At 41.9% G+C, this 118,531-nt stretch overlaps 2 protein-coding genes across 4 annotated transcripts; one reads left to right on the forward strand and one right to left on the reverse strand.

Annotated features, from left to right (window-relative positions):
• Positions 1 to 7,000: 7,000 nt before the first annotated feature.
• FARSB (phenylalanyl-tRNA synthetase subunit beta) lies at positions 7,001 to 48,372 on the reverse strand. 2 transcript variants are annotated; one of them, XM_061365150.1, is made up of 17 exons: positions 48,247 to 48,372; positions 47,114 to 47,169; positions 46,054 to 46,208; positions 45,449 to 45,521; positions 44,860 to 44,975; positions 44,261 to 44,411; positions 42,973 to 43,081; positions 40,565 to 40,635; positions 39,249 to 39,310; positions 39,111 to 39,162; positions 37,576 to 37,637; positions 36,994 to 37,201; positions 36,492 to 36,572; positions 33,297 to 33,389; positions 28,491 to 28,608; positions 21,559 to 21,711; positions 7,001 to 7,274 (listed from the first exon to the last, which is right to left on the reverse strand). In XM_061365150.1, the coding sequence occupies exons 1-17, from the start codon at positions 48,302 to 48,304 to the stop codon at positions 7,123 to 7,125; spliced, it is 1,770 nt and encodes a 589-aa protein (XP_061221134.1). In that variant the 5' UTR covers positions 48,305 to 48,372; the 3' UTR covers positions 7,001 to 7,122. The 2 variants fall into 2 exon arrangements, with proteins under 2 accessions (XP_061221134.1, XP_061221135.1); XM_061365151.1 differs by lacking the exon at positions 7,001 to 7,274 and adding an exon at positions 22,459 to 22,570 and having other exon boundaries at positions 21,600 to 21,711.
• A 393-nt stretch (positions 48,373 to 48,765) lies between these two features.
• Positions 48,766 to 75,187, forward strand: MOGAT1 (monoacylglycerol O-acyltransferase 1). Of its 2 annotated transcripts, none has more exons than XM_061365152.1 (6): positions 48,766 to 49,396; positions 62,082 to 62,260; positions 62,664 to 62,865; positions 65,479 to 65,653; positions 69,819 to 70,018; positions 72,647 to 75,187. In XM_061365152.1, the coding sequence occupies exons 1-6, from the start codon at positions 49,303 to 49,305 to the stop codon at positions 72,799 to 72,801; spliced, it is 1,005 nt and encodes a 334-aa protein (XP_061221136.1). In that variant the 5' UTR covers positions 48,766 to 49,302; the 3' UTR covers positions 72,802 to 75,187. The 2 variants fall into 2 exon arrangements, with proteins under 2 accessions (XP_061221136.1, XP_061221137.1); XM_061365153.1 differs by lacking the exon at positions 48,766 to 49,396 and adding an exon at positions 58,101 to 59,290.
• The last annotated feature ends 43,344 nt before the right edge of the window (positions 75,188 to 118,531 follow it).

Genomic DNA, 118,531 nt, shown 5'->3' on the forward strand with positions numbered 1-118,531 from the left:
TCTATCTGTAATTGTTGCACAGGGTTTTTTTGCCCCTTCCTAAATATGTTATCACAGAGGTGCTATCAGCATTGCTTGTGCTTAGGCTTGGCCAGCAGCGGGTCCATATTGGAGCTGGATGGCCATTGGCTTTATGGGACACAGGGGAAGTTTCTCACAGAAGTCACTCTTGTGGTCCCCACTGCTACGAAAACCTTGCCATGCAAACCCAAGGTCATGGGAACCGCTATACATAATTAACTTCAGGTTAGAAATAGCTGACCTCACTGTGTCCCATAGTTAGAGAACAGTGGCCTAGATTACGAAAGATGACAAGAATCTTTGGTTACAAAGCCAAAATCCCTGCTGAAATGCAGCAGTGGCTGGTTTCCTGTAGAGCTGGGGGTACTGGAAGTATGGCTGTGCCTATGGGACACTAGCCCTGTGGGGTGTGGGGTCGCTTCTGCTGAAACAGGAGAGCAAGGCAAGGAAGAGCGCACATTTGAGGCAGGGGAGAGTGAGTCGCTGGTGGGGCAGGGGAAAGGCAACCAGCCAAGAGCAAAGCGCTGTCCTTGGGGCATGCGGAGCTCTGTCAGTGCCATGCTATCCCTTGGGGCCTAGGGATGAAGGAAGAGTGGCTGGAGATGAGAAGGTGATGTGGAGATGGAGGCTTTTCAAGTGCTAACTTTCTTGATGTCGGGCTTTGGAGCTTCCTGCTGACGAGGATGGCAGGTTTTGTGAGCAAGAATCATTGGCACAGACTGGAGACGTCCACATTGGGTATGGCTGAACATTTTACTAGAGAAATCTGGTGATTATTGTACTTGTCACAGTGTTGTCTGATACCACACTCGGGCCTGGCTATTTCTGTGTGTATGGTTTTACTCACTGCAATCCTGAACCCTGAAGAGGCCCCAGAAAGTAAAACAGAAGAAAGAAAACTCCAAAACAAAACATTGTGATTTGTAACAGATTTATCTTGGATATTAAAAAGAAAACCTCCACTAAAAGATCCTTTCACTATGTAGAACCGAGCAGAGTTGTCATGACAATGCTGAGGCTTGTGTTCAAACTGTTTAATTTAACTCCCCTGTCTAGGGGACGGAACAGAGTCCTTCCTGTCATGCAGAGGGCTACAAGCAGTGTCCTTAAACTGTGTTGTGGAAGGAGCTGAGTGGTGACCGGTGACTACAATATGTGGTAATGATATGATGCCATCATTTTCTGGTGCTGCACAGCATTATGGTTGGTCTTCCATGCATCTTGCAATACTGTGTATACTTGTAGAGTAATAGTTGACTGTTTGTAGGATGGTTGCCACTATAACTCAGGCTGCTTATTTTTATATATATATATATATATATCTATCTATATATATCTATCTCAGCTCTTGGACCAATGAGCTGCTGATAAATACAGCAGTGAATGTGGTCTGCTTGGCTACTAAGATACAACACGCTGTGATCGCAGAGCTTCAAGCATGGCCCCAGTGCCTTTCCAGTAGAATGTACAGTGAAAACCAGCTTTTAAACCACATACACAAGCCAAGTGTCTTCCTGGCTGCAAGAAAAATTAACCTGAAGAATGTAAAGGAGGTGCTTTGCCATCAGTTGTCCGCTATAAAATATTCAAGTTCCAAAACGTAGCTGCAAGTTTCGTCTGAGAAGCAGGAAGTGTGCACGCGAAAGAACTTTGTGAGTTTAAAACCAGGTCAGTGGTCTCCAGAAGAAACACAGGCAGAAACTTCAACCATTTTTAGGTTTGCCCAGGCTGCAAATAACTTGTTTTAAGTCAGGCTGTGTGGACTTTACATGTGCATGCAAACAGCTTCAATGAGTCTTTAAGCAGGGCATGTGCCTTTGGTGAGTGCTGGACTTGAGGTCCCATCCTCAGTCTCCCTCCCTCCCACACACCACGGAAGCACTGCTCACAGGCTTTAAGACACCTTCTGTCAGGAGTGCTTTACAATGTACAGCTGCATGGCAGAACTGAAGCACTGGGGAGGTGCCACATTGCAGTGGATGGGACCAGAACTGGGAAAAACCTTGACAGCAAGCTGTGTATTTAACTGTGGGGTGGAATCAGTCCCAGGAAAGGCATGGATTGATGGGGACATTCATCCAGTTTTATGTGTAAAATTTCTGTTCTTAATCACATCTATTTTCTGCTACGATGATTTTATAAATTATATATAAATGCTTGGATTTATGAAATATATGCACAGGTATTTTTATCTTTTATAGTATTCGCCTGCATGTGATTCATGCAATACATGCAAACTGTATTTGGTTCAAATTTTAAAATACACTTATTTTGCAAAATCTGATGTTTCTCTGTTCATTTTGTACCTTCTATAGCTCCTTGTAAATGATTAATATAAAGGGAATGTCACAGTTTAAAAAGCTTCCCAAATGCAATCGCCCTCCTCTCTTCCAAAGCTGGCCCCTTGTCTCCTGCTCAGCCTAGCTGTGAACTTTGGCTCTCCAGGCTCGGGAGGAACATCCTGCTTTTTCTTAAATATAAAAAAACCCTACTCATCTACTTACTACTAGTTGTTATATCCTTTGCAAATGGAAACATGTGAGTTGCCGTGTTGTTAGTGCTGTGGGATGGATGCTTGGGCACTGGGAATCTCCTTCACCTGCACTATCTCTAATAGACTAGAGTTAATTGGAAGCCAAATTTGATTTGAAATTGATTTATGCTATTATGGTATGATATCCCATAAATTGCAGAATATTTCATGTTCACTGGGGAATCAAAAAGGGTAGGTTATCAAGGATGTGTATTTGAAACCAGGTAGGCCATATATTCCCTTCAGTATCATGTCCTGCCTGGAAAAGGCAGGCCCATGGGCCTCCAAGTGCCCACAGTTGACTGGGGTGAACCCTGATTGCTGCAGCATCACTGGGCTGCCAGGAGCAGGTGGGGCTTTCAGCTGTTTTGTACTGAGGCTGTGCTTGTGGGATGCTCACGGGACTGTAGCCCTTCCTGCAAGGCCTGGCCTGAAGACGCAAGTCCTCTGACAAGGTAAGGCATGTCATCCTTTCTGTATTTTATCAACCTGAAGCTCCAGATCCTCACTGCAAAATCATGTGTGTCTTCACTGTCCCTGCCTCTTCATACCTGCAGTTTGGGTGCCTCTGCCTATCCAATCATGGTAGAAAATGAGGTTTTGTGGCTGGTTTTCTTGTCATGCAACACAAAAGCATCAGCTGAATCCTCTTGTGTAGGTATGCTTGGTTTCTAGAGTAAAATGCTGCCTTTGATGGGAATGGGAGATAACCTCTAGATACGGAGCATCAGCCTTGGAGCCTGGGCTGTTGATTTCTCATCAGTATTGTCCTGTATGTCCTGATCCAGCACTGCAGTTCTCTATCCCATGGCCTTCCTCAGTTGGAGTGTGGTGCCATGACACTATTTTTCTTGATTTCGTTTGCTATGCTGTCGAGAGGGATGTAGCAGGCATCTCACCCTTAGCTTAGTCCACTTAGTCCTGCCTTGGGGCTGCCTCCTTCATACATGCTTGCTCTGCAAACCACTTTGTGGGTACATGGTGCCCATCCAGGCTTTCTCCTGTCAGAGGGTATCTCTGTGTGCTGGTCTCTCAGCACAGAACGAGCTGCTCTGGCAGCAGCCAAATATTATTGCAGCCCTTGGCAGGGATAAAAAAACAAACTAGCAGGCACTGATTTTGCCTGGTTCAATTTTCCAACAAAAACTTTGCATGACCCCTGCCTCTTAATCCATCCAAACTTCTATGTGAAACTGCAAGTAAGCTTACACCTTGCTTTCCTGAATATGGGCGATTTAATTTAGGGGATGGAAGAAAATTATCTCAGTTTCAGTTTTAACCCTTCTAATGCATGCTGCAAGTTAGGAAACGTGTGTACATCAATGAACAGGGTGGAAGCGTGGCCCAGCAGCAGGTGGGATCTTGCACATTTGTTGAAACGTGTAAAGCATGACCCCTGTTTCCTGCTGTAGAGGTGTCAGAGCGCATCACTTCCCCACTGTCTGTGCAGGACTGTGCTCGCTGTTGGACTGGCAGCGATGGCCATCAGTCTGCTGCCCTGCTTGCCTTCCCTCATGCCAGCTCCATTTCGAGGTCACCAGGTGGTCAGAGGTGTCGCGTGTGCCCGAGAACATGATCCTGGGGACAGCCTCCTGGCAGCAGCACTGCTTTTGCTTCATCTATTCCACGCTCACCTGCCAAACCAAGAATGATTTAAATTGCAAGCAAGCACACTGCTAGCCTGGAGATGGAAACAGTTCCAGGAGTTACCTTTGCATAAATACTCTGGTACAGTAGCAACAGGGAGACCAGTGGCTGCGAGCTGGACATGGGCTGTTTGGAAAAGGACCTTTGCAGCACAGCAAGGACAAACCCAGAAGTCAGTACTCATGTCCAGCTGAGTGGAGCTCAGCAGTCACCCTGGCAGCACGTTAAAACAGGCTTTTACCTCTCTATCACCATCTCTTAAACTTCTGCGCTTGTGTCCAGCTCCCAAGCAATGATCGATACCTGGAGCCAGCAGGAGCAGGCCAAAAGTAATTCATAATTGGGGATCACTAGTGAAAAATCCAGCTTCCAACTCTACCTCAGAACAAAAATAAATCCAAGTTCAAAAATTGCTCCAAAGTCATCACCATGACCAGACAATGCTTCCTTTGTCAGAGACCATAGCTACAGCCAAGAGCAAATGCAAAATTGAAGTCCTCACAGTGGCCCTCTGTAGCACAAAGCTGTGTATTAACATACCTTGGTGAGCTATGAGCAGGCTGCAAGCATCAGATAATTGGTTTTGGGCTACAAAATACAATGCCCTGCAATAAACATGCTAGATTTGTATGAAATGTCCTGCTTACTAGGATTCACAGCTAATCCTGAGCACAGCACTATCGTAAAGCTTGAACTGGAGACCTACAGCAGGGTCTGCGAGGCTGCTGGCACTGCATCTAGGTGTGAGGGGTTGATGGCTCTGAAGACTCTTTTCAGCCTTCCTCTTGATTATTTTCCTCTACTTTTAGCAAGTAACTTCTCTGGGACACAGCTAATGTCCCACTTGTGGAGCACTTAGCTACCAGAACACAGGCAAATGGTATGAAAAAGGAGACGTGATAACTAAAAGCCTTGCAACACATGCCATGGCAGCTCAAGCCCTTAGTCCCAGCATAATCTGGACTTCACACTCAAAAGACAGTAAATTCACAGGAGAATTGGGACACCCAGAGAGCCAGAAAATCTTGTGTAGAGAAATATATTTAGTGCACGTAAATATGCCTGTACTCTGCTGAAATGCAAATCTGCCATATTGCCTCTTAATCCCCATGCATGACACACTAATAAACAGGGGGGTTTAATACTTACCATCTGTGTTACAGATTGCTTCCCACACTGTGAGCTTGCTTGGTTACAGTTGTGTAGGCATCATGGAGAGATATATCCTGCAATCGACAAGCTAGCTAATCCCTCAGGGGACGTTAAAATGTGTGCTGCAGTTTTCTCACTCCGTGGGCACTGGAATCAGTTGTGCTACGTATGGCCATAGCTATATTCTCATTTCATGTCTGTCATGCAGAGATAATTAAAATCTACACATCCACCTGAAGGGAATGGTAGGGTCTCCAGATGGGTAACTGTAGTGCATTTTTCATACTGGATTAAGACTTGTGCCAAAAAGCCTTGCCTGTTGCCCTCCCACCTGTTAAGATTACCAACAGGGCCATCACTGAAAAGCCATGGTGGGTCCAGTCTGTGCAGACTTGCAGCTCAAACGTATGAGCTTACCTCTCCTTTACCATTGCATGTCTCTTCTCAAGGAGATAGTAATTGTAACACCTTTCTCCAGCATCACCCAGATGTCCACTCTTTGACAGTTCCCTCCCGGGATCAGGGCTATCTGGCTCTTGCAATGGAAACAAGCCACAGCATACTGGCCTAATGCAAAATACTTACTATCATTAGCCTGCAACATTAGCAATGGTTATAGGATTGCAAATGAGGGATAGCCAGCTTCATTAGCAAGCCAGGAAAGAGCCTGCTTCAGCATGCTGAGCTGACCACCCACTCAGCGACCTTACACCAGAAAGGATGTATCTGGCATTGCTGTGCTGCATGGAGCTTCTCAGTTTCCCAAATAGCAGAGGCACAATGAGCCAGGCTGTAGCATAACTGTTGCCAGAAAGCCACCTAGAAGGAAAAGGCTGACCTGTGAGAGGTTTTCATATATTACCAGGGGCAGAACTGCAAGAAAAGTAACTGTCTGAAAGCTGCGTGCTGTGCAGCTGGAATCCAGAAAGCCACTGGTGGGGTGATGTGAGTACAGTGGGACCACGCCAGCTTCTGCAGACCAGTATGCCAGCCTCAGTCTGATAGAGGCTTTGATATTTTTCAGCTTCTCATGCAAAAGACCACTGGCATATGCTTTTAAATGCATTTTCCCAGTTTGGTCTGGAGCTTCAAAAACCACCAGGCTTACATCAACCATGGAAAAATTTAATTCCACACCCTCCCCTTTCTGAATTTAGAATGATAAAGGTTCAACAGTTATGTCTGGACCAGGGCAGCAGATATTACACACATCTTGCTTACAAAATAGCTCTGGTTTTCATGAAATAAGTTTGTTTTCCTCCTCCAGCCACTGATGACCACATGACAACCGTACAGAATAAAAGCTCAACTACTTAGTTCTGCTCACATTCACTCAACATTTGCTCTAATCAATTATCTTATTTCATGCAATAAGAAAAGAATGAAATTCCTGTTATGCAGCCATAATCAGTTACAGTATAAAGCTGTGTCTGTGGAACATTTCTGATTTTGAAAACTAATCATGTGCTCTGCCATTACATTTCTCTTGTAATACACTGGGCTTTTACCCAACTTGTTTCTCCCTCCTCCCCCTCCTCGCCCTTTAAAAACAGTGAGGGCATGGTCTAGTCTGAGATGCCACATTCTTCCCCTGCAGAAGTTAGCCAAATTGCACTGTAAGGAACATATTTACCCAGGGAGCCAGACTCTGTTTTTCCAGTTTATTGGAACATAAAAGCGCAAGCGGATGTCCCCCGCAGAGGAAGACAAAAGAGCAGAGGGTGCTGCATGTGACAGTGGATGGCTGTAGGAGGATAAAAGTCCTGTCTTCACACGAAGGGCTCAATATTGATCTCTACGGCAGAGCAAGGCATGGTGAGCTCAAACTTGGTGATAACATCGGGGTGTAAGACTCCAAGTTTCCCAATGCTTTGACCTTTGGCAAAGACCTCAGCACAGCGACCAGGAAAGAAAGCAGAGCCTGTGAAGAAAGTGAGAGAAAAATCAATATTTCTCTGCTCCAAAGAAGTCAATAGGCATTTAACACAGAGAACAAAGCTCTCAGTATTAAACTGTTCTCTGTGCTGAGATGCTAAGAAGGGGCAATCACTTTCTTGCATTAACAGTTGTCATGATTGATAGAGAATGAGGAAACACTTTGAGTTAAAAATAAAATGTGCAGCCCAAAGAGTGGGCCTTTTTCACACTCCACTTGTTTTGACTAAGTTACACTTGTAGCAGAAATTAGCACAGATAAGTCGAGTCACAGGGCTACTGAAATGAAGAACTTTAGCAGGCTTCAGGCTATGTAACACCTGAATGTTTCCCACATTAGTCTGTTTAAAGAAATAAAGCTTGCTGCCATCTAAAGGGTAAGTAGGCAAGTCACGCTTGATTACATGTCACATAATTAGAAACAACCTACATTCCTCATCTGGAGAAGAGCTTTTAAGCAGTTTCATATATGCTCTAAAACTGTGGAACAATGAACAACTCAAAGGAAGTCAAAGATTATCTGCCTTCTACCTCAAACCAAGCCTCAGGTTTTAAATGTTGTTTGGGAGGGTTTTGTTTTGCTGGGTTTTCTTTAAATAAATATTGAATTTGCCATGAAGAACCTGGAGGAGCTGTACAGACTTTTCCATGGAAAGCCTTTCCTAGCTGGGAACTTACCTGTGTGTGGTGGCTATACCAGCAATACATTCAAGCTACCTCCACCATGCTTTTAATGCTACTGCCCTTGCAGACAGGAAACAGCTTTTTAACTTATGAACAAGTTGGCAGGGATAACATCAGGGGCCAGTCAGCTTCTTTGACCTCAACTCTTACTCTGCATCTTTAAATAAGCCAATATCCAAAAAACCATCTTCTACAGGAAAAGCTAGTTATTGGGTATGTGTGCAGTTGCATTGCTGTGGAGGAGAAATATCCCTGCTCTACTTGCTTCTGTGCCATAATGAAAACAACAGCTGAGGAGATGCTTGGAGTCCTGCTCACTGCCTGCTCACAACTGCCATGGTACTCAGCCCTCCAGCATCCACTGCATCCTGCAAAAGGACCGTATGCTTTTCCTAATGCAACTTACTCTATGGTTGTTCCAGATGCTATTTAAGGTTCAGGATCTGCCCAGGACATTCTACTGCATTTACAAAGAGCTATTTAAAAAGGCAATAAAGGACCAAATTAACCTCAAACCTCAGGAAGATTTGCATAACACTTATCACTAGTGGTCAAGCCCAGAGATACATTCTTTGTTAGCTCCCCAATGGAAATAATTCACTTAAGAAGTGTCTCCTATGAGGTTTGTAGTTATAACTTGGAGCTAAAAAAATAAGAACAGGAATTAGGTCTTTTTCTTGTCCAATTTACTGCAAGTGCAAATTAACTTAAATGAGTACTTCAATTTTGGCTGCCTTCTGAAACCTGACAGCAGTAGTAAATGATGATGGCAACATTACCTACAGGCTGTTTTAAAAAATATCCAGAACCAGTATCTTTTAAACCGTCCAGTTCCAGTCTCAACTACAAGCGCAAACCAGCTACTTAGACTGGATGTACAAAAGTGACATTATCTAGCCCCTCGATGTTCCTGGCATGTGACTTTAGCCAAACAGACACTCACCACTGCCAAGCCGCTCTATTCAAAACAAGTGTTAAAATAAAGCTTGACGAAACAAATTTAGACAGGAAACAAATGCCACACACAGAGATCACTCTTCAGATTGTGGGTGAAAACATAACCTAAAAATAAAGTATCCTTGTAGTTTGTGGTAACGACTTTCCTATTTGTGAATAAAGCTGGTATTGTACCAAGGATGTGAGCAACACACAGTGACGTTCTTTTAGAAACTTGACTGTAAGCTTAAGCTGGCACAAGAGCAAAAACCAAGCAGAAGTACCGGCCTGGTACTCCACTATGTGATTATAGGGAAAAAGAGCTCTGACAATACAGTTAGTTATAAAGCTGTGATTCTGACTTATCTTTCGTCTGAGCTGCCTTATATGTAGCCTTGGGAAAGTTACTTTATCTTCTTGTGCATCTAGACCCAATTAGATCATGAGACTTAACTATTTTTAAACTTGTTGTAGACATCCATGGATGGGGTCTAAAATAATACTGCAGTATTAGGCAGTTTCCAACATCTGTGCTGCTTCCCATTGTGTGAAACAATTTTATGTTTTGAGGCCCAAGAAATACTCTGCTACCCAAGCACCACTAGTTTTCGGTCTCCCAGTCAGAAGTTAGGTAGAAAATGGACAGGCACCAGGGGACTTAAAGCCTCACCTGACCCTCACATGCACCACTACTGACCTTCCCTAGGAGGTTAACTTCAGTAGAAGTTTCCTTGTATTTAACTAAACAATATGCATTCATGACATTTTTTGAAAACTGATGAAAATTTGTGACATTATATTGGAAACTATGAAACAGCTTAATGATTATGGCATAAAGTGAAGGGTTACATAACCTAGAATCTTAACACCGATAAAATCAATCCCTTCTTACTATGAGCCTACAGCACAGCTTCATTAACACAAGTGAACTGAATTAGTGAATCACCACTGCCAAAAGGGAGGTGGTGGCTCTCCACCTGGAGGGGAGGAGAGTGGAATAAGCTGTTGATCTGGCAGAAGGCTTTACCAAGAAACCATACATTTAGTGTGCTCTGAATATACTGCTCCCAGCTACGTGTTAGGCATTGAGCCATATTTCTGTCTCATATGCAGCAATTGATGCTGGGCTATAATGTTATTTTACTTTACACTTCCTTGAAGAGGTCAATACATAATTAATATCAAGGAGGCACATTTACCTCCCCAAAGTGCAGACAGCAGGACCTTTCTACTTAATCTAACTCTGAAATGTTGGTTACTTCACAGTGTGGACACTAGTGTGCCTGGTGCATTGCAGACATGGCGCTTGTAGGGTATAATTCTGAGACTGGAAGAGACCAGCCAATAAGGAAATAAAAAAAAATGAAAGAACCTGTTAAAAGCTTTAGGGTCCCCATCTGTCCAGTTAACATTTGGTTCTTGCACCAAAGAAACATGAGCTAAGGTTTACAGACAGTTTATGAACTCTGGTTAATAATGAAACTATTACTATTATTAGGTGAATTCCAGAATGCTTTAAAGCATATTCCTGCCTGCCAAAAGGGCCTCAAGACTGCATCCAGCAGATAGGGATCTAAGGTTGTCTTTGTCTTATTAACTTCTCCTTTGACCATGCATGTAAGAGAAGGAGGTTGGCTCTCGCCTCAGAATGCATGTTGGTGACTCATGTACTCCTGCCAGGGCACCAGAATTTGAAGCAAATAAAATTTTCAGATAAAAAAATTCAGACATTGAAAGGGAAACACATACAGGAAGAAAAGGCGCAGAAGAAACATGAAAAATCTGAGGAGAAAGTGGGAAAAAGAGAAACAAGCATTTGCAGCCGGGGGGGTGTGTTCTGACTGAGGGACCAACCATGACTAGAAAAAGAAGTCTGAGCTAGAGGAATCTCCTTGTGCTGAGGACAACCTGCAGGCTGAGGAGGACCTGAGCAACTAACAGAGCAGCACAGAAAACCAGAAGATTTGTCAAAATAACCAGGAAACAAAGGTAAGGATTTTTTTTTCCCCCTTAATTTGTGTGTTTCTTGTATTATCAAGTAAAAGAAATGGTGTTTTAGTCTTCTAGCAAGGCTTGGGTTATGGACTGGACTGTCATGTCAACTCTTGAAGTAATGTATAAAACCTCAGAGTGAGAGTCAAGGCTGTTTGAAAGATATGTAGTTATGCTACTTGCACATATGGAAATAAGCGAAAAATGCACATACTATTTATTGCTTGAATAAATCACACCATAAGCTCAGGCCCAGTGTTCTTAAGCTTCAATTAAGTCTTTATGCAAGGAGGAGTCTGAAGGGTGCTTTCCCAGAAAAGTCAGCAGCTGTGCCCAGCAGCTTTTGAGCAGGAGTTCAAAGCTGACAATAGAATTTGTTGTATCTGTGTAACATCATCAAGAACAGTATGGTTGTGAACACCATTGTCTTCCTGAAGAAAGCAGTTGCCAAAGCACTCCTGGAAGCACCATTATCAGCAGGTGTGCTAGGAAGGGACTGTGTTTGCTGCTGGTGTAATTGTATTGAAAGGCTGCTCTTGTAGGTCTGGTTGGTTGTAACATCAAGTATGTCAAGAACCAAAATTCATTTAAATATCATAACTTACTATACCATCTATTTTAAGGACAATGCATTTATCACTCTTGATATAGTTAAACCTTTCTGCTCTGCATAAAACCAGTACTTCATAAACTTCACCCTGAAGTGACCAGTGAGATTTCAAGGTCCTTCCTGATAGAGACCTATGCAATGCCAGAGGAAGCAAGAAGGATCTAGCAATGGAAATCCATCTCTTTAATATGTCAACATTATAACTGGTAGTTATGAGAAGGGGTGCGGTGAAATATAATATGCGTTCCTAAAGAAGAGATACCAAAGCCAGCCATATCCTATGCTGACATACTACAGGCAAGTGAAAGAAAAAAGCTACTTCTTGTGGCTGCAAGTAAGAATTTAATTTCCAGTGTTCAGTGATGTAGAAATAATACCTTTAATTAAAGCTTCTGTAGCATGTCCTCAAAATCTGTAATTGCCTCTCTGTATTCAGGCAACAGGGCCACTTTGATTGCTTTGGGGTAATTCTTTGGCCCCTAATCCAATAGAGCATGTAGTCTTTAGCACATTTTCTGGCTAATTGACCCTCAAAGAGCTCAGAGTTCCTTGTACTCTTTGTTGTCAAACACCTTGCAGTTTCTTCTCTCTACCTTACTCTCCCTCCTTTTCAAAAAGAAATAGATTAAAGTAGTATTATAAGCCTACAGTTGCACTAAGCCTTCAAACCCACTTGCTTATTCCTATAATTTGAAGGAACATCGGAAGCTGAAGCTTAAGAAAGGTAATAAGCCCTCCTCTATCGGGCCTCCAAAGTCTTTCATCTTAATTCTCCATTCCCTTAGTCACTACAGCTGCCCTTTCACTACCTCAACCTGACTCATCTGGTGAAGTATTTACCTGTGCTACATTGGATCAAATTTAGTTTTCTAAGGCTAGATGTTGGTTTTCTCTTTAGGATCAGGTTCTTCACATTTTCAGTTAATTCTTTCTTTTGGTAGATAGGCACAAACGCAAAGTCACAGAACACTGTCAGATCAGTTAGTATTTTCAAAAGTAACCACCTTTTCCTGCCCATGTATGCAGTGAAGTCAGGCTCTCAGAAGCTCATACAAAGCAACAGCAACCTCAAAATCAGATCTTGTTATGGAGTGATTTACATTCACCTGATTTTTAAAATCAAAGACATCTCAAATCTTGCATGATTTTTTGAACATGCTGAGAGATCAACTGCTCTTTTAAGTTGCAGGTCATCAGCAGTTCTTCTCTATATACCCTCATGCACAGACTTTGGGATCAGCAGGATATTTATTAGCTTTAGCATCTTGGTTTGTAATCCTTATTAAAGCTGTGCCAGAACAACCTCCGCTCTCTTGATCACACCTAACTGTAATGAAACATCAAGAAATTCAAATCAGTACAATCAAGTTGAAGGTAAGCATCTTAGAGTTACTCTTTTTTTTTTTTTTTTTCATTTCCCAAAGAAAATAATTAACATTTGATAAGCTGACGGAGGAAGTATCTGTATGATGTAAATGAATACGTCCTCTATTTAAAGGACATCTTTCCTTCTGGTTTCTTCCTATGCTTTTTTTTAAAGCCTCCACACCTAAGTCATAGCAGAAGAGGGTAAAGGGACAACCAATTATTTACCTGGATTGGTACACTGATATCCAAAAATAGAGTTGAGTATTAGAGTCCTTGTACACACAATGAGGCTAGGGAATATGGAGGGCCATCCACAAATTTGTAGTGGTCAGCCAATGACTGAATTATCTTCTTGTGTTACAAGTGAGTTGATGGTTTTTATTAATATGTATCTCAGGGAGGGTGTGAGAAAACCTAATTCTTCTATCTCATAAAAACTGTCACGCAACTCTACAGTTGAATGTTTTTCTATTCTGTATTTGACAATATTTAAGATTAGTAGGGGTCAATGATACTGTTTTACAAATACAAACTGTGTGGAAATAATCCTAACACTGCCTGGGTCCAACAAGCAACTAACAACAGTTGTTTGTTGCGTGTTAAAGTGTTAATGATGAATTGGGGAGTGGTGTAGCTACAAACCTCTTTCCTTCATTTGCTTTGAGAAAGAGACCAACACAGACTTTTAGACTAGATATATTTTTCATTCTTGCTGCAGAACGCCCCAGGAGCTTTAACAGAGGATGTCTGGTGTTGCTGGATGTCAGGTTCAAGGATTTAATAGGTTTGGAGGTCCTCTTTATTTGCTCAGGGATTAATACCAGTGTCAGACACTTAAGATTACTTGGGTAAAATCACTGTGTTCCTGCTTTTCTAACAAAAGGTAATATTTGGGTGTCAGACTTTTTGGGTCACTGATCTTGGTAACAGGTTTTCATGTATTTAGTGCTGGAGTACCAGAAAGGCTGCTTAAACAATGCATACGGAAAAACATAAGTAGAAAACCTAGAAAGAAATCTATCAAACTCCATGTATTTTTAGAGAAAACAGTATTTGTGTATAAAGCTCAATAAATTTTGATTTGTGTGGCAGTTGTGAGAAACAGCAATTTTACACTGGAGGTTAGTGCTGTAATGGTAACTCGACCGTACAGCTTATCTTCGCTTTTAGGCCAGTTTTATCTGATTTATTCAGATTTAGCTGAAATGTTCTACTTTATCCTCTCTAAAAGTCACAAATCTAAGTTGATATTGTGTCAAGGCTATTTACAAAACTAGATAATTCCTAATCCTGAATAGAGTGCTCTTTTTTTTCTTGAAGATGTCTTGATATTTCACTTGAGTTAGAGAACAAAGAGCGTTGAATATTAGAAAACTTAATTTCTTTCTGTTGCATGACTGTTTTTATCCCTCTTTAAATACCTAAAGAAATAATTCCTCCTTGCAAGTATCAGAATCTGTCAGAAACTGGGAAACAGTAAACCCTATTCTTTATAAGGGGTACAACATTATGTATGCACAGTAAAGCAGCAGATTTTAGCTTTTAGAATCTGCTTTCATACAAGTACTAGAGAATACCAAGAACCAGCACTAAAGTCACTCTTAAAGTCTACTTTAGTATGTCATGTTTCATTTCCACATTGTTTATACACTTCATGTCCTAGACCAAACTGTCTTCCCCTCCCAATGACTTGACATTACTTGCTGAGATAAATAACAGCCACCTGATGTTATGCTTTCACAGCTACCACATTTTATGCCTTTCAAAAAATGACTTGACAAACTAGCATGGAATAACACATAATTAAACAATCTCAGCAGTCACTGGAACTGTTAATCATTTAGTTTTAGCAACTAAGATTTCTGTTGCAAACCTGCACCTTGTGACTGAAGTACAAAGACACACCACTAGGAACAGAAATGCTTGAATTGGTTAAGTGTGAGCCAGCCCAGCGCCAGAAGTAGTGCTGAGTCTACAACAAATCTTGTTTTGTTTCTGGACCCAAACAAGAAGAGTCTGTACCCAGCACATGTACATGAGTCTACATTAGCTCGGCATTTCTTTGGTTATCTACTATTTTCTAATACATACACCACAAGCAAAGGTAAAATCAATTCCTCCACCATGGCCAACAGAAACTAATCTTAGGATCCTGCATTCATGTTGATTCTAAAAGTTTGAGCAAAAATCTTGCAATTTTCTGTTTAAAATTTTATTGCATAAATGTTAGAAAAGACATGTGAGATTAAATTTGGAGCACTGCCCTTCTGTCTCCATATCACAGTTAAAAAATTGAACCAGATCAGAGAACTGCTTAACTGTTTCTTTAAATTTGACATGATCATGATTGCTAGCATTAGCAACACTATTGTAGTGAAAACAGACACTCAGCCTCTAGCCATAGCAGGCTGTGCAGGAGGTGAAAATGGAACTGAAGGATGAAGCTGTGGCACTGGTCAAGTGTAGCACTTTACACTAGAGAAGCTAATGCAACCAGGCATGTGCCCTGACCATCAGCACTTGAGATGCCTGCCCCTGTTCGCTGAGAAAGGAGATGTGCAACTTGCTGCTATTTCTGCTACTCACTTGGATGAGCAAGTTCATTTTTAGAGAAGGCTTTGCAACACTGAAAATACAGTTTATGACTAAGAAGTAATTTTCTATTTCAAAATATAAGGAAGCAGACAGAAAAAAATGGTAATTACTCAATTCTGTATTATATAATGTAAGCTCTGCCAGACATTTAAAACTCGATGCAAACAAGATTTTTATCTGTTTACTTGTTATCTTTTTTTTAGTCATGTATCATTAGCTGCCTTTGGGGGTGTGAGGGGAAGAATTAAGCTCTGAAGAGGTCTCTCCATAAAGGAACAGCAGAAGAGCAAAGACTTAATGTCAAGAAGAAGAAATTAACATCTTGAGCTCAGGAAAACAAATGCCAATGATTTAGATGGTTCTGGGAGTTGATGAAAACTGGTAGAAAACGAAAAGCCTAACTGTCAGGAGAAATGCTGCTATTTCTTGGAGCATCCCTGTCAGAATAAGACACGAGCAATGGGAACAGAAACACTGAAATCTTTATTAGTATGTGCAAAAAGAGGAAGATAGCCTGTGTCACTTTACAGGTTGACTTGACATGCCTCCCAGAATATTTCTGCAGTTACTACAGACTTTTTTCTCCCACTAATATACTGCAGGAAGCATACTTCTAAATGAGTCAATTCAAAGGAGTTTCTGTTCTGAAATTTTCAAATTTGAGGAAAAATAATTTCTCTGTTCTCTTGTTCAACTTCTTTATTTCCTACGTGGGGGAAAAAGTGCGTCAAATATGATTTGGTGATGAATGTGTAAAAGACAAAGAAGCCTAAGCCTGTCAAACCTTTTATTATCCTAGTTGTGCTAAATTAGTGTACTTTTCCTTTAACTGATGCACCTTTTTTTACGGATAAGGGTTGTGCAAGCTGATTATACTTGAAGGGTATCAGGAAGGAACATTCAAAAACTTCCAGAAGAGGAACTGAAATTAGCATAGAAATGGAAAAGCCCTCCTCGAACTATTTTTTTTTCATAATAAAAATCAACTGTATAACACATAGCTAATGAAATTACACTTATTTCCAGAACCATACTAAGGGTTTTGCAACAAACTCTTTGTGTTGTTCGGCCTAACCGCATCACTTGCAACAGCAAAGACACCTCTGAGATATCCAGTGCTATAGTGTCCTGTCAAAGTCTGATAAACCACGTTTATCTGGGGAAACTCCAAACACTGTAGACTCCTGCTTCAGACGATTAAATAATATAAGCAACCTTCCTGGTTCATATCTTTGCCAGGTACCTCCCTGGGTGTTAAGCCAGTTACAACCAAATCTGAGGCATCAGCACTAGTGTGGGAAGGTACTTGTTAAGAAAGAAATAAACTTGGCCTAAGTTTGTAGGGATTTAGTTCCTATAAATCTAAAATCCTGAATATACTGGAAGGAAATAAAGTGCAGAGATAACAGACAACTAAAGGGACACTAAGCGAGCAGCCACAGCCATTTTATTAGATAGTCTGAGTTGTTAGAACCTTAGTTTTTCACGTAACTAAGCTCCCTTGATGCTGCAGGAAAAACTGCTCAAGAGAAAAGAATGAGAAATTAATTAGAAATTAATTAGATCTCAAAGTAGTGGCCAACAGTGCAAAAGCCATGGGAACTAGCAACAAACATCAGATTTTGTATGATGCCTTACATTACAAGCAATTGTAATGATCAGCGCTGGAACTCCTGAAACCCCTTCTGGAGCTAGGGTAATACATTTAAAAGTAATAAAATCAGTCAGATTTAAAAAAAATAATAAATAAATCAACAAATGTGTCCTTACTTTTTAGTGTTAATTAATGAAGCTGACTCTGAGGGAGAGTTAAACAGAAAAACAGGACTGGAAGATTGGGAGATCTTCAAGAACAATTTGATAAACAAGTAGAACCAGCAGATTATTATTTTTTTTAATTGAAAACAGATGTTGTCAAACAATTCTGATTATCTGACAAATTTGTAATTTGAGACTGCAAATACAATTTCAAGGATGCAATAGCACCTGGAAAGTATCTATATTTGAACAACAATTAAATAGATTAAGTATTGACTGATATCTTCTAGTATGGCACAAATGGTATTTGATGGCTTCATAGTAAAATTGGCACATTTCCTTTAGTTATCATTAAGTAAATAGACAATTATTGACATTTACAAACAGTGTAATGGCTGCCAAGCCAAGCAACAGAAAGGCCAGGACTGCCATTAAGAGCAATCAAGCTACAGTTCCTTAAAATAAAATGGGTATTAATAATGCCAACTTCAATAGGGTATTCAACATCAGTGTATCTCAGTCTCCCAGTTTAAACTGATCCCAGAGATAGTCAATTCTATACGTGTAACTCTGAATTAGTGCCAGACTTTCTTCCTCTTGTCTTGCAAATTGAGGTTCATAGTCTAAATCTCCTTTTAAAATTGACTGTTGTATAATTATTATTATAAAAGCAAATGTTTATTGATGTTCTTAGTTATGGAGGGTAACTATTACACCTCTGATTTCACAGCTAAACCTTACTAAATGAGAAGCTATTACTGTGATTTACTGTGGAATTAAAATTTTCTACACTTTACCACACCTTTCATTTAATTAAACAAGGGCAGTAAAAAGAAGGGAGTGCAATTTCTCTTTTTTCAACAACTGTCAATTACTGAACAAAGCAAGACTTAATATGCATTTATTAAGGTGTTGCTGAAAACATACTCATTCCTGCTTGAAATTAAAATTACCTTCCAAGACTGTTATCAGAATGCCTCTAGTTTTCAATTCAAGGGAACTGAAATCAATGAAAGTAAACTCAAAAATACATGATTTTATTAAATTACCTGACAATATATGTCCGAATTTGTTGGCTCTTTCTACACATCTTTTTATTGTTTAGTAAGTTTGATTTTATTTTGTTTGCCTCGTAATTGTACACAACCATACAGACCTTTACGTTCCATGAATGGTATAGAGCTAGCTAAAATTTCAAGAGTTTTAAGCAAAAATGTTTGTTATGGAGCACATACAAATTTGAGGCTTGATGCAATAATTGTACTCTCTTCAACCTATGTTTGATTATGGATGCCTATGCTATAAAACAACAACAAAAAAACCAAACCCAAATGCTTTTCTAGGTCAGTTATTGTAGGTTTCACTAATGTATAAAAAAGTCTGTGCATTTTGAAACAATGGGTAGCATTTCACAGTTCTGTCTTTAAGACTCTGTCATTTTGTGTATTTAGTGGTAATAAGAAACAAACAAAAGGTTCCATTAGAAACTTTAAGAAACTGAAAAGCACTGAGTGCCAAATGTACACTGAAATCTGTGAATTCAGTCAGAACCCTCTCTTCCTTGAGGCTGCTCTACAAAGCTCTTCATTTATTAGCTAGCTCAGATTACACCAAAGTGTAGTGCAAAGGCCAGGGGAACATCACAATTTCACCCATATTTTCTAGCAGCTGTACTTTTTTCACAGGTGTTGCTATAAAGGCAAAAAGACTCTGACCTTAAGGTCAAATCACAGGGCACTTAGGTGTTAGTGGAACAGAAGGAGCTTAAATAACCATGATTTGCACATATGGACCAAACAGGACTATAGTGCAGGCATTCCATTTTTCAAAAGTGAATTTGGAAAAGAGGCAAATATGTGCCCAATGCATCTCTATCTGTTCTTTGTTGCTTATTTAAAACAACTTTTTTTTTTTGCCTATATTGTTTTCCAGTGATGACTGGAACTACGTTAATCAGTTACACAAGGAATAAAACCAGCTGGACGAAAACCCTACCTTTACACTGTGTCACTTACTAGTCAAAAGTTTCGCTTAAGATCACATACAGAAAAAATGGCTAAGCTCTTTCTAAATCAGAGTCATAGGATAAACCCATTTCTCAGTGTACAAATTTGTAATTTGGCACAGGCAATAAAGGCTCCATAAAGATGCATCTAAAAATCCACGCCACGTGTCAAGTTCTGATTTAAAATCTCTGAAGTAACTTGCACTGTTCTGAATTATTTCAGTGTCCTGCAGTCATGTAAGATGTTACACTGTATCTTTTTTGTTTTTCCCGCTCAGTAACTGACCTTGCTCTGATAGCTGCTGACATCTCACACACACTCAACTGACAGACTGCAAATGAAGTTTTAAAAAGCCCCAAACATTTCAAACCAACAAAAACTTAAAACCAAACAGAATCCCTCAAACTACTTCTACTTCCAACCATCTCTGCAGTGAAAGTCTTTTAAGTAAGTTAGTGCAGTGACACTTCATTCACTATGGCATCTGAGTACCAGCCATCTGCATTGTTACCAAGGTTAAATTCCGATGTCAGTAGAACTGAAAATCTACATGCCACCCCAGGAGATTTTCTGTATCACTGGTGAAACAGAAAGTAGTAGGTACTTCTTTCTCTCTTTTCTTGGTCTGTAGCCAAAAGCCACAAACTGCTTGTAATATATTGCATATGACAAGGCATAATCCAACCTTTACACTAAATGCATCGTAGAGTAGTGTCATGGGAATGCAGGGGCTTCGAATGGGCACTACGAATCCCTGCATTCCCAGGAATACTGAACAGCACTAACATCTAGAAATAGATTCTCTGCTGTTAGGATTATTTTTGAGGTCTTTTTTCCAGTTTCTCGAAGCCAGCCACACATCACTGAAATGCTACGGTACAGAATATAAACCACTTGCAAATATTTTCACTACTAAAGCAAACTTTTCATATGTCTGGAACCAGAACACTATTAAAAAATGAGCTACAGAAGGGTTATGAAAAGGAATCTAACAGTTTGGTTTGACTTCAGTAACAGCTGAGTACAGAACTCCCAGAGGCACTTCTAACCCTCCCACAGCACTCCCTTTCCAAATAAGAAGCTTTGGTATTATCTGTTCTGTGCTTGGCAGAATTAGAACAAGAAGTACAATTGTTTAAACATTCTTCTGGTCAATCTGGGAATCCTGTCAACAATATTCTAATAAACCCTTTGAAAGTCTGCCTAAGTAACACTGAGAAAAACAGTACTTTGTCAAAAAACGAGATGAAAAAAAGTATGTCAACATTATGACACAAATGTGCATTAAAGTGCTAGGAGACCACTTAGTTGAAGTGTGATGTTTGGCATCTTGGCAGTGCACTGCAAAACAGGGAGACATCTAACAATTTTCATTAAAGTTCTATGACTAGGCAGGCTCATTCAGGCTGTCAGGGACTTTCTGTCAGTGCCATTTTTTCTAGTGAGTGCAGAATGGAGGGACTTCTTCAAGCTGATTTGAGTCATGATGTGTAAGCAAAATCATAGCTGCTATCCCTGCTTTTCTTGCCTTTCTATATTGTATTGACTACACTGTTGTCAGAGAATATACAGAACAGATTAGTTGCTGATGCTTGCTCTCTTGCATCAACCTATGCACTCTCAATGAAGTAATGGGGTCAACCTGCTTGCTTTCTGTCTTACATGCATATGCACCTACACAGGGGAGATTTTGCACTTAAGGATGTCATTTTTAATTCATGTGTAACTGTATGGAGAAGGAAGTGGACTGTTATACAACTATTTGTCTATGTAGCAGGTTGAGGCTTAAGGACAGAAGGTCTATGAAAAAAAGATATATATATATGTTCATATGAATATATAAATAAAAGTACACATGAATAAAAGCTATAGATAAAGCTATGAATAAAGCTATAAATGAAAAGATCAGGTGTAAGAAGTAGTCTTTTCCAGACACTGTTAACCAAAGAGAAAACAGTGAGTACCTGCCATATTGATTAGTTCAATGAACTCTTACCTACCCTTGCAATCGGGTGATTAATTCATTATAAACAGCCCATGAAGCTCATGACATATGCTTTGCTATGTTTCCTTTAACTGTCAACTCACTATTTACATAAAACTACTCAGAATAGCTCACAGAAAGACAACAATACTATTTTACAATCAATGAATGCAGTTAATGCCTTTTCATTATCATCATACTGCAATATGATAGCATACATAATATTAATCCTTAGTTGCCTGATGCTGAGAACAACCAAAAGTTCACTTAAGATTGTAGAGGAACATTTGATCTCCAGAACAACCTCTGCTGTACACTGCAGCTCTGTCTTCCTTACCTTCAGCTGCCTTGATGGTGTAGCCATTCTCTTCATTTGGTGGAACTTCGAGGAGCTGCATGACCCTGTCCAGCAAACCATGGATAATTTCAAACCCCGGGCTCTTGTTGTAATAAACAGCACAGAAATGCCTGTAGTTTCTTGCACCTACATCTGAAGAAGAAAACAATTATGTTGTCTAGGAATCTTTACCACACCTTCAGTGATTTTTTTTTTTTTTTAATGCATCAGTTTTCTTGTGCTGTAGTTTGAGGCATTGGTGGCTGAGAAGAGAAATGAATATGTAAAGTGACTTCTCTGACACACCTGTCATGATCTGAGGAAACAGTGGGATTTCTTTAACCTACTGGATTCTTGCACTCAGAAATGCAAATAAAGGTTTAAGGTTTCCTGTGCCTTGGACAGGAAACAGTGTGGTTATAAGCATCTTCTTCACAGTGGCAGGTACCAAGCATACAGTTAAGTGTTAAAGTAAAAACAGAATAGTCAAAATGCAAATACTCAATAAACATTAAGGAACTTGCAATGCTGGTGGGAGAGCTAAATATTTATAGAACTGAGCTGCAGAATAGATATCAGTACAAAACAACTAGCCCACAGCTTGAAATGAGTAATAACATTAGCGTGGTGATTGATGAAAAGATCTGAATTCTTACAGGTTTCCAAATCATAACTGATGCTTTTTTGTGATCGTCTTGGACATCCTCACAACCAAGTGACTATGAAAAATGTACTACACTGCACAAACTTAAGACACGACTCCCACTTTGGAAAATTCCTTCAGTCAAAACCCTAAAAACCACGGTGTAAGCTTTCTTAGGTAACTGATTTCACCAAAAGAGGTTTTTCTTTTCTAAAGTTCCAAAATGAGCACGTAGTAGTATGCTGTTACACCAGTACCTTTAGGCTATATGATCTCTCTAACAATACACACTCTCTAGCACTACTGTGCCCCACTTCGAAGCTTTAGTCATTGTGGGCTTCAACATTTTCACTTTTTGAGAGGAAAAATCTAGGAATAGAGTAACAAATCTATTGTCACAGCTCCCAGTTAGTAGCAGTGAAATTCAAAATAATGGTTCATTTAGTGAAGTCATTTATTGCCTTCAGCTCTTTACCTTTACAAGGTTGAAGTATGTGTTCAGCAAGGTTGGTGTATACAAGAGCAAAGTTGATGTAACTAGGGAAGGACTCTTTATGTGACTGTCTTCTTCTAGACATTCACATGCTTTGAAAGCCCTGTAAGTGTATACATTGCACTTCAGTTTGCAGCAGAGCTGCACTTCTGAAAGAAATCTGATGTCTCCCACTTACCATGCTTCTGTTCACACTGTAAAGCAACCCTGCAGCATATAAACCAGATTCTTTTCAACTGCAGTTCAGCCAGGACAGACATTCCAGAAGGGCACCTGAATAACTTCAACCTCTCAAGGGCATTCAGTACACATGATCAGGCTGGAGCTAGGACAGCCTAGATGCATATAGCATGCCATCAGCTAATCTCCCTTTCTGTACTCCACTGCTTTGTAATACTGACATAGAGTGAAACAAGTTACAGCCAGATTTTCATGCATAGATTTCTCCTTTAGAGTCCTCTGGCTTCTGTAGTCTCCTAGCTGCTCATGTCTAGCTGGATGTTCTTTCTCTTCCACTTAATAGTGATTAGATATAGGGATGAAATGTTTTTACTGACAGCGATTTCATTCCTTTAAAAAACCACAACAAACAAAACCCACAAAAATCCTTCTGATCTATAAATATTTGTAATGTTTGAGGGTAAAGAGGGAATAAGAACTTCTTCAGTAGTGAAGGAATGAAGAATGAATGAGTAGGGCAGCACCATGTGACATGGTTGCAGGCGTGGGGCTTTCACATTTCTTTAAATTACCCAAAAGAAAGCCACATAAAAACTGGTATATGCCAGAGTGAATTTTTTTTTTTTTACAGAGTCTACTGTGCATGTCTGGAACTCTGGTCATGAAACAGCTGAATTTAGTGTTCCCAGGAAAAAAAGCACTGTACAGCATACTGCTCATAGAAAGAGTATGGTTAAAGATCCCTATACAGATAGTGACTTCTGAATTGTACTTCCACATAGTTCTGGACATATCAGAACTCAGCACCTCAGCACTCAAGAGACAGTTCTCTTCTACAGGCATCAATTGTTTGCTGCTGTGTTCAACACAAGAAATAAGGGACATCAAAATTAACAGGAGCCAAGCTCAAAACAAGAGGAAAAGCGAGTTCTTTAGGTAGTATAGAGTTAAGTAGTGAAAATTCTTCCCCACAGGATTTTGTGGATATTAGAAGCTGCCACAGCTCTGAGGAGACATAAGAAGTTCATAGAAGATAAATCTATTACTTCTTACTCCAGAAAAAGAACCATGTTTGACTTGGGAAGCCCCTGAGTTACTTGTGGCTAGAGAAGAGATGAACACTCTGGAAGTATTGTATATGTGCAGCTGCTCTCATGTCTTTCCCTTGACAACCACTTTTCACTAGTGTTAAACAGGTTATTGGGCCAAACAAGCCTTTGGTCTTATCTGCCATAGCTGATCTTTGTGTCTGCTTAAATACATGCAGAAACCTTAGCACTCACAGTGTTTATTGAACTGTTAATATCTACCACATGAGAAATTAGAGATTATATTTAAATTAAATTTACATCTTGTTTATTTACCCCAACTAACCATTTAGTAACAACAAACCTGTCAAAAACTAAATAGGAAAGCATTTATCAAGTGACTAGAAATATACAGATTAAAAAGGACTGCAAAAACAGGAGCAAGAGCCTACACAAAAGATGAAAGCACAGCCTTTTTCAGCGAGAAGTAATTCAAAACTTCTAGTGCAACAACTTGGCAATACAGCTGCAAGTTCTCTCATCAGTCACTGAAAGCTGAACTTGCTGTTGCAGTAAGTCTGCATTTTGTCACTCAGGAGCTTTATTCTGTCATTATAACAATCACAGAATCACAGAATAGTTAGGGTTGGAAAGGACCTTAAGATCATCTAGTTCCTCCACCCCCCACCCCCCCACCCGCCCCCCCAATCCTGAAGTTAAAGTGGGAACACAGAGAAGTAAAGGTTACACAGAAAACACCACTAACTGCAACACCTGATTTCTCGTCTGAGCATGCTGGCTATTCAATCCCATCATATGCATCTCTTATTTCCCAGCCCTACTAAGATACCAATCAAGAATGCAGTCATGAGTGGTGGATAACTTATTTTCATGTTGTACTGAGCAGCAGAAAAGAAAAATATTTTTTCCTTCCCGAAGACAGCATAGACCTGCCTTTGGGAAGAGAAATTGGGCTAGACATTCAGTAGAATGTTTGGTTTTTTGGTTTTCTTTTTTTTAGCAGTATTTGTGACAACTATCTAAATTTCAATTTCATTATTATTCAGATGGTCAGTGGTGTCTTCATATCCCTATTCTTATAGAATCATAGAATAGTTAGGGTTGGAAAGAACCTTAAGGTCATCAAGTTCCAACCCCCCTGCCATGGGCAGGGACACCTTGCTCTAAACCATATCACCCAAGGCCTCATCCAACCTGGCCTTGAACACTGCCAGGGATGGAGCATTCACAGCCTCCTTGGGCAACCCATTCCAGTGCCTCACCACCCTAACAGGAAAGAATTTCCTCCTTATATCCAATCTAAACTGTTCAGTTTCTTAACTGAAGCATCAGAAATAAATATGCACAACATGTTGTCAACTATAAAAATCATTAGTAAGGGAAGGATGCATTTTTGAGCATTCAATGAAGCTGTGTTATAAAGCTTACTCCTCTACAGAGTTATATTACAAGACAAGCAGTTCATGCACTACAGGCGATAGTAAGAAAAAATGAAAGTATTAGGAACTGTAGGCAAAAGCTGGCAGATGTTAGAAATGCTTCAGTTCTTTATAACTCATTTAAGAGATCTCTTGTGTCATGCCATGCAGCATTTCTATTTTTTAAATGAGCCTGCCAAGTATGTCAACCTGAATTATATACACATATATATTTCTGAGACTTCAAAGCACTTCCTGAGGATGCTGCTGAAAAATAATCCAAAAGATGGGCAGCTGGTCAGGAATATGTGAGCCAAAAGAGTACAGAAGAAGACAGAGCCATGTTGTATGCTGCCCACTTCCAAATTAGAGATGCTTCAGAAAAAATGACTTGGTGATCTGAAAGGGGGCACCTGCTCATTTAAACTTGTCTCTTAGTCTCACAAAAATCTTCAACTATTATCTGCATATAACACTTCCAGACAGTTTGGAAAAATGCTTCAAGATATGGCAGCAGCTCTACTCAGAAATAATGCAAGTTGTGCTAAATGTGCGCTACCATAAGCTTGCCAGATTCTCCAAGATCACTGGTCAGAGGTGATTTTCTAATGGATTGATTTCTTTTGTTGTTGTAAGGGAGAGAAAGGGTATTCTCACTTAGGACTGGTGGTGTAAAGTGATGACTTATATGCTGAACTAGTGTAACTATCCTACCAGAAGTGACTATCTAGTGTTACCATTTAACCACACAAATGCTGTGTAACATAGTCAAAATTGGCACATTTCCTCCTGCCTTGAGAAGACATGCTTCTGCTCAGATTTGGTTCCATTTAGTTATATTAAATCTGGTGCACATTTTGCTAATTTAGTATGTCAAACCTTTCTGCCAGATATGTCTGAAGAGAAGTATGTTCAGTTCACCTTGGTTATACTCTGGGTAAGAAGGTATTTTATAAAAAACAGTGTGTTTAAAAGAGCTAGGTTCATTCACACATGAATGACTACAGGATGCCATTTCAAATACAGTTAATGTCAGTACTCTTTTGACCTATACTTCTGAAATTTTTAATTTTAAATTCTGCATGCCAAAATCATGAAATAATAAAATTAAATTAGTCAGTCTGATGACATAAGCCTTCTGCAGGAAATCTCATTCCATATGTGAGAGGACAGCACCACAATTTTCAGGGTTTGCAGAGTTACCAGTCATTCTCCCTCCGCTTTCAAACTGTTTATTAGACAAGCATAATTTTCAAAGAAAATTTGGGAAAGACAGTATTTATTTTAAACACAGCATTAAAACCTATTTCAGATACTGTTCACAGTCTGCAAGTGCTCAATGCATGAGAGCTGCCCAAGGGTACAAAGCTGCTGCCTCAGAAGTCTTCATCTTTCATCTGTTGCAATAATTCCCGTCAAAATGAAGTACACTACAAAATCAGTCTTTATAAAACTGTTAAGCTGCCATCTATGTAAATGAAAGCTTCCAAAAACTACAATTAACACATATGAAATACAAGTAACAATTTAACTTTCAAATTTTATAAAGCCAGAATAAATACACTTTTGGTTCTGAAGAATGCTGATGTTATTCTGTACCAGTTTGTTTTGCACTGCAACTAACTGCATGCCCAACAAGAAGTAAGCTGCACCACCAAGCTATCTGTATTTAATAAAAAAAACCCAACCTGCATGGTTTGCTAAAATTGCTTATTTTGCTTGGCAAGGCTCTTTTTTTCTTTAAATAAATAAAAAAAAGAGCAACTACAAATTAAATTTATCATCAAAGCAATTTACTTGCTGTTTTGTTTATGCCTTATGTAAACCTTTGTTTTGCAGATCCCAGATACCTTAAATACAACCACTAAAATCTGAAACCAGATAATGAAACATCAGAACCATTCCTGCTGCCGAATTTAAAGTAACATCAGCTTTTTTCACTGAGGCAAAACTTCATTCAGAGTTGTAACTTGGTGTACAAGCACTTCTTCCCAAAGGCTGGAGTTTGTGCACTCCTTTTCCCTTAACATACCATATAGAAAGAAAGTAACCAGTAAATTTTAGACAACTTTTTCACATTTAAAAATCCATTTTTCAGTTCATTTTACTTCAATACATTTTCCAGAATAAAATAAAGTTAATTTGAAATTTTGATCCTCTAATGTGGAAGCAGTGCAAAGAGGCCCCAAAAGACAAGAAGGATTTCTTTGAAGCTTTTGAAAAGTGAACTAGCTGCTTTGTTTCACATAAAACAATTAAGGTTAGGGAACAATTCAAAGGCAGCCATGCTTTCTTAGCACAGTTGGATGAAGTGGAAAGATAAGGAAAACTTTTTGCAGATGAGAGGGGAAATCTCAAACTGTTGAGCTTTTTATTTATGCATTTTTATACACAGATGCGCTCTATTCTTTACCCTGTATCTGTGCTATGTTGTCAGTTTTCCAGAAGATAATTTTGGAGAACAAATTCAAGCAATCATGTTTAAAGATGGTGGAAAAGGGATTCATATGGAGACACAATGACCCCAAAGTCTTTCTCTGAATTACAGCTCTCCAGAACCTGCTATTTTCAGACTTGAGACCTACTGGTTTTCAGTTGGTATAGCATTCCACATCTTTAAGACTGCAGCAGTTTCATCAAGCTCCAGTACTGTAATAGCAGCATAGTTCTGTTATTTACTACTTTCCAAGGTTTGTGCTGCTTGAAAAGGCTACCAGCAGGTAGTTTCTTTCATGAGTTAGATCCCTGATAAGAATACAAAGGAGCACTAGATTAAGAGCAAGTAAAAAAGGGTGCATCAACATAAGCAATTTAGAGGAAGTTATTTTTGGTGCAAAATTGTCTTGCGTTTATCCTTACAGCATTCTTCAGAGATTTTTAAAGGATACTCAGATGCGTAAAAATATTTGCAACTTAACCTACTTGCACGTTTGAGAGACCATCTAAAATGAAGCTGTATCACTAGCAACTCTAAACTCTAGCCTGCTACCACAATCTCTTAGCTCTTGCACTGTGCACATAAATCAAACCCGAGCAATGTAGTACGTAATGCCTATTACATTTTTCAAGAAATACAGATTTACTTACTATTACCATCTGTTATGTAAACATATTTCCGTTACCAAAAGTTTTGAGGAACCTTCTCTTACCTGTATTAGGATCTTTCACTACAACGTCAGAAATCTCAAAGAGCTTGAGAGGCAACGGCATCTTTCGGTTAGCAGCAATAGTTTTCAGCAGCCCAGGAAGAAGGGTTGTACGTGCCACCTGCAGGACAAATATGGGTACTGCAAGTGAGATGGCTTCCAAAATAGTTCAGGTTAGCTTGCTTCTGCTTTTGCTCATTTGTAATAAGAGTTTAAAAGTAGTCAGGCGACAAATACTGCATTTCTCTCCTATGTTTAAGCATCTTTGCTTTAGTATTATTAAACTTGAAAATGTACATACGCTGCATGTTCTTCAGACTGCATTTTCTGACAGGGCATATATGTGAGCTTAGGTATTATTTCATAGATGCTTGAGCTGCAGTGCATGGTAGAAAAAAATATGGGAAGAAATGCAAAAAATTCTGATAAATTTAATTTATGCAAAAGGGAAACATCATATGTTATTTTTGAAATATTAGCGCTACCTTAACTATTGCTACTGCAGGATAACAATGAAATAGGCAAAACCTAAGTAACAGGTTACTTAGGTAATGAGGGAAGTTACCTAAGTAACCTGTTACTTAGGTAATGAGGGAAGATCATGAGGAGAGAGCAGGAAGGGCAGTGAGGGGAGATCATGAGGGGAGAGCAGTGATGGTCATGAGGGGTGAATCGAGATCGTGAGGGGAGAGCACCGGCAGCCATGAGAGGCGAGGGGAGATAGTGAAGGCATAGAAGGGGCAGCCATGAGGGATGAAGGGACATTATGAGTGGAGAACAGGGCCAGCCATGAAGGGCAAGGGGAGATCTTGAGGGCAGAGCAGGGGCATCCAAGAGGGGTGAGGGAAAAACTTGAGGGGAGAGCAGGGGCAGTGATGAGGGAAGATCGTGAGGTGAGAGCAGGGGTAGACATGAAGGGCGAAGGGAGATCATGAAGGGATAGCAGGAGTGGCCACAAGGGATGAAGAGACATCGTGAATGGAGAGCAGGGGTGGCCATGAGGGGCGAGGGGAGATCATGAGGGGAGAGCAGGGGCAGCCATGAGGGGTAAGGAGAGACTGCGAAGGGATAGCAGGGGCGGCCATGAGGGATGAAGGGACATCGTGAGTGGAGAGCAGGGGCGGCCACGAGAGGCAAGGGGAGAGAAGGGGCAGCCATGAGGGAAGCTCCTGAGGGGAAAGCAGAGGTGGCCATGAGGGGCAAGGGGAGAGCAGGGGCAGGCATGAAGGGTGAGGGGAGCGCAGGGGCAGCCATGAGGGATGAAGGGACATTGTGAATGGAGAGCAGGGGCGGCAATAAGGGGCAAGGGGAGAGCAGGGGCAGCCATGAGAGTTGAGGGGAGATCATGGAGAGCAGGGAGTCCAGGAGGGATGAGGGAAGCCCATAAGGGGAGAGCAGGGGCGGCCATGAGGGGTGAGGGGAGAGCAGGGGCAGCCATGAAGGGTGAGGGGAGAGCAGGGGTGTCCATGAGGGATGAAGGGACATCATGAGTGGAGAGCAGGGGCGGCCATGATAGGTGAAGGGAGAGCTGGGGTGGCCATGAGTGGCGACTGGAGATTGTGAAGGGAGAGCAGAGGCAGCCATGAATAGCAAGGGGACAGCAGGGGCAGCCAAAAGAGGCAAGGGGAGATCGTGAAAGGAGAGTATGAGCGGCCATGAGGGAAGCTCATAAGTAGAGAGCAGGGGCAGCCATGAGGGAAGCTCATAAGTGGAGAGCAGGGGCAGCTATGAGAGGACAGAGGAGATCATGAGGGGAAAGCAGGGGCAGCCATGAGGAAAGCTCATGAGGGGAAAGGAGAGGCGGCCATGAGTGGTGAAGGGAGAGCAGGGGTGGCCACAAGAGGTGAGGGGAGATCGTGAGGGGAGAGCAAGGGCAGCCATAAGGGGTGAGGGGAGATCGTGAAGAGAGAGCAGGGGTGGCCATGAGGGGTGACGTGAGAGTAGGGGTGGCCTTGAGGGTGCAAGGGGAGAGCAGGGACAAACATGAAGGGTGAAGGGAGATCGTGAGGTGAGAGCAGGGGCAGCCATGAGGGCTGAGGGAAGATCGTGAGGCGAGAGCAAGAGCAGCCATAGGGGGTGAGGGGAGTTCTTGACGGGAGAGCAGGGGCAGCCATGAGGGAAGACCATGAGTGGAGAGCAGGGGCGGCCATGAGGGGGAAGGGGAGATCGTGAGGGGAGAGCAGCGGTGGCTATGACGGATGATTGTGAGGAGAGGAGCGGCGGCCATAAGGGGTGACAGGAGATCGTGAGGGGAGAGCAGGGCACTCATGAGGGGCAAGGGGAGATCGCAACGGGAGAGCAGGGGTGGCCATGGGGGAAGATCATGAGAGGAGAGGTGGGGCAGTCATGAGGGGAGATGGTGAGCGGACAGGAGGGGTGGCCATTAGGGAGGAGGGGAGATCGTGAGGGGAGAGCAGGGGCAGCCATGAGGGAGGAGGCGAGATCATGAAGGGAGAGCAGTGGTGGCCATGGGGGAAGATCATGAGAGGAGAGGTGGGGCAGTCAGGAGGGGAGATGGTGAGTGGACAGGAGGGGGGTGGCCATGAGGGAGGAGGAGAGATCGTGAGGGGAGAGCAGGGGCAGCCATGAGGGGTGAGGGAAGATTGTGAGGAAAGCAGGGGCAGCCATGAGGAGCAAAGGGAGAGGAGGGGCAGCCATGAGTTTAAAGGGGAGATTGTGAGGGGAGGGCAGGGGTGGCCATGATGGGCGAGGGGAGATCATCAGTGGAGAGCAGGGGTGGCCATGACAGGCGAGGGGAGATCATGAGTGGAGAGCAGGGGTGGCCATGATGGGCAGGGGGAGAGCAGGGGCAGCCATGAGGGGTGACTGGAGATAGCAAGGGGAGAACAGGAGTGGCCATGAGATGTGACAGGTGGCTATGAGGGGAGATATTGAGGGGAGATGAGGTGTGGCTGTGAGGGGTAGGGGCGGCAGCTATATAGTGTGGGGCACTGTGACTGGAGATCGTGATGGGCAGCCATTAGGCGATAACAGTTTGCCCTTAGTGACATGGTTTAGTGGTGGGCTTAGCAGTCCTGGGCTAACATGGGTAACGGCTGGGCTCAATGATCTTAAAGATCTTTTCCAACCTAGTTGATTCTATGATTCTATGAAGTATGCACTTACAAAACAGAATCAGATATATTCAGATTGTAGTTGTGGACAACCAGAAATACATAGAAAATGCATGCAAACAACCAAGCAAGAGGCAATCATATTACTGTTCTTAACAGATCCATTCCCATGTATTTCCTGTGTTCTCCATTCAAATACTTCTTGTAAGTGCATCTTTCATGCCAGCCCTGTCCTCCAAACTGGAACAGTCTGATTCAGTAAATCTAATGGAAAATGGATGGGAGTGACTGCTGATTGACTGCAGGTAAAGAGTTACCATATGCTCAGTCACATTTTATCATTGGTAGTGCAGCATTTCTGTTGATTTATCCTACTTCTCCTAACAAATGAAGTGTTCAGCTGCAAACTCAGCTGGAAGAGTATCCCTGGCATCATCTTGTCCTTGTGTTGCTGGCAGAGATAGGGGTGGGGGAATAGCCATCCTGAGAATCAATTTACAGTTAACATCTAAAGCTCAAAATTTACAGTGCATCAGAGAGTAATCTTTCCCAACTTTCAGGGAGGCCAACAGATTTTAAAGATTGAGGCTATTTTTGCCAAAAATAATATTTAGCCAATTATATGACTGCTTAGCAGCATAGCCACTGCAGAGGCCTGGTCTTTGAAGAATAGGAATCTGAAAGTGTACCTGGCTAAAAGGGCTGCTGCATCTCTTTTTTGTACTACTCAGTAATTTGTTTGTGGTACATTCTGTATTACTGAGTTGAAATCACTACGCCAAACTATGTATGTGAAGGGGTGGTAACAGTCTAAACAGGTTACAACAGTGTCTTGCATGACTGCTGATTTGTGAACAAAAAGATACATGAAGGCACCCTAAAATTCTGTTCTTGAATCTCAAGGCAGCAGGAGACTGCTTTTAGTATTAGAGGCAAGATCTAGAAAGGTAACTTAGATGCTTGGAGAAATCAGACTTACTGAAGAAGATCTTGAGGGGGGAAAAAACCCAAACAAATAACAAAATATTAATACTCACAGACTGCTGAAACTTTTCTAAACCTTTCTAAAGAGTTTAGCTTTGTATTTCTTGGGTTAGAAACAAAAGACTCAAATTTATCTTTCCCGTAAACTAAAGAAAGCAACTTTAAAAAAAACCCAAACACTTTCTAAAACTAATATAAAAACTATGGGAACTCTTTTAGGTATTTTCAGAATTGTTGACAATACTGTACTTGAGCTCTCACTCTGCTCTAGCAAAGATCAAATTACCTAGAAACGGGTATTAATTCTGTACTGTCCTTTAAGCGTTTAAAAAGAAAAAAAGGAGTAACAATTGTTAATAGTTAAAAAAACAACATTTCATATTCACAGCTCATGAATTTTAGAGATTGCCAGACCTAATAATTCCATTTACATTGAATGGCTTTTCCAAATGCAGTAGTTGATCAATTATCTGGGATTTTCTGTAGTAAGATGGCTCAATTTTGCCACATGTTGTCATACAGAGCATAGTATTTTACTGCTAATATTATTTCACACCAAATAAGGTATTTCTCAGTGAAGGAGTAACAGAAGACGACTGCTAGCAAGTTTAGCACATAAGTATGCACATCCTCTTTAATGCATGAAAAATAGCACTATGGTTTATACATTTTATTTCCTATTAGTTTCTTTTTCTCCTCTTTAAATACAGACCATGTGACAACGTTGCTCCCAAAACCTGAATTATCTCACCTGAAATTCTGCAGTTTTGGGGTTTGCTATGCGCACAGCTTTTGTTGCAGAGATATCCATGCCAAGTTTATCTGCAACGTCTTCTTGAGAACACTGAGAGGAAAAGACAAAATACACCAAAGTCAAGTAAGTTAAAATAAGGCAGTAAGCCAGTGATGAAATCTGATATCAAGAATGAACAATGCAGTTGTAGCACTTGCTCTGAGGCCCCATGATGTATGCTCTCTTGTGCAACACAAAGTTTTTCATAACAAAAATTAAGCCCCAGTCTTAAGACTAAGTAAGCAAACTGGTTTATCTACAAAATGTTAAATACTAACCAAAATTAAGCCAGTTTAATGAAAAAAAGGCAAGTGTTTACTTTGGTTTCTATCACGGATAGCTGTAATCTGTTTTATAAACAGAGGCTCAGATTCTGCCTCCTGACTTCCAGTGACTGAAGTATTTTATTTTGAAAATCGCACCTGTAAAGGGACTGTTACCCCAGCTTTCTCACAAAGAAAATCCCTTGTGGGCTACTTACAGAAAATAAAATACTGTCTATGAAAAACAGTTCAGATGGTCAAGCCTTCAATTTTAACAGCTGCATAGGATTCTCGTAGTTAGAATCATAGAATAGTTAGGGTTGGAAAGGACCTTAAGATTATCTAGTTCTAACCCCCCTGCCACGGGCAGAGACACCTTCCACTAAACCATGTCACCCACCAAGTGACATTGTTCATTGCTGATCTCATAGTTCATTGTTGGTTTCAATGTTTTGAACTGGAATATTTTTAAAGCCCTTATTCTCTGGTATATTTTTAAGGTGGTCAGTAAAGCAATACGCATGCATTTTATCAGGCTCAGATGATGTCTGTGCACATAAACAACAGATGCTACTGATAAGATCCACACCACAGATTTTCAGGATTTATAGCTTTATTAATGTATTAAAGAAACCATTAGCAGACTAGGCATGTAATTGAGGATTTGCTGGTATACTACAGTCTCCCAAAAGTGTTCCCTTTGCACTGGCAGCACTTCGAAAAGCGTGTTGATAGACCAAATGTGAGGAAAATGAGCAGATGATTTAAAAAAAGCGGATAACTAAATTAAAAAAAAAATAATCAAATGAATGCTGACCTTAGGAATAAAAAACTGTGTTAAACAGTTTTCAGATGTGTATCTAAACTACAGTATGTTACTGCAATTTAAACTAAATGCATTTTGGCTAAATTGGAGCTCCTCAAAAAAAGCCATGCTGCTGACTACAAGTATAATTTTGGGCTCAAACCCAGAAACAGTCTACGCAAATACACAAGCAGTGTTTGTCACATAATGCTGGGCTACAGAATGTAGCAGCATAAATGATATTTCTCATACTCAGGGGCCTCACACTGGTTTCTAATAAAGTGTTGGTGACACAGCAGACTGTGGGTTTCATTTCCACAGCAGAAATACAAATATGTAATGTGATAACATGATCTACTGCATGATCTTACAGAATTTTGCTGTTGCAGTTCATAAAGGTCTTTGATTGTAGTGATATAGGTGTGATATAGTCAACATTTTAAAGCATATCACCTATTCAGTGCTGAAAAAAATAATTATATTTACTAATGAATAAGGAAAATATAGAAAAGTTTGACCATGTTGTACTTATTATTTTCCAAACATCCCCCTGGTACTACTGCAGGTAGTCTGAATATCTTTGTCAAATATTAGCACTGCAGGAAGAAATACTAATCATTTTTCTGTTTACTTAAATGAGTTAATAACAAGATATTAAAACTTAAATATATTTATCAGATGTTAGAATTAGTTCAAATTTTTCTTTTGAAGCTCAGTGAAATCTGGAGGTTTTAACATTTAATTTGGTCCATTTGTATTACCAATTCTGGTTGCAATCCCTGAACTTTTCAAATGCATGTAAGTGTTCTGGGACTCTGCATCACTGGATATTAGAAACTCTTAGTAAGTTATCAAAAAACAATCTGTGATCAGACAACTATCTCTTAAAAGGTTGTGTGCTTTCAGGAACATGTATTTCTGTCCTCTAATAATTAAGTTCAGGAAAAGGCTGGGAAATTTCAGAGAGGTTTTAATAGAATATATGATGGTAGCTCCCCATTTGCTAAAATGCCCACAAACTGCACTTTAAGGAAAAGGCTTTGAGTGGATTTTGAACAGAAAGGATTCTCTAAAATTTATAGCGTATTTTCAGTAGCTGACTGTATCAGTCTCAGTGTGTGGACAGTTAATACCATGTACATTTGGAGGGCACGGGTGCATGTACTTGTTTTTATTTTTTTATTATTATTTTTGAATAGTAGATCGTATTCTCTTATCCAGTTTAAAGCTATTGCAAAGAGGTATGGACAAGTGGCCATGACAAAGATGGTGTTTCCTACTGACCAATCTTGTTGCAAGATTTCAGTATTAGAAATCATGCCAGCTGTTGGTACTGCCGTGGCACATGCTGCTGCAGAGTAAATTATCTAATTCTTGGTAAAAGATGACTGGCATGGTTGTAACAAACAATATGAATAGTACCAGTGCAAACAACAATTACTATGTTTTTAGTTGTTCCTCCATGCAAAAAAAAACCAAAAAAACAACAAACCAAAAAACCTCTGGTGAAATTTATAGAGGTATTTGTGTCCCCTTAGTGTGCAATACAACTTTTTTACAAGTATTTTTAAAATAAACTCTTTGAGTAACTATGTATCAGCTTCTTATCTAATGCAAGGAATAATGAGCAAGTGACAATACTAAAAAGAGATGAGAAACAGTGTAATCTCTAAACTGTTGTAATATCCACCAGAAAGTATTAAATTTTTATGTTTGTTTTCCAGATTACCAAACTATAATGCATTTCACATCTGGTGCCCAAAGTCTCAAGAGAGATTTGCTGTCTTACAACTTCATCCTATCAAGTTAAACTAAAACCAGTACTTCAGCAGCTAATTTTGCCTCTATGTTTAGAAGTACATGCCACATTAACAATGGCATTCAATTTCTCTGACTTACAAACTCACAAAATAGTATACTGTAAATCCAAAGGACTAGCAAACAGTTGCCTGCCAAAATGGTAACAAATACTGTTATATCTATACAACAACATATACTCAGACCCTCTGACCATTCTCTGCAAGTTTTGGTTGCATCACTCTTCCAACATGCAAGTAAGAAAAAAATGAAATCAATATAATATACCAGGGCAAAAGTGAGTGCTTCAGTGAATCCAGCAGCTGCCAAGTCCAGTCTCAGAAGTTCGGTGAGCTTATTGAGGGGGAGCTAAAACGAAACAAGTAAGTTTTCAACTTCCACCTAAAAACATTTTCTATTCTTCCCGAGCTGATTTTGCCTGTTACACTACGGTGAGTTCACCAGGGAGGCACTATGCTTGTGTGCTTAAAATTTATGAAAGCATCAGCCAGCTGCCTTTAGGCTTGCCTGAGGAAATGAATCTCCCAATTAGAGATTTAATATGGGCTCCCTATTTAAACCCTGTCTTTTTTCAAGTACCAGCAACCACTGGTCTTGGGCTTATTCAAATCAGTGAGGCATCTGTTTTGTATCCTACCCATGGTAAATACTTCTCAAGGCAAAGCATGTCAAAATATTTAATTCCTAGGTTCTGTTTTCCCCAAAGCCCTTCTGGCATGCACTAGTCATTTACTGACAACAGAGCGTTTATTTGAAGGGGCAATCTTACTTGATTAGCTATGGTGTACGTTTTCGGAATAGCCATCTGAATGTTGTTATAACCATAAGCTATTGCTGCATCTTCTACGATATCACATGCATGGATAATGTCCGCTCTGGTAGGAGGGATTTCAATCTCTATATTGTTCCCATTCCCTATGACGTGTGACTTCAAACACATCCTAGTCAGCAGCTTTGCAAGGCTTGATGGAGTTTCACTGAAACAAAACAAGAGAGTAGTAATTTTTGGATCTTGCACTATATTGATGTTTCTGCTGCATTGTCTGAAAAACTCCAAGTGCTGTGTGGACTGTACACAGACTTGGCATTTGATCAGAACCAGCTCAGATTCTGACTCTTGAGACAATCATTTTCTTTACTTCGTAACAGTTCTGTAAGGCCACAAAGAATCACTCACTTTCCTTGAAAAAAGGGGGGAACAAATCTTACAGTGTTGATCTAATTACCCAAAATAACCCTTGAAATTTTCATAAAAAATAATCACCCAGTGTAAATAACTTTAAAACAAAGCAATGTTTTCTAGTACCTTTTCCATGATTAATGAAAACTCTTTTCATTTGCAATAACACACCTGATTCCTATTTTCTTGTTAATGAGTTCAGGTTTCACCTTCTCTTTTCGGTAAGCCAGTTCCTAAAAAGAAAGACAAGCTTTCCAGCATACACAATGTCTGTCATTCCTACCTAACAGGATTCAATTTTGACATTTTAGTAATCTAGGTTCTTCTAATTATGCTAATAAAATGACATCCACAGCAGAGAAGTGTGGAATACAAGGCTAAACAGAACATTTTAAGGTAACAGGATTCTTGAAAAGATTACAGTATACAATGCAAAAGCTGTTCTCGGTTAAGCTAAGAAATTGAATGTGGCATGAAATCCCTGTTATTGAAATACTCTAATAATTTGATATATGCAAGTAACAGAGTTGCTGAAAGTTTCTAGTGACCAGTTGATCCTAAGTCAAAGCCCTAAAGCAGTGGTGAATGGTCAGGCATAAGATCTCATGGTCTACTACAGATCAAATGACTTATAGGAGAAAAAGGAAAGAAAATTTTCTGTTTCGATACTGGGCACAGAAATATCTATTGGTATTTTACACAGAAAGTTTGCAATATATTTAAGGAATTTATTTTGTATATATTTACCTAGGTGTTTCTAAATGTCTAGATACACAAATGCTGAAAAACCTTAGCATCTAAAACTTTGGGGATTTTTTTCTCTCTTTTAGGTAAAGAAGCTACTTTGTTCATGGCAGAATTTTATGTCTTGCTTCTGTTGATTAAAGCCGACATTGCTAAAAGAGAAGCTGAAATATCACTAGAATAACTCTCAGTAAAAATAAGTTTCCCTTTAAACCAGAACTCTGTCTTTAGCTACTTTCAGGAAACAGGATGAATTGTTTTCTTTGTTCCTGTTAAGAGAACAAAAAGTAAGACTCCACTAAAGCAAAGAGGCCTGCCTGGGATTGCATGCAAGCAAACCTGCATTTGAAGTTAACATCCTCCCTTATAGACCTTTCAATTTATAGACTTCAAATATATGATGACTGAAAACTCCAGTATTACAAGGTTATTTTAACTGAAGGGCATTAAAGCTTTCAGATCTGATAAGTAAGCTATGGTGAGGCTGATTTCAGTTGTCCACTGGCTTAAGGCTACTGCATTAATTTTTCCTGATTTGGAACACATAGGTTTTCAAGGCTTCAGACACAGATTATGACCTTTGATTGCAATCTTTACTTGTTCCTGAAAAAGTTCCTATCACATGAACTCTAAACCACAACAGTGGTTGCCACTTGTAACTTTAAACCCTACCCTTCTTTTTGGAGTATCAGGTTATGTCAGTGATACTGAATTTTTTGCGTTATCATAAATTAGTGGAGCTTCGGAATGAGTTTTCTACATAAGGGAAAGCTGCAGTTGGAGTTATTTTTCATGGGGCTAGAGAAGGGTCTGACTCACTAACATAAAGATAGTGCCAAGCTGAGCTTCCACACTATACCTCAGAACCAGTATATACTGCCTCTGCAGAAAAAGACAATGCCACTCTTACCAGACTTAAGTAAAAAAAGAAAGAATACTGAGATACATATCCCTACGCTTACCGGACAGATGTGGGTCTTCCCATTAGGATAAATGACTTCTACTGCTTCAACACTACGAGAGACAGAGAAACAGAAGTAAAAATGTTTTTAACACATGACCTAAATGTAATGTCTTTCTGACTGGAGATTCATACTCACCTGAATGGCTTCTCACAATATTCACTAAACATCGTGACTATAATATCAAGAACAATTTTTGCCTACAAAATAATCACATAGAAATCCGTCACCTACTTGTGTTAGAATAGACAAAATATCTTCACAAAAAACACGGGGGGGGGGGGAAGTCACGTCTTATACTCCCTCATTCCATTCTATTTAACAACTAAAAACCAAAATCCTAGCAGTCTAGAATACTAGATAATGTTTTTCTTTTGCTGCAGAGACAGTTATGCAAAAACTTTGTATCTTTGGTTTTCAAGGTTCTGCAGCATTTATGTATCTTTCCTAAACTCTGTTCTGAATATACATAGGGTCTTTAATACCAGATGGAACTATGTCTTTCCAACTTTCAGTCTAATTAGACATTTCACTGATGCTCAAGTGAGAATGTAGAGGCTGAAGGACTGTGTTAATACACTATCAAATAACCTGCACTATCTTTTATTTCACAGTTAATATTTTAAGATTTTTAGTGTAACAGAACATAATAATGCAATTCAAACCAACTTCTCAATCTACAAAGGTTGTTTTTTTGATGCCTCATAGTATAAGTTCCTTCGTGTAAGCAGCACCATTTTTACTATCAAGGCAAGCAGTAGCAAGAAGCAATTCTTTATTAGTTTCCTTAAGTCACTCTCCAACATGCTGATTTATTTATGTCATTAACATATTGTGTTGTAGGGTAAATTAAAAGCGGTTTTGCTCTTAACTGTCAAGATATATGTTTTAGGGAAACTATCAATGAATGCACAACCTGTATTCAAGAACAGGCAATTATAACTGTTTAGGCTTTCATGCTTCAGATTTGAGTTACAGAATTTGCATATGGAAAGACTTCCATTTGACAATTATTTGCACAGCATCCCTGCTTGTAAAAGATAACTATGAAGAAAAAGTGCTGTCTTCCTTCCCACAGCCCAAATTTTCAGGAGACAAAGCGATTCTTTACAGAGAGTATTCTCGCAAAGCAGGCAGTCTTAAGTGAATTTTACTCTTTTTGATTTAGAAAAAGTGCTCAACAACAAAAAAAGCCCTGAATTTACTTGAGTTACTCTCTCATACAGACTTAATGTTTTCAGTAAAAAGAAAATGCAATGAAAATACAACACTGTCTATAGAGCAAGCCTCAAACTGTGTTGAGGGAACTCCACACAGGTCTACAACTTATCCTGCCTGCCCTTTTGAAGTGGGACCCATAAACACCTGGCTATCATAGCTCCTTGTATTTGAGCCCTACCATCCAGAGGGAAAACAACATTAAACCATATCAAAAGCAAGAAAGATTAATTTACCTTTGTGATATCTGTGCCTGTACATTCAATAAACACATTTTTTGTGTTTACGGTTATTTTTGTATGATCTCCTAAAACATGTAAAGAAGACAAAATGTTAAAAAATGTTACTGCTTTTCTTGCAACAACACTGATACTGACTCCTTTTGTGATTCAGAAGGATGACTGTCATCTTCTGCAGCTTAAAAAGCCACTGTCTACTGCACCAACATTCATAATTCTTACCAGAAAAGCAGCACTTTTTATTTTTATATTTATGAAACAGAAAAAGGAGAGACAGACCAGACTCAAATCAGGTTATGCTCTACACTGAAAAACACAAATCTACAGGTGTCCCAGTATCCTGTTGAAAAAAGCAAACCATCAGACTAGTGGCCATCTGCTGGTTGCAAACTGGTTCTGCACTTCCAGAGCATCTTTCCTAGCTTTATGTAACACGTTTGCATTTGATATGTGACATGCACGCAAAAACAGTCTTGGACAGGAATTAAATGCTTTTTAAAAAGTGATTTAGATTGATGAATATCCATAGATACATCTCTGAATAACCTACATCTCTTGGCATTGCCTCCTGATACATTATGGGTTTGTCTACATTAGTGATTCAGGTCCTAGCAAGGGTTCCTATTAGGCATAAATTTGTTTTGTGTCTGTACTGGAAGTCATTAGGATTAATGGGAGTTATGAGTCACCGAAGCACATCACTGATGCAGTCAAAGCTGCTTCTCGTCTGGAAGAAGCAAGATAGAACATATGACTTAGGGGCATCACCTAAATTATCTCTATTGCAAACTGGATACAAAGTCCCACAAGTAGTTGGCTCCCTAAAAGTGGGTTTCAGTTAGTAAGCCACAAGCAATCTAGAGCACCTGTAGAGAAATCTGTCTCATATTGCCTGTTGGATATGGATGTGCAGTGCATACCTTGAATGGATTTCACTGCTGGTAAGCATACAGCCTGGACATTCACAGTCCTAGAACTGTAGAGGACCATGACAATCCCCTACAGTTGTCCTCACCTTTCACTGAACCCCACAGTAGGCAAAGGGAAGTACAATGTTGGATATACATGGACACTCTTGTTTTCTTTGTTTGACCCTGAGAAAGTCATTCAGCTTCTGTTTTCCTTTCCTACCTGAGAAACTAGGTCACAGTTAGACTGAAAGTTAAGTGCACTGGAGATCTTAAGACTGACACATCTTGTATGCCTCTCCCTTTGATGCTGTGCTGTACCTCTCTGCAGATGAAGTATATTCAGCATTTCTGGACTTCAAAACAAACATAACCTTTCACTTAAGTGCTTGCAGATAATCCAAAAAGCCAGTAGAGTTGTTTACATTTCCTTATCTGTTTAAAAAGTACCTTTAAACTGGAAGCCTCTCTCAAATGCTTAGAGCCCTAAACTTAGAGACAGGTATTAAATTTAGCTCAACCTTTTAAATCGATAAAATGTAAGTATGCAATCTTACACAGGGAACACTCCAAAACTGGAATGAGCCTAAGAAAGAAGAATGAGACACAGTGGTTGATACAATTTTCCATTCAGAATAGCTATTCTTACCAGTCCCTGACACAGAGTTTGAACTGCCTTTTAAGAATACTTGGGTTAGCTATTTAAAATATGGATAAGATTGGTTAGCAAAAATACATCCAAAAGGGATTATCACTGCAGAGTTTATGTGTCAGTGTACAGGAAAGTTACTGATCGTTGATTTAAATATACAGGTATACTGAAATATCTTTGTTAAAGGAGTAATTCTAGCCATATCATTAATTGGCTTTAGTAACCATGGTTCTCAAAAATCATCCAGTTTCTTTTGCATTCAGAATAAACCTATGTTTAGAAACAGTAAAAAAGTGTAGACCGATTTATTCTTTTTAAGCCATTAAAGTCTTCTGGAATCACTTCTGTATTAACAGAAGCGTAAGAACTGGTTCACACTGCTGTTAAATAAGCTGGGCTTAAGACTTGGGTGAAAAGTTCCCTACTCTAACCATATAACATGGAGTACAGACTATCACAGTTACCAGTTTACAAAATAATTTCTTACACGCTCTTTTTAGCTAAATGTCTGATGAACAATGTTTACACCTGCAATGAAAATGCTTTCCTAACAAAGGCTCCTGTCACAAGGAACTTTTCTTGAGTTCTAGAAGGGTATGAAGAGCTAAACACAGGGGTTTGCAGGGGGACTCTTGATGAGTGTGAGAAAAAAGGAATACCAGCAGCCTAGGGAGGGAGCAAAAAATTTGGCTGCATTTAAACTGAAATAAGACTCTGTGAGATTATAAGTGAAACAATTTTAAGAGGCCAGAATAACCCTTATTACACATCGATGTTTCTGTAAGATACTCTAACTCACACAATAATCAGCAGCTATAGTATAAACTAGTCTTAAGTAATCTTACCGTTGATGATTGGTGGCATGGACAGAACAACACCGTTGCTGTCATAAATGACAGGATAAAGTGGCTTGTTTTCAATTAGGTGTAAATAGTGCCGAAGGTGGCTGTCAGTCTGGAGAAACAAAGCACAACCTAAATTTCATGTTAGCTCACTTGTGCTACAGTCCTTTGCTGAGAGATTAACAGGAATTTTGAAAGAGTGAAGGATTGGCCTCACAGCTAGGTACTTGACGAGCAAAAGCTGTTTGCTCTCAGAAGCAAGAAAACTTTGATAAGACAGAACAGGATTTTTTGTTTTCTTCAGAAGTGTTAAAAATTATTCCTGAAGGATTCTCTCAAAGATGCATAGGCTGTGCTGTCCAAACCACAGCAGACTTTTAATTGCAAATCCATGGGCACACATCCTTACTTTAGAGCAACATTTTTTAGAAATGACAAAAATTAGCATTACAATACTTTTAATTATGAACTGCTTAATACTGACACATTTACGTTTAAATTTGATTAAAAATTCACATCTGTTCAAATGACATAGGTATATACTGTTTACTTTACATCTTTCTGATACTCCTTGTTTCCTACCACTCTTACTCATCTTCAGTCAGACATCTTTGGAGAATTTATCTCTATGACCAGTATGTGTGCTCCAGAACAGCTGTATATTGTAATGATGGTGATAACAGTATTGTTTTCAATGCTGACATTTAGTGACACATGTAAACATTGTAAAATTAGACCTGATAGAACCTTTTCCTAGCATTTACAAGGTCTCCTCAGATGCTGGGCCAAGAGCAGTGCCAGCAGAATTAACCTGAGTCTTTTACACAGCTACACTTGCCTAACATATAGTTATGTAAACAATTCAACATCTTCCCCAAGTAAATTGTCCAAATTAACATAACATTAAAAAAATCTGGTGTTTTTTACCCCAAACTTTTGTGACTTTGTAGACTGAGTATCTTACCAGTGTAGACAGAAAAATATACAACTCTTTTACAGTATTAAGAGCATCATGAAGAATAGTCTGTGTTGATAAATCAGAGGATTAATGTAACTATTCTAATATTTGTGCTTAGCCACAAAACACCATAGTATATCTTTCATGAACAGTAAAGTACTACACGCATTTCTCATGAATAAGCAAAATGTCAAATGTCCACTGGCTGAAGCTACAGAAAGTAACTGTTTTATTTGTAAGAACAACTCTTAACAACAAGGATAGGAGAGACGTTAAGCCTTGGAAATGTATCTTTCTGCATTTAGTGCAACAAGTCTAAAAAATTCCACTTACCCGATAGAGATCCATAATCTGTGAAGCTGTGTACTCCTTAGATTGATTCAAGGGCTTGAATTTAACTTCAGAAGGTGCTTTAGCTGTATAAGTAAATGGACCAGAGATAGTGTCCAAGTCATGGGTACCTATTGCTACTAATGCTCTTCTCCTACAAAGACAGAAGACAAAATAATGATTTTGTTACTAATATCAGGAGTTCCTTTGAGACATTATCTCATGAGTCTACATACTCCAATGCACTCATAGAATTTACTGAAAAAGTAAAAGGGCAATTGTGAAAAGCCTTGAAAATTATTTTCAGGAATAACAATTTAATGAATGGTAACAACAAAATAGTCAAAGACAAATCCAACGGGACTGTGGCAAACACTTTTTGCAACTGTTGTAGGAACTGTAACTGCTATTCATGTTGACAAATATTGAGAGCAGGTGGAAACAGGCAGGGAAATTAGGAAGGATTAAGAGAGCTGTTATAAAATATTTTCCTTAGCACAAATAAAAACATAAACATAATCCTCTCTGCAACAGGGATGTGCAGTCTTAACACATGATAAAATCATACACATGGACACTATAGACTAATTTTAAGCACTAACCTGCAAATATTTTGGTGTAGTTTTTCTTGGAGGTCAATGAAACTATCATAACGTTCCTTGGTAAAAGTTATGTCACGAAGGACTGCAGCTACAGCATGAGGACGGACTTGGACAGTCTGCAGTTTACAACAGCAACACATAAAGTTCAAGCACACAGAATATACAAAACTAAAACTGATTAAATGTGCACTTTTCATCTGAAATCTCCTTTTGTAAAGTAGCAATCAAAAAGAAAATTAATGGAAAGACATTAGAATCCCAAAGGGAAAAACAAACCAACAAACCCACTCCAGGTCTTGAGGGAGGCTTCCAATATACTATGTAATGGCCCAGAAGGTCAATGCAATGTGAGCATCTGAAACTTTGATTTGATCTGCTACTAGGTTCACTCAAAATAATTTGTCTATTATTTGTCTATTCCATCCCTTCAGCTTCCTGAAATATAAATCCCAACAAGTAGGTGCATTTCTTTAACTCTGCTCTGCAAATACTATTTCCAGTCTCACTGCCCTCATTAAATTGGTACTGGTGCCTATCTTGCTGGTTCAGAAACTCTTAATAAATTTACAAAGGTGCAGTAAATACTTACCTTTTCAGTGATAATCAGCTTCTGACCTTCACCCTCAGCTGGTATTATCTTTTCATATCTAGGGACACTTATCCTAGAATAAAACCAGAAATAAGTCTGTAAGTGAAAGAATGAATATTCCCCAAATGCAGGAAAATTCACAGTAATCTAGCAACAACTTTATGTTGAAGCTTTCCTAGTAACATTTCTTAGTATGTGAATTAGCTAACTGTTTAAAACTTGTTTTCTGTTGGATGGTAAGCAGCTTACTGAACTTGAAGGACTTAAGAAGATGAAGTCATAGCAGGAAAGTGAAATAAAGGATTTGTTTTGGTATTCAATACAGAGGATCGCAAGGAAGTTCCTTTGCAGTTCTTTACAGAGGACGAGTCTCAAATGGAACAGCAGTAGAAAAATTTTTAGAACAGATCCAAACCTCAGTAACATTCTAGTCTAGTTTTTAAAAAATATACAACAGAGTTTCTCCAAAGAAAAAATTGACAAATCTGATCTACACAAGATCATACTCAAAATCCAAGCAAGTGGCAAGTTTGCTTATTGACCAGAAATGGAATAATATTTAAACAAATACCGAAACACAGAAAAATCTCACAACTCTGCATTACCTTTCTTTAAAGACCTGCAGTCCTCGGACCAACCCTTCGAGGCAAAGAAGATCATAACGGTTGGCAGGAACATCAATTTTATAGAGAACAGTATCAGATGCACCCTTTGCCCTGTCTTCACCTTTTTCTTTACTTATAATGTCTTTCTCAGATGTCTGAAATTAAGCAAAGATGTCTTTTTAACCTGAAGTATCTTAACATTGACAGGAGTGTTATAGTGAGATAATATAATAGGAAACTGTAGAAATCGAAAGTTTAACAGTGTCATTTGGATTTATACAGCGAATGGACACACCGAATACCAGAAATGACGTAAAATCTAAAAATTTCTCAGATTTAGAGACTGTAATGCAGCATACCAAAAGACAAATTCACTATTAGAATTTGTATTTTAACAAAAGGGATTATAGAAGCACCAGTCTCCAGGCTAATAGACCCCAATAGAGAACTGAGACCTTATTTTTGGCAACAGATCAGCAAATGACTTGTCACATCAAGTCCATTCTGAAATAAAGCATAACACATGATGTTCAGATGTCTTTTGATAAACATCATTAAGAGATCAATGAATTTAAATTAAAAAGAAAAATCAAAACAGGTTTACTTCAACAAGATTTACATGGATACAGTTCACAGGGGTAGCAAGCTTTCACAAGTACAGAATCCAAATCAAAACTTTAAATATAATCTAGTTATAACTTAGGTAACAACGTCCAGGACAAATACGTTTTTGTGGATATTGTACAGAAGAGTGCATACAAAACAAAGCCTAACAGATCTTGTACAATACATGTTCCTACATGTTCAATACATGGTCTGTGGCCATAATTATGCTGCTAAATAAAATGGGGCCAGAGAATGAAGACCAAGAGGCACTGACTGCTGACCTCCATGAAGTACAGCAATATGCCTGCAATCTTTTTGTACGTGCTAGAAGGCTTCAACCAACGCTGTGCCAGGGATTATGTTGGAAATAATGCAGTAAAAACTCTTAGCAAATATAAAAGTTGTCAGTACACTACATCTACTGAAAAAAGTAATAAATAAAAATGTGACTCACAATTTCATCAAGCTCCAAACCAAACTCAAAGCAAAGCTCATTAAATTCTTCATCAGCTACAAAGAAAGTGAATTTGGGTTAATAAGCAGACTTCAGACATGTATTTTTTTTCTTTGTTTTTAAACAATAGAAGCTATTTTGGAAAATACATAAGTTTTAATTTGAAGATTTTCGCTTACATTTGCATCTGAGTAGCAGCTTCTTTAGTACGTATTACATTTATTAACAAATTGTTCTTATAGTCACAGCAAAGGCTTCTGAACCTCAGAGGCTAGCTTCACTACTAGCTCCGCAGCCAAGTTTGTCAGCGCAACTCTGGCCTGCACAGATAATGAAAACAAAAGGGAGGAGCAGGCCAGCTTCTGCCAGTAACTACTTTTTTAACTGATCAGCTTGTCATACAGAGGTTGCATCAACTGTGTCACAGCTTGTAACACAACCCTAACCTGGAAGTGAAGGTTTGAACCTATGTTTTAAGAGCCTACCAACTCCATAATGGGCTAGGCAAACTGCTGCATGTCCCTAAACAGCCTTTCAGCCAAATAGCTCTTAAGCCATGTTTCTAAAGAGCTGGGAAAGAAGGACTGAATGAAAGCATGGTATTAACTGTTTGCTTTGCCTGCTCCCACCTCTTCCCTCTGCTTTTTGGTTTAAGCAGCTCCTAAAACAGACAGTGAAACCAGAAGCCGCGATTCGGAAACACGCAGTTCTGCTCTCCTAAGCGCTCTGGACTCAAACAGCGCTCATGTGGAAAAAAGACTGAAGGGCCCAGGGAGAACACGTGGCTCTGCCTAGCCGTGGCCTAGGGAACACCAGACGGCTAAGGAGCACACCGGTACAGACCCCACTGTGTGTCTGAAGTCCGGGCTTCCCCTGAGGGTTAGTTCAGCTCCGTGGACACCGGGTAAGCACCGAACAAAGCGGTGCTGTCAGGGGGAGGCTGCAATGCCCCATCATCGCCGCCCGTCAAGGGATTGCCCGGCCCGGGCAGCCGGCGAAAGGCTGCTCAGCGGACCGCAGCCTAGCGGCCGCGGTAACCATAAATAACAGGCCGACAGGCCCGTGGCCGCCTCCTAAAGCACAACCGGAGGATCCCCGGCGTGAGGCGGCCCGCACAGCTCCGCAGCACTCACTGTAACTCCTGCCCAGCGCCTGGAACAGCAGGTCCCGCTTCACGCTGACAGTCGGCATGGTGGCACGCCGCTCGCCCGCACCGCGCCTGCGCCACTGCACGCCAGGCCCCCGCCACACCGCGCCTCCTGCCGCACTGCCTGAAGGTCGCCCACCGTTCCTCCAGCCAACGCCCGCCGGACCCATCGCTCCCTAGCTTGACGGTGCGCAAACAGCCTGGCCGGGCTCCCGTGGAATCGGTGCGCCCGTCTCTGTCAACCCAGGAGGAGGCGGGCATCGCGCCGAGCACAGGCAGCATGACGGGCAGCTACTGCGGTGACATTACCCCGTTGCTAGGGAACCTCCGCGCCCTGTTAGAGGCGTCGCTGGCGTGGGGGTCCAGGTGCTAGCAACGTGAGGGGCCGCGCGCGTTGGACGGGAGCCGACGGGGAGATGGGCAGAACCGAGACGGCGCCTTGGCGCGTTTTGGGGTGGGTTCTCATCATAGTGGACCTTTGTTTTTTGTCACCTCGGTTACAGGCCGGGAGGCGGCTGTGCGTGTGCAGGGTCAGTTAAAAGCGGCAGGGTTAATCCCCAGCGCCTCGGGAGATGTAAACTGTTGGTCAGCCTCCGTAAGCTTCTTAATTCTTAAGAGCCTTAAGCGCGAACGTATGCTGCGGGGGGACGCAAGGCAGGAGCGGCGCTGGCCGCCCTGAGAACCACAACTACCACAGCTTGTCACCGGTGTCCGCACTAATAAAGCCGCGGAGCCTTCGCCCCTGTTGTCTGGTGCCGAGTATTTTAACCGGGAACAGGTGCTGCGGTGCGTTGCTCAGAGCTGCGGCTGTAGAAGCTGTGTCGGACGGCTTTAGGCGGGCTGCGCTGGGGCGGCCGCCTTCTCGTCCCCGCCTGCTGGGGCCGGGCCCGGACCCTGCTGCGACGGCCGTGGGCAGCGCCAGCGGTAGGAGGGGGCGCGTTCTGCCCTACAAACAGAGGCCGTAGTTGCCGGTGGCGGAGCAGCGCGCTGGAGCCGGAGCCGGCAGTTCCCTGCTTCCCTGCGCTGTTCTCCCGCTGTCAGCATGAAGGTCGAGTTTGCCCCCATCAACGTCCCCCTAGAGAGGAGGATCCAGACAGTCGCCGTGCTGCAGTGGATCTTCTCCTTCCTTCTGCTGGGTAACAGTCTTCTTCCTTCTTGCCGTAGAGAGAAAAGGGAAAGAATCGGCTTTTTCCTTAACCAGCGTCACCTGTGGGCATCGGTTTGTGTCACCCTGTGGTCCTACGCGAGAGCCATCCCTGGGAGGGCAAGAGCATCACACTTCTGGACCTGGGTTTCCTCCCCTTGAAAGCTCTGGATGGCTTTTTGTCTCTTTTGGGGGTCTGTTTCTTTCCATGGGTTTTCTTTCAAATATCTTAAAAACCTACTGACCGCATCTTCTCAGTGGGATTCCCACTAAGGTTTTTGACAACGAATGGCTTTTTATTGAATGTGAGCATAAAGGTTGGTATGTGACTAATGCTGTCTCCATTACTGATTTTGTAAAATAACTTTACATACTGTAGTTCAATAAAATTCTCATTTAACTAGGTGATGAAAAATCATAAGCATCAATAGTGAACTGACTTAAATGCAGCCACTTCCCTAGATTTATGAAAAATATCCTCGTTTGCTTTAAGAATGTTCATTACAATTTTACTTGGTAGGCCTTTTCCCTGGATTATTTCTCTCTAGGGAATTTTCTGAATATCTTAATAGACTTATATCACTAAGCACCTGTTCACAGCAGCAAATCTTATTTGCATTGGTGGTTAGCTACATTTGACTTGATAAAATGAGTCGCATGATAAGGTAAACTAAGCCTTAACTCTCTGGGACCATATCCATGGACTGTGTTAACTGGCAAATAGTTATTGAACAGTCTCTGTGCACAGAACTGTTCTGAGGTATAGAGGAACTGACTACCTGTGCATTACTGGAAATGCTGGAACACTTCATGATCATCTGTGCTTTAGGACTTAAAATGAATATCTTCCTTGTGTATCTAGAAAATAGAGTATTGTTCACATAATGCTCTGATATCTTTCAGAATACTTTTTTTTTTTTGAGGTTGTTAGCACCACATAAAAGATTTGGGTATGTGGGGGAAGTACGGAGAGTATGAAGCACCTTCACAGATTTATCCTTAGCACTTGGCTGTTTTGTTACCTCTAAATTATATGTGCTTGGACTCTAAACAGTTTGTGGCAACATTGTAAATAGCTGGTGCATGTAATTTTCTGTTACTGAATTACATCCTGGCATATACCATTATTCCAGTCTAATGATAATGCAGTGGCAGTTCACTGGCAGTGGAAGGAAATAATTTTTTATCCTAGCCTGTTTACTAACAACACTGCAGCAGAAAATAATGTCCTTCTGCTCTTACTAGAAGAAATTGGGCTGCAGAAAGTCCGCTCTTGCTGCAGTTAAGAGGGAGAAGGCAGCTGTCTTCTGCAGCTGGTGCTATCTTGGTATAAATGTCAAGGAAAATCAATATGGAAGTGTCTTATGGCTGGTTACGTTCACTATCGTTTAGTGCACATGATCACGAAAAAATCTGTTGCAAGAATGCTTGAACTTTGGTGGACAAGTTGATTCTAATAATAATCATCTGCTTGTGCTTTTATGGGGATGTTTATCTTCAGAGCTATCCAAGGTGACCTTGGTAGTTTGTAGGTGTATCCTTTCAGTCATAGGACTGATCTGACCAGAAAGTCATAGGTGATCTGGCCAGAAAGTTTCATGTAGCTCCAGGAAAATTCAGATGCTGAATCCTAAATGACTTAAAGTGGAAAATGGGTTTGTTTCTCATGTCTGGATTCCTATTGAGTCTTTGTTTTTCAGCCTTTTTGTGGTCTGCTAATAGAAAAAATACAGAAACAATTTTTATTTGTAAGCTCTTGAAGTCAAAAGCGACCCTTTCAAATCGTGCAGGGGAGTGCCTCAGTACAAGTGAAATACTGCGTGAATTCATCACAGGATAGGTTGGAGGGGTAGGTATTGTTTGGGGGTTGATATATGGCTGAAACTCATTTATGCAAAGCAAGATCTTATATAAATTCAGACTTTCTTATGTAAAAATATCTGCATGTGAGAACATCCACAGATGACACCATATGATAAGTAATGATTCATATTACAGATGCAAGGATTCTGTTTAGAGCAGTGGAAAAAATAGGGTATTGGCTTAGTTCTTAAAATTTTACATCTAAGTATGTGATGAGGTACCACAAGTTAATAAAATGGACAAATAGGACTAACAGATAAAATAAGATAACTCTAAAAATTTGTGCCCTGAAAGACAAGGGCTGGATTGGTTAATGATGCCCTTTAAGTCTGGGAAGTGACATGTGAAAACATGATTTGGCACATAAACTCAGCTGTAGGGGGAATGTGAGTCTGTTGCAGCTTAGAAACCATAATGTGACTTGAATAGAAGACTGAAAATCAAGTGCTGATTTCATGTTCCTGGCTAAGACCCTGAAGAGTGACTGAGTTTGATGTAAAAAGCACATTGTGTTGGTGTTTGTCCCTTGCTCTCCAGGCTTGTTTGTTGTAATGCTGCTTGGCTTTCTGAGATCACAGAATTGAAGACTGACAATGCCCTCTTGCTTGTTTGACTAAAGTCTGTTTGCAGGTTGGGCTGAAATGTATATATGCAGTGGTTGTTGAAGGCTGAGTATCATCATCACTTGTGGAAAGGGTGAATTGGTCAACAAATACTGAACGAATAGCTGCAGCAGCACAGCACAAGCAAGAAAGTTCTGCTTCTTCCTGCAGCATACTGTTGTAGGCTGGGTCTGCACCACAGATATATTGCTTCTGCTGTAGAGCACAAGCAGAATAGTCATGTCTCTGTCTCAAAAAAGCTGTACAGATGTGCACAGAATTTCATTACGTACAAAAGAACCTCTTTAAAATTCTGTGTGTAAGCTCCTGTGCTTCCCTGCTCTGTACTGCAAGCTGCCAAAATTTGACCCCAAGCAGAAAAGACAAGTTTTCACTGTAGCAGTGTTATCCACTTCTGTTATGTAGGGGCATGACACCAGAAGCACAAATAAGTTCTGAAATACTGTGATCTGTCTCCAAGAGCTTCTGGAGTAGACGAGGGAAAATTCCCACCCAACAGTTTCCCACTGTGTGTCAGCTGAAACTGCCATATGGTTTTCTATCTTATGTGATCCAAGTGCAGCCGGCTAAAATAGTTAAAGTTCCATGAAAAAGAAGAGTGTTTTAAGTAGGGTACCTTCTTTTAAAAGATGACTGGTATCAGCTTGGAGTCTAGAAAATGAAAGCTATGAAAAATGGGAAACGCTAAAACAATGCTGTTTCTTGCTATGTTCAGCAGAAATACAGAACATCTTCAGGCTGAAGTATAATTTCAAGTCATTAGCGTTTCACTGTTGAAATGGGAAATATATGAAGCTTTGCAGAGTACCTGCTTTAGAAAAAGAGCTGAAACAAACAATTTTGGTAGATGTATTTTTATGCCTGTAATTGCTGCTGTTAGAGATTCCCCATCTTGGCCAGGGGCTGGCAGTCCTAAGGCAGGTTTGTCCCTGTTCCAGGCTGGTGCAGCACTCATGTCATGTGTGCTTGTGAAGCTGTGTGCTAACACCTGCTTGTGATCAGTCTGTGCTGTTTTACAGCCCAACCCCAGGCAGAAAGTCACCTGGAGAAATGAAATCTCCAAGTGCTGCTGAACTGACTGGGGGTGAGAGCACAGAGGTTGCATCACTCCCATGTTTTTACTGTAGGTTTCATGGTACATATACATAAAATAAGTTGTCAACATCAGTGAATGAAGTGGATGTACCTGGTGTTTAGCATGAAATATTTGGTTTTAAGCTTAAGGAAATAGTTTCCTTAAGAACTTTGACTGAGTTAATTTTGCTGTAGTTAATAATATGTTTGATATCTTCCTGTTATAGACCAGCATAGGCTTTCTGTTTCTCTTGCAGTAACTGAGTAGCAATTTCCCCTTGGTATATAGGTGTGCTGCACGGATGAGCTGTGCACCTCAGTACTACACATCTGTGAGTGAAGTTCATTTGTGTCAGTAGATGACAGTACCTAGGCAGGAGGCATGAGATTTGGTTTAAGTGCTGCTTTGCAGGTGCTTTAGTCTTTTATTTTTCTTCCTCTGTAATAGACACAAATCAAACCACAGCATTTTACAGAAAACAAAGCTAGAAGATGAATCTGTGAGCTTCTCATCTACTAACTTCTGTGCATGTCATGTGAAAAGAGACAGTGGAATTTGAGTGTGTGCAAAATCAAATGTGGGACTAGGTAACTTGGGGAGAATGGAAGTGTCTTAGTCCAGACAATGAGAGATGGAAATGAGAGTGAGTTTAGCAATCTGACAAGGACACCAGGATTTAGTTTTGGGACAAAGTGTTAAGGGAGAACGGTGCATCTTCCTGTGGCTTACTTTCTAGGTCCAGCAGTGACACACTGGCCTTCTCCTTACTGGACACCTAGGAAGTGACTGTTGTGTATACACCTCTGTGTTTATTTGCAAAATACTTAATGATACAAAATCAGTACATAATAAAAGGTGTACTTGAATATGCATGAAGCCACAAAATAACATGCTAAAGACAGTGGTGTATATTAAAGTACATCCTGTTCTCTAGTGATTAAACTTATGTGTATGTAGTGTGTAGGATGAAGCACTTTGTTAATTGATCTTGACTGGAGACAGTTTTGAGTTGTGGATCTGGCTTCCCCAATAGAACAGAAATGATGAAACATTTGCCACAGAATGAGATATTGCTGCTGGAATAATAAATGACTTGTGTGTTGAGAAAGCAGTTGTCAGTGTAATGAGATAACAAAACATCATTGCATGTTTGGGGAAAAGGTTATCTGGTGCTGGTTTAGTTCATCTGCTGTGGCTGGCTAATTTAAATTGTCTCATTCCTCCTTTTAAAAAAAAAAACAAAAACAACTGTATTGATACCCAAGGAAACTCAGTGAAGCTGTATGAGCCTTTCCTAACAAGCTGGCTGGTATTGCTACTTGTTTTGTTAGCCTGTATTTGTCTATCCTTGAACCTTGTTGCTGGCCTATGGGTAGGGACTGATGTGTGATCAGAGAATAACAGGGTACTTAGTGATGCTTGACTGACTAGTAACTCTAGGAATGCTACCTCTGTTGCCTGCATCTTATGGAGGGAATTTAACCATGTCTCTATGTTTATTTGTTTGTATCTCTTGAGAATAAGAGAAAAATAGCTGTGCTGTGTCAGGACAGAGGCCCTGGCTTGTCAACCTGTATGTGAATATAATTGATAGTGGATGCCTAAGGAGAAATAAAAGAAACAGGAAATACATAGACTAAATTTGGCATGCTGTCCTGGGATTTGGTAATCACTAACTTGGGGATTTACTGTTCCCAGACCACACTATCTACAAGTCAATAGTGCTTAATGCTCTGTATCTTGCCAATGGAAGGTCTTATTGCTTTGGAATTGGAACCAAATTCCAGAATAAACAAGCCTCCAAACAAAGGGTTTGTATTTGTTATCACAGTAATGTTGAAATGCATCTTCCTTGGTAGAAATGTTCAAATATCCTTGTGACAGGGGCTCCCACTTGTGACCAATAAACTGGCAAAGGCCCTTTGCTAGAGGAGACTGATACTTGTTCAGCAGATGCTGACCTCCTTATGACCCTGATCAGTCCTGGAGATGGCTACCAAATTCCTGTGGACTTTAACAATTTTCCAGTTAGTTTAAATTCTCAGCTTCCTTTTGCGGAGAGTGCGTATCTGCCATGGGTAAAATGTGATAGCAAGTTCTGGTGGTCCTGGTGGAAATCTGTATATTGACAGAATTGCACAGACTAGTTGGCTCTAAACAGGATAGTGCTAATATTGACTCTTTTTAAAGAGGCTTTGTGTGTAAAAACCTGTCCTGGTTTTAGCAGTGGCAGTCATTTTTCTCTTTCTTGGTAGCTGGTACAGTGCTGTGTTTTGACTATTGGGCTGGGAACAAAGCTGATAAAAATGATGTTTTGGTTTGTCCAAGGACTTTGTGAGCCTCATGCTCTGCCAGGGAGGAGGGGAAGCCGGGAGGAAGCAGAGACAGGACACCTGACCCAAACTGACCAAAGAAGTATTCCATACCACAGCACATCATGGCCAGGATGTAACTGGGGAGTTACCCAGAAGGGCGAGGTGATCTGAAGGGTTGGAGGAGGTATCGGTAGGTGCTTCGTCGGGCTGGGAGGGGGGGGGCGAGTTATCGGTCACCTGGTGATGAGGTGTTGTATTTTCTTCCCTTGTTATTTCCTTTATCATTACTATTATTGGTGGTAGCAGTAGTGATTTGTGTTATACCTTAGTTACTAAACTGTTCTTATCTCAGGCCATGGGAGTTGCATTCTTTCTGATTCTCCTCTCTGTCCCTCCAGGAGTAGGGGGAGGGCAAGAAGAGGGGGGGAGTGGGTGAACAAGCTGTCTGGTTGGGGTTAAACCATGACAGTTCTTTTTGGCCCCCAACGTGGGGCATGAGGGGTTGAGATAACGATAGATCTGACTGGATTAATAGTCACTCGTCACAATGCTGATTCACTGGCTCTCAGAGTTGTTCCTCTTGATCTCACAGCTTCAGAATGTTGTAACTTACTTAGAGCCGGTATTTGCTGTGTTAGTGTTTATCAAGTGTGGGGCTTGGGCTAAGGTTCCTGTCTCAATGTACTTTATGGCAATGGCTTGTAATACGGGCGGGCTCCAGCAGCAGGGCGGGACGGACGTGGCCGTGGACTGGTCCCTGGCCGTCCGGCTGCTCCTCACCGTCCTGGCCCTCGCCCTCGCCTCCGTCTGCGTGAGGCCGCGGGGAGCCGAGGGGGAGCAACCCCGGGAGCCGGCGGCTGCTGCTGAAGCGGCCCGGGAGAGCTGCCCCGGGCACCAAGTGGGGCCGGAGGCCGGCAGGGAGCGGCTGCCGGTGGAGGAGGTCGGGGCGGTCGAGGAGCGGGAGGAGGCGGCGGAGGAGCCGAGCCCCGCGGCCGAGCCCAGCCCCGCGACGGCCGAGAGCATTCCCCGGAAGCCGCCCGCCGAGCCCCAGGAGGACGCAGGAGACCCCGCAGCATTTCCCAGCAAGGCAGAGGAGGAAGAGCTGGACTCAGGAAAAGAGAAGCTGGTGGTGGGAGAGCCGGCAAGCACAGCAGCTACACCAGCCCCAGTGACAAGTACAGCAGCATTGCTTGAGAGTTCTGAAGGTTTTGAATGGCCTTTGGGTATCCTTGGGACCTGCCTGCTGATTGTGATGGGGATCAGCATGTTGGCACACACACAGAGTGTGTTTTACCCACCACCATTTTGTCTGATCTCAAAAGTTAAGCAGAGTCAGGTTTGGGTCTTGTCTGGGGTTAGACGACGATATGGGAGGACCAAGAGGTTTCCCCCAAGGATGGACAGCCATGAGTGGCAGGGTGTGTGGGACAGTATGGGCAAGTATCTAGTCCACTGGGCCCCTCCAGTGCTTTGGAAGCATTGGAGATGGAAGGCAGCTGTATGGAGTCCCCAGAAATAAGCTGCAGAAACTGCTGAAGGGGACAGTGAATTATTTTGAGCCTGGTGGGCTCATGACCCTTAAGGCCATCAGAGCAGAGATGCAACACAGAGATGGACTCATGATCGAGGGGTGGACTTAGCAATAGATACTATTGCCCAGGTTATTGACAAGTGTGAACACTGCACACAGCCTCTCGTGTTCTGAAACCCTGTTACAAGAGATGGAGCCTGACATTATGGACCAGATGGACTCAGCAGCTTTATAGGGACTGGCCCATGCACTACGATGAGAGTGCACTTAGATAAGAGTGATGGTATATTGAAAATGTGGGATCTGAGCATGACGTGAATGGTATGGAATAAGGGGTGGATAATGTCCTGGGTTTAGCAGTAGCAGTCATTTTTCTCTTTCTTGGTAGCTGGTGCAGTGCTGTGTTTTGACTGTCGGGCTGGGAACAGAGCTGAAAAACAATGATGTTTTGGTTTGTCCAAGGACTTTGTGGGCCTCATGCTCTGCCAAGGAAGAGGGAAAGCCGGGAAGAAGCAGAGACAGGACACCTGACCCAAACTGACCAAAGAGGTATTCCATACCACAGCACGTCATGCCCAGGATGTAACTGGGGAGTTACCCGGAAGGGCGAGGTGATCAGCAGGGTTGGAGGAGGTATGGGTTGGTGCTTAGTCGGGCTGGGGGGGGGGGGGGCGAGTTATCGGTCACCTGGTGATGAGGTGTTGTATTCTCTTCCCTTGTTATTTCCTTTATCATTACTATTATTGGTGGTAGCAGTAGTGATTTGTGTCATACCTTAGTTACTAAACTGTTCTTATCTCAGGCCATGGGAGTTGCATTCTTTCTGATTCTCCTCTCTGTCTCTCCAGGAGTAGGGGGAGGGCAAGAAGAGGGGGGGAGTGGGTGAGCAAGCTGTCTGGTTGGGATTAAACCACGACAAAGCTGCAGAGCAGTACTCTGCAGAGGCATGAACTTGCTTACTGTTGTTTTGCCAGGTTGCCTCCTCTCAGGTGTTGCCTGTTGCCTCAGGTCTTCCTTTGGTGGGACTGTTGGAGTCTATTTGCCATATGTGTTATTTCATTAATATTTCTATCCTTTTCTTTACTATTTATAAATATTTATAAATATTTCCAAAAATTAAGGCTGATTTTTTTTCTTTCTTTCCATGATTAAAGACTCCACTGATCAGGGAAAATAATATTTTAATAGCAAAATCAACTTATCAGTGGTACCTTAACGGATAATAGAGAGGAGCAGATGTTCAGTAGGGATGAAAACATCACTGTGTTCTCCTAGTGTGTTTTCTTCCAATGTTTTCTTCCTCAGGCACCCAGCTCAGAGGCATTCCTCTGAAGACTAATTGCAATGAAAGGGCAGTTCTGTTGTAGATACGTAAGTGTGGTTGTTGCAGAATATGTCATGTTTCATTCCTGTCCCTACCCCCATGGCTGTGAGTGTAAGAAATCAGCTTTTCACCTTGCTTTGTGTGTTGGTATGGGCATGTTCTCATAAAGCCCAGAAAGGTACAGCATTAAAAATCACATACCTGTGTATTTCCTATAATGCCAGCGGGATAAGGATGTCCTGTTTATCATATCCTCTATGGCACGAGTTTCACATTGCTGAACTTTGATATTCTCTAGTTCATTTAAGACATAGAGCACGATGTGTTTAGAGAAAGCGTTGCGGAAGGCATGTAGTAAACAGCAGGAGCTGGCTTGTTGTTCAGACCTGTCATGAGCCGTTGAGCAGTTTGGAGGCTTTGGTGTGAGGTGCTTTGCATGGCTTCATGGGGTACTGTGGAGAGCCTGTGGTGCTGGTTGGATTGAGACAAGCACCCTGCCCACCTGGATACACCTGCACTGACTGGACATGGTTTGCGACTGCCCTGAGAGTAATAGGAGGCTTTTCTTCTAGTGAACAGTCTTAGATTTGGTGAGCTTTACAATATTACTCAGACATTTATGACTCCTTACTAATTGCAAATGCATTTGCTAGGATTGCCTGTAGTTCCTCACTCAGTGTGGTGGTTTTCTATTTCTTATCTCTGTGGTATTTAACTGTTTTGTGAATTTGGTGCCCACAGCTGTGAACTCAGGGCCTATTTAATGAGTGAAACATCAGATGTTCAAACATCATTGGGCAGGATGGCTGCCAGTGCTGCTAGCTAACACTGTATATAATATTTTTCATTGACTTCTTGCAACAGATGAGTATCCACGTGTTGTAAATGGCAAAATGGAGGAAAAGGGACTTGCCAATGTTGGCTGGCAAACTGGATGTTCAGAGTCCTATGGCAGTGATTTGTCTTTTGTCATTTCCTTCCTCCCTCACCCACATCCCCTTCCAATACACCATAGAAATATGTTCAAAGCTCAAGAAAACTCAAGTACAAGCAAAGAAGTTATGCTTACAGTGTACACTACGTCCAAAGAGGCAATGATAAAGTAATGAATTCCAAGTTATTTGCCTTTTGCCTGGAATTTGCTTATGAATTTAGGTAAAGTAGCTGCCATTTATTTACTCACTGTTCTCTTTGAAGGAGAAAACACTGGGTTTGTGTTTAATAGGCTCATTGGTTTTGAGTCACCAATGTTTAACTCACCTTTCAGGCTCTTAATGCATTGAAATAATGAGGTATGGTGGAAGGAATTTGCTTTGCATGCCTCATTGCGAATGCAGTAATAAATCAGCTTTGTCCTACAAGATGCTCAGCTCCCCTTAGGAAGTGCTGACAGCACACTTGTTTCCCCATACCTTACATGCACGCAGGAACGTGTTGTAACTAAAGCAAAGCAGTGAGCTTGTTGATCTTGTGTGTGTTTGTCTGCATAGTATTAAGTACTGCTATCTGGCACTTCTCACTGGTTTGGTTAGCTCTCACAGCAAGGATGCTTTGATCCAAACCATTTTTCAGCTATTTGGCTAGGAAACAGGTAGTAAAAAGCAGTGTGATTCTGAGCCACCCCCCACCCCCCCAAAAAAACAAACAAACAAAAAAAAAAGAAGGGTAGGGAATATAAGTTTTTACTTTTTTTTTTTTTAATTAATTTATTTATGGCAATTAAAAAAAAATTCTCATACTTATTCAAACTTGGACCATGAACCTTGATAGCCTGTCCAGATCAGCATTCCTAGAAATTGGCTAGTTTCAGCATCTCTTCTTCAAAGAACAGGTAATGACTTTCCCTCAAAATATTTGTGCCCTGCTTTGAAGTGTTGCAGGTATGGAATTCCCAGTGACTTTTCCCTCTGGAGCAGTGGAATTGAGTGTCATCTTTCACCTGTGCAACTTGTCCTGTATTAACAATGTTCCCTAGAACTTGTTGCAGCTTTGGGAGTTTTCCACATTGCCTTCAGAGGTCTGTGAGCCTCAGCTGTGGTGTTTTTCTAAAGCTCTTACTGATGTGCTTCTCTGGAAGACCAGGTTGCCTATTTAAGCAGGAAGCAATGAGGTTTTGTACTGATGGTACTGAAGAATGGAGTATCCCTCAGAACAATAGATTTGATCTCAGTTCTGGTTTTGATTATGGTTGTTGCATTCTCCTTCCTTGAAGCAAATGCAATTCCTGATTTTTCCTGCTCATTTTGTGCTGGAAGTAGGAATGTTTACTCCTTTGTTTCCTGCTCACTCTAACCAGAAGCTTTGCTTGCTCTGTCTACTCCTGGTTTCTGTGGTAGTTCTCACTCACCCTATGACAATATATCCATCTCTACTCTGAAGGCACAGTCAAACTAGGCACAAGGGCAAGTTGGCTGGAGTTCAGAAAAAGTTAAGTATTCAGGGTGGAGGAAATACAAGAGTGCCCACAGGCCAAGTTAAGCTCTGAATTTTAGCAGCTTGACACCTGCTTGGTACAGGAAATCTGCTGTGAGTTTTCTCCCAAGTAATCTCTCTTGAATGAAGCTGATCTTCATGAGGATGAGTGGGTTCTACTGTTTGTCTGTCTACTTATTTTAAAGTTTTCAGTTTGGGTAATATTTACGTTGTGTTAACCAAATTATTGCCTGAAGTACTGCTGTTGATTTTCTACTGTACTCTTTACTTATGTATTTAGCTCAGTATGTTTCACTGGTGCAACTCCTTTTAGGACATAACAGGATATTGCCCTCAAGAAAGAAGTGAGTCAGTTGTGGGACACACAAAGTACTATTTCTGCTTTGTAAAATACCACAGAAAAATGCCTGTTTCTCACAACTCTGCCCGTTGAGACTTCCAGTCAGGACTGGGTCCTGTTTTGCTTGCCATTGTATAAACACATGGTGCTAAAGCCCTGGCTCCCTTGCAGAACTGGAATTTGGCATCTGCTGAATTACTCTGATCTGTGAGCCTGATGTGTTTTGTTCACAAGACAAGAGCAGACTGCTGCAGAGTGTACTGCAGAGTGGAGAGCAGCAGGTACTGCTCTATTGTGCTTCAGCCAACTCCATCCATAGCTGCATGAGTTGCTGTAAAAGTGCAGAATTCTGCAAGTCCTACAAAGATAAAGTTTCCATAGGGAGTTTCCCTGAGTTTTGGGCTTGAGCTCCAGCTTCTTCTGGCTCTTTGAACTGTACGCTTCCTATGTATTGTGTTTGTAGTAGGATGTGACAGTTAACCTGGGTCTGAAAGTATCAGGATTTTAAAAACTGATGGTGTGTTCCACAGCATTGGTGAGCTTCCACTTATATGATGTGTTTAGAGGCTGAAATATAATCTCCAATGTTTTGGTCCTGTCTAGTGCATTTCCTTGGCCAGTCACAGTGCACTTTTCACAGGGGGTAGAACTGTCATCCCTATTTTACAGGTGGAGAAGTTAAGAAACACAAAGGAAAAATGATTGCACAACACCACTGTTCAGAAAAGAGAGCTTGCTGTGGCCCCCTTTATGCTCTTTCCTTCCCCAGCTCTCTTCCTTTCTCCTTCCCTCCTTGCTGGCTGGAGCATTGCATCTTTGCTGGCTTTCTACTTTTATTCTGCCTTAGGTAAAACAGATGCTCTCTACCAAACATTAGTGTTCACTCAGGGGAGAAGATAAGTATTGGCCTTCAGCTCATGCTTTTGTTTTGTTAAAGTAAGCCATCATCTTAGGCTTATGTGTCCAGTGGTGCAGTAGAGTAAGCAATACAGACTTGTAGGTGTTTCACCCTCAGTACAACAAGATTCACACAGTGTGGAATAAGCTAACTTAAATTTGTATGCATTTCAAGTAGCATTCACAATAAAAATATCAGGGCTGGGAATTCAAGGTCTTAAAAGGAAACAGGTGTGATTAATGCTTGTTGTGGTTTCCTTTTTTTGCCTCTTGTAGCAGAGTTTTGCTGTGGATTCTTTGTGATCCTGATCCTGGGCAACTTCTGGTTCCTTGCTGTTCTGTACCTGCTGTGGCTGTACCTTGACTGGGAAACGCCATGCACAGGGGGCCGACGGTCGCAGTGGGTGAGAAGTTGGACTGTTTGGAAGTACTTTAGGGAATACTTTCCCATTCAAGTGAGTAAAAGGTTCCTCACAGAACTGTATGCATTGTAACAGAAACAGCTTGAGTAGCTGTGAGTGTGGGTAAACATTTAAGACTCATCTTTGGTAAAATTCTAATACTTATGCCAGGGTGGACTTGTGTTTAAAATATGGAAAGTCTGAGATTTAGTGACAAAAAGAGGCAAGGGCTGATTTTCTACTTGGCGATAGTAGTACCTCAGCACAGTAAATGCTAAAGATGATATCATGAGACACGTCTATTTAAACTTATATCCCCCTGTAATACAGGACAGTGCTCAGAGGGAAATGAATTGTCATCGATTCTGTGTCCTGTCAATGTACAATCTTCATACTTGTTGTTTTTGGGAATCCTTCTGAGGTAAGTATTATGTCCTCCACTGTCTCTATTTTGCAGCTTATAAAAACTTCAGATCTGAATCCAAATCACAACTACTTATTTGGCTTTCACCCTCATGGAGTCCTGGTAGCTGGAGCCTTTGGTAATTTTTGCACCAGTTCAAGTTTCAGCAGTTTATTTCCTGGCATTACTCCGTATCTTCATATCATGCCCATCTGGTTTGGCTGTCCCTTCTTCAGAGAATACATAATGAGTGCTGGTAGGTAAAAGCAGAATGTTTCAGCTGTTGTTCCGTATTATAGCTTCTGCTTCAAATGTAGGGTCTATGACTGTACCTATAAATGGTAAGTAATTTAACTTCAGAAGGATCAGCACTGGTGCTAAATTAAACATCTGCATTATGATAAACTCACTGCAAAACAATTAGAAAGGCTTTATGAATAGTTTAACAAAATTATATCACTGAGCTTTTTTCTTTTTTTCTTTTTTTCTGGGAAAAAAAACCCCAAACCCAACCCCTGCTGTTTTTTCCTTGAACAGCAGTACTGCATACGAGGAAAGAAGGTCATATTGATTTACAGCATTGCTTAATCATTGCACTGACACTTGTAAAACAAATTGAGAATAGTCTCTTACCTGGAGGTCTTAAATCCTACTCATTGCAAGTATTAATTACCTACTTCTGGCTGAGGTCCCATATTGCATGTTTGTATAATTTTAATGGAGATGTAAACTCTAAAGACAGGAGCCTTGTGTCTTCTCTGTTCTGAGTAGTATTTGTCATAAACTGGTGATATTCATGACTGGTACTGCAGTAATGAAAGATAAAAATAACAATCAATAACATTTGGGGAACAGAAGAATGTGTAAAGAAATTAAGACTAGTGTTACCCCCTAGTGACCTTTAACCCAGGTGTTGTTTTATTTAAATTCATTAAACTAGAGCATTTTAGTAAATATGGTCTAGTGCACAGACTAGGTCTGGGAAACAGAGATCTAGCTCTTATTCCTGACTGGAACATAGAAACTGTGATCTCAGATAAGCTATTCAACAGTTGAATTTGTAGAAACATGCCTAGGATGATGTTCAGATTAATACCAGAATTGCATATCTATGTATACTTCAACATACCAGATAATGCCGTTCCATGCAAATATATTTCTGAGGGGATTCTTTCAGGCTTGCAAAATTAAGGGATTGCCTAACCTGGAAGTCTGCTTTACACTTTGGCATCCTACCCATAGGAACACATATTTATCTGCTAGATAAGAAATACCATGAGTAAAAAGCATGCTAAAAAGTAGTCAGAATTGTAGTTTTTTTTCACAGGTATGTAGCTGATAAACCAGAGGGGACCTTTGGTATAGGATAGGTTATCTGTCAAAACATAAAACACTTGCAAAATCTTCTGTGCAGTAAAAGCCATGCTCCTAGCACATTGTTTTTTCTCCCAGTTCTTTGCTCCCTGTCTCCAAAGGCTGCCAGGCTGCAGTTGTTCTCATCAGGAAAGGCTGTTGCAGCACTACTGAGCTCCAGTGTGAGTGGGGGGGAATAGTGCCCAGCATGTGGGGTGACCTCTCTGCTTCAGCAAGGGAGGTAAATTTGTGCTGGGGAAGGACAATGGCTTGCTCTTTCTCTTCCAGAGAAAATGCATGCCAATGAATGAATGAGTATGACTCTCATTATTTGTGACTGTCAGGTCAACTGCGTGTTTGAATCAGAGTGACGACTCTGAAGACATATGGCAAGTGGAAGTAGCTTTTAACTGAAGTCTGAACTTGCTCCAGTAGCAGGCTATTACTCTTGGTGGCCAGCTGTCAAAACTAAATCACAGTCATCTTCCCTCTCTTGTGAGATTTTCATAATCCACACTAATGTCCTTCACAGGAGAAAAATCAAGCATGTAACAGGATATGAAGTCTGTGCTTAACATCCAAAAGAGCACACTTTGATACTAGCACTAAAAACCTGCAACAATGCAAACTAGACTTGATCTCTGAATTGTCATTTCAAGTATAATAATTCAACACAATGTAATTAAACATGGCTTCTGGGTAAATGGTGCTAACCTGAATATTTGAAGTAAAATTTAGGGCACAGAGGTACTCTGGAGGGGTTAAACACATGTCTGTTAGAAGGAGGATCTTTCAAAACACTAAGTTCAGAGCAAGGTCTAAGTCAGTGTTAAAGGTCTGTACGGAAATGTGCCTCTGATTAGAAAAGTACCAGGATCAGCAGGAGTACCAGGAAAGCTTCATTTATTCTGCTGTTTTAGCCTAAATAGATTAATGAGTGCAGGTACTGGTTGCTAGAGAGTGATGCAGTCAGTGGGAATAGTATAAGTGAACATTTTCTGCTGCTTCTGATGCTATTGTGCCATTGCCTTAGATGGAGCTGCTGCTTTATTGCTTTGGAAAGAAAGAAGGGGATCAGCCTGGTACTGTAGAGCTGTGTTTGAGTTAACAAGTCCTCTATTCATTCTGTTAAACCCTCTGTGCTTGTGTTTATATGCACCTGCTGTATGGCTTTACCTGCTGCCTCTTGATCGTATCTGCTGCCATTCAACTCTTCTGTTCTTGGGACAGAACCTCTCTGAGGGGCAGTTAAGTTGGCAGAAGAGCACACTCTTCCCTGAAGATCTTAAAACTCCTGTGATAGGCAAAAAGTATTTAGCTTGTTAGTGTGAAATCAAAGGACTTGGGTAAGACCAAATCTGTTGCAGATTAAGGGGGTCGAACCGAAATCTTTGAAATCTGTCCTGTGTTGTAATAATTTTGAAATATCATTTAGATAGTTAAAAATATTTCTTAAATTCCACTGTACTTGTACATGAAGATCCAGTGGTCACTCTTATAATGTTTGCTTCTGAAGGCATGGTTTCTGCATCTAAGGAGAGTGTCTCATATGTGCTCAATAACAAAGAAGGCGGCCATGCCTCCATCATTGTGATCGGAGGAGCAGAGGAATCTCTGAATGCACGTCCTGGAAGTTTAACATTGAGCATCCTCAAGAGGAAGGGCTTTATTAAAATGGCCTTGAAACATGGGTAAGTTTCCCGTCTGGGCTGGTATAGTAAGCGTGTTTTGAATAAAGATTGATTCTTATATATACTTCATAGAACAGAATCATAGAGTCACTTAGGCTGGAAAAGGACTTTAAGATCATCAAGTCCAAGCCTCCACCCAGCACTGCCAAGTCAGCCACTAAGCCCCATCCCTTAAGTGCCACATCTAAATATCTCCAGGGATGGCAACACAAGCACATTCCTGAGCAGCCTGTTCCAATGCTTGACAACCCTTTCAGTGAAGAAATTTTTCCTGGTATCCAATCTAAGCCTTCTCTGGAGCTACTTGAGGCCATTTCTTCTTGTCCTGTCGCTTATTACTTGGCATAAGAGACTGATCCCCACCTCACTACAACCTCCTTTCAAGTGGTTGTAGAGTGATAAGGTCTCCACTCAGCCTCCTTTTCTCCAGGCTAAACAACTTTCACCAGCTTCATTGCCCTTCTCTGCACGTGCTCCAGCACCTCAATGTCTCTCTTGCAGTGAGGGGCCCAGAACTGAACACAGGATTTGAGGTGCAACCTCACCAGTGCCAAGTACAGGGGGATGATCACTGCCCTAGTTCAGATGTCCACACTACTGCTGATACAGGCCAGGATGCTCATGGCCTTCTTAGCTGCCTGGGCGCAGCCTGGCTCATGTTTAGCAAGCATCTCATTTACTGTGCAAGAAAAACATGGTTGACTCTATAAATAGAGATGCAAGGAAAACGAATGCTCAGTTTAAAGTGAATTACTTATGTACATTCCTAAACTCATATAATTAGATTTTTAAAAAGGTACTTGTCTAAGAACCTGCAGATGTCTGGCATAGGAGCCAGTCTGTCCACCTAGATCCAGGCTGGGAGTGTTGCAAACTCCCTTTGACTTATCATAGTTTGTAAGCAGTAGGTGTTATTAGCATATCTTGTTTTGTTTCAGCATATCTTGTTTTGTTTCAGTTGCTTTTTGCACTAGCAAAGAGTAATAATTATGAAACTGTATTAGTAAACCTTGGCTGTTACTGCTGAATGGAGCAGTCAGTCTGTTTTCTGTTTTGTAAATTAAGAATTTTTTATATTAAAATTGTTATATTAAGATAGAGTTTTATTATAATTTTGAGTAAATAAAAATATAGAAACTTAAGTCCTGTTTTATTCAATCACTGAAAACTGTTATCTAGGAAGATTTATTTTCACCTTTGTTCTAAAGATTTCCTTTGAAGGCAGTTACTTGCAGAAGTAAGTTTCTGGGAATTTTTGGTGAAAATCTGAATTTACACTTCACACGGTGTAATCTATTGTGCTTGTTCTGGACTGGCCTAGATGTCTTGTATACTAGAAACATTGGAACCGATGGGTTGTTCTTGCTTAAGCTTTCTGAACAGCTCCCAGGATTGTATATTAGCATGTGAAGCAATAAGGGAAAAAAATAGTAGTTTTGAGAAATATGTAACAGATTATTTTAAGCTATTAACTGGAAAAAAGGTGGGCGCTGAGAAGAGGAGCACTCTGTCCTCACACAGAATGCTAAGGTCTGTTTTTTCCTAGAAACTGCTCTGTCCAAGATTCCAAGCAGGATTCTTACACATCACTAGAAGTTTGATAGACAAAGTAACATTTTAGTCTAATTTGTAGCCAGAAACAACACTTGTGTCTTTAAATTAGGGCTTCAGTGCCTAAGTGAGTCTTTCCTCAATTTCTGCTCAACTGCATATTAATCCAGTGAGATCCTAAACACTATCAATAGCTTTTATTTTTTTAACCTTAAAGTTTAGAAGAATATTTAGGTGCCTTTTTCTATATAGTGTGCCCATAAGTAAATGATCTGTCAGATTACAAAGGTTGGTGTTTATCTCTCACCTAAATTGATTGGAATTGAAAAACTAGATACACCTGTACCTGTCATGGCCTTGATTTCAAAAGCATCCCCTACACACAAGAAGATCAGAAGACTTATAAAACACAGGAATGGCCCACTTCTTTCTGTACGAATTCTTTTTGTTTCAAATGATCGTCCTCCTCTTTCTTAAAGAGGCTTAGTTGTGTAGAGCCTTCCACCAGGGTGATAATGCCTGTCTCTGCCTGAGAGAGACTTAAGTACTATTCAAACATATACTTCAGACATGGTCACCTTAACCACCAGACTAGAAGTCATTCTGGGTCTGAACACTGGCAAGAAAAACTGCTCCTATATGAAGTGTAGGAATCCTGACTTTGTTTCTATACAGTGGGGCTGAGGGACAGTATGACTAACAGAGATTTGCAGCATTGTTGGCAGTCCTGAGTTCTTGTCAAAGACTCTGCATCCACTAATTGCTTCTGGCTTTAACATTTTGTTTTTAACAATTAAGAAAATGTGAAAAAACCTTCCAACTCACACAGAAATGGAAGAGTAAGGGAGGTTTTCAGGATACAGGTGAGAAGAACCACCTGCCATCAGTGCCTGCATGTTTCTGGTGCTTGCAGCATCAAATACCAAGATAGGAAGGGGCAGTGGAGAGACCTGTGCTCTGGCTCCTGTGCTGCCAGCACAGAGAAGCTGTGGTTCCTCAGCTAGGAACTCATCAAATGTGGTCTGAATATGTTAGCAGAAGCCCTCTGCACTTGTTGAAAAGACACTTTGATCCGAGGTAATACAGGTATCTGATATGTAGAAATCCTAAAGACATGAAGCAAATGATGAATCAGCTAGCTTGCTTTTAGTTTCACAATCCTAAGTTACTTCTCTGTCTCAACCTCCTACATAGCATCTTGCAAAAGCCTCCACCAGATTAAAACAAATCCCACAGTCTCAGGGTGCTATTGCACCACAAGATATTCCTGTTTGTCTTTAGTGTTGTAGTAAAAAGTGGAGTATTTACACAGCCATACTAGGTATCAGGCTTTCCGATATTTCCTTCACAGGTGGCTAGGTGATATTTGCCCTATTTGAGAAAGAGCCTTTGAGCAGACACTAGTCAGAATAGTGAGTGGAATTGATAGTCTTTGGGAGTCCTCAGGCTTGAGAAGCTGTAGAAGTGGTGGGGTTTTTTTCCTGATACAGGTGAGTTTTGATTGTCCACAGTACTTTCCAGCCAGCTCTGACCTCAGTGCATCCTCCTCAGGTGTTCAGAGTGCTGCAGTAATTCATCCTGACAGTATTATAGCAATGCTGGTAGTTTACAGTAAGGTTTTTCTCAAAGCTAGTGTGGCCTGAATGGAGCTCAGATACAGAAGCTAAGACTTAATTAAAGCAAATAAACAACCTCTGTATATTTCAGAGATTGCTTAGGAATACCCTGCTCTATTTTCTTTAAACTCCGTAGAATAATATTTGATGAAACTAAGCATTAATCAAAAAGCCTACTGCTGTCACGTTTTTAAATGTAGCAGTAGTTTTCCCTAATGGAGAAAACTGCACTGATTCCATCAGCCTAAGTATTTTTTTCCCAGGAGCTAGTCAGTGCCTTTCCTCCCAAGCCAGTTCATGAGCTGAATGAGAATTCATTAGGCTATGCAGGAGCTAAAGTGAGTTATAATTTCTGTAGGCAGGATTTGACCTCTGTTAATAATGGATTAAGGCTGGTGTTTTCGAAGAAGCCTGGCGGAAGCAGGATTTCACTAGGAATTGGACAGCAGAGGAATTTGGCATTGCACCCGTGCCTGTGAGGATGTCTGGGTTTTATCGTGGTTTTTGTACTGAAATCAAGTGCATTCATTGCTCCTGTCAAAAGGCAGAGGAAAGCCAAGATCTAGTTTTGATGCCACCCAGCTGAGAGCATTATAAGGTTAGCAGTGAGGCTGCTTTGCTTGCCAAGGGAGAAAATGCAGTGGAACAAGGGTGGACTTGCTGAAATAGTGGTGGATAAGATCATACTTATGATATATACAATTATTAATTTTCATTATTATGAACAGTCATAACAAGTTGTGATGGGTAACAACCAGCTAAATACTGCCCAAAAGCTAGTTGTATGCCAATCACTTCTTATTTTTTTAAACCCCAAGACAGCCAAGGCATCCAAAAAGCAAGTGCATATCGGAGTCCTGAGTTGAATGTTTGATGAAGTCTGGAGCTGCCAAAGCTTTCTGTGCTGGTTATTGTGAAATCGTTTCCATGCTGCTGACGTGAAGCACAGTGCAAGTGCAGGCTGAAGTTGGGTTCTCAGTGTGTTCTTTGTTTTGTAGGGCTCATCTGGTCCCGGTGTTTTCCTTTGGTGAAAATGAACTATTCAAGCAAGTTGCAAACCCCAAAGGGTCATGGCTGAGAAATGTGCAGGAGAAGTTGCAAAAGATAATGGGCTTTGCTTTACCCCTGTTTCATGCTAGGGGAATATTCCAGTACAGTTTTGGCTTAATACCTTACAGAAAACCTATTAATACTGTTGGTAAGTTTCCTGTGCCTTTTCTAATGCTTTTCCAAATGTTTAGAAATGCGTAAGTGTGCTACTAATATCTGTGTAAACTTACAAATCTAAGGGAAGCAACTGGTTGTTGTGCATCTTAAGTATGTGAGGCTTAAAATATTTTTTTTCTTTTTAATTCCTATTCTTCCCCAATTAAAAGGGGGGTTATTTTCTCCCTTTCCCCTGTAAGTCCCAGGCTAAATCTGATTCATCATTCAGTTATTCACAGGCTTGTACCCTCAGCAGTCCTCAAAGAAATCCAAGGGTTGTCCAGTCTGTACCAGAGGGCTGCCACAGCTCTGAAGAATCTGTCACTGCAGATTCTGGATGTTGCAGTTGTTTTTGTAAGATGCCCAACACCTTCATTTTTTAGCCCGGCAGAGAAGCAGCAGTTGGGTATCTCAGCTGATGCAAGGCTACTGGGAGGAGCTGGGACAGCCCTGACCTGCTGCTCACCGGGACAAGGCAACAGAAAGAGGAGGGAAGGGAGAGGGCACCTCGCAGGGGCTCTGTCACAGCCCTTCAGCAGGCTGCTGCTTACTTGGCATTGCAGCTCCCTAGGGTGTTTCCTTCCCTTTTGGTTTATCCTAGTGGAAGTATTCATTCCTATTTAATTGAGAGCATGCATGCCATGTCAACACACAGTTCAGAAGAGGTTTGTATGTTCTGCAACATTTCCTTGAGCTGATGACATCAAGGCTGTTCTCTAGCTTGAAATGTCTTTTGAGGCCGATCTTCATCATTGTAATACTTACGCCAAGGGCTCCACCTCCAGTGAGGAGGTAGCCTGTGGCTAGAGCACTGGAGTGCTACGAATCAGCAAGACCACAGTCTTGCAGCAGAACTTGTTGTATGATCTCATGAAATGTTTTACATTTGGTGTTTCTGTTCCCTCATGTTTGAAAGCTATCACCTTGTCCCTGCATTCCTTGAGGTGGGGTGGAGGGTCTTGATGTGGATCAACATGGCTTTGAAAGTGTTAACTCAGCTCCTGAAAGTTGTAGGGTCACATTGAGCTGTACTCAAGCCAGTTAGCCATGGTGATTACGTGGTCAGGTATCAGTGAGCTTCCTTCTGATTCAGAAGCCCTGAATTGCATCTCTTAAAGCAAGGAGATGCAATTCAGCAAAAGCAAGGTTTGTGAAGTCTGAATGTTTTGGGCTTGATGAGTGAAGTATTCTTGTTTTTCTAGAAGATTATTACTGCTTTTCAGAAATAGAATCAACTCTAAAATAGCAAATTAAGGAGGTTGCTTAAAGCTGCACAGAAAATTTGAGAGATGAGTGTTGTTTCCAGTTCCACAAGAACTCTCCATTCTCAGGGGAAGAGACTTGCAGAAGGGTTTGGGGGTGGTTTGGTGTTTCCAGTCATCCTTCTGTATTGAATGCCTCATTGTGTTGAATGCACATTCATATCACACCCCCTAAGGTATTGCTCAATCCAGGGCTGGGTTTCCACCCCTCGCCACGTAAAGTCTGAATCCCAGCACCCTGTAGGGCCCAAGAACTGTTGGCAGTGGAAGCTGCAGCAGGGAAGTGCAGAATCAGCCCCTTTGTGGTTCTGGCTAAACTTCCCTTTAGTCAACACCATCCAGTCTGAAGTGGCAACATCTGTTGAAAGGGATTTTCAGATGCCTTTGTAAAAGCTCCTGCAGGGAGGGGGCTTTTGACTCTCTGCTTTTCTACAGACTTCCTCTGTAATCTCAGTTGGGTCTGTTAAGCTCTCAGTGTTTCCAGTGCAAGAGCAGCTGTCAAAATCTGTAATGACTGAACAACACAAGGAAGACTGAGATCATGGGAAGCTTCTCTCAGCGTATCACAGGTTTTTTAGCTAGAGCTTTTTGTGAAGGAGGAGGCTGCCCTTTGGACTTCCATGTCATTACCTCCTATGCTGCCTCTTGCTCTCACATCAATAGAGGAGGTAGCAGGTTTTGTGCAGTGCCTGGAGAATGTATTGGTTGGAATTGTATTTGTGGGCAATGGATAGTTCAGAGGCACCTTACAGGGTCTGGGGGTTTTCATGTGCTCCTGCTCTCAAGGCTGAGGTAGCCAACAACACGTCTGGCACTGGTGCAGCAATACCCATTCTGATAAATTGGAAGATAATCTGTATTTCCTTCAGCCCTGTTGATGTGGCTGTGTGGTTGAGGGTACCACTGTCCTCTTGGGTATGTCCTTCACCTTGGATACCTTTACTATTCAGATCAGAACAGAAGATGGTGACAAGGTACATTTTTTAAGTACTATTCTAAACTTGTGGAGTACTACCCTGATTGCAAGACAGCAAGCAAACAGCTTATGGGATTGCGTGTTGAAGTGTAAACTGCTCCTTCAAGTTAGCTATTAACCCTCTTGTTTATTTTTATGCTGCCAACCTGAAATGATGGGGTTTTAAAATGAATTTTATCTGAACTTGAACAAAAGGAAGTGGAGAACCAGACCCCAGGACTCAGGTTTGTGAAAGGCAGGATCAGGCCCTGGGGCAAGAGAATTGTGCTGTGATTCTGCCACCTCACTGGGAGCTGTGGTGGAGCTGTTACAGGAGGAAGAGCAGGTCTACTTGAAAAGAGATGTCACTGGAGCTAATGCTGCTGTTGTGTTTGATTTACAGTGGGAAGTCCCATCCCTGTAAAACAGAGCTTGAACCCTACCACTGAAGAGATTGAACAGCTGCATGCATTGTATCTACAGAAACTAAGAAAGTTGTTTGAAGAACACAAAGGAACCTATGGGATCCCTGAGCATAAATCTCTCATCTTTGAGTAGTACGTTACAATTTGTGATTCTAAATCCCATGGAAAAAAACAGTGTATGCTGAAAGGTGTCTTTCCTGCAATCTGTATTTTGCAATCTATAATTGTCCTTGTGTAAGGAATAATTTTAAGAAGGGATTATTAGATGATTTATTGATTTTTATCTTAATCTTGGGGGGGGGAGATGAAACATCCTTAGGGTGTGAGCCTTGAATCCGGTACTGTTTTGAGTTGTCCTTTTAGGTTCATCTGTACCAGAAATGCTAGTGAGTGTCTCAACACAGATGTTCTTGCCACCATGGTACCTAACCATTGCTTGAGCAGAGGAAATTGCCCCAGCATGACAGAAGTATAAACCCAACAGACTTTTGATTAGACGTTGAGAGACTTCACCAGCATGCATCAAACATAACATCAGGTTGTTCTCGGAACATCAGAAAATGCTGTTGCTGTTCCATAGAATTGAAGATGCATGTTTTCAGCAGATGGCTATTACAAGCCATTTACATGTGAATTCAATAATAAATAGGAGCTTTTGGCCCTATACTGGAGTATAGACAAAAGTGGTTTGTCCAGGTTACGGAGCAGAGTAAACCTATTTGGAGAACAGTGTGTTGAGTTTTCTGTATACATGTATATACTGGGTGATGGGAAGCCCTGAATGATGTGACTTTTTTGCAGAAACTGTGCTTTGGATTGTCAGTTTGGAAGACGAAGCAGCATTGTTTGGTAGTTCCAGCCTCAGAGGAGATGTCAGGCACAGGACAGAAGTGTACCAAGGAGCCTAGTGGGGGAATCATATAAACTTTAGTTCTTGTGCACATTAGGAAAGATCATATCCCAAGCCCTGCCACAGAAGGAAGGGGAGCGCAGCTTTTCAGTCTAGTTCTGCAGCTTCACCACGGAAGGGGTGTACTTGATATATGCCTCTTTCTTCCCCACTGATAGATGTAGAAAGCTGTGCTGCACCGTGACTGTGAGCTAAAGATAAGGATTGTTTCAGCTCTTGGAAGGGCATGTGTCTAGGGAGGTCAAATACAGTAGGATCGATACCTGGGAAGAGGTGTCTAGGGTCCTGAGGACTGTAGTACGTGATGAGCCCTCAGCCAGCTGTGTGAAATGTTCTTTGGATTTGTTTTTGTGCTGCCTGCCCCAGGAGCAGTAGTGCTGATTATTTATGAAAGAAGAATTTGGAGTCTGTGTCACTGTTCTAGATCATCTGCTCTAATGAGGTATTTCCTCTCATTCTCAGTCTGCTCTTTTCCCACTACCTTGATGATACAGAAGCTCAGGATGTAAATTTTAATGCATTAGTGTAGGATTCAGTATGGGAAGTAACAATGGATTGTTGTTGATCAGATTAGCCAAAACTTCTAGGGAACTATGTGAATACTGATTTTGGGGCAGTATGTAGTCCAGAGGTTATCCTACAGACAGGCTTACCTCTGAATTCAGTGAGCAAATTATCTGTGGGTTCTGAGTACCATCTGTAACTGGCATAGGTGAAAAAGTAGGGATTGTGTTACTGTGACTACTGATACTTTCATTCCTTTGTAACACAGGAAGATGGAGAGAAAAAAAGAAACCAAAATCTTTAAGCTACTTAAATGCATCTTGTTGCTTGGTAACTGCTTCATATTGCTTATGATGGCCCTTCCAAACTATGTTTTATTAACAAGTTTTCTAGTGTACCTAGGGCTGTTGTAGCATAGAGTATCAGTCTCTTAACCTCATGGGCGAGGTGTCATCAAAAATACTTACCTCTCTGTTAGCATGTGGGTTTGTGAAACAGCCCTGCAATACTGAGCCTAAAGGCCAGAACCCTGGAAGCCATAGACCCACTGTGGCTAGTGCAGGCATCAGTCCTGCCACTGCTGCAGCCATGAGGAGGCTTCCTGTGTTTGTTACAGTAAGCATCAGCACAGACTTCAGCTGCAGCTCATGCTTGAGAAATCATACTTGACCAAGCAGGGGGTAGGAATGGTGATGCCCTCTCCTCCGCTGTGATGAGAACAATCAGGTAGTGCTCAGATTTCTGGTGGTATGTCCACACTCACTGGGGCCTGCTTTGTCCTGTGTTTCTCTTTGTGCCTTCTGGTGACACAGACAATCCCAGGGAAGCCAGTCATCTACAACCAAGCTAGGTGCTCTGTCTCTGTACCGTGCACGCACTGCCTCCCCAGTGTGCTCAAGGTGATACTGCCTGTTCCCTTGAGCGTGAACATTTCTCTGCCAAATTTTGTTTACACAGAGTCAATTCTCAGTAATTTTACTTTTGAACTACAAAGCGTATTTTCCACTTTGTAACTTTTTATGGTACCTGTAAAATATGAATGTCTGTTGTTTCAGTGATGGCTGTGGCAAGGAGGTGTGAGATAATAAAAGTTTGTATCAAAGTGTGCTTGTGTTGACTGCAATTCAAATATGTATCACTGCTGTTGGGTAAGGGCTTCATCCCTTCAACCTTAGGAGCCTGACTAAGCACAAGAGGTCATGTTAGACCAGCTATAAGGCTGCAGTCATAGCATGCTGAGGAGCTGGATGGTGGGAAAGATGGATTGATTGCTTGCTGCAGGCTCCTTAGGCATCACCTGCAGCCAGGCTCCTGCTGGAAGTCCCAAAAGGTCTGAGGAAGAAGTGGCCTGTGTCAGGAAAGACAGAGCTGTGGGACACAGCGGGGAGCTGGAGCATGGGAGGGTGGGCACTCCTCTGGGGAGCTGGTGAAGTAACAGCTTGTGGAGTTGAATTCAGCTTGAGGGTAAGTTTGAATATTGAGTGAAACTTACATCAAGTCTTAGTATCTGTACCCTGGAAAGAGGAACAAACCTCTGGCTAACTCCAGCAGCTGGGGAACTGAAGAGCTGCTTGGAGTAAGAAAGTGCCTTTGTTTGTGGGAAGAGGAGAAAGAGCCACCTTAAAATAGTGATATGTGTTTGGGTTTTACAAAAGTGACAATGACAGTTGTCGATGTTTGTAGTAACAGCGGCAGTGACAAGTGAATTCCCAAGCCTGGGAAAGGCTAAATGTGGTTTGTTACTGCTTTAATACCTTATGTACAGAACAATCTCACCTTGCATCTCTATACTATAAAGGGGAAAATGCGTAAAAAGGGCCTTGGATTGCTTTGAAGTAGTCTCATTACACCCATTATACCCACATCTCCCATTTACACGAGTGCATGGAGGCACTCATTATGTGTGTGTAAATGGGAGGTGTGGCATGGTCTATCAATGGATTATCACATCCTGATTTTGCTGAAATGCTGAAAAGCACCAAGTTACACCTGAAAAACAAGAAAAGGATAAAAATAAGGAATGGAGAGCAACTGAATCTTCATGCTTCCCAAACTGCTGGAGCAGCGCTAGTCCTTATCAGGAGTGGCTGCTTGTGGCGGGTAAGGGGGGTGGTCTGTCCATACTCAAGAGGTTGACTCTGAAGGGAATCGGGTGGCCTGGTGGGTGTAGGCAGTTTTTCAGCTGATGTTTCTTAAGGTTGGTATCAATTTTGTGTCAGATGAAGTGCTGGAGCAATGCCTGCATTGCATATCTTAACAGTCCCTCATCTCTTAACAGAGCTGTAGAACTTGTTAACAGAATAAAGCTGTAGATAGGGAAGAGGAAAAGAAAGAAGTTTTTTTACTTCATTTAGTCATATGCTGGAGACTTACATCCATCTATAACAAGTAACTAAAAGAAGGTGAGGAACTGTATCTTTTATGGTTGCCTCTGTACTCTTAACAGTAAGCTTCGCAAACAACACAAGCTTGGGAAGAGGCTTTTGCAGTGCAAAGAGGAAGAGGTTCCCTTGCAGTGTGCTGGGATCAAGGAATACTGTTGCCTTTGTATGTTCAGTTTGGCAGGCATCTAACCTGGTCTCCTTTCAGTCTTGAGCTGTAGTAAGAATCACAACTGGTGGCCAAATGACACCACCTGTTCATGCTATTTATCCTCAGTTAAAGTTCCTACTGACATGAATGGAGCCCTGCTGCTTTTTGAATGGCTATGATGAAATTTGATAAACGGGCCAAGAAAGAGCCCAGCACGTTGGCCATGAGCTTTTCTTAGCTAACATGAACTCGCAGTGACCTTTCCTTCTGCAGTCAGCAAAGCAGTATTTAAGCACAGAGAATAGATCTGTTGACTGGAAAACTGACATTCTCTCTATTGCAGAGACTGTCCTGTAGAGACACGAATTATAGTGTTCTCCTGGGCAAATTACTTAGGACTAATTTTTAGACATAATATGGCCATATAAGTGCTTTAGAATGCATTGAAGTGAAAGTCTACATTAAACCAGAACCTAGGGGTTTTATTTGTTGCTAACATTTGTGCTATTTCTTTAAATTTGTTACTGTAAGTATGCAGTAAAAACTATATTTTTTTTATTTAAACAAGCATTTTTTTCATTATTTCCCCCCAGATCACTCCTGCCCAGCAGAGGCCTATTTAAACACAGAGTGCAGCTAAACCATGGCAGCCTGCGTGCTCTGTGCCACTGTAGTTCTTGCAGAGGTGGCCTAGGCTGAGCCCTGCCTGTTTGCTCGTAGGCGCCTGACGCCGTGCGCAGAGCATCACTCACCACTCGTTACTTACGTGGGACCTGGCTCAGCTCCGGTAAAACCACGTTTCGGGTGAGGATGTTACTCTCTGCCTTGCGGCTGGTCCCGCCCGGAGGCAGGGGGCTGGTACCTGGGGGGGGAAAGGCACCGGGACCAGCCGTGCAGAGCTCCGTTAGCGCCGCCAGGTGGCGCCGCCGGGCCGCGTCCCGTCCCGCTGCGGTGCGGTGGGACACGGGCAACGCAGTGTCCGTGCCGAACGAGGCCGCTCGGAGCGATGAGGGCAGCGCCGGCCCCGGCCGTCGGCGGGAGCTTAGAGCGAGAAGCCGGGGTCATGGCTTTCCTGGCGCGGTGCGCCGCAGGAAAGGTTAACGTGCTGCCAGCAGCTTGCAGCGCGAACCAAAGGCACGGGTTCTATGTGAAGTACTCAGCATCTTTCTGCTGTTGACTGCGGATGCAGAGGTCTTTTCGGGTGCCCGGCAGCTCGGAGTATAAAGTGTGAGCCCTCAGAATCTGTGCAAATGAAGACCTGGTGGTCAGGAACATCCCTGTGGCGTCACACAGGGGAGTGCTGGCAGGCAGATGTTAAGGGAGCCGGATTTAGCTTGAGGTGGATAGTTGCATGTTGAAGAGAAACATTTGTGCATCCTCAGGCATTGGGGCTAACAGCTGAAGTATGCAGAGTGCAAGGTTAAACATCTCTAGATGCTTGCTCCATCTCATGTCTCTCTTGCTTGCAAAATCTTGTGGTTTAGAATGCAGAAGACTTCTAATGTAAAAAGATTTCTAATGTAAAAAAGTATCGATGTGACTTGTATTTTATTACCATTTTTTAAAAACAATGGGTCAATTTTGCTTCTTATATAAGCCACGTGGAATAAGAAAGGCTTTGAAAACTGGGGAAGTTTACTATTCCATGCCTTGACTCTCAGGCAGTGGTAGGCAGCGTTATCACGTATTCTGTCTTTATTACCTCCATCAAACAGAGTTTTGTCAGCTGCGAACCAGAGAAAGAAAAGTCTGTAATTGGACATAAAGTCTTTAGAGGTGAAAAATATTTGCTTTACTATTGTATAATGCATGGGTGGAGGAAATGTGTGTTATTGCTGCAGCTCGGTTACAAGTGGTGTTGTATGAAATGCTGTAGACATGGCTACCCCTTATAGACCAAGATAACCACTGTTATTTATGGCTTCAGAACAGGAAAAGCATTGTTGGAAATCCTGAAATATTACATACCATTGATTTCCGGAATGAGCCATTTGAACACATTGCCTTGGCACTCTTTTGGGGAATGAGCAGGCCCTATGTAAACACATTGCTGCCAATGGGCATTTTACCTGAGTAACGATTGATTGTTAGTCCAATTAGACTGGACTCAGCCTGTGAGAAGTGGAGCTCCCAGGAAGCCTTCCACCTTCTCACCTTCTCCTGCCTGTAGGGATGGCTGGCTGTTCAAACTGCGTGGCTTGCTTTGGCTTGTGAGTCCTCACTTTGATGGAAACGTGTATTAGGTTTTTAGTTTGGTATGAGAACAGTGGCTTGTGGCTTGACTTCGCTGTGGCTCATGTCTTGATGTAAGGATGTCTTCTGTGGGACTGCTCTTAGAAACTTGTGAGATTGTCATCAGAAGTGGGGCATGGGGTCAAAGCTGACGATTTTCTCTTGGAAGGAAAGGTGTGAGACCTTTCTTAAACCTGCCTGCGTGTCCTGCCCAGCTTTTGTGTCTGCCTGCTGCATCCTGACACTAACGGGAATGGTGTGAGAGATTTCTGTTCCCAGAGCTGGGCAGCATCCCCTCACTGTAAGAGACTGCTGCTCTTGAAGAGAGTTTCCCTGCTGACGGGCCAGCCTGTTACATCAACTGCTCCCTGACAGCGCTAATCTGCATTACATGGGATTAAACAGTAATTAACTTGCATAAGCGCTTTAGCAACTTGCCCTTTGAATTGCGGTGTGTCCTGTATGTAGAGGTGCACAGCATCTGTAAGGTGGGGACAGCACAATGGTAAGATGGGGAGAAGAAAACAAAGCTGACGTTTCAGCCATAAACAGTGAGGAGGACAGAGAAAGCCCACACAGACAAGCTGAAATAGACACTGTCATTTTTTTTGAGGAGTCAAGATATGCTGAATATCTTACAGGTATTACACTATAGGGACTGGTATCCACGGCTCTCTGTGGATCCAAACAACCATAGAAGAACGGCTCCATTTCCTGTCCTATGTTAAGTATTATTCCAGGTGAGAATTTACCTAAGAATTTACTATGTCAGTTTTATAGTGTTTCCTCATCAAAAAATCACACCTTTAACTGATTCTTACTGCTATGCTTGGGAGATTCAGTTCAAATGTGCATCCCTAAGCTGAACTAAAATGTAGCTATGTCAATAGTTTTCCCCAGCTTCTACCCTCAGGGTATGGATTCTGCTCAGTGACCAAGCAACTGTAGCTTTTAGGGCATCCATCCTGAGAAACACTACAGAAATAAATCCAAAGCAACGTGTCTTTTCACTAGTGTATGGCAACTCTTAAATATACCTGATGCAGCTAATTCAGATCTGCTTTGAACCAGACAAACAGCAGGGAAGGCTGAAATGCATTTGCCTGTAGCATCTTCTCTTTCTTTGAAAACATACAGTGCCAGGGGAAAGGTCTTGAAGTCAAAACCTTTCTTGCCTCCCCCAGTAGACAGTGTGTTCTCCTGGGCCTTATGTGTGAAACTGGTTCCAGTTTCACATGAGGCAAAAGTGAGGAGTCATCAGCAGGGCAGCTGAAATCTGCATGGCTCAAGGAAAAAGGGCTGATCCAGTCTGGCTCGTGGTCCACGTGGTTGCTTGGTTGTTTGATTTTCAGGCTCAGGGTCCTCTTGCAAGGCTCACAGGAATGTGTTCTCAAGACCTTTCTGCCTTTCAGGAACTGTCATCTTCAGAGACTGGACGTTTCAGAGTAAAGCCCCTGAAGTGTTCTCATTGCCCAGATAATCCCATACCACTGCAGATGTCTTAGGAACCCCTGAAGTAAACAGAAACCTTAGCTATTATGGACTTCAGCGCTATGCCACAAACCCTATGGGAATGAAGCACTTAGAGAGTCTTGATTCAATCTTAACTTGTAGCAACCTTGGGAGAAGCTGCTTGTGCCGATGGATAATGAACTCCAGATGATTCCAGTTATAGGTACTGATAGCGCAACAACTTCCCTCATGTTTAAAACCAAATTCAAATGGGAAAATCAATCTGCTGGCTTCTCAGTCCTTTTAACCAGTAAAAGTGAGCCTGATTCAGCATTCTGGGCCAGCAAACAGGGAATGAGTTCACAAAGGGCTGACCTTTTTGTAATAAACAAATAGGAGCTCATTAATTGATTGCCTTGGGATTCAGGCTGGGCCCTCATCCTCTGCGCTCCTCTGTCCACAGCATCATTACTGCTTCCCAGGTGACTACTGCTGCAGTAAAATCTGACTGCCAAAAGCATAGCTCGATACCAAAGCCTGCTGATGCTCACTGGAGGGTATGGCTGTGTCACGGGCTGCTGTGGCACCTGGGAGCCCCACTACAAACACTGGTGTAAAAATTAGAAGAGAATAAGTTATTCTAGTGGCATGATCCCAGAGAACACTAAATTTCCTGGTCTCTCAAAATGCAGTGCTGTAAACCTGATGCTCACTGCAAAGTGAGTAGCTCTACCAAAGGTATCTTGAGAAGCTCATCTCCCTCTGAAGAAAACCACTGCAGGGTGTGAAAAGCTCTCATTCTTATTTCAGTCTGGGCATGATGAGATGCGTGCAGCTGAGGTAAAACAAGTAAGTGATATTGCCACCAGCTTGAGTCTTCTTTGTTAAGCACTGAAGTTTACCTTCACAGAATAGACAGTTCCTGGATTCCTCTTTTAGACACCACTTCTTGTTCTAAAAGCTAGCATATACTCTATGATTGATTTTTCCTATAGGAGATGGGAAAATGGAACAGACACGTTATTTGTAATGAAACCATTAGTAAAAAACAAAGAAACGTAAGAAAATGATCCTCACTTGAAAGAACAAAGCCAAAAGTATGAATGTAACAACATAAAAGGACTTTGAAGTTCAACTAATTGTTTTATGAACTGGAATCCTAAACCTCATGTCTTGTTTCTGCAAGAATCTTCTCACCTGATTTTGTATGATGATAGCCTGGCACTCTAAACCTTGGGAAAAGGTTACTGGTTTGGATACTTGCAGGGAAATCCCCAGTTTAAAAATGTTTGTTACACTATTTTTCTGCAGCTCTTCACAGCAGCAGCTGGATATTACTGTTGACATGCTTACTATTTTTATGCTATTACTACCGATTTTGGTAACATATGGGATGAATCCTTTTCAGTATTGGAAGGGTATTCTTCTAATATTACTTGCTTATACTGCTATGTTTGCTGTGTAGGATTTCACAGAGAAAGATGGTAAGAGCTAGAAAAAATAGAGAAGAGCATGAAATTGGCTGTTTCCATGTAAAATCCCTAATCACGTGCCATTTCACTTTTTGCACAGTTGCATCAAAAAAGCCCCAATTCTGCTTTCAATGAAGGCTCATATTCCAAGGGCCCTTGGGACACCTTGTGAAATAAATGCAACTTCTTTGCTTAAGGCAGAGTGGTGTTTGTAAAAGGGTGTAATTTCAGCTGTGTGCTGAGGTTTAAGAAGTTCCACAAAGGTGAGGTTCTTGGGTACGATGTTTTCCACTTCGTTCACAGTTCCTGTCCAGCTTGGTGCCACTCCTGACCCCATCTATGCAACGGGAAGGTTGCTCTGCCTCATGGTGGTCAAGAAGCAGTGAGGCACTGTCTCCCCAGCTTGGCCTATCTACTAAAGCATCTAGATTGCACTTGCCATGGTGGTGTCATCTGCTGCTAACAGTCAATGTGGAGTGAAAATGGGGCTGAACCAGGCACTGACATCAATGCACAATGGTTGCAACGGGTTATGAAGACTGATACGCTTTACTTAAACCTGTGAGAAGGCAAAACCAGCTGTTATTGGGGGGTGCAGGTGGACAGCTGAGTTTTTAATCACTTGCATTAAAAAAATATATGAGAATTAATTGGAGTGTGATGTACAACCGTCCCCAGTCATGGGCCATGTGAGTCCTTCCCTGTTTTAAGCTGTAGCCCTGATTCAACGTGAGAAGTGCACCCTTGGCCACTGTCCAGAGCTGTAACCCAGGTGCCAGAACTTATTAAAACCCCGCAGCCAGCCCTCTGTACCGTTTAATCTTCCCTCTGATCACAAACCACACAGAGGTGCATTTTTAATGCACCAGGACTGGAGGCTGATGTAAGCCAATGCTGCTGTGGTTTCTCACTATTACTTGGGATAACTTTCAATTACATTTTCAACAGAAAAATAGCTTTCCGTTGTGTGTTCACTAGCAGTGCATTTGAATTTATCTGGTATTGAAACAAAAGGTATGGTTAAAAAGCAGGCTGAGCTTAGGTGAAACATGGTTTCTCTATAGCACAGTTAGCTAGATCTCCTTTTTGAATAATTTATAAACACTTGAAATAAAAGGAATTAGAACATAATATCCATGACCTGTTAATGTTTGAAAAGGGCTTTGCAGACACAATGGATGGGAGCAGCTACAATGGATGTGAGATGTAAAAAGCTAATTAATGAGTAAATAAGCAGTTCCGCGTTCATTTCTGTGTGTATATGTAATAAAATGTTAGAACTTTCTTTAGCTAATTTCCACTCCTAATAGCTCTTAGATATTTTGAATGAGGGTTTTTCTTTTAATGAACTTTCTTAGCTCTCTCATAAAGCATTTGAAGTGTAATTCACTGTTGTATAAAGTAAAACCTGAAGGCTGTCATCACTCCACTATACCCCAGGCCAAATTAAGACTGATGGGAAAAGTTCTATGTTTTAGATGTGCATTAGCTCCATCAGCACTCTTACCATAGTCCTAAGCTTGTTCCACCTTTCCATATGAAGTGCATACCTGGATTCTCAAAAGTATTATGCTTGCTACAGCGATATTGTTGAAATTAAATGAATCTTTCAGAACATACATATATACACACAAAATTTACCTGGATTATCTGTTCTGGTTGGATTCTTCAAAAGTTTTCTGATTCATCATCCATTTCAAACAAATTTTTGCAACTAAAGAAACAGGCACAAAGAACTACAGAGGAGTCTGGATGGGAGTTTTCTGGATTTAAGTTTGGAGACTGCAAATCTGGAACCTGATTCCATATGTAGAAACTGTGTGTAGTTGAATGCCTTGATTTCAGCTGCTTTCGGATCATTCCCCTCCAATACAAGCACGTGAATGAGGACTGAACAAATGAACTCAGCAAGGCTAAATTGCAGCCTTAATTACATGGGATGTGAGGTAATGACGGTCCCAGGCTGTGATGGCAGGCTGCAGGCATTCTCTCTGCTCACGGGTTGCTCACACCTCTCCCCAGGGGGGAAGCTCCATTTGGTTTATTTCGTAAACTGCATCATTTCAGGAATCTGGCTGGGAGGATGGACATACCCAGAGTGAGCTGAGGGGTCAACCAGGGCTGAGGGCACAGCAGCTGGGAAGGGGGCTCCAGCTGAGCACCCCTTGCCAAAGGAGAAGCTTGGTGCAGCCACAGCCTTAGATGTGGGCCAGCAGAGCTGCAAGGAAGCTGAGGAACAACATCATGGATGTCAATAAGACATGAGCGTTATCCCTGGATCTGCACCCGCCGGAGCTCCAGAGGTATTTGGGTATAGAGTGAAGTCTTCCTGCAACTGATGTCAATAGAAATGTTCTCACTTGTGGGGGAAGGGGATTTACCCATGTTTTTTTAAATTTGGCGGTGAGAAAGGGAAGGCCTGGCTTCACTTTGGAGCCAGCAGTCACTGTCTGGTGGTATCATCAACATTAATGTCTGCTGGTTGGTGCTTAGCTGTTCATCCCAGCAAGAGGCTCCTTAGCTGGGCCTGGCAAAAATAAAGATGTTGGGATCTGGTTGGTGACAGATACAGTATGCCTTTTCGTTTTGGTATGTAAGTCTTTTTATTTAATGGGCAATAATACTGTATAGGTGACACAGTGATGGATTAAAAAAACATCCGTGAAAGAGCTTCATAGAAGAAAAAAACACACACATTATGTTAAGAGCAGGTTTGTTTTGTTTTCCTTAGTGCAAGCCTCTTCATGTTTCTAAGGTCTTGTCTGCAATGGTTTTTTAGCCTCTGCTTGGATTACACCAGTGTACCTGATGCAGACTGCTGGTGTAGATAGGCTGCTCCTAAATACATGATGGCTGGAGCAGCAAATGCCCACTGAAAATGCAGGGTACGGACAGTAAGGAAGAGAAGCATGGATGGGACACGGCGGTAGTTTTTGTTCGTGTGTTTATTTTTGCTCAAGGTTTGAGCTAAAGAGAAGGCAAATAACTACCAACAGAAAGAGAGGAGGCGCCAAGCAGGTGCTACCAGAAATGGTGTGGAGTCAGCTACTCTGCTGCCAGCAAGGATGCCAGCAATTAGCATGCTGAGTAGTGTCTGCAATGAGGCTGCTGTGCCTCCATGGATGGTATTCAGCTATGCAAACAGGCTCACGGAGCATGTCATCCTCCCAGGTATTTACCCACATACCTAGGGTCAGGCTGTGAATTCCTCAGTTCAGCAGAAGCACACACCAAAGCCAACAGGAGTCTGGCTCAAGCAAGAGACATGTAATTCTGCATTTTAGTTACCAAGTATTGCATCTAAGTGATCCTGCTGCAGGGAAGAAAGGCTGATCTTAAGCTGGCAATTTCTTGTTTAGATGTGACTTAAAATAACTGGCTTTGAGGAGCAGCAGTGCCTCCACTGATCTCCGTGAGTATTGTTCTCCCATCAACATGGCTGCAGGTCCCAGAACTACCACTGAGAATGACATCAAAGGCTCACTATCATGTCTTTTCCACTACCCATTGAAGGACTGAATGAAAACTAGCAGCAAGAGCTGCTCTGAGCCACCAAGATCTGGAGAACTGGGCTTGGTTTTATGTTCCCTCCCTATCTCATTTCAGGTCAAATGCCCAACGGGTAGCCAAGCTTAGGGGCGGGGAGTGCAGAAGTTAAGAGGTGACCAATAAACCTGCCATGAACAGGGGCTATTCCTACAGTTAGTGCTGCCGCATGGGGCACAGACTCATGAACTTCCAAATACCTGTCTTTCTGTGGCTAAGCCCTTGTTTGTCAGCTCAGGACATCCATAACTAGCTCTCACTGTCACAGTTCGAAATTTTAGCTCATAATGGAAAAATAAAAGCACATGGGGGAGGTGTCACTAAAAACCAGTGATGAATCCTGGCACCATCAGCATTGTGGATGGTGTGAACACATCTCCATGCGCTCAAGAGCTAGTAATCTGTACCCTTGTTACTCACCATCATGTGTCTAAACATAACTATGATTTTAGTTACATGGAAGCAGAAGCATGCATGTTGTTCTTCAAGTATGAAAGGGCCTTTTCCTTGTGGCTGGAGTCTCCCATGCTAATTTGCCAGCCTCTAAACTTTGATCCTAGTCTAGTGCATCTGCTGTAAGATCAAGGGCTGCATTCCATGTACCACAACAAGCGATAAAGACAAAGGGCAAAGGTGATGGAGAGCAGGGGTTACAGTAGCTGAGTTGCAGCATGTGAATTATGTCCTGGCAACAGCCTGCTCCAGACAAAGTTGTACATGAGGGCTGCACTTCTTGCAGGAAGGGGAAAAGTCAGAATTTTGAGGGGACCCAAAAGTTTAGCTCAAGAGGAGGATTACAGGTGTGTTGGCCTCTCCTTCCCCAGCACCAGCAATATTGTGCCCTTGGAAAAGAGATGTCATTGAAATATAACATCTTCTTGAAATGTCAGTGGAAGTTCTCTTGCCTGTGTTTCCAGCTGGGCACAGCTGGGCTGCTCCACAGCTTCAAACGTGACTTCTTTGGGATGTATGTTAGCCAGTTCCCATGATATCAGAGCATATATATTTCCTGAATTGAGGACTGGGTTGCAAAGGCAGTAAGTGTCTCTCAGAGACTGCATCCTTTGCATTCTGGATTCAGAACCTGTCAGGCTTTGTTCATAAAAGCACCGATGTCTTTATTTGCTGGGTTGTCCTTATTGTTTGGGGTTTTTTTTTAGATGAAGACTAGTTTTTCTTTAGTACTTGGCTCTTGTAAATTAGATGTAGGAAAATGAGAGGTTCCCCAAGGTTGACTGTGAGGACTAGAAGTGTTTTGGGAGAGATGCTTTTCGCAGCTAGAGAGATATTTTCATGCCTTAGAATTAAGAGCACAGCTGTTTAGTATTCCTCCAGGCAAAAGATATTACTAAAGATAATATCAAACCATTAAATAAGGGTGATGGGGTGTAATCTGTTCCACAGGGTATGGCTCTTTGTATATTTACACAATAGTACTCATAAATTTCTAAAATCAAACTGCAAGCTGGATTTTTTTCTCACTTAAAAAAATAACTGCTCTTTTCATGACATAATGACTGTGATGTTGATGGTTACTTTCTGTGCTGTGTATAGTGGAGGAGATGGATGGAGTAATGCAGAAGTATGAAGGGCTTCTTCAATTGGTGTTGAAAACTGCTAAAGACAGAAGTAAAGATGTATCAGTTTAGTATTGTTTTTCCAGGAGTTTTGTTCTTTGAGATAACAGAGGAAAATTACTATTGCTATAAAATCTGGTATCCCTTGCACAAGGAAAATAATGAGGTAATAAGGAGAGTTTAAAGCTTCTAAAATGTAGTTTCTTAATAAACATTAGTTCTCAACAGAACTAATATAAACTTAGTTCTCAGCAGTTTGCATCATGCTTTCTTTGCCCCTGTAGGAGCAAGCAAATGACACCTAATGGCAGCTCTAGCTGACCATATCCTAAAGGCATCCAGATTTTACACATTGATTAGATATTCCACTATATACTTTCAGTAACTACATTCATTATTCATTAGTATATTTACATCACTGCAATTACAGTATCACCAGAGTAGTCTAGTTATCTATTACCAACAACAAATCCTGAGAAAATAGTGCTCTACTTTTCTCTAATATCATGCACTAAACCAGCCCTCTAGCTTTCAGACATTTCTAAAATCAGCATGCTACAAAACTATTGCTCTTATTACTTTAACATAAGAGGAGAAATAGAAATTGAAGTGTATTATGATTCAATATTTATTAGGTTCAAGATCTTACATTCATGTGTATTTTCAAGACATTAACAAGATTTTAATGTAGGCCTCTGGAAAACATCCTGCATTTCTACTTGTTTACATAAGAAGCAATTATTGACAAACCCTCCCATGGCAAACAGCAATAATTTGTTACAAGCAAAAATAATGCTGTTGCTGTGTTAACATCCTATTCTGGGAGAAAACGGAGCTGACTCAGCACACGCAATTGAGCTCTCAGAACTGAGAGCAAAACAGGTTATGTGAGAACATGACCTTGGTGAGCTGTGCTAATGACTGTGATTTAAAATGCCAGGCTTTTGTCTCAACTAGAGAAACAAATGAGACAAAATGCCTTTAAAAACAACCCAAATAACACTAAGCAAAGTGCATACACAAGTTACTACTAGTGAGTAACTGGGTGATGACTAGCTAAAGTATGTTCAGTTTTTCCCAAGCTGGGTAAGTATGAAAGCTTAATATATTAAAAACGTGGTTTCTTGTTTAGACAGGGTCTCTGTGAACGTCTGTACTATGGTGCTATTGGCTGGCAGCTGGCTGCACAGAACGCAATGGTCCTTGTCTGCACTGAGTACGGAGCATATTGGCTTAGTAATTTAACTGGCTAGCAAAGACCGGCTCCAAAGACGTTTTGTGAGTCTGTAGTTTCAGAGGATAAATTCATGATCTTCTTGGCAAAGGTAATGGATATTTGATTAACATAAGAGGGTTAGAACTTCTTGGTGTGGGTTGTCTTTAGAAAAGTTCAGCATACAATATTCAGGAGGAAATACTGCTCACGTTTAAGCTGTACCATGCTTTCAGGACTTTAGACTTCTTTAAATTACTGTGTTATGCAAATGTAATAGAGTTTTGGTCTCCCAAGGGAAAGATTTAGGGGAACAGTCCCTTAAAACACATTTACTGCACATACAAAGTTCTTGTTGCTTCTAACTTTTATGCACATTTGCATACATTCAACTTTCATTTCCCAGAAGTGCTCGTGTCTTTGAAATATCAGAGGAATGAAGAGGTACAGAATGCAGTGTTTGAAGAACACATGTGTGATCCATTAACCAATGAAGCAAACATTTTGCATTGATGCAGATCATGACATGCAGATGTCCTCTTTGTGTGTTGTTAAGCAAGTGTTGGTTTTAGTTTTCCTCACACATTAACTGTCTTCCTTAATCTTAATCCTTCTAATCCTTAGACCTTTCCTGTGTCAGATGAGGATGAATGCTCTATGTGCTCCCAGATATCACTGCCCTGTTTTCTCTAAACCCAGACAACCCTATAACTGAGGGTGTTGTACTCATCACAAAGTGTTCAGTTATTTATGCTTTCGCAGATTTACTTCATAACAATGTACTTCATAATAATGTAGGAGGATTATAAAATCATACCTCGGTTACTGCACCTTTAGCTATGAATTCTTGAATGAGACCTTTATCTTAAATCCTCCTGCCTTTATTATCTGCATATTTTGTTTTAATCCCTGTATATTTTCTGATTTTACTTGTTACTGTGAGTGCTCAGTTATATATGCTTTCTACTAAACTTTCATAGTATAGAATGGAATGTTAGTATATATATTAATATTTGACGTTGAACTTATTTTTCTTTGTTTTTATAAAAAATGATCCCTTCCTCTAGTATTGCAGTGGGAGAGTCTTAAAAGTATCGAGGTTTGCAATTACTATTAATAAACTACTGAATTCTGCAAATACCTTATATAGCATATAATTAATTTATTAAGCATATAAAGCCTAGCTGCTAGAAAAAAAAAATCTATTCTCATGCTGTTTTCAGGCACCAGATTTTCAATCTCTAAGTAACTGTCACCAAGCAAAGAAGTATGTCCATCAGTCAGAATTAAATAAAGCTCTTCTTAGCATTACTGAGGAGTAACTTGAAGAGCAAGTTCCCTTCAGCAGTAGGTTGCATGGATTGTCTGATGCAATCAGTAAGGAAAATCTAAATGTGTAATTGAGCAGATCTGGCATTCTGCTCAGCACTGCCCAAAAGAACCCATGGATATCTGAACGTGCACAAGTCCATGGGTCCTGATGAAATCCATCCGCGGGTCCTGAAGGAGCTGGTGAATGAAGTTGCTAAGCCGCTGGCCATCATATTTGAAAAATCATGGCAGTCAGGTGAAGTTCCCGACGACTGGAAAAAGGGAAATATAACCCCCATTTTCAAGAAGGGGAAAATGGATGACCTGGGGAATTACAGACCAGTCAGTCTCACCTCTGTGCCTGGCAAAATCTTGGAGCAGATTCTCCTGGAAGGCATGCTAAGGCACATGAAAAACAACAAGGTGCTTGGTGACAGCCAGCATGGCTTCACTAAGGGGAAATCCTGCCTGACCAATTTGGTGGCCTTCTATGATGGGGCTACAGAACTGATGGACAGGGGTAGAGCAGTTGATGTCATCTACCTGGACGTGTGTAAAGCGTTCGACACTGTCCCACATGACATTCTTGTCTCTAAATTGGAGAGACATCAATTCGATGGATGGACCACTCAGTGGATAAAGAACTGGCTGGATGGCCACATACAAAGAGTTGTGGTCAATGGCTCAGTGTCTGGCTGGAGACCAGTAACGAGTGGTGTCCCTCAGGGATCGGTGTTGGGACCGGTCTTGTTTAATATGTTCATCACTGACATGGACAGTGGGATTGAGTGCGCCCTCAGCAAGTTTGCCAATGACACCAAGATGTGTGGTCCGGTTGATACGCTGGAGGGAAGGAATGCCATCCAGAGGGACCTCGACAGAGGCTACATCTGGAGTCCTGGGCTGCCCAGGCTGATATGGTTTAGAGTGAGGTGTCCCTGCCCATGGCAGGGGGGTTGGAACTTGATGATCTTAAGGTCCTTTCCAACCCTAACTATTCTATGATTCTATATATCAGCCCCTGAATAACCCCTGGTTTCACACATATACAATTGTTATAAATGAGGCTTTAAGGAAACAGGTAACTTTTTCCCCCTCCCATCTGCTACCCGCACATCTCAGGTCTACTACTCCTCTGCTGCATCACTGCAGTGCCTCCAAAGTGCTCTGCAGAAGGGTGATGGACAAACTGCACTAAATACAACAAACCATTGCCTTGTAGGTATCAAGCAGCAGACAGCCTGCCAGGGATCAGCACAGCCTGCAAAAGTGGACACCTCTGCTGTGTCCCTAACTTTTGGAAGGATTCCCCAGTTGAGCTTAGTGAAATCAGTAGGATGGCTTCCTTTCCAAACCTCTGGTAGGGAGAAAGGAGTAGTTCCCTTCCATACAAAGCAAGCACACTGAAAGCCATTCTTTTGAAGTGTCACGTTATTGAAGTATTGCTGTACTGCATTACAAAGGAAATCCAGGTGTGTGTGATGAACTTAAGTTTTACAGACCAAATTTCATGGGTATTAAAATGATCATTTTGCTATGCCTAAATGAAATCGGATGCAGGTGTTAGGATTCAAACAACCCTGGATTCAAAATCAATTTGATGCAGTTTGAATAGTCAGTCTCTGAGTATATTGATCAACAGCACCTTGGTGTCTGTGTGTCACAAAACACTGGATTTTACACCCCCAGACCTTTGCTTACTGCAAATGTATACTATAGTTTTTGCTTTTACACATCCCAACTGCCTGTTCCTATACAGAATTCACCTTTGTTTTTCTAGGAATAACTTGTCTATAGTTGAAGGTTCATGTTCTGATGAGCCTGCAGTGTATACACCCATAGCTCAAAGGATGTCACAGCTTTCTTCATAGTTCAGGCAGGACTCTAAATCCTTTCAATCCTACCATTATAATTTTGTATTAATGTCCAGTATAACCAAGCTCAGTATGAATTAATTCAGTGCTGTTACACCTAGTCACATCTTTGTGTCTGAAGTTCGGTCTGCTCTGAAGCATCTTTGTTATTTATCTCCACCTAACATCCCAGATGAAGCAAATGCATTCATTCAAACTCTTCTGCTTCCCAGCTTGGAAATTTTCTGGCTGTTTAGGATTCTCAGATTGAAATATTGGAGATAATGTTGTACAAATATGATGGGGTAGTAGTGATTTATTTAATGAAATTGTTGAACAGACTTAGACCCTCTCAAAACAACAAAGCACAATGCAAATGTAAGGTAGCAGCTCTCTCATGAATGCAGTTTGCACAGGAGACAGGATAAATGAGGGATGTTTTTCTAGAGTGTGTTTTTGGTGCATTCAGACACCTAATGAAGTCACAGTGTTTCCCAAACTGCCAAACACTTGGTAGTTTACCTCAGTTTTCTCAAATAGCCCCAAATATCTGACTTGCACAAGGGCCTGAATTTAAGCTTGTTTTGGAAACCTTTGGCCATGTTTGTTTCCTGTTTGAAGTCTTAGATAGTAAAATGGTTTTGGTTTATGAAAACATTGCACAGTAGTTGTCTAAACAAAACCCATTAAATAAACTATCAGAAGCCTTTACAGCCTTCACCTGCTACAGCAGGAAAGCAGGAAAGGATTGTTTTAGCCACTCACTGTTGCATTATAGTGTTTATAACTACCAGCTCTGTCTGTAACAGTACTTCCTTACACTGTTTGTTTATTCAGGATTGCAAGAAAAGCAAGCCTGTCCTGAGAAGTGCCTTTTTTCCTTCTCAAATACCAGGCAGACAACAGAGCTATCCAGACAAACCTGGAGAGTCTTACTATGGTGGTCTACAAAAGCAAAAGGGCTTTGCAGCCAGTGCTGCTTTAATGAAGAAGCAATCTCAAATCTGTGCTGTGTCTAGGAGAGCCAAGGCTGGTGCTGTTAACTGGGCTGCAACATGCCCAAGGCCTCGGACATGGAATTGGACTCGGACCTGGGCTTGGATACTTTTATGGTCTATTTGATGACTGCAGTGCAGAGACATGGTGGGATAGCTCACATAACTGGAATGCTGTCACGGATGGCTGTGCACTTTTCAGGAAAGACAGGTCAGCAAGGCAAGGTAGTGGAGTTGCTCTTTATGCGAGAGAACAACTGGAATGTACTGATCTCTGCCTAGGGATGGATGAAGAATGAGTTGAGAACTTATGGGTGAGAATTAGGGTGCAGGTTAACATGGGTGATGCCATTGTCAGTGATTACTACAGGAAGATCACGAAGAGGAAGTCAATTATGGCCTTCTACAGACATCTGTAAGAAGCCTCATGATTACAGGACCTGGTTCTCATAAGGGACTTCAATCACTTTGATATCTGCTGGAAAAACAACACAGGTAAGCACACACAGGTGCCAACAAGGAGAGGTGCGCTGGTGGATCTTGTATTAAGAGAGAAGGACTGGTTAGGAATGTGAAGGGTGGGGGCAGCCTTGGTTTTAGTGACCATCAAATGGTGGGGTTCCAGATACTTCATGGAGGAAACAGTAGGATTAAAACCCTGGATTTCAGGAGAGTGAGCTTCGACCTCTTCAAGGACAATTAGGAGAAATCCCATAGGTTAGGGGTCTAGAATGTAGAGGGGTCCAAGAGAGCTAGTTAATATTCAATCATCACTTCCTCCAAGCTCAAGACTGGGGCTTGACCTGCTGGAAAGCACCTCTGTGGAGAGGAACCTGGGAGTCCTGGTGGACAGCAATCTGTCCATGAGCCAGCAGTGTGGTCTTGTGGCCAAGAAGTCCAATGGTATCCTGGGGTGAATCAGGAGGACTCCTTGGATGGATCAAGAGCTGCTGAGGAAAATTCAAATGAAAAAAGAAGCTTATAGAAAGTGGAAGCAAGGACAGGAGGCCTGGGAAGAGTACAGGGATGTTGTCTGGGAAGCTAGGGACCAGACTGGGAAAGCTAAGGCCTAGTTAGAATTAAACTTGGCTAGGGTTGTTAAGGATAATAGGAAGGGACTCTACAGGTACGTAGTAAATAAAAAAACAGATTAGGGAGAACATAGGCCCGCACACTGGCTACGCTGGATTTGGAGAAGGCTGAGGTTCTGAATGACTTCTTTGCCTTGGTCTTCACTGGTAAAGGCTCTGACCGCACCACCCAAGTCTTGGAAGGCAGACTGTGAGAATGAAGACCTTGGGCCCACTGTAGGAGAGGATCTGGTTCGAGACCATCTTAAAAATCTGAACGTGCACAAGTCCATGGGTCCTGATGAAATCCGTCCGAGGATCCTGAAGGAGCTGGTGAATGAAGTTGCCAAGCTGCTGGCCATCATATTTGAAAAATCATGGCAGTCAGGTGAAGTTCCTGACGACTGGAAAAAGGGAAATATAACCCCCATTTTCAAGAAGGGGAAAATGGATGACCTGGGGAATTACAGACCAGTCAGTCTCACCTCTGTGCCTGGCAAAATCTTGGAGCAGATTCTCCTGGAAGGCATGCTAAGGCACATGAAAAACAACAAGGTGCTTGGTGACAGCCAGCATGGTTTCACTAAGGGGAAATCCTGCCTGACCAATTTGGTGGCCTATGATGGAGCTACAGAACTGATGGACAGCGGTAGAGCAGTTGATATCATCTACCTGGACTTGTGCAAAGCATTCGACACTGTCCCACATGACATCCTTGTCTCTAAATTGGAGAGACATCAATTTGATGGATGGACCACTCGGTTGATAAAGAACTGGCTGGATGGCTGTACACAAAGAGTTGGGGTCAATGGCTCAGTGTCTGGCTGGAGACCAGTAACGAGTGGTGTCCCTCAGGGATCGGTGTTGGGACCGGTCTTGTTTAACATCTTGGTTGCTGACATGGACAGTGGGATTGAGTGCTCCCTCAGGAAGCTTGCTGATGACACCAAGCTGTGTGGTTCGGTTGATACGCTGGAGGGAAGGAATGCCATCCAGAGGGACCTCGACAGAGGCTACATCTGGAGTCCTGGGCTGCCCAGTTCAAGAAAGACAAGGCGCTACTGGAGAGAGTTCAGCAAGGGGTTTCAAAGATGTTTAGGGGACTGGAGTATCTCTCTTATGATGAAGGCTGGGAGAGCTGGGCCTGTTTAGCCTGGAGAAGAGATGACCGAGAGGGGATCTTATCAATGTACACAGATATCTTAAGGGTGGGTATAAGAGGATGGGGATAGACTCTTTTCAGTGTTTCCCAGTGACATGAGAAGGGGCAATGAGCACAAACTGAAATACCAGAAGTTCCATCTGAATATGAGAAAGAACTTTAGTTTGAGGGTGACACTGGAACGGGCTCCCCAGAGAGGTGGTGGGGTCTTCTCTGGAAGTACTCAAAACCTGCCTGGACATGACTGTGCAACCTGTTTTAAGTGAACCTGCTTTGTTGGTAGGGTGGACTAGATGATATCCAGAGGTCCCTTCCAGACCCAACCGTTCTGTCATTCTGTGATTCAGTTGTGCTGTAAGGTAGTGGTTGCTCAGGACATCACTATCCTTGGAGGCAGAGGGATCATCTTTTTTCCACAGACTCGTCACTGTTCATTGTTTTGATGCTTTTGATTCTTCTTGGCTACCTTTGATGCTGTCAGCTTCGCTGTACCATTTCACTGGCCTAGAAAATGACAGGCAGCTTTTGAGTAAGAAAGTTCAAGAGCAGAAACAAGTTCTATTTTTAATCCTTTCTCTGATTTTTCCATGGGTTACACAATTCCTCACAGTGTGGCTGTACCAGAGTGCAGCAGTTTTGCAGTGTGCCTTGAAGCTTGTTTTGCAGATCCTAACCCATTCACATGCTTTCCCCTAGTTGGAAATTTCAGTTTTGTGAGGTATCATACTATTAATATCTGAATGGCACTCTGACTTATTGCAGAAGGTTGGCAACATATCTGTGGTATGATAAAATACAAGAGAGGAATTTAAAGTACTCCTCAAGCATTAGCAAAGCTGAACTGTGTAAAGTGGTGATAAATTTTGCACTATATTCTTGATTACCTTATTATTGATGTCATCAATCTTTCTCTGTGAAATGTGGCTCTGGGCATGCCCATATTACCAAATGTTCTACTAAATAATTAATCATTTGGGGCATGTTGCCAGTTTGTTGCTTTCCAATTTAACCTTATTAATTTGTTCCTTTATTTGGACAGGAAAAGCTTCACGAATAAATATGAATCAAATGCACTGTTATGTGCAAGGAGACTATTTAGCATTGAAACCTCATGCTGCTTGCTCTAGAACTGCTTTTTCATCTTTCAAAACAACACCCCAAAATTAACAGTTCTGAGAATGATCATTTCAGGGACACAAGCTCTTTCTGCTGCCAGAGCTCGCATCCCAGCTGGCTCTCCCTGCCCCTTTGGTGTATAGTTCAGACCTCTCTATGTTTTAAGAGGGCATTCAAAATGCCACACTACCAGGCTATCTTTAGAAACATAACATTACAATGCCAGTTTGTTTAATTAAAAATGTACAGGGATATGAGTCCCTTTGCTGAGCTGGTTGTTTGTAGCTAAAGCACAGTAAGTTCTAAGCAAGCAGTTTTAAAATATTACTTTCTTTTTAGTTAAAATTCATTTAATTTAGAATAATATTCAGTTATTTAATGAGTCATGAAAAAAGTTTGCTAATTTATTTTTCATGAGTTTGAAGACATACAATAAAACATATTCTATCCAGACCACAAGATTTGTCCTTCCCAAGCCCTTCTTTAATTGTCTCTGCTATTTCACATAAGAAGTCAATTTGGTTTTAGTTTAACCATATGTACCTTCCTGAAGTACTTCATTTTGTTTGTGTCCTTCCAGGGATTTTTAGCTAAAAGCTCTCACATCTGTTATATCTGTGACACTGGGCTTTTTGCCTCCCCCCAGCTTCTCCCCAAGTATTGGTAGGCAGCAGCCTGCTCATCAAAGATTAATGCCAACTTTCCACACACATTTACCCATTCATAGACTCTCTTCTTTCAGTGCAGCTGCTTGTGGTTTTGTTTTTATTAATCCTCCCTGGATATTAGTTAGAATTGGCCAAGTATAACACTGGCTTACTGCTCTCGTTCCTGACGAGTCAGTTGACTGTACTTCCAAAACAGTATTTTCATAGGATCACTTGCAATCTTCCCTGCTATTTACTACTTGCTATTCATTCTTCATTGTTGATCAAAACATATGGCAGTGTTTTTTTACCCTTGAGTGGATGCCTGAGACATGTTAAAAAAGGGGAAAGTGAGAACAGTTAATGAGCTTTTCCTTCTGGAAGTAAAAAACCAAAACAACTCAAACCCCAGCATTTGTGAATACATGACTGTGCTTAGTAGGAGCCGTGAATGTTTTCACAGATACTCCTTCCCTGCCTGAATGCTCTAGGGTGCTACAACAACTTGTTCCTGCCTTTAATGGTGCTATTGTGCCTTTTTATTTAAAATATAAATCAGCTACTATTTTAACTTGTCACTTCCTATCATTGTGCTTAGCTTGTACAAGAAAGGTCACTGTCTCCCACAGCCACTAGTGTATGTGTGTACGTGTCTTGTGCAGTTTGAATTTCCAATTATAAACATAGGTTATCAATCACTTTATAGGTGACTATTGTGCCTATTATAAATCCCCAAATTCTTTGCTTTCCTTATGGGATGCCCAGCATAGAGTCACACAAGAGAAGTGTTAGACTGTAAATGTCACATTACACCAGTATCTTCTAAAGTAAATATTTCAGCAAAAAGGTGCGTTTAAATCCCTGATACCACGAAACCAACACCCCCAAGTCCTTCTCCGCAGGGCTGCTCTGAATCTCTTCTCTGCCCAGCCTGTAGCTGTGCCCCTGTACTTTGAGCACAGGTTGAATGGACCCCTGGATGATATAGTTTAGTGTGAGGTGTCCTTGCCCATGGCAGGGGCACTGGTACTAGATGATCTTAAGGTCCTTTCCAACCCTAACTATTCTATGATTCTGTTCTACGATTCTAAGTATTTTTATCCTTTGAGCAGCTTACTCCTATCTAAATTATCTTCAGATGTGGAATGCAGTGAACAGCTCTTTGGGACATAACAAACGCTCTGTAATGAATATCTGACCTGCACACATGAAGATCTTTGTGGGCTTGGGTGCTTGGTATTTGCAGGGAAACGGAAGTACTCGAACTGCTTTGGTGTCTGTAACAAGCTTGCACGCTCCTTAGTTACAGGCAAGGAGTACTAGTTTGGATGACATGGCTGCTATCTCACTCCATACAAAGTCTGTAACAACTGGGGGGCATCAGCACCAAAGGCCTTACAAGTTTTAAAAAATCATCTTGCTGGGGTGGTATGTCATCATTCACCCCGAAGACTATTTGGGATACAGCCAACAGCCACGGGTATTTGGAATCAACATAGCTAGTTACACACTTAGCTTTTGGACTGCGAATAACTTAAAGGTTCAGGCAAACTCAAAACATGCGCCCTGTAATAAAGGTAAGGCTGAAATACAAAGTTTACAACAAATCCATATTTGGAGTTAAAGTTTCTTTGGAATCTCCTGCTCATAAAGCTAGACAGAATTCAGATCTAGCAGTTTAATAAGGGTCCCATTTAATTTCAAGTTGTGGATTCCAGGCATTTCTCAAAGTGAGGCTTTTGCCAAAGTGTTTTACTGCTCAGTTGCTGGTGATTAACCCAGGAGCAAACAAGAATAGGGAGTTCAACACAATATCTGATGCTGAGGAGATGAGCCCTGTGCTGTCGCGTGCTTTACCTCCCATCTTCCTTTTATGTAAAATCACTTCTGTACTTTTATCCTGAACCTTGCTTGCTTGAATGAAATTTGAAAGATTTTCTTGGAGCTCCTCACAAATCTAGGACTCCTTTCCTTGCGCTAATGTTCAGTGTATCTATTAAATCTACTTTGCCTCTGCTGGTGTAAGCAAGCCCTTTGGCAGAATGCCGCCCAAGTTCCCTCCTGTGGCAGAAATGCCTACATTTTCCATCATTTAAAAACAAGCTTCTTCTCCTTAGAAGTCTGCTTATCCTCGTTAACTTGTTCCAGTGAGTGTGAAACTTTTATCAGTATAACATCTCCATACTCCTACCCCTATTTCAGGCAGCACCACTTTTGCTTGGGTAGCTCGTGACCTTTTAGCTCTGACAACTCCTGTGGGTAATGTTTTCCTGCTTTTATGTCCGTGGCCATGTCTTCTGCTCCAGTTCTCCACATTTGGAAGCAATTTTTTGCAGTAACTGAGATGACTGACTTAGCTGGTCTTTGAAGGATGTGCCCTGTTAATTTGCTTTAGCAAAAGTGAATATATTCTCAGCAGATTGAATATCACTCTGCAGATGATCATAGGTGAAAACAAGGTATCTGTGAGGGGAAAGGAGACAGGACTATCTGTGGGATGTATGCCAAGTGTGGTGGTCAGCTCCATAAATGGTAAAAAGTAGCTCACAGCCTGATGCTGTGTAGGGAGGGTTGTGTTCAGACTACTGTCCCTAGCATTGCAATCCTACTCTCCCTTTCCTTGTGCTGCGCCGCTCCAATCGCTGGGCTGTTCAGCCCCAAGGGCTGTGTGACAGAAGCACTTGATGTGCATGAACAGAGGAAAACAAACCTCACCCTTGTGGCAATGGTGGCTGTCACCACTGTGGTTGCAACCACACAACCTGCTGTAATTAAATCTTTTGGGCTTGGAAACTTTCTTCCTATTTGTTGTTTTTATATTGCTTATCTTTGGCACGTGCTTATTTATTTTGTCTGTCAGTATTGTATTACACTGGTAAATTAAACCATTTAATTCTGAAGCGACATTTGCAGGATCTGGTTGAGTCAATACTGATAAAAGGGGTGCTCAGTAATTGTTAAATAGGGATCTATCCTCGAGCAGTACTGACCAAAATGTGCTCCAAGTGACGCCAGCTTTGATGACAGTCGATGTGAAATGACTGTCAGCACTGAACATGTGCAGCTCTCGGGCAGAGCGTCACGTCACAAACCTTGGCAGCAATTGCCACTAATGACACCTTCATTTAAAACCTCAAACCGTGTATAATTTTAATGTCAATCTCAAACCCTGAAGTTCTTGCAGCAGCTCTGGGTTTTAGCACGCTAACCCCAGCAGGCAGGCGGGGACGTAGGGGCACTTAGGGGCAGGGGCTGGCTCTGGTGCCTTCCCTCATGGCAGCCAGTGTCCTCCGGGCTCCCTGGGGCCCCCAGGCAAGTTGGCTGGCTCCTCAGGGGGAGCTCTGCAAGTTCTGTGCTCAACCAAAGTCACTTTGACCCGGAGACTTGTCAAAAAAATACCTATTAGGATGCATCAGGGCTCCTGCTGGGATCGGGTAACTGTATTCCTGCAGCCAGGGCAAAATCAACAGCCAGGATTGAGTCCGTTTGCCCTGTGGAAAGAGATTTGGGGATCTGAACTGATGGCAAGTCGAGTATGAATCAACAGTGTTGCCCTGGCAGCCAAAACAGCCAACCATGTCCTGGAGTGCATCAAACACAGCATTGCTAGCTGGTCAAGAGAGGTCATTGTCTCATTCTACACTGCACAGTTTTGGTCACCTCGATACAAGAAGGACATCAAACTATGAGAGTGTGTCTAGAGAACAGCAAGGGATCTGCCTTGAGATCTACCTCAAGGGTGGCAGCAGAGAGGAAGGTACTGATCTCTCTCTCATGACCCGTGATAGGACGCAAGGAAATGGATATAAGCTGTATCAGGGTAAGTTCAGACTGGACATTAGGAAAACGTTCTTCACAGAGAGGGTGGTGCATTGCTGAATCGGGTTCATCATGGAGCCTGTGGTCCTTGGCCATCATGGCACTAAGCCTGTCAAGATTTCAACGAGCATCTGCACCATGTTCTTAGTCACATAGCTTAGTGTTAGATAGCCCTGTGAAGAGCAGGGTGTTGGACTCGATGATCCTTATGGGTCTTTTCCAGCTTGAGATGTTCTGTGATTCTATGATTCTATCTTACACTGTTGACACATGCATCACTATGGGGCCTCCTCACAAAATAATGAAATAAGCAGTGGACTACAGGCAATTAACGGGCGTTTTAATAGAGACAAAACACAAGACACCGAGGTGCAGGTGGGAAGAGGCGGAGTAATGGCTGACTGCTGTGACCCCAAAACTAGCCGTACTCACCCACAACGACTTCAGCCACCCCTTAACCCAGAGCGGCTGGCGCGCATGTCCATCGTGGCACGGCACAGTGGGCGGGGCCTGTCCAGCCACGCCCCTCCCCGACAGTTGGTCCCGCGCCTTAGCCCCGCCCACCGCCGTGAGTGACCTGTAGTAACCCCGGTGAGCGCTGACACGCCTCTACTGTTCCTCGTGAGCCCAGCCCCGCGCGCCACCCCGCTCCGGCCAATGAGGAGGCGCCGTGCCGCATACGGAACGAGGGCGCGCGGTGGCGGGCTGCTCCGCCGCGGCTCAGTACAGACAGTGGGGTGGCGCGGAGCGGCGGGGCCGTGTGCGCGCACTCAGCCCGCAGCGTGGCGGCCTCGGGTCCAGGCACCGGTGAGTGCGGGGCTTTCGGGCACTGGGAGCGCGCCCAACCCCGCTGTGGCGGCACCACGCCGGGCCTCCAGGGCCGCCGAGGGACTGGAGCGGCCCGGTGTGAGGGTCGCGGCGGCAGCGTGCGGTGAGGGGCGGCCTGGCGGCGCGTCGCCTGGTCCCTGTGGGGTGTGTGTCCCGGGCGGCCTCCCGCCTCAGCGAGGCCATTGCCGCGTTCGCAGGAGCTAATGAGTTCAGTAGTCGGCGGTACCAGGCGTTTTGTTCTCCTGCGCTCCTTTGTGTTTCGGCTTTTGCGTCCGAGGAGGTGGAGAAAGCTCGGTGTGAGTCACGGAGCCGGCCGGGGCTAGGGGAGAGGGCTGGCGGCCCGGCAGGTACCTGGGCTTGAGGGGACACACCGAACACGCCGTGTGCCGCCGCCGCATTAGAGTGTCCCAAATCCTGGGGGTTGGTTCCGAAAGTGTGTCTGCACGTAGTCTGCGGTTTTGCCGCGTAGCTTGTGGTGTGTGAGTGCGTGTAACGTGAAACCGACGGAGCTGAGGGAGGTGCTGTTGGGGTTCCCTGTCGTGTGTTACTTTTTTCATTACGATTTCCAGGGGTTTAGTGTCGAGGTACGTTCCCTTAGTGGGCGCGTTCGGGAAGGAGAGCGGAGGGACATTCTTCAGCCGGAGTGCATTGGAAAGCAGCAAGAATTAAAAGATTGTTTCAGATAGTTCCGTAAACAGCATGAATCTCAGTTCGCGGGACCCGTACAAAATCTTTGGCAGATAAACAGACAGTAATCTTCAGAAAAAATAAAACGGCCTTTTGAATAAAAATACTCGTAAGGTAGTTTATAAGCACTACTGTGATATTTTTATTAACTTGTTGAAGAAATAACCCCCACAAAACAGGTAAAAATTATGCACAAGTAATATATAAAGTTAGAAAATGAGAACTGCCCCATTTTGTTTAGAAGTACCAAACTCTAGAACATGGCTTTTAAGGGTAAGGGCACTCACCTTATTCAACATATCTTAGGATATTCTAGAAATCTTCAGGAATATTTGAGTTGACATTAAGGTTTTTTTTATTGTATTGTTGAAGCATCACGTAAAGAGAAAGCACAACATGAAACAAAAGAGACTTAATGGAATTTTAGTCTTGTTATGTTCTGCTGTAGAAATAGTCTTTCTCCAGAGTGGGCTTTGCATCTCATTGTGCAAAAATTCACTGTGGCATATGACTTTATCTTTTTCTTTCCCCTCTTCCCCCTGGGGGTAAAAAGTAAAAGTCAGAAATGGCTGATATGTTATTAGGTCTTAATTATGTCCTAAGAGGAAGATAAGCATCTGGGTGCGCTCATAAGACTTTATACTCTTAGCTGTCTGCACATCTCATAGTGCTTGCTTGTCCTGTGTGCCTTGAAAGTTAAGGAAAGACACTGTTAATGCTGGTGATTCCTTTTTGTCCTGTACATTTATGCTTCAGGAATGGTTGAAGCTAAACATTGTGACTGTTCTTTGTTCAGCATGTTTGTTACTGTTAGTGCCTAGAAACAGGAGGTAGGTCCAAATTTCATGCTTTGTATGTTCAGATCTTGATGGTTGGCTGACAAACCTGGCTGAATCTGATGGATCTGTTGATCTGTGTGGTCAAAACTTCTGACAACACACTCAGTGTGTGATATGAATCCAGTCCCTTTTGTCTGGTCAGGAAAGCTCCTTACTAATGGTAACAGAATTCCTTGGAGAGAAACAAACCTACTGAATTTATTCTAAAATAGCCTGTTTGATTCTCAGTAAACTGTTACTTGAGTCTGAAAGTTGTGCTATTTCCAAGTGTCCCATTCCAGTCAACACAATTGTGAAGGTAATAAACCTCAGCCTCGGTGTTATCCTGTATAATTTCACAGTTGTGTATCTGTTGGTGCACTGTGATACTTTGAGAGAGATCTAGTATACAGCTGTGGACAAGGGTAGGGTGTCCATACCTGTGCATCTGGAGTGCTCTGGGACTATGAATATCCTGAAAAGAGGCATCAGGGCTGTTCTGGTTCCTCTTTTCAGAAATGCTGATGGGTAGTTCCTATCTTCCCTGTTCCCTGCCTTGCTTAAAGGATCCTGATTATGTAAGACCACTGAGTAGAGCATGTTGGAATGAGTATGCTGATATGTGTGACTTTTTTCAGTTTGTGGCATGGTTATAAAACCATAATGCCTCTGAGAAATAATTTCTGGTTCAGCCTGAAACCTAAGAAAATCAGAATGGTATATCGGTATTTTCTTGAAAATTGATAGTCTCTGAAGAACTAGAGGAAATTTCTTCATGCTTGATTTAAAGCATGGTCTGCTCCCTGAATTGATAAGTGTTTAAGCCATTGTTGACCTGTGCCCACATTTTGTGCTGATGTAGGGCTTTTATTCCTCTTTCGTGTGGATGGTTTGAGCCACAGTCATACTAAAGATCAATTTTTTTTACCAGTGAATGGTTAAGACATCTGGAACAAAGCATCATGTATGCTCAGGGCAAAACAGGAGAGAACTATGGAGAAAGCATTCTTATTCAAGGAGATCCAGCTATGAAGTAAATGTCCAGAAGGTAGCAGGAAGAATTGAATCCTGAATTGTTTAGAGAGCTACATCTTCCTTCCAAATGTATGTTCCAGTGGAAGAGTAACTAAGATCTGTCCTGACAAATGACTTGCTGCTTGCTGCCATGGTGATAAAACCAAAGCAGTAATAAAGTCCAGTGCTGCAGTGGTACCAGACCTTAAAGACTAAGGTCAGGTGGCCTGAATTCCAGTCAAGCCCCTTTTCTCAGTCAATGGAGAAATCTAGGTGGTTTTGGAGAGCAATTCAGAGGATTTATGTAAGATGCTGAATGGGGAGCTGCCTGAAAGCCAGCTAATAAGAAATAGGAGGCAGAAGGATTTATGTGGAATTTAGGCCATCTGAATATGGCCCTAAGATGCGACTTAGTAGTACTAAGTAAGGTGTATTAACACTAAGAAGACTTGGCTTCAATTTCTATCCATTTCATCTGCTGCTAACTACTGAGCAAATTTGTTGTTTGAACAGCTATTGAAGAGTGGGGGCTTCCTGGCTTTGTTTCTTGTCAGGAATAACTCCTTGTCAGTAGCACAGCTTGGAGCCAGCCTGGCTGGGGGGCAGCCCTGCTGAGAAGGCCCTGGGGGTGGTAGTGGGCAGCAAGCTGAGCATGGGGCAGCCATGTGCCCTGCATTAACAGGAGCACAGCCAGTAGGTCAACTGATTATCCCCTTCTACTTGGCATGTTACACCACATCCAGGATACAGCACCCAGTTGTACTGCCCCCCAGGACAAGGGAAGGGTGAGATCGGTGGAGAGCTCCCAAGGTTGTCTTGAGTTGTGAGCTGTTTTGCATTCTGAGGGGAGATGGAGGAACCATGCTTGTTGTTGAGCCTGGAAAAGAGGAGGCTTGGGGGGTCCTTCCAGCACCTTGGGGAGGTTTTCAAGAGAGTGAAGCCAGGCTCTTCACAGTGGTGTGTGATGGGAAGATAAGAGACAGCAGGTGAACTGAAGTCAGAAAGGTCTATGTCTGTAAGGTGTTTTTCAACATGGGGTCAGTCAAGCAATGGGATTTAACTGCTCAGAGAGGTGGTTCAGTCTCCTTCCATGGAAGGTTTCAGAATTCAGCTGGATAAAGCCCTGAGAAAGTAGGAGTGATCTCATGGGTGACCCTGCTTTGAGCTGAAGGGGAAACCAGAGGCCCCCTGAGGTCCTTTCCCTCCTGAGTTATCCCATGGCCCACAGAGCAGTCGCAGTGGAGGCTTTTGAGCCAGCTTATTTAGGACTGCATGTGGTCTGGCAATGCAGACTTGCCATACTTGGAGGAATATAGCAGGCACTCAAGCCAATCTTAAGCAGCTCTCAAATGACAGGGCTTATTTGTTTAATAAAGAGCAGTTAGTTGAACTGCTCTTCATCCTGAGATTCTGATCTGAATTGGGGCTTGCCATGTAGTAAGGCCTGAAGGGCTGTCAAAAGTTTAAGTACTCTGATTTGAGGTACAGGTTGGAATCTAACAATTTTTGTTGAAGGAAGTCACCTGGACAAGGCCGTGTCCTAATCTCACCTGCTGAATGGCTATTACTGTATTCAGGACTATTAAAGAGGGGGGGAGGGTAGACGAAAAGTGCATTTCTTTGAAAAAAGCTCAAATATTATGCTCTATTACCTTCTAAATCAACTGGAGAAAAGTTGTTCAAAATATGTTCAGAATCAGCCTGTTTCAATGCTAGCAACAGTCTTTACTGATTCTTGAGAAGGAATTAAGCACATATGTGTCCTGTCATTCCTTAGGTGAGCCTGCAGCTCACAGTAAATCAAGGTGCTGACTTAGTGTCTGTAATCCAGAGGAAGAGGAGGTGGCAATTTGTCAACAGGTGTGCACTGGGAAGTTGTATTTCCCTCAGTGTTCGTGAGTCTTGTTAATTACAAAGATGTGCTAGTTAATTACAGCACCTGAAATGGGACAGGCTGGCTTCTCAGTTTTGTTTCCTGAAAAGCAGGGAGAATAGGATTATTGAAAATTACTGATTTAAAGATTTTCACTGTTGATAGTGGAAAACAGCAACAAGAAACTGCAAGCCTTTTCCTATTTCAGTTAAAAATTGGAAACCCAGTGCTTTGTTTTTTTTAGGTACTGTGTAAATATCATCCTTACCCTGCTTTTATCGTAGATGAAACCAGTATGAGACCTGGAAGGGGAAAGTAGATAATAAAGATTAAAAGTAACTTGCTGAAGATTAAGCAGCAGAATAGCAGTAGTACTGTACTGCCAAATCCAGTTCCCCATCTATTTGCTATGTTACGTTACTGTCCATTTTGTCCTCCTGTGATAAACTCATAGGGGTACTGTGACCTGAAAACTATATAAAACCAGTTTTTCTGCCGGTATGGAATGAACCTCATTTTGTTCAGGCTGACTATGGAGACCTGTGAGCCACCTTGAACAATACACAGGAAGGTTTTGCATGGGTTCTTTGCTTCTTGAAGAATACTTCAGAGCAGTTACTGCAGTATCATACATCAGTGTGCATGATGGTGTCAGGTTTGTTGGACTGGACATACAGTATGATTTCTAACAACCAAAGCTTTAAGACTATATCAGAATATAGTCTGTGAATCAGTGGAGCCTGCTTTGTGCCTGCTTCACCAAACCATTACTAAAATCAAAATTTATGGGCTGATTCTGTAAAAACCTGTGAAGAATGTGGGGAGTGAAACATCTATGGTTAGCTTGTAGAAGTTAGGTGTATGTGTGATTTGCTTTTGGTAAAGACATCTGTAGTCTGTGTATCTGTAGCATGTGTGTATGGAGAAAGGCAGAAGGGAACAGGAGGGGCAGAAGGTGGCAGCTTTGCAGGAGGTTTTAAGTGTAGGGAGATGCATCTACATTTTTTTTATCTGTAGATTTTGTAAGGATTTATATGCGTGGCGAATGCTGTAGGAGGGAGAGGTAAGGCAACAGGCATAGGAGGGTGACAGTGGTCCCATTAATGCCTGGGCAGGGAGCTTGGTTGCCTATGTGGCAAAATGTGGGTTCAGTCTATTCTGCAGCATTAAGTCTACAAACTACTGGGAAAGTTCTGTCACCAGTGCCTGTCAGTCATTTATAGCTGCAGTTTAGTTGTTCTGATGAAGTATTGCTGCACTGTATTGTTCTAGGGAAGGTGTGAGTAGAGAAATGATTTTCCTAATGGACAGCTTTGAGGTGCCTAGGAAGTATTTTCCAGTTCTGCAGTGCTGGTAACTGTGTAGATTTTATTTCCTGTGTCCCTCTTGTCCTGCCTTCCGGGGCAGCGGGAAGATCCTCATGGAGATTTTTATCTCATTCTCGTACAATCTGCACTAATCTGATAATAGCCAATACTTGGAAGAGCAAGGTACAAACCCACTTCCCAATCAAGAGTCGCTAGTGTGTGTGTAGGCTAGCCACACAGCCACAAAGTCAAGGCTGTTAAGTGGGTGTAGGAAGGTGCTGTGAAGGTTTTTGATCAGGAACACTAACAAAAATGGACATTCATAAAGAAACTTCTGACAACTTTTGTTTTCAAAAATCTGTCATTCACCAATAAATTAAGTTTTATATAACAAACAAAAAAAATAATCTGGCCACATCCGGTATTATGTATTCACATTCACAGTTGCAGCCAGGTCCAGGGTGTGAGAGAATGAAAAGATCTGCTGTCCTGACTTTCTCTGTGCATCTGTAAATGTGTATACATCTGTAGATGTGTATACACCTAAGATAATGGAGTATAAGTACAGTGGTTGAATTTTTGTATATATTTATATATGTGTTTTATATATATATGGTATAAAATATATAAATAATATAAATAAATAATATAAAATATATATAAATGGTATAAAATACCATTAGCTTAATCTTGCATAATGCAGTTTGGGATTCTTTTTTTAAATGAAATGATAGTGCCTTTCGTCATGAAACAGATGAAATATGTTGTTTATATTCTTCTATAGAAATATTTGATAGTTTATTCTGGACTTCCAATTTGTCAATTTGTGTTAATCTAATCTGACCATCTGTGTAACACAGGCAAGACAATTTTGCTTAAGAATATTCACAGAACTCCTGAAAATGTGATTGGTACCTTCCTTTTATAAAAAAGGTCAGTGTTGTTTTTAAAAGTTAATGGTGAGGAGTCTGCTCAGCTTGGTATGTCAGTGATTTGGTCCTGTTTACATAATCACAGGCTAAGGGTGTGTTTGTTTTCCCTGAAGAGAAAACCAGGGTTCCCTTCTGCTAAAACCTGCATCTACCTGCACAGTATTTGCATACTGTTTCTGAACTACTGACTTGAATTGTATACTGTGAGGAGTTACCTCCTCACCTTCATACCCTCTGGTCCGTACCTGTGGGTACTGGATATTGCCCTCTGATTTAGGGGTTGAAACTAGATGAAACTTCCAACCCAATACATCTACGATTTTCAACACCTCTGTTTGTATGTTTTCCTTTTAAGGGTGACACATAAAGACTTGGAGGCTTAGGACCATGCTTCTTTAATTCTTCACATAGATTATAATGGTCTCCAGTTGAGTGAGTCTTTGTTTTGCATTTGTTTTGCATTACGGAATTGTTGGGCATGTTCATAACTGATGGAGGAGGTGAGGTTGTCATGATACTCTTACTTCTGAGGCTAGAAAATAGGATGATAACTCAAATGAGCAGGGTGGGCATCTTTATGCTATACTTCAATAGGTTCCAGTGCTGGATTTTGAAAAAAAGTGTAATTTCCTCAAGCAAAGTAGATACAGAACATAGGTAACGTAGCTCTTTAGGAAAACAATTAATTTGAAGTATTTCCTTCTTTCTTTGCTATTTTTTTTCTTTTGAAATACTGTATTCTCCACTGTCCTCGAATTTCAGAGCAGCCAAGAGGGAAAAAAAGTCTAATAAAAGTGGTTTGCAGTGAACCAGCCTGCTGGACTTTCTGTAACTTAAGGTTTTGTGTGACACCCTGTGGGTCATCCCCCACTTTCTGAATGCAGAGAATAATGTCTGCCCATAAATACATGGGGGAATGAGGTTGAAGCAGTAATGGCTGAAACCTACTTCTGTGGTAGCCTTCCATGGAATTCGTAAAGTGCTTAGTTCAGGGTCTGTTTTGGCCAGCTTTGAAGTTGCAGAGAACAGAATTGTGCATCTGTGATAAAGTGGCTTGCAGGTGACATTCGTTTTGGTAACTTGGCGTTTATAGTGCCATGCTTATGTCCATAAGAAACATTTAAGTCCTATTTCTACTGATTGACTGCATGCAGCATTTCTAGTGTCTTAGAAATCATTTAAGTGTAGTTTGATCCTTTTTGAAGTCTGGAGTTGAATAAGCCAGGTAATTTTTTTAGTGTTATTTTCTGAAAGACTACTAGAAGAAAGGCCATTTCTGTGTGCTGCATTACAATTTGGGTATATGTTCAAATATAACTAATCTTAAAGTTAAAACAGCTCAGGAGTCAAGGGTAGTCATCTATAAAGGTGTGTGTGTGTGTGTTTAGGAGGTGGGAATTCACAGGTACCGATGTAAGCAAGTCTAAGAAACAGAAACTAGTAACTTGTGGCAGAGGTACGATTACTTAAAGTGTATTTGAAAATTGCATAATCACTGAACTTTGAGCTAATTTAATTTCTTCCTTTCTATTTGTACTCAGGAAAAGCTCCAGAAATTATTTTCTGTATTTCTATAGTTGCTGCAGTGCAATACTGCTTTGATATGTCTTGCTTAGGCCTTGTGGAGGGGTTTGCTTCATGAGGTATGAAACAGCCATTGGGTCTTCTGCAGGTGTTGGCTTGAGGCAACATTTCCAGGGGCTGTGATTCTTATGAATTGGTCCTGTTACTTTTATGCTGCATTGCTGTGGGGGAGGTATCATTATATTGGGAGTGAATGTTACTGAACACTGTCTGCAGCATGCATGTGGGGTTGGGAGCAGTAAGTAGTCTTTCCCTGACAAGGTGTAGTGACCTCAATTTCCCTGACAAGGACTTGTGACCTCAGTTGTCAGCTAGAGGAGAGGGATTGCTCCTGTTCTGGAGGTATAGTCACCAAGTGGAAAGCGAGGGGGGAGAAAAACAGATGTTCTGGTAGGAAATTATTCATTAATTTCTTTTTTATGAATCACCATAGATGACTGGACGCACTGTTTTTAAAAAAACAGCAAAACCCAAACCACCCCTCCCAACCGTTAAAAAAAGCCAACCCTGCCTCACCCCCTATGTGTCCATGTCCCCCCCCAAAAAAAAACCAAAAAACAAAACAAAAACAAACAAACAAAAAACAAAGCAAAAAAGCACCTAACAAAAAAGACCCCACAACAACCCCCCCAAAAAGAACCACAAAACAAACCCCATAAAATAAACCACCAAAACACGCTGAATCCAAGCAGTTAGAACCTGAATATGCATTTATCCTTCAAAAGAGAAAGTGTATTGAAAAGGTCAATAGCTCAGCCTTTCAGATTAAGTTGTGAGACATCCCTCTTTATCACTTTGGTAGCTTTTATCATGCTGTGGATGTCCTTATTCATTTGAAATGTATTGTGAAATTTCTCTGGAAGGTGTGGTTCATCTGGAAGATGTTTTTGTTCGTTGGAGCTTCTCTAAAGACTTGGAATAAATCCTTTACGTTTTCTTCTGAAGTCTGTGTCATCGTGGTGTTCTCTCAGATTTGCTTTGCTGCCCAAGTTTATTCATCCGCTGCTTTTTCTTAAAGAGGTTATGGCTTCAGGTTATTCCTAATTAAAGCCCATCATAAAAAGAAGAAATGTTACAGAAAGAGGGCAGAAGCAATACAAATACATGGATTTACCAGATTTTGAAGCTGACCACTTGGTATTTAAAAAAAAAGAAGTACATAATAATAGGTAATAATTTTTATGTCACACTACATGAACCATAATTCATCTAAAAGTAAGTGAGTACATTTTTATATCTAGCTTCTGCTAGAGGAAAAAAACAGACAGAAGAACTTCTGCTAAAAATCTCTGATCACTGTTAATGTTACCTTGGTCTGGTCTGACAAATACATGACTAGAATGCAGCACACAACCAGTTTAAGTACATGACAACAGAACATCTATTTCTGGTTTGTTTACTAAGAAACAAACAAACCAGACCTGTTCACTCCTTAGCATTTTGGATTTCCCAGAAGTTGGAGATCTGTATTACTAAAGCTGTATTTTGTAGCAGAAAATGGTACATAAAACTGTTCTGGTCCCTTCCATTCAAATGCAAAGCAGAGTCTGCCTCCCAGTGGAAGTAGTTGTGAGGATTGTCCTGTACAATTGGAAAATTATTGTAGGACTTCGGAGAGTGATAAACTGGCAGCCATAACTGGGCTGTTATCCACTTCTCCAATAGCCAGAGGTTGAGGGTAGTGATAAAGCATGTGGTTTATTTTTATGCAGGCTTTTTTTCATACTGTGTGTGCTGTGGTATTGGTGTTGTGCTTCAGGTGCTCTCTCATGTTTAATTTGTATACGTGGTTTAAAAATCTAACAGTATTCTTGGGAAATTGGTGGTTTTGCGTTTCTTTGACAGTCAATTTACAGATACCAAAATTAATCTGAGGCCTTCTTCAGCAGTAAGGTACTTTATCCGTTAATTTATTTGTTTTTCTGATATAAATGTGAAAGCACTTAATTTAGTTTGGCATTAAATACATCTCCTAAGTGCTCTAATAACTGCTTATGAGAAGGAATGGAAGCAATGTATTGACAATATCTGATAAAACAAAGTGGCTGATGCTAAGACACTTGTTTGCCTTGAAGCACTATTATGTAGTGGGGAAAAAAAAGAGACAAAAGATGTAGCAGCACTGGATTGTGTTCCTGGCATAGTCATTGCTTTGTTAAATTACTTCAAATAATTATTTTTATCACAGTGTTTTCTTCTCTGTATTAGTAATAACGGTGATGTAAACTTCTTGGAAAGTGCTTTGAGGTTTGCTGACATCAATTGTTACCTTAGAGCTGTGTTTTATTACTCTTATTAATACAAGATGTATTAATCTGTCTTGTGTAAGTTAAAAAAGACCAACAAGTTATTTTCCTCACATAGGTTTTAAGGTGTTTTGAGACTAGGAAACTTTCTAGAGTTCAGAATTGCAATGGGGTCTGAGTTTTCAGCTGATTTTATCATCTTGGAAGGATATTTGTGTTGTACGTAAGGTAGCTTTAGGAATGCCTGTTGAAGTATTGCTCCTGAATTAGTGCAGAACCCATTTTGATTTAGTTTTACTTTTCATCTGCAGCAAAGGTTTACATTTCAGTTTGTAGCCCATGCAGTCAGACTGTGGATTGAAAGTCCCATAGTTCTGATTTTGGGTTTTTTTTTTTGCTTGTTTGTTTGGGTTTTTGTTTGTTTGGTTGTTATAAAGAAAGCTGCCTACTTTTGTGACTGTCACTTTAGTTTTTAGGTCATCAAAAATATTACTGTGTGTGTTTCCATAGAAAGTAGAGAATAGATTTACAAATGAAAGCCTCCTACTCTCCTGCAACATGCAGTGATATTTCATACAGGTGGGGCATGGAACAATGTAGAAGAGGTTGATGGCAAATCCTTTAACCATTACCTTTTTAACTGGATGTAGCAAGGATCCATTTAAGAGAAAGCACAGATATTTGCCTTCAAATGTCAACTGCTTCTTTGTAATTTAGTTCTGAGCTACCGTATTTGTCTCCCTGTTCTCTGCAGCCACTAGGTGTGACTTTTTCCCCCGCTCTTGGTGTAAATGGGCCTACTAAGAAGAAAAGAAAATGTTGTTTTGCTAACTTTTCTAGGTAATAAGTATTTCCTTTGTCTCAAGATTTAATTAATATAGTAGAAAGTCCTTAAGGTAAAGGACTACTTTGGTTCATGCAGTTCCTACTGTTACTGTAACTTGGTGTCTAACAAGTATACATGTATTTGTCCTAATAGCGAGCCTTCTGGCTGCCTCCTAAGCAAATGGGAATATCATTTTACAAACGTAGTGTTGAAATGTAGAGGACATAAATTAAACACCTTTGTATTTATAGGAATATTTAATAGCCTGCATCCAAAGTTCAAAAGTATTTAGGCAGTTGCACTTGAACCCACCAAAAATAAAAGTAAGTAGTGAGCAGAAGGTTAATCCTCCAGACCACAGCTCTTCTGATCCCACAGTGTATTGGTGGTGACCAAGTCACAAGGTGTTTTGTATATTGGTCTGTGCTGATCTTGGTTGTCCGGCAGCCAAGTGGAGGTTTGATTTACAGCATGACTGCCAGGCTCCTAGCCTTTACTCCTTCCGACTCTGTATTTCTTCTTGTCCATGGCATTAACTCCTGTCTATTCATGGTTATCCAGGTTTGAGATAGCAGAAAAATAACTTACTTTGTAATGCTAATTTTCTGTTGATTTAGGTGTCTGCAGTGACTCCCCCTGGCTCAAGTAAATGCCAAAGTTGATACAAAGGAAAATCCACCCTTCTGTCCTGAGAAGAGAGGTTTTAAACTGGATCAGCAAGCTAATCTGACTCATTCCTAGCCACACAGGCACTTGTGTTGGTACAATGGAGGGAAAGAGCTGGATTACGTTTTGGAAATGAACAGTCTGTTTTTATTAGCAGCCAAGTGTTAAATCTGCTTGAGCCATACTGCAACCATACCCCCAGGCTGCGCACTTCATTCAATGGCTGCCCCAGTGGTCTGTTCAATACTTGCCTTGGAAATTGGTTTGGTCCAGGTGATGGTGTCTTTCCTGGTGGTCTGTGCATGCTCTCATGTATTTTTTCAGAAACACAGTTGTGCACAGAAGTGCCTGATTTACTATCAGGACTGAAGTTGGGTTTAGATTTGCTTATGCTGAAGCCTTGTGGGGGAGAAATTCTGTGAGCAGGACTGGATTGCTGAGGTGGCTCCAGCAGTCTGCCTGCACGTGTTTGTGACCTCCATCAGAGTAACTGAAAGTGATATCCAAAGCTTAATAAAATTAAATGCATAGTAGCTTCTCTAAGAACAGATGATTTATTAATAGTTCAGGTAATCAATTTAATATGCTCTGATAAGCACCCTGTCAAGCACCAGTGAACTCTATAACAGAGGAGCTCCAAGAAAGAAGTACTGCCACAGGATGGATAAGGCTGACCTACAGCAAAACTAAGCACTAATGGGGGGACATGGTGAGCACCAACTCGTTGACCCCCAACTCAAGAAACCCTCTGACCCCAAGGGAAGTAGAGATTGAGTATGCAGACTAAATAACGTAAGTGAGGGAGTTACTTAACAAATTGGAAATTGACCACCCAGTAACTCCGAGTTGATGTGACTTGTACTCAGGGAAGGCTGATGATGATTTTGATTTCTAAAATGTATAAATAGCGTAAATTTTGACAGCTGGAGAGCTAGGCATTTGTAGGTTACCACCAAGCTTCCTACTTTGTGCAAACTAGAATAAAATAGTAGGAATACCTTGACTTGGTGTGTGAATTGGCAGTGCACACTGGGTATGTGCATTTGGGATGACAGAATCATTTAAAGAGCATGAGTATTCACTCAGGGTTCTGCTGGAAGTAGTCACAGTGGGAGGCTATAGTGTAATCTGAGAAAGGTATCTCAAAGTTACCCTGGATGTGCTTGCAGAGAGTAGTTATTCTCCCCACATCCAGAAAATCTGCATCTTTTTGAGAGAATAATCATTAGTATTTTTGGTCTCCCGCTATACCTCTTCCTGTGCAAGCTAATAGCAGTTCACAGTATGTAGTCGTGAGGAGAGCAATATCCAGGGAGAGACACATTATCTTGTGTTCAGGACTTGGAGTGAGAAAACAAGGACTGTGGGTGACATGGGAATTAATTTCATTCTGTGTCTGCTTGCTTGAAGAAGTTTCGTGACTACCTCTGGGTTAGTGTAGGTCAGACTGTGATAGCCATGCAGTCCTGTTCTCCTAGATCTTTCTTTAGCAGAGGCTGTTTAATAACTGTAACATGCCCTGCATAGTCACATGGAGCCGTTGAGGAAGCTACTGCTGCTAGGTTTGTTTCCAGTGGGTAGCGGTAAGCAAAGGATTGATGCACCAAGCATATTTTTTTCCTCCCTATTGCAAGCAGATGTCCTTTTGGACAGAGCTGCAGGTCAGTTCCTAACTTGCCACAGTAGATGCAGTTCATTTTGAACAGGTTTTCAGGTCTGCCTGGTGATGGGTTTTGTGGATGCTTGATGAGAGGCATGTGGAAATTCTTCCTGTCTCCCTTGCTCTAGAAGTGATGCTGAGACCCAGGCAGCAGTGTAAGAAGGCTGGAAAACAGGCAAGCATTTTCACTTGCATGGAAACCACTGGGCCTGGGAGAGAGAGAACCACCAGGATGGCCTTGGAGAAAGCTGGACCCTGGGGAGTGGCATGTGAGCAGGCGATCTCAGGGCAGCAGTTCTCTGGGGATACAGGAGGTGGTAAGGAGAAGACGCTTGCTGCAGAAAGCAGCGGGTGATGTGTGTGAGCCAGGAACCTGAGGTGGGTGCTTGTGCTCACTCTGCTGTCACTTCAAATTTGGGAAAATGTGCTGAGCACTAACTCTTCGCTAGCGACCCAAGGCATCCATTTTCACCATTCCCTAGGATTTCTGTCCTCTGTTTCAGGAAACGTGTGAAAGCAGTTCTGTTGTAGCTGTGAGGAGCATCTGTTTTCAAATGTAACCATGTCTTAAACCCATATTGCAAAGCAAATCTACTTAGATGGGTATACATTTAGGACTCTGTCCTCAGTGCTGTTCATTAACTCAGGTGCCACTTCATAGGCAAGGGGACGTTCCTTGGGAAGCATAGGCTGTTGCATCTGTGTATATTTGGTTTTATTTTTTGTTTTTATATGGATGAGTACATGAGTATTTATAAAGGAATAATAGTAATTTGTTTAATATCTCTTGTTAAGGAAAAACTTGCATGCTGAATGTTTTCACTGAAAGCTCTAATAGTGAATTCCAGGTGTAATAAGAAACCTGCTTGTGTTAATGTTTTTGTTAGTGTTCATTTAATGTTTACATCTGGACATAAAAAGTAAACTAGTAGAGGCTAATTTCAGATACATTTAACCTTGTATATTATGGGCTTTGTTATATTTAGGTTTTATAATGAAAGTATGAGGCAATACATGAGGATACTTTTATTTTGTCTAATAAAGCCTAATCTTATAAATAACCTTTTTATTCGTTCTATGAACATTAACAAATCAGTTTCTTTTTGCAAGATTTGATGATAAGAAAAATCTAATGTATGTTCCTGCAACTATAAATTGTGTGGTTCCACCCCCCCCGCCCTCCCTTTGAGTTAGGTTTTGTTTAAATAGTATGTGTGAAATGGAAGTGGAGAAATGGGGCTTACCTCAAGCAGCAAAAAGTCCACTGAATCTTTTCTGGAAAAGATTATCTGTGTAAGAGCTAAGTGATCTTGTAAATAATGATGCTTGCAGACAAGTAATAGGTGCAAAATATTTTAAATATGAATTGCTGGCACAGGTTTTTAAGACTTCTTTCTGGAATGAACTATAAATAAAACCTTGGTATATGGTAGAGGAAAGTCGATCAATGCAATGATTAATATTTCATATAGTCTTTTTATAAAGTTTCCAGGAGTATTTATTAGGCTGAAATGCATTCTTTGTGTAGCTAGATACACAAAGATAGGTATTTTTTATGTGCGAGCGCAGCTACAATGCGCTGAGTTCTGTCCGGGGACAGATGATGAGCGAGTTGAGAGTCTGTGGCTGAGAATTAAGGGGCAGGCTGGCAGGGGCGATACTGTTGTGGGTGTCTCTTACAGGCCACCGGATCAGGGTGAGGAAGTTGACGAGGCCTTCTACAGGCAGCTGGGAGCGGCCTCACAGTCACAGGCCGTGGTCGTTGTGGGGGATTTTAACTTCCCTGATGTTTGCTGGAAGGACTACTCGGCAACCCAGCCGCAGTCCAGGAGGTTCCTCCAGTGTATGGATGATAACTTCCTCATGCAAATGGTGGATGAGCCAACCAGGAGAGGAGCGCTGCTGGATCTCATCCTCACTAACAAGGAGGGTCTGGTCGAAGCAGTGAAGGTTGAGGGCTGCCTTGGTTGCAGCGACCACGAGATGGTGGAATTCAGGATCTTGTGTGGTAGGACCAGTAGAATAGCAAGTAGAATTGCAACCCTGGACTTTAGCAGGGCAAACTTTGGCCTTTTCAAGCGATTGCTAGGGGAAATCCCGTGGGCTAGGCTGCTTGAAGGTAAAGGGGCCCAAGATAGTTGGTTGGCATTCAAGGACTGCTTTTTCCGAGCTCAAGATCAGAGCATCCCGACACGTAGGAAGTCAAGGAAGAGGGCCAGGAGACCTGCGTGGCTAAATAGGGAATTGCTGGGTATGCTAAAGTGGAAGAGGAGAGTTTACAGGTCATGGAAGGAAGGGCTGGCCACTTGGGAGGAATATAAGGCTGCTGCTAGAGGATGTAGGAAGGCAGCTAGGATGACCAAGGCCTCCTTGGAATTAAAGCTGGCGAGAGGGGTCAAGGACAGCAGAAAGAGCTTTTTCAAATACATGGCAGGTAAAACTAACACCAGAGGCAATGTAGGCCCGCTGATGAACGGGACGGGTGCCCTGGTGACAGAAGATACAGAGATGGCAGAGTTACTGAATGACTTCTTTGTCTCTGTCTACTCTGCCGGAGGCAGTCCTGAAGAGCCCTGTATCCCTGAGACCTCAGATGAAGTCAGGTCAATGGAGCGGTCTGCCTTAGTTGATGAGGAATGGGTTAAAGATCAGTTGAGCAATCTGGATATCCATAAATCCATGGGTCCAGATGGGATGCACCCGCGGGTGCTGAAGGGACTGGCGGAGGTCATTGGTAGACCGCTCTCCATCATCTTTACCAAGTCTTGGGAAACGGGAGAGGTGCCTGAGGACTGGAGGAAAGCAAATGTCACTCCTGTCTTCAAAAAGGGCAAGAAGGAGGACCCGGGTAACTATAGACCGGTTAGCCTCACCTCCATTCCTGGGAAAGTGATGGAACACCTTATCCTTGGTGCCATCTTAAGGCATATCAAGGATAAGAGGGTTATGAGGGGCAGTCAACATGGCTTCACCAAGGGGAAGTCATGCTTGACCAATCTCGTAGCCTTTTATGAGGAAATAACACGGTGGATGGATGATGGCAGAGCGGTGGATGTGGTCTACCTTGACTTCAGCAAAGCGTTTGACACAGTCTCCCACAGCATCCTTGCAGCTAAATTGAGGAAGTGTGGTCTGGATGATCGGGTAGTGAGGTGGACTGTGAACTGGCTGAAGGAGAGAAGCCAGAGAGTTGTAGTCTATGGGGCGGAGTCTAGTTGGAGGCCTGTATCTAGTGGAGTGCCTCAAGGGTGGGTACTGGGACCAGTATTATTTAATATATTCATCAACAATTTAGATGAGGGAATTGAGTGTACTATCAGCAAGTTTGCTGATGACACTAAGCTGGGAGGGGTGGCCGACATGCCAGAAGGCTGTGCTGCCATCCAGAGAGACCTGGACAGGCTGGAGGGTTGGGCGGGGAATAACTTGATGAAATATAACAAGGGAAAGTGTAGAGTCCTGCATCTGGGCAGGAACAACCCCAGGTTCCAGTATAGGCTGGGGAACGACCTGTTAGAGAGCAGTGTAGGGGAGAGGGACCTGGGGGTCCTAGTGGATGACAGGATGACCATGAGCTGACACTGTGCCCTTGTGGCCAAGAAGGCCAATGGCATCCTGGGGTGTATTAGAAGGGGGGTGGTTAGTAGGTCGAGAGAGGTCCTCCTTCCCCTCTACTCTGCCCTGGTGAGACCTCATCTGGAATATTGTGTCCAGTTCTGGGCCCCTCAGTTTAAGAAGGACAGGGACCTGCTGGAGAGAGTCCAGCGCAGGGCAACTAAGATGATTAAGGGAGTGGAGCATCTCCCTTATGAGGAAAGACTGAGGGAGCTGGGTCTCTATAGTTTGGAGGAGATTGAGGGGTGACCTTATTAGTGTATATAAATATATAAAGGGGGAGTGTCACGAGGATGGAGCCAGGCTCTTCTCAGTGGCAAACAATGAAAGGACAAGGGGTAATGGGTACAAACTGGAACACAAGAGGTTCCACTTAAACCTGAGAAGAAACTTCTT

The sequence above is a fragment of the Neopsephotus bourkii genome, unplaced genomic scaffold, assembly GCF_033783945.1.
Source record: "Neopsephotus bourkii isolate Nb327-2 ecotype Australia unplaced genomic scaffold, CSIRO-AGI_Nbou_v1 NB_1279, whole genome shotgun sequence".
NCBI classification, from domain to species: Eukaryota; Metazoa; Chordata; class Aves; order Psittaciformes; family Psittacidae; genus Neopsephotus; species Neopsephotus bourkii.

Coding starts and splice junctions, on each gene's coding strand:
- FARSB (XM_061365150.1), bottom strand. CDS start 48,304: ATGCCGACTGTCAGCGTGAAGCGGGACCTGCTGTTCCAGGCGCTGGGC. Junction 39,163..39,248: donor TATTGTGAGAAGCCATTCAG/GTGAGTATGAAT, acceptor TGTCTCTCGTAG/TGTTGAAGCAGTAGAAGTCA. Junction 28,609..33,296: donor CCAAAACTGCAGAATTTCAG/GTGAGATAATTC, acceptor TTTGTCCTGCAG/GTGGCACGTACAACCCTTCT.
- MOGAT1 (XM_061365152.1), top strand. CDS start 49,303: ATGAAGGTCGAGTTTGCCCCCATCAACGTCCCCCTAGAGAGGAGGATC. Junction 49,397..62,081: donor CTTCTCCTTCCTTCTGCTGG/GTAACAGTCTTC, acceptor TGCCTCTTGTAG/CAGAGTTTTGCTGTGGATTC. Junction 70,019..72,646: donor AAAACCTATTAATACTGTTG/GTAAGTTTCCTG, acceptor TTTGATTTACAG/TGGGAAGTCCCATCCCTGTA.